Below are 144,179 nucleotides of genomic sequence, written 5' to 3'. Positions count from 1 at the left end.
ACCCCCACAGCATGCACAAGCAGGAAAACAGTCGAGAAGGCGGCAGGATCAGCGTTACAGAGTTGCAGTAGTCGTCTTTGCTACTATGTTGCAGGTTTGCAGGCTTCCAGCGCGGTCAGCGGTCGATTCCTTATCAGAAGGTGAAGAGGGAGATGCAGAGGAACTCGGCTGAGCTCATGCATTCGTTATCTAAAGTTTCCCCAGAGACAGAGACCCTAAATAGCCAGAAAAGAGGGTTTGGCTACCTAGGAGAGAGGAAAGGCTACTAACACCTGAAGGAGCCTATCAGCAGGAGTCTCTGACGTCACCTGGTGGCACTGGCCACTCAGAGCAGTCCAGTGTGCCAGCAGCACCTCTGTTTCCAAGATGGCAGAGGTCTGGAGCACACTGGAGGAGCTCTGGACACCTCCCAGGGGAGGTGCAGGTCAGGGGAGGGGTCACTCCCCTTTCCTTTGTCCAGTTTCGCGCCAGAGCAGGGGCTAAGGGGTCCCTGAACCGGTGTAGACTGGCTTATGCAGAATTGGGCACCTCTGTGCCCAACAAAGCATTTCCAGAGGCTGGGGGAGGCTACTCCTCCCCTGCCTTCACACCATTTTCCAAAGGGAGAGGGTGTCACACCCTCTCTCAGAGGAAGTTCTTTGTTCTGCCATCCTGGGCCAGGCCTGGCTGGACCCCAGGAGGGCAGCTGCCTGTCTGAGGGGTTGGCAGCAGCAGCAGCTGCAGAGAAACCCCAGGAAGGGCAGTCTGGCAGTACCAGGGTCTGTGCTACAGACCACTGGGATCATGGAATTGTACCAACAATGCCAGGATGGCATAGAGGGGGCAATTCCATGATCATAGACATGTTACATGGCCATATTCGGAGTTACTATGGTGAAGCTACATATAGGTAGTGACCTATATGTAGTGCACGCGTGTAATGGTGTCCCCGCACTCACAAAGTTCAGGGAATTGGCTCTGAACAATGTGGGGGCACCTTGGCTAGTGCCAGGGTGCCCTCACACTAAGTAACTTTGCACCTAACCTTTACCAGGTAAAGGTTAGACATATAGGTGACTTATAAGTTACTTAAGTGCAGTGTAAAATGGCTGTGAAATAACGTGGACGTTATTTCACTCAGGCTGCAGTGGCAGGCCTGTGTAAGAATTGTCAGAGCTCCCTATGGGTGGCAAAAGAAATGCTGCAGCCCATAGGGATCTCCTGGAACCCCAATACCCTGGGTACCTCAGTACCATATACTAGGGAATTATAAGGGTGTTCCAGTAAGCCAATGTAAATTGGTAAAAATGGTCACTAGCCTGTTAGTGACAATTTGAAAGTAATGAGAGAGCATAACCACTGAGGTTCTGATTAGCAGAGCCTCAGTGAGACAGTTAGGCACCACACAGGGAACATATACATGCACACCTATGAGCACTGGGGCCCTGTGTGACAGGGTCCCAGTGACACATACATATAGGCCACAAACCTATGAGCACTGGGGTCCTGACTAGCAGGATCCCAGTGACACATAACAAACATACTGAAAACATAGTGTTTTCACTATGATCACTGAGGCCTGGCTATCAGGATCCCAGTGAGACAGTGAAAACAGTGACAAACACCCTGACATACACTCACAAACAGGCCAAAAGTGGGGGTAACAAGGCTAGAAAGAGGCTACCTTCTCACAAGAGAGACAGTGCCAAGCGCCAAAAAGAGTTGTGGTGCTCTCTGATGGAACCATCTACACCAACCAGAAATATAAGCAGTGAACCGGTGCACCAAGGCCGCCCTCATTGACTAGTACTGTACATTTGGAGTAAGCTACTCTAGGAGTTTTACTAGGCCAGAAGAAGCTTATGGGCACATATTGACGCTCTGTAAAAAGGGCAGAGGAGAGAATGTATGGGTGGTGTTGAAGTACATAAATGAAATGTGTAAGAAAATGGAGTAGTATGCAGTGATGCTGGTTCAGTATCACTTTGCAATACTTTCACAATGTCCCAGACTGGGTCCTTTCAATTCACAATACAAAAATCCCTAGCTCATTTATCGTGTGTGGCACAGAGCAGTCAGCCTTTTCTAGAGGAACATGTTAAGAATTTCAGAGTACCAACCTGGTCAATAAGTAATTGACACAACTCAAAAGAAATCCAACACCAATTTATAAAATAGAGCAGATTTTTATATAAATGTAGACATCAAAATGAACACAATCAGATATGTATAACCAGAGTTATGGATTCTAAAAAGAAAAATAAATCAGTGCTGTTCACTGCTCACTTGCAGGTCAAGTCCAGTGGAAACTACAGGGGGTTAAGGTGATGTGGGTCCCAGGACCAGGGTTCAGCAGTCAGTACAATTTTACCAGTCTTGTAGGACCCGTGTGCAGAATTGCTATGGCTCTACTTGGTGCTGGAAATGGTAAGTGCGGTTGCTGGAAAACACACTGACAAATAGGGTTTTCACTATGAGCACTGAGGTCCTGGCTAGCAGGATCCCAGTGATACAGTAAAAACACCCTGACATATACTCACAAACAGGCCAAAAGTGGGGGTAACAATGCTAGAAAGAGACTACCTTCCTACAACACTTAGTTAAATAAAATGAAATGTTGTACAGCCTTGATTTCACTTGAAACAAACACACAATTTCATTTCCTCTCCTCCCTCTTAACCACACACGTGCAAGGAGAAGGCTGTATTTCAGTGAAATAGAATGCAGCTCTCTCTCATAACTCTGATTGTCTGTCCCAACCAATCACTGTGAAGGTGTGTTTCACAAAACTGAAAATGTGTTGGTATGACTGAGGAATGAGGAGTAGGGATGATGGACGAGGAGTAGGGATGATGGTTGAGGCATGAGAAAGAATTAGGAGTGATGGAAGATGGATGAGAAGTAGGGATGAGAAGCAGGATAAGAAGTAGGAATGGTGGAATTGAAGTAGGGATGAGAAGCAGAAATGAGGGATGAGAAGCAGGGATGATGGAAGAGAAGCAGGGATGATGAATGAGAAGAAGGGATGATGTATGATGGATGAGAAGCAGGGGTGAGAGATGAGAAGTAGGGATGATGGATGATGAATGAGAAGTAGGGATTACGGATGAGAAGTAGGGATGATATATGATGGATGAGAAGTAGGTATGATGGATGAGAAGTATGGATGATTGAAGAGAAGCAGGGATGATGGATGAGAAGTAGGGATGATGGATGAGAAGTATGGATGATGTGTGATGGATGAGCAGTAGGCATGATGGATGAGAAGTAGGGATGATGGAAGAGAAGCGGGATGATGGATGAGAAGTAGGGATGATGTATGTTGGATGAGAAGCAGGGATGATGGATGAGAAGTAGGGATGATCTATGATGGATGAGACGTAGGGATGATGGATGAGAAGCAGGGATGAGACGCAGGGATGAGAAGTAGGGACAATGGGAGAGAAGTTGGGATGATGGATGAGAAGTAGGGATTATGGATGAGAAGTAGGGATGATATATGATGGGTGAGAAGTAGGGATTATGGATGAGAAGTAGGGATGATATATGATGGATGAGAAGTAGGGATGATGGAAGAGAAGTAGGGATGATTGAAGAGAAGCAGGGATGATGGATGAGAAGAAGGGATGATGTATGATGGATGAGAAGCAGGGGTGAGAGATGAGAAGTAGGATGATGGATGATGAATGAGAAGTAGGGATTATGGATGAGAAGTAGGGATGATATATGATGGATGAGAAGTAGGTATGATGGATGAGAAGTAGGGATGATTGAAGAGAAGCAGGGATGATGGATGAGAAGTAGGGATGATGGATGAGAAGTAGGGATGATGTGTGATGGATGAGAAGTAGGCATGATGGATGAGAAGTAGGGATGATGGAAGAGAAGCAGGGATGATGGATGAGAAGTAGGGATGATGGAAGAGAAGCGGGGATGATGGATGAGAAGTAGGGATGATGTATGTTGGATGAGAAGCAGGGATGATGGATGAGAAGAAGGGATGATCTATGATGGATGAGACGTAGGGATGATGGATGAGAAGCAGGGATGAGATGCAGGGATGAGAAGTAGGGATGATGGGAGAGAAGTAGGGAGGATGGATGAGAAGTAGGGATTATGGATGAGAAGTAGGGATGATATATGACGGATGAGAAGTAGGGATTATGGATGAGAAGTAGGGATGATGTTTGATGGATGAGAAGTAGGGATGATGGATGAGAAGCAGGGATGAGAAGTAGGGATGAGGAGTGAGGCATGAGGATGTCCTAACAGGGATGCCCTACCATCATCAGAACACAGTTTACTGGTGCACACTCTGACTCACCTTAATCACCCTGCTTGGCTGTCACAGGTGTCTTGCCCGTGCTTTCCACAGCATCCAGCAGATGGCATACGACCTCCCTGAAGTCCATTGTGCGATCCTCTCGCCCAGGCCTTTCTCCCAGCTCAGGGAGGCAGTGCAGTGCAGTTCGTCTGTCCTGCTGGAGGTGGAAGACCCTTGAGTCGCTCCTTCGCTGTCCCTTGGTGTATCCTGGATGCCGAGATCTGTACTGGAGGCAAAGGCCAGGCTCTCTCCCGTACTGCCTAGGCCCCTCTTCTAAGGTGCCCAGGCAGAACTCAGGCTGCCCAGGGGGCAGTATTGCAATGTAGCAGCGCCGGTAAGAGAGCTTCACAAATGTGCATTTCTCATATATTTGTGTAACATCCTTCGTATAAGGTTTCATGCTCCCCAGGCTGCATTGGGGAGCTAGGCTTCAAGAAGTGAAGGTCCGCTGACCATGATGGGTGGACTGTAAAGGAGAGTGGTTGATGAGAGAGAGTCAAGCACTTGTTATGTCAGAGAAGCAGTCGGCTCCATAACCGATAGCCCTCTGCCTCTGAGGCGCTCCCACATTTCACTATGAGCCCCACCAACCGTGAGTGATGGGAGGGTGTGGGTTGGTGTGTGTCTGTGTAAAAATGGGCTGTCTTGTGGGAGGTTCAGTTCTAAATGCACTCCATGTAAAACCAGTGCACCTCCCAGAGCAGACGTGTCAAACACAGCTGTTTTTAGCAAATTTTGAGTAATAAGCTTTTTTTTATTTCATTTTTTATTTATGCTTTTATACAAACAAAAAAAGCAGTACAGTAAAGTTATGTATTTGCAGATTAATACAATTCAAACATCATATTGCATCATTTCAGTAGGCTTTTTCTCTTTATGGAGTACATCAGTACAGAGTTTTGCTGTTAGGTATACAGGTCCCTGGCAGTCTTAAACTACACCTCTAACTGTAATCGAGTTTTGATTATCCATCAGTAGTCTCGCCTTCTGTTTCTCCCGTTTCTTTCCCTATAAGGTACTGTTTGTATATTTCCCAGAATTTTGCTGGTTTGTTTGAGGGAGGGAGTAACTCACTGTAAGTGTCTGTTTGTGTGTTGCAATAAGTCATATCCCAACGCCATTCATCTATCCTAGGGATCGGTCCCCGGTCCCACTGCATCGCATCGCGATTCTGCGTCTAGCAACAGACCCATCGCTACCAATTTGCGAATAGATTTTGGTAGATGAGTGTCCCAACCCACAAGAGCCAAGAGTGGCTCAGCATCTATTTGTATACGAGTTATGGCTGTCAGTTCCTCAAATATTGCTCTCCAAAAAATTTGTATATGTCCACACCCCCATGACATATGTAAGAAATCGTCTCGTTCCACTCCACATCTGGGGCAGTTCGAGTTTTCACGCAAGCCATATCTATGTAAACGGGCTGGGGTGTAGTATATTCTGTTGGGGAATTTGAAGTGGATAAGCCGATGCCTGCCGTTTAGGGAGATAGAGCGTGTCCTAGCATAACAGTAATGCCATTGCGTTTCTGTAATCTGTACACCCAGATCTCTTTGCCATTCCACGCGGGCCCCTGAGAGCTCCTGGGCTCTTGTTTCCTGTACTTATGCATACAGACGGGATACCAGACGTCTCGTACAACTTCCCTGTAGAATAATAGTAAGCAATGTGATCTCGGGGGGTTCTTGCAGATCATTACCCAGTAGCTGTGTTAGTGCGTGTTTTACCCTGTGATATTGAAACTGGTGTAGGGGAGTAGTCTCTTCTGCTCCATCTCTTATTTTGTCCCAACTTTTCAAATTGTTGTTTTCAAAAAGGTCTCCTAATGTGTTGATTCTTAGTTCACCGAGGGCGTATGTCAGTTTACTGTCGTGCCATAATGGGAACCAAGCACAGCAAGATACTGGAATAAGTGGGGAGTACAGCATAGCCAGCTTCTGTTTGTCCATGATCTCATGCCATGCCCATGCCACCGAGTCCAGGGACGCCAATTTTCTATATTGCCTACGAGGGGTCTGGTATAGCTTCCCCTGTAATGGAGCTAGTGAAGCCAGTTCTCTCTTTATCCTGAGAAATGGGATATCCTCCGGGCAATGGAGCCAAGCATGTGCTGCTGCGGCTCGAGCCGCCACACTATAGACCTCCAAATCCGGCACACCCAGGCCACCAAGCTCATATGGCAAAGTCAGCACACGCCATTTCACTCGGGGCTGTTTGCCTGCACAGGCCAGTTTGATGAGGAGTGATCTTAATGTGGCAAAATATTTATTGGGCAGCACCATGAGGATATTCTGAAATAGGAAAAAGAAGCGTGGTAACACCACCATTTTCATCAATGCAATTCTACCTAGCAGGGACAGTGGGAGTCGTAGCCATCTCTCTACATCTGTTGCTAATTTAGTTATTGCTGTGTCATAATTATCTATCACAATAATGTTAGGATCAGTGTGCACTTTAATGCCTAGATATCTAACTGACCCAGTCTCCCATCTAAGCGGGAAACCCACTTCTGTCTGCATTGTGGAGGGAGTCAGTGGGAACATCAAGGATTTACCCCAATTAACTTTAAGGCCAGATAATGTTCTGTATTGTACTACTTCTTGAAGCATTGGTGCTGCATTATGTTTTGGATCTCTGATATACAGCAAAGTGTCATCTGCATATGCTGAGATTACTACTTTGTAGTGTTTGAAGTCTAGGCCCGATGTCCATGGCATTCCCTCAATGCGCAAGCCAGTGGCTCTGCCACCAGCGCATACAGCAGGGGGGAAAGCGGGCATCCCTGTCTAGTGCCTCGGGTGATGCTCAGTGTATCCGTCACTGTGTCGTTGATCCGAACTCTGGCCCGGGGATCTCTATATAATGTGGCTATCAGGTATAGAAAAGTGTCCCCAACACCAAAATGTAGTAGAGCTACCCAAAGAAAATCCCACTCCACTGAATCAAACACTTTTTCCACGTCTAAAAAGACTGCAACTGCTTGCATATCGGGGTTTATGTTTTGTATTGTGCCAAATAATGTGCGTAGGTTCATGGTTAGATTGCGGCCAGGGGCGAATCCTGCCTGTTCAGTTTTTACCAGTAGGGGCAGAACTTTAGCCAGTCGTTCCGCTAAGATTTTGGCATATATTTTGACGTCTACATTCAGTAACGATAGTGGTCTATAGGAGGAGCATTGATCTTTAGACTTCCCTGGTTTGAATAGTGTAACTATCATGGCTTCCCTCATCGATGGAGGCATACAACCCTCCACAATCATCTCCTCAAACACCTCTTTCAGATGTGGAAGTATTGGTGATTTATATGCTTTGTAGAAATATACAGTCAGGCCATCAGGACCCGAGGCCTTACCCTCAGCCATGCTACCCAGTGCACTTGCTATCTCAGCCAGAGTGAACGGTGCCCCTAGAGCCTCTCTGTCGCTCTCAGAAAGTTTCGGTAACACTATGTGGGCGAGATATTCTTGTATGGTGTCAGGATCTGAGTCTCCCCTAGAGGTGTAAAGTGTTTGGTAGTATTCACGAAATCTCGCAGCAATATCCTCGGGGTTGTTGAGCATTCTACCATCTGTTGCTGTCATTTTATTAATTAGATTAGTGCTGCGACAGGGGCGGATCAAGTTTGCCAGGACTTTGCCAGGTCTATCCCCTTTGCCGTATGTCCGGGCAACGGCATACTTCCCCATATGACGAATTCCCGATAGAGCTGTCTCCTGATACTCCTGTACTTTGACTCGAATATGACCCAGTGTACTTGTATCAGCAGCTTTACAATGTTTCTGTTCTAATTGGGCTAGTTCCCCTTCGAGAAATTTTACTCGTCTGCGTATTGATCGGAGTAAACCCGCGTGTTTGGACATGGTGATTCCTCTAATGTATACTTTAAATGCCTCCCAAATTGTACCCACCCTGGCAACTGTTCCTTTATTTAGATGGAAGAATTCTTTGATTGCATTGGCTAGTTCCTCCCTAAATGCAGCGTCTGTTAGCGAATATGGTGGAAATCGCCAGGAGAACGATGGCAGTGGAACACGACCCACTGTCAATATTATCAGCACCGGTGAGTGATCCGAATAAGTTTGTGGCCAGGGTGCCTCTGGCATAACTCTGTGTGGTATGCTGCTGGAAACTAGCCAGAAATCTATGCGAGTATGCAAGTCGTGTGCTGATGAGTAATGAGTATAACCTCCTTTTTCTGGATGCCTATCTCTCCAAACGTCTACCAGCCCCGAGACCATCATTATGTCTAGTATTGCGCGTGCTGCAGCAGCTAGGCCCCTGGTCCTACCCCCTGACCTATCCAGTGCCGGAGACAATATGCAATTAAAATCTCCACACCAAAGTTGTGGTACGTCTCTCCATTTCTTTGCCCGTGCCGCTAGATCTCTGTAAAACTGTGGGTCTTCGTAGTTCGACCCATATATTCCTATTAATATAAAAGTGAGAGCCCCACCCCTGCACCTTGCTACCACATATCGTCCTCCGGGGTCAACCTCCACGCCCTCGAACTCGATTGCCAATGCACGGGATGCCCACAACAAAACACCCCTAGATTGAGTTGTGTAACCTGCAGCCAAAAACTGCCCTTTCATTCTGCGAGGGTTGAGCATGGGGCTATTTGGGGCCAAATGTGTCTCCTGTAATACTGCAATATCAACCTTATGTCTGAGCAAGTATGCCACCACACCCTGGGTTTTGCGTGTGTCATTGAGACCACTTACATTCTAGGTGACCAACCTTAGTTTGTGGTGATCGTTTTGTGTGTCAGTGGTCGTACATACCGGGGCCATCTATTTATAGGTTGATTTTCCAAGGTTGATTATGTACAGTACCCGTCTGCGTTTTGTCTGCTTTGTCTTATCCTACATTTCCACCACACTGTTACTGCAACTTCCTCCCTCCCCCCAACACCCATCCCACAATAGGCTAAACCCCATCCTGCCCATCTGTTAATAACTCTTGAATTTCTCCCGCGATCTACCCCACTTAACACTAACCCCAACATTTCCGTAAGTGGAACACACATGAAGGCAGATGTTGCTTCGCCTTTACAGTAGTTATGTTATCTTGGCTACCAATATACTTTTCTAAAAACCATCCCTATATCTCTGGGCACGTCGTACCCAGTGTGCAATACACGTATAGTTTACCTCCAGACCTATAAAATCTAAACCTTCTCATTATAGGTGATATTCACATATCGTTGATTTATGACTATGACATGCATAACCCTCTCATTCCGGTGCACCGGCCAGAGTTCCACAGAGAGAGCTGTCACAACCAGCAACTGGACCTTAATTAAACATTCGCCAGTTCAGCACGTTTCTTTTATCTGCCAACTTACGATTCACAAATTGTTCCAACTTTTTGTGGTCAGTAAAGAATATTGTGTTACCATCAACATCTACTCTCAGTTTGGCTGGGTATAACATTCTATAGTCTAGTTGCAGAGCTCTTAACTGTTTCTTTCCTGGCAGAAGTTGTTTCCTCACTTTCTGTACCTGTAGTGTAAAGTCAGGGTACAATGAGAGAGTTATTCCCTCGTACCGTAATGTTTTCAATTCACGTGCCCGTTTCAAAGTAGCATCACGGTCCCTGTAGTTCAACAGTCTCGCTATAACCGGGCGAGGAGGAGCCCCTGGCGGAGGTCGGGCCGCCAGCGACCTGTGTGCACGCTCCACCACGAAGAACGTTGAGAAGGTGTCCTGTCCCAGCAGCTGTATCAGCAGGCTCTAAACAAATTTCTCTATATTCGTGATCAACATAGACTCCGCAAGTCCCACGATGCGAAGGTTGTTTCTCCGAGAACGAGACTCCAAGTCGTCCATTTTATGTTCAAGGATATCCAGTTCCGTGTTCACTTTTAGTTGCCCAGATGCCAGAGCAGTTTGTCCATCCTCCACTGCCGATACGCGCGTTTCCATCTGATCCAAAAGTTCCGTATGCTTATCTAGTCTTTCCGATATTCTATTGACGCAATATGACAGAGGGTCGATTTTGCCGTCTATTTGGGTTAGACATTGTTGCATAGCTGATAGGATATGGCACAGTTCATGCTCCTCTTGAGTTGGGATCTCAGGGGATGCCTCCAATCTAGCTTCCGCTCCTTCCCCAGCCTGGCTCATTGTTTTACGTCTCTCGACGTGCAGTTTCGGTTGAGCTTTGTCATGTTTCCCCATGTTGATAGAAGCAAATAACTTTATTGCGTGGTCTGCCCCTCATCACTGCGATTTTGTTTGCTGTGGGTTCTAGTGCCAACGGCACCCTGATCCCTTATCACCAAGGGCCCCATGGGGAGTCAGTGCCTCCGATCTGATGTTTGGCTCCGATTTCATTCAACTGGGGCACATCTCGCCCTGGCAGGGGCCCCCCCACCGGACTCCAGGAACGCGGGCCCCCCCACCGAACTCCAGGAACGCTGCGTTTATCACTCGGCCCGACAGTAGCAGCACGCCACAATCGGCACTTACAGTGGTCGTCTTTCTTTTATTATGTGTGCGCGCTTAATGTGACCAATCACTCGCTGCCAAGGCGTCACTACCGGCCCAACCGCGGCCCCTCCAGTTCAGTGCAGACCCATCGATCTCATTGATCACGGCAGCAGTAGTCTTCTGCCTCCTCAGGTTGTTTCACTTAGGCTCACCTCGAATCTCCTTCTTCACAGGCCAGATTCGCTGCGCACTCGATCTTAGAGGGGAGCACAGCTGTGTGCCTTCTGTGCCACCCGGGGGCTCCCGCAACCACGGCGAGCCGAACGGGCTGCCTCCAGCATGCCCCCGCCTCCGTCCCGGGCGCAGCCGCTCGCACCACGGTGCATCCCGGGCGTTCTCCTGTCTTGCGCCGCGAGCCGGCATCAGCGTCGCCTCACCTCTCCTAGGCCTCAGCTGTACTGCCCCGGCCCGTGCTATCCGACCCGCCTCTCTCGACACCCACACCGGGCGCAGTCGGAGCCCCCGAACAGACAAATTCTTCTTCCCTGACGGTTGGACATCTGTTGCTCCCTCAGCGGACACAAATGCACGGGTATAGTCTGCAGGATTCTGAAGGATTTTATGGTAGCCAACGGAGCTCCGCTAGAGTGCGGCCATCTTTCGGCTCGGCAAGCTCCACCCCCCCAGTAATAAGCTTTCTCCATCAGCCAATACACTGGCACTGCCGTTAAAACTTTTCCAAAAGGAGCTTCTTGGAAACACTTTCATATTACAACAATTTTCCACTAACTTCAGCCCAAGACTGCCAAATTCCTTTCCTTTGGAAGCACACTGCTGTTATTACGATGTACAAAACTAATATTAGGCGAAATGATTCTGGTGTAGAAATCCTGAGACCGTCATTGATTTCTACGTTGCTTGTAAATTGACTAGCCTGCTTTCCTGCTGTTTTTACTCCATTTGCCAGTTACGACTAGCAAATTTTACACCCTACTGACTTTTTAATTTGCGACTATAAGGCGCGCATAAAACACCTGCAACCCGAGAATGGAAACAATTGCGTCTTAAGATTCCAGTCACAGGATATAATAGTGCGCGGGGTCTGGAAGGGAAGGTGTAGGAAAGTACCATCTTGCCTGGCATGTTACCCCCATTTTTCACTGTATATATGTTGTTTTAGTTGTATGTGTCACTGGGACCCTGGTAACCCAGGGCCCCAGTGCTCATAAGTGTGCCTGAATGTGTTACCTGTGTAGTGACTAACTGTCTCACTGAGGCTCTGCTAATCAGAACCTCAGTGGTTATGCTCTCTCATTTCTTTCAAAATTGTCACTGACAGGCTAGTGACCATTTTTACCAATTTACATTGGCTTACTGGAACACCCTTATAATTCCCTAGTATATGGTACTGAGGTACCCAGGGTATTGGGGTTCCAGGAGATCCCTATGGGCTGCAGCATTTCTTTTGCCACCCATAGGGAGCTCTGACAATTCTTACACAGGCCTGCCACTGCAGCCTGAGTGAAATAACGTCCACGTTATTTCACAGCCATTTTACACTGCACTTAAGTAACTTATAAGTCACCTATATGTCTAACCTTTACCTGGTAAAGGTTAGGTGCAAAGTTACTTAGTGTGAGGGCACCCTGGCACTAGCCAAGGTGCCCCCACATTGTTCAGAGCCAATTCCCTGAACTTTGTGAGTGCGGGGACACCATTACACGCGTGCACTACATATAGGTCACTACCTATATGTAGCTTCACCATGGTAACTCCGAATATGGCCATGTAACATGTCTATGATCATGGAATTGCCCCCTCTATACCATCCTGGCATAGTTGGCACAATCCCATGATCCCAGTGGTCTGTAGCACAGACCCTGGTACTGCCAAACTGCCCTTCCTGGGGTTTCACTGCAGCTGCTGCTGCTGCCAACCCCTCAGACAGGCAGCTGCCCTCCTGGGGTCCAGCCAGGCCTGGCCCAGGATGGCAGAACAAAGAACTTCCTCTGAGAGAGGGTGTGACACCCTCTCCCTTTGGAAAATGGTGTGAAGGCAGGGGAGGAGTAGCCTCCCCCAGCCTCTGGAAATGCTTTGTTGGGCACAGAGGTGCCCAATTCTGCATAAGCCAGTCTACACCGGTTCAGGGACCCCTTAGCCCCTGCTCTGGCGCGAAACTGGACAAAGGAAAGGGGAGTGACCACTCCCCTGACCTGCACCTCCCCTGGGAGGTGTCCAGAGCTCCTCCAGTGTGCTCCAGACCTCTGCCATCTTGGAAACAGAGGTGCTGCTGGCACACTGGACTGCTCTGAGTGGCCAGTGCCACCAGGTGACGTCAGAGACTCCTGCTGATAGGCTCCTTCAGGTGTTAGTAGCCTATCCTCTCTCCTAGGTAGCCAAACCCTCTTTTCTGGCTATTTAGGGTCTCTGTCTCTGGGGAAACTTTAGATAACGAATGCATGAGCTCAGCCGAGTTCCTCTGCATCTCTCTCTTCACCTTCTGATAAAGAATCGACCGCTGACCGCGCTGGAAGCCTGCAAACCTGCAACATAGTAGCAAAGACGACTACTGCAACTCTGTAACGCTGATCCTGCCGCCTTCTCGACTGTTTTCCTGCTTGTGCATGCTGTGGGGGTAGTCTGCCTCCTCTCTGCACCAGAAGCTCCGAAGAAATCTCCCGTGGGTCGACGGAATCTTCCCCCTGCAACCGCAGGCACCAAAAAGCTGCATTACCGGTCCCTTGGGTCTCCTCTCAGCACGACGAGCGAGGTCCCTCGAATCCAGCGACGCTGTCCAAGTGACCCCCACAGTCCAGTGACTCTTCAGCCCAAGTTTGGTGGAGGTAAGTCCTTGCCTCACCTCGCTGGGCTGCATTGCTGGGAACCGCGACTTTGCAGCTACTCCGGCCCCTGTGCACTTCCGGCGGAAATCCTTCGTGCACAGCCAAGCCTGGGTCCACGGCACTCTAACCTGCATTGCACGACTTTCTAAGTTGGTCTCCGGCGACGTGGGACTCCTTTGTGCAACTTCGGTGAGCACCGTTTCACGCATCCTCGTAGTGCCTGTTTCTGGCACTTCTCCGGGTGCTACCTGCTTCAGTGAGGGCTCTTTGTCTTGCTCGACGTCCCCTCTCTCTTCTGGTCCAATTTGCGACCTCCTGGTCCCTCCTGGGCCCCAGCAGCGTCCAAAAATGCCAAACGCACGATTTGCGTCTAGCAAGGCTTGTTGGCGTTCTTTCGGCGGGAAAACACTTCTGCACGACTCTCCAAGGCGAGAGGAATCAGTCCACCAAAGGGAAAGTCTCTAGCCCTTTTCGTTCCTGCAGAAACCTCAGCTTCTTCTGTCCAGTCGAAGCTTCTTTGCACCCGCAGCTGGCATTTCCTGGGCATCTGCCCATCTCCGACTTGCTTGTGACTTTTGGACTTGGTCCCCTTGTTCCACAGGTACCCTAGATTGGAAATCCACAGTTGTTGCATTGCTGGTTTGTGTCTTTCCTGCATTATTCCTCTAACACGACTCTTTTGTCCTTAGGGGAACTTTAGTGCACTTTGCACTCACTTTTCAGGGTCTTGGGGAGGGTTATTTTTCTAACTCTCACTATTTTCTAATAGTCCCAGCGACCCTCTACAAGGTCACATAGGTTTGGGGTCCATTCGTGGTTCGCATTCCACTTTTGGAGTATATGGTTTGTGTTGCCCCTATCCCTATGTTTCCCCATTGCATCCTATTGTAACTATACATTGTTTGCACTGTTGTCTAAGACTATACTGCATATTTTTGCTATTGTGTATATATATCTTGTGTATATTTCCTATCCTCTCACTGAGGGTACACTCTAAGATACTTTGGCATATTGTCATAAAAATAAAGTACCTTTATTTTTAGTTTAACTGTGTATTGTGTTTTCTTATGATATTGTGCATATGACACTGAGTGGTACTGTAGTAGCTTCACACGTCTCCTAGTTCAGCCTAAGCTGCTCTGCTAAGCTACCATTATCTATCAGCCTAAGCTGCTAGACACCCTATACACTAATAAGGGATAACTGGGCCTGGTGCAAGGTGCAAGTACCCCTTGGTACTCACTACAAGCCAGTCCAGCCTCCTACATTGGTTGTGCAGTGGTGGGATAAGTGCTTGAGACTGCTTACCACTCTTGTCATTGTACTTTTCATAAGAGAAAAATATACAAAACAAGGTCAGTGTATATACACATAGCCAAAAAGTTTTCCATTTCCTCTTTTCACTCTTTTCTAAGTGCTGAAAAGTACTTCTAAACTTTCAAAAAGTTCTTAAAAGTTAAAAAAGTTTTTTTCTGTCTTTCCAAAAAGTTCTGAAAACTTTTTTCTCTCTTTCTATCACTTTAACTCTCTCTAACAAATGTCTGGTACAGGCCAAAGTGTTGATCTGTCCAAACTTGCATATGACAACCTTAGCTGGAAAAGAGCAAGGAGTCTCTGTATAGAGAGAGGTTTGAGTGTAGGGAAGAATCCTTCCTTGGAACTGTTACTTAACATGCTTAGAGAACAGGATAAGGCCATAGGTGCCCCATCTGTTGAAAAAGTACCTAATAGTTCCCAATCTGATTCAGGGACTCCCCCAGGAAAAGATTCAGGAAAGAAACTTCCTAGCCTGCCCATTACTAGACAATCTAGCATAGATGGTAATGATGATGAGCCACACCAAATAAATAGTGTTGTCTCACATCATAGCAAAAGCATTTATTCTCACCATACTGGTAGTAATGTTTCTGTAAACCAAGCTGTTAGGTTGGCTTCTGTAAGGGACAGGTCTCCTTCTGTTCATTCCCATCATAGCTCTGTTTCTAGAAATGTCCCTCCCACCAACCCTGATGACAGAATGTTAGAGAGGGAACTCAATAAGTTGAGGGTGGAACAAACCAGACTGAAGCTTAAAAAGCAACAGCTGGATTTGGATAGACAGTCTTTTGAATTAGAGAAGGAAAGACAGAAGTTGGGTTTAGATACCCATGGTGGCAGCAGCAGTATTCCCCATAGTCATCCTGCAAAAGAGCATGATTCCAGGAATCTGCACAAGATAGTTCCCCCTTATAAGGAGGGGGATGACATTAACAAGTGGTTTGCTGCACTTGAGAGGGCCTGTGTTGTACAGGATGTCCCTCAAAGGCAGTGGGCTGCTATCCTATGGCTATCATTTAGTGGAAAAGGTAGGGATAGGCTCCTTACTGTGAAAGAAAATGATGCTAATAATTTCCAAGTTCTTAAGAATGCACTCCTGGATGGTTATGGCTTAACCACTGAACAGTACAGGATAAAGTTCAGAGAGACCAAAAAGGAGTCTTCACAAGACTGGGTTGATTTCATTGACCAGGCAGTGAAGGCCTTGGAGGGGTGGTTACATGGCAGTAAAGTTACTGATTATGACAGCCTGTATAACTTAATCCTGAGAGAGCATATTCTTAATAATTGTGTGTCTGATTTGTTGCACCAGTACTTGGTGGACTCTGATCTGACCTCTCCCCAAGAATTGGGAAAGAAGGCAGACAAATGGGTCAGAACAAGGGTGAACAGAAAGGTTCATACAGGGGGTGACAAAGATGGCAACAAAAAGAAGGATGGTAAGTCTTCAGACAAGGGTGGGGACAAATCTAAAAATGAGTCTTCATCAGGCCCACAAAAACACTCTGGTGGGGGTGGTGGGTCCAAATCCTCCTTTAATCAGAACAAGGAAAAGAAACCATGGTGCTATTTATGTAAAATAAAAGGCCATTGGACAACAGATCCCAGTTGTCCAAAGAAAGGCACCACAGCTCCTACCACTACAACCCCTACTGCTACACCAAGTGTCCCTACTAATAGCAGTGGTGGTGGGAGCAAACCTACTAATAGCCAATCCAAGGGAGTAGCTGGGCTCACTTTTGGTAATTTAGTTGGGGTTGGTCTGATTAGGGAGACCACAGAGGCTACTTTAGTCTCTGAAGGGGCTATTGATTTAGCCACTTTGGTTGCTTGCCCCCATAACTTGGAGAAGTACAAGCAACTAACCCTAATAAATGGTGTTGAGGTCCAGGCCTACAGGGACACAGGTGCCAGTGTCACAATGGTGATTGAGAAACTGGTGCACCCTGAACAACACATACTTGGACACCAGTACCAAGTAACCGATGCTCACAACATAACACAAAGCCACCCCATGGCTGTTGTAAATCTCAACTGGGGGGGGGTAACTGGTCCAAAGAAAGTTGTGGTAGCTTCAGATTTACCTGTAGACTGTCTATTAGGGAATGATTTGGAGACATCAGCTTGGTCAGATGTGGAGTTGGAGGCCCATGCAGCAATGCTGGGCATCCCAGGGCATATTTTTGCTTTGACAAGGGCTCAGGCCAAAAAGCAAAAAGGACAGGGAAGCTTGGATCCTGGAACAATGGACCAAGTGCTCCCTAAAGCTAGGGCTAGTAGAAGCAAACCACTTCCTACTATCCCTCCCTCTACAGTGGATTCTACTTCTGAGGAAGAAGAATTCCCTCCCTGTGCGGCACCTACACCAGAGGAGCTGGAAGCAGACACTGCTGAGCTTTTGGGTGAAGGGGGGCCTGCCAGAGAGGAGCTGAGTATGGCACAGCAAACCTGTCCCACATTAGAGGGTCTCAGACAGCAAGCTGTCAAACAGGCTAATGGGGATGTCAGTGACTCTCACAGAGTTTACTGGGAGGACAACCTCTTGTACACTGAGCATAGGGATCCTAAACCTGGAGCTGCCAGGAGATTAGTGATTCCTCAGGAGTACAGAAAGTTCCTCCTAACACTGGCACATGACATTCCCCTAGCTGGGCACCTGGGTCAAATGAAAACTTGGGACAGATTGGTTCCATTGTTTCATTGGCCTAGGATGTCTGAGGACACAAAGGAATTTTGTAAGTCCTGTGAAACCTGTCAAGCCAGTGGCAAGACAGGTGGCACTCCAAAGGCACCCCTTATCCCACTGCCTGTGGTTGGGGTTCCCTTTGAAAGGGTAGGGGTTGACATAGTTGGCCCCCTTGACCCTCCTACTGCTTCAGGCAATAGGTTTATCTTAGTGGTAGTGGACCATGCCACAAGATATCCTGAAGCTATTCCTTTAAGGACTACTACAGCACCTGCAGTGGCAAAGGCCCTCCTGGGAATATTTTCCAGGGTGGGCTTCCCAAAGGAAGTAGTATCAGACAGAGGAAGCAATTTCATGTCTGCATACTTAAAGGCCATGTGGAAGGAGTGTGGTGTAACGTACAAGTTCACAACACCCTATCATCCACAAACAAATGGACTGGTGGAGAGATTTAATAAAACTCTCAAAGGCATGATTATGGGTCTCCCTGAAAAACTCCGCAGGAGATGGGATATCCTTCTACCATGCCTCCTTTTTGCCTACAGGGAGGTACCCCAGAAAGGAGTGGGCTTCAGCCCCTTTGAACTTCTTTTTGGACACCCTGTTAGGGGTCCACTCATACTTGTAAAGGAGGGTTGGGAACAACCTTTAAAAGCTCCTAAGCAGGATATTGTGGATTATGTACTTGGCCTCAGATCAAGGATGGCTGAGTACATGAAAAAGGCCAGTAAAAACCTTCAGGCCAGCCAAGAGCTCCAGAAGCAATGGCATGATCAGAAGGCTGTTTTGGTTCAGTACCAACCAGGGCAGAAAGTGTGGGTCTTGGAGCCTGTGGCCCCAAGAGCACTCCAAGATAAATGGAGTGGACCCCACACAATTGTTGAAAAGAAGGGTGAAGTCACCTACTTGGTTGACTTAGGCACTTCCAGGAGTCCCCTTAGGGTGCTCCATGTCAACCGCCTGAAACCCTACTATGACAGGGCTGATCTCACCCTGCTCATGGCAACTGATGAGGGACAGGAAGAAGACAGTGATCCTCTACCTGATCTCTTCTCTTCCACAGAACAAGATGCTCTTGTGGAAGGTGTAGTTTTGGCTGATTGTCTTACTGCTGAGCAGAAAGATAATTGCATAAATCTCCTAGGACAATTTTCAGAACTCTTCTCTACTGTGCCAGGCACAACTTCTTGGTGTGAGCACACTATAGATACTGGAGACAGTTTACCTGTCAAAAGTAAGATCTATAGGCAGCCTGACCATGTCAGGGACTGCATAAAGCAAGAAGTTCAGAAAATGTTGGAACTAGGAGTGGTTGAGCACTCTGACAGTCCATGGGCTTCTCCTGTGGTACTGGTACCAAAACCCAATTCTAAAGATGGAAAGAAGGAAATGCGGTTTTGTGTAGACTATAGAGGTCTCAACTTGGTAACCAAAACTGATGCTCACCCTATACCCAGGGCAGATGAGCTTATAGATACACTGGCATCTGCCAAGTATCTAAGCACTTTTGATTTGACTGCAGGGTATTGGCAGATCAAATTATCAGAAGATGCTAAACCTAAGACTGCATTTTCTACCATTGGAGGACATTACCAGTTTACTGTAATGCCTTTTGGTTTGAAAAATGCACCTGCCACTTTTCAGAGGTTGGTGAACACAGTCCTGCAAGGGCTGGAAGCTTTCAGTGCAGCATATTTGGACGATATAGCTGTCTTTAGCCCAGCTGGGATGATCACCTGGTCCACCTATGGAAAGTTTTGGAGGCCCTGCAAAAGGCAGGCCTCACTATCAAGGCTTCAAAGTGCCAGATAGGGCAGGGTAAGGTGGTTTATCTGGGACACCTTGTTGGTGGGGAACAGATTGCACCACTTCAGGGGAAAATCCAAACAATTATTGATTGGGTTCCCCCTACCACTCAGACTCAGGTGAGAGCCTTCCTAGGCCTCACTGGGTATTACAGGAGGTTCATTAAGAACTATGGCTCCATTGCAGCCCCTCTTAATGACATCACATCCAAGAAAATGCCTAAAAAGGTATTATGGACAGCAAGCTGTCAGAAAGCTTTTGAGGAGCTGAAGCAGGCCATGTGCTCTGCACCTGTCCTGAAAAGCCCTTGTTACTCTGAAAAATTCTATGTCCAAACTGATGCATCTGAATTAGGAGTAGGGGCAGTCCTATCACAACTTAATTCTGAGGGCCAGGATCAACCTGTTGCTTTTATTAGTAGAAGGTTGACCCCTAGAGAAAAGCGTTGGTCTGCCATTGAGAGGGAGGCCTTTGCTGTGGTCTGGGCTCTGAAGAAGTTGAGGCCATACCTGTTTGGCACTCACTTCATTGTTCAGACAGACCACAAACCTCTACTTTGGCTAAAACAAATGAAAGGTGAAAATCCTAAATTGTTGAGGTGGTCCATATCCCTACAGGGAATGGACTATACAGTGGAACATAGACCTGGGAGTAGCCACTCCAATGCAGATGGACTCTCCAGATATTTCCACTTAGACAATGAAGACTCATCAGGTCATGGCTAGTCTTATTGTCCTTCGTTTGGGGGGGGGGTTGTGTAGGAAAGTACCATCTTGCCTGGCATGTTACCCCCATTTTTCACTGTATATATGTTGTTTTAGTTGTATGTGTCACTGGGACCCTGGTAACCCAGGGCCCCAGTGCTCATAAGTGTGCCTGAATGTGTTACCTGTGTAGTGACTAACTGTCTCACTGAGGCTCCGCTAATCAAAACCTCAGTGGTTATGCTCTCTCATTTCTTTCAAAATTGTCACTGACAGGCTAGTGACCATTTTTACCAATTTACATTGGCTTACTGGAACACCCTTATAATTCCCTAGTATATGGTACTGAGGTACCCAGGGTATTGGGGTTCCAGGAGATCCCTATGGGCTGCAGCATTTCTTTTGCCACCCATAGGGAGCTCTGACAATTCTTACACAGGCCTGCCACTGCAGCCTGAGTGAAATAACGTCCACGTTATTTCACAGCCATTTTACACTGCACTTAAGTAACTTATAAGTCACCTATATGTCTAACCTTTACCTGGTAAAGGTTAGGTGCAAAGTTACTTAGTGTGAGGGCACCCTGGCACTAGCCAAGGTGCCCCCACATTGTTCAGAGCCAATTCCCTGAACTTTGTGAGTGCGGGGACACCATTACACGTGTGCACTACATATAGGTCACTACCTATATGTAGCTTCACCATGGTAACTCCGAATATGGCCATGTAACATGTCTATGATCATGGAATTGCCCCCTCTATACCATCCTGGCATAGTTGGCACAATCCCATGATCCCAGTGGTCTGTAGCACAGACCCTGGTACTGCCAAACTGCCCTTCCTGGGGTTTCACTGCAGCTGCTGCTACTGCCAACCCCTCAGACAGGCAGCTGCCCTCCTGGGGTCCAGCCAGGCCTGGCCCAGGATGGCAGAACAAAGAACTTCCTCTGAGAGAGGGTGTGACACCCTCTCCCTTTGGAAAATGATGTGAAGGCAGGGGAGGAGTAGCCTCCCCCAGCCTCTGGAAATGCTTTGTTGGGCACAGAGGTGCCCAATTCTGCATAAGCCAGTCTACACCGGTTCAGGGACCCCTTAGCCCCTGCTCTGGCGCGAAACTGGACAAAGGAAAGGGGAGTGACCACTCCCCTGACCTGCACCTCCCCTGGGAGGTGTCCAGAGCTCCTCCAGTGTGCTCCAGACCTCTGCCATCTTGGAAACAGAGGTGCTGCTGGCACACTGGACTGCTCTGAGTGGCCAGTGCCACCAGGTGACGTCAGAGACTCCTGCTGATAGGCTCCTTCAGGTGTTAGTAGCCTATCCTCTCTCCTAGGTAGCCAAACCCTCTTTTCTGGCTATTTAGGGTCTCTGTCTCTGGGGAAACTTTAGATAACGAATGCATGAGCTCAGCCGAGTTCCTCTGCATCTCTCTCTTCACCTTCTGATAAGGAATCGACCGCTGACCACGCTGGAAGCCTGCAAACCTGCAACATAGTAGCAAAGACGACTACTGCAACTCTGTAACGCTGATCCTGCCGCCTTCTCGACTGTTTTCCTGCTTGTGCATGCTGTGGGGGTAGTCTGCCTCCTCTCTGCACCAGAAGCTCCGAAGAAATCTCCCGTGGGTCGACGGAATCTTCCCCCTGCAACCGCAGGCACCAAAAAGCTGCATTACCGGTCCCTTGGGTCTCCTCTCAGCACGACGAGCGAGGTCCCTCGAATCCAGCGACGCTGTCCAAGTGACCCCCACAGTCCAGTGACTCTTCAGCCCAAGTTTGGTGGAGGTAAGTCCTTGCCTCACCTCGCTGGGCTGCATTGCTGGGAACCGCGACTTTGCAGCTACTCCGGCCCCTGTGCACTTCCGGCGGAAATCCTTTGTGCACAGCCAAGCCTGGGTCCACGGCACTCTAACCTGCATTGCACGACTTTCTAAGTTGGTCTCCGGCGACGTGGGACTCCTTTGTGCAACTTTGGCGAGCACCATTTCACGCATCCTTGTAGTGCCTGTTTCTGGCACTTCTCCGGGTGCTACCTGCTTCAGTGAGGGCTCTTTGTCTTGCGCGACGTCCCCTCTCTCTTCAGGTCCAATTTGCGACCTCCTGGTCCCTCCTGGGCCCCAGCAGCGTCCAAAAACGTCAAATGCACGATTTGCAGCTAGCAAGGCTTGTTGGCGTTCTTTCGGCGGGAAAACACTTCTGCACGACTCTCCAAGGTGAGTGGGATCCGTCCACCAAAGGGGAAGTCTCTAGCCCTTTTTGTTCCTGCAGAAACCTCAGCTTCTTCTGTCCAGTCGAAGCTTCTTTGCACCCGCAGCTGGCATTTCCTGGGCATCTGCCCATCTCCGACTTGCTTGTGACTTTTGGACTTGGTCCCCTTGTTCCACAGGTACCCTAGATTGGAAATCCACAGTTGTTGCATTGCTGGTTTGTGTCTTTCCTGCATTATTCCTCTAACACGACTCTTTTGTCCTTAGGGGAACTTTAGTGCACTTTGCACTCACTTTTCAGGGTCTTGGGGAGGGTTATTTTTCTAACTCTCACTATTTTCTAATAGTCCCAGCGACCCTCTACAAGGTCACATAGGTTTGGGGTCCATTCGTGGTTCGCATTCCACTTTTGGAGTATATGGTTTGTGTTGCCCCTATCCCTATGTTTCCCCATTGCATCCTATTGTAACTATACATTGTTTGCACTGTTTTCCAAGACTATACTGCATATTTTTGCTATTGTGTATATATATCTTGTGTATATTTCCTATCCTCTCACTGAGGGTACACTCTAAGATACTTTGGCATATTGTCATAAAAATAAAGTACCTTTATTTTTAGTATAACTGTGTATTGTGTTTTCTTATGATATTGTGCATATGACACTGAGTGGTACTGTAGTAGCTTCACACGTCTCCTAGTTCAGCCTAAGCTGCTCTGCTAAGCTACCATTATCTATCAGCCTAAGCTGCTAGACACCCTATACACTAATAAGGGATAACTGGGCCTGGTGCAAGGTGCAAGTACCCCTTGGTACTCACTACAAGCCAGTCCAGCCTCCTACAGAAGGTGGCTTGGGGTCCAACGGGAACACGCTTTGCAGGACTCGCTCTGGACTTTTACAGAGTAAACACCATACAAAGAGAATGAAAAACCTGCTGACAAACAGCTACATCAGAGCTGGCTGCTGGCAAAGAGCGCAAGTGCTTGTTGCCACAACTGGGCTGTGAGCAGGGGTGGGTAACACTCTGCCTGTACACGGAACTCCGCGGAATTCCACTGAGTTTTTGGATGAATGCGGAATTCTGCGGAGTGAAAATCCGTGAGCTCTGCCTACCCTTAGTTTTCAATTGAGACATTATACACTCTGACTAAGTTTACTGCACAGGCTCCGGACTTTGGAACACTCATTTGACACTACTCTGAAAAATAGCAAACCTAATCTGCACAAGCTCTTAAATAAACACTGCTCCAGGGTGAGTGAGTGTGCTGCAGAGCGAGCGCTGAGTTCAAACTCTACTCTCTTTTACAAAAACGGTTGCACAGAAGAAATAACACATCTACACCCAGAAATCGCCCGCAACGCTCTAATTCCTCAATAAAAAGAGCAACGCCACTACCCTAACGACTTGGCCGATGAGAATATTCAGGAAAAACTCGGTGAGAGGACTTAACGGAAAGAATTCCTCAATGAAGTACGCATTTCTGAAGGCAACGTGTGATTAACATTCCACTGAGGTCCTTCTCTTGTAGTTTGACAGCCTTCTTGAGGGTTCAGTGATGCTGTTTGGCCATGTGTGAGGGTTGCATATCGAGTTACATATAATTGAATTAAAGTGCTACCCTGTCCTCACGGTCGCCCAATGAAAGCCCTGCAACTGCGCAGCCACCCTGATCCACGCTTCCATAGGCTCTCTCACTAGGGTGAAAAGAAGAGGTGACCAGGGCAGCTCTGTCTCATGATCTGTTGAATGGAGAATGGGGCCGGCAGCAGGCTGAAGGGCCCTGCAATCGATCAAGCTGTGACAGAGCCACCTGGAGCCTGTGGATGTAGTGGTGCGTACTACCGACGGGCATAAAACTGTTTTGGTCCTCATAAACCAACGTTGTTATGTCAGGTAGCCATTATTTAAGTCAGAAGTTACATTCCACATTGAACGAGCAGTTGGGTCTGTATGAGGAGCAAAGGTCAAATGGTTTGTCAGGCTTGAGGATTCGTAGTGATAGTGACAACTCTAAGGTCTGGTGAGAGGAAGCCTGTATGGCCTGTCTCCTTACAATAGGTGGGTCATCAGTGGGAAAGAAACATTTTTGTAGAATTCAGTAGGAAAACCATTCGGTTCTGTGTTTTCCCAGAGGTGAAAACCATTAAAGCTGCTTAGAGCTCCCCTTTGGTTAGACGGGCATCCAGCTTGGCTCTCTGCGCACCTGTGAGTGCTCGTAAAGGCAGGCCTTCGGATATATACATCCTATAGGGCAGGGTTCTACAGCTGTAAATGCTACAGTAATAACTTACAAAGGTCTCTGCAAACTCCAATCTGCTGTCCCTTCGATGTCTTTATCGCCGGAATTATGTTTGGTCCCTCTAGTCATTGGGACAGCCAATAAATCAATTTCCCTGCCTTGTTACCATATTCATATAATCTGAATTGAGCCAGAGCCCTGGCGACACTGGCTGAGTTGAGGAACTTATGTCTTAGTGTTTCACAGAGCTCATCTAGATGAAGCAGGGAGAGGGGATGAAGTTGATTTGATGCATCGTTTGAGGTAGAGGATTTGTGCTTCAAAAGCGATTATTTCATCATCCCTTGTCCCCTAGACCATTTTTTATCTCTGATAAAGTACCAAAAAGATGCATCTCCATGCTCTAATTTCCCCTGTGAAGTTCCTTCAGAATGCATAATAGCCCACTAGGGATTCTCATGCTTTTCAGGCTGTCCTAAAGTATTATTTGCCAGCTCAAAAGCTGCAGAGAAGTTGACAAAGCGCTAAAAGAAATTCCTCTTATTCTCTATCGACTGCCTGGCATTTGACCATAGGCTGAAGCAATGGTCTGTTGTCGAATTGCCTTCCTTAAATCCCAATTTTTCAGTGGAGATTAATCTATTTTCCTCAGTCGACTCATTCAATTTCTAAATAATAACATTTTCCGCCGACTTTTGTTCTTACATCTACTAAGCTTATTGATCTATGGTTTCTTGCATCTGAGGGTGTCTCTTTTTATATATAGATTTTATAATTGTTTCTTTCCAGCTTTCTGGCATCTTCCCTGTTGTAGATATTGTTTAAGTTCTGTGTGAAAAATCCTCACCCGCTAATCAAATGTTGTCCTAATTATAATGTCTGGGAGATTATCTGGTTCTGTGGCTCTTGACATGGAGCGACTTTATAACTTCTTTCATAGTTTTAACAGTAAAACTTTGTACTTTGTAAAAGTATGTTATCAACCAAACATTCTTATTGCATAGGCACAGTATAACCATTCAGATAACTTTCTTCTAAATACTTTATCCATGAGGCCTCAGGAACCATAGAGTTTACTGAAAATAATTTTCTCCTAATCCTAGTTTGAACTAATTTCCAAACATTTTTTTTTACATCTGTAGACAATATAGCTTGCATTATTTTTTTCCACTATGAGTTAAAAAAAAATCCTCTTTTTTCTCTTATTGATGTTTTATAAGAAAAACATAATCTGTATTTTCCCCTATACATATAATCCCCACTACCTCTTCTTCTCCTTCAGAAGTGTCCTTAGCTTACTCTTTAACTTTTCACATTGGGAGTCATACCAACCATTTTTATGAACTCTTCTTTTATTTCACCTACTGGTAGCTTTCCTATCTTTAGTCTGTTTTACCCTTTAATAACTTCAAGAACTGTTTCTGTACACCAGTTATTAGGGACCTTGACCTCTATCCCTACATCTTCCACCTTTCACTGTATTTGTAAATTGCTAACCTTCCAAATTCTCTCTCTTCTATTCTCTTTGTTAGTTTTCTTGGACATTCAACCTTAATAATTAAAATATGTTCCCTCTGAGTTGTAAAGATGTTTCTAATGGATATTGGGTAACCTATATGAACTAATCAGTTTGCAAGATGCCAATCTGGAGTGGGTCATAATTCGATCTACCTCCCAAATATTAATGAGGTAGCTTGCAAATGCGACTCAGTCTGATTGAAGGCGATCACACGGATGCTGGCCTGCTGCAATTAGCAGATCACCATATCTGTGACTGTATTTAAAAAATGTATCTTTTTTGTTTTAAATGCTGCCATTTCTGTAAAGAAATGGGTCTACGTTTTGGAAAAATATATATTTCTTGCTAGAAATGGGATCTTTGGTTGGCAGTCAGGTTGCCCCTGCCCAAGCAAGGACTCTCACACTAGCCAGGGTAAAGGAGAAACACACCCGGTTAACCCCCGCTCACCCCTTTGGTAGTTTGGGATGAGCACAAAGGCTTAACCCAGAGGCAATGTGTAAAATATTTGTACCAAAACAGTAATACACTACAAAATGGTCACCACACAGGTTTAGAAAAATAGTAAATATTTATCTAAACAAAACAATACGATAAAAATCCACCATACACAAGTAAAAATATGACTTTTGTAATAAAAAACAGAAAAATAGTGCCTAGAGGCGCAACTGCTGCAATCTGATGTTAAAGCGGCATCATGAAGGAGTCGTTTCTGGAGGAGGCTTGCCTGGTTTGTAGTGGGTACCGAAGGTACTACCACCTTATACAAGGTCCAGTTACTCCTTATTAGTGAAATGTAGTCAGTGTCTAGAAGCCAGGCTCTGTAGGGGTAGTGTGGATGAGCAGCTGAGGCCTAACTAGGAGACATGCAAAGCTCATGCAGTACCACTGTAGTCACACAGTACTCACACTTTGATTTTTATTACCTAACAATTTACACTGCATTTGATTTAGGTCCAAGCCTGCATGGCACCTGAGGGCTCTACTGTTTCGTTCCTCACCCTCTAACTCACTTTGTTGCAGTAATCTTATACCCTCCTTTATTAGCTCCGCCTCTGCTTGCAGTATTAATCGTCGGATACATTCAGAATAGAAGAGTACTTTGGTCACCTCTTCCCCCTCTGAGTTTTGTATAATCCTATTTGCTTTAAATCTTCTGACTCAATCTCACATAATCTTGGACACAAAGCCATAACTTCCAAAAGGCATGTACGATTCAAGGGTTTTAACTTCCTTTGCCGTTTCCTCCCAATCTCTCTTACCCCGGGCTCCAAATATATCCATCTACATGTACTTCCACTGGGACTATCCCCCTCCCTCTTTTTCCCTGGGCTGTTAGGTGAAAACAAAACCCTGCACTTCACTGGGCAAACTGGTTTATCTAATTCTCTACTTCCCCTACTTCTTACTAATCTCTTAGTGTTGTTCTCTCCCTTTAGCCCACTACTTACCCCTCTATCTTCCCTTTCTCTCCATTGCCACTCCTTGGTTACCCTTCTTCCTATCCTTCTTTCTTTCTCCTCGATGACTATCTTCTCCATAGGACATTCTAGGAACTGTTTGTGACGTGGCCCCTCGCTCTGGGGATACTACTTTCCACCCTTGGCCATGGTCAGTCCGTAAATTGTTAGTGTGGTCTGCCTGCGCTATCTCTCACTTGCTTATTACTAATGTTCTACTCCTAACGGTTCTTAACTTTCTTTGCTTCCTACATTGGAGTTTGTTGAGGGGTCTATGGGATCCATATCCCATTTTCCCCCATATACGATTCCTCTTTATCACCAGCATTGGTTGTTTGGAGACATATACTGATAGTTGACTTGTTGTCTGTATTAAGGCTGTTTCCCCTCCTTCTCTATTTTGTTCAAGGGTATCTGTTTCTTGATCTTTTTTTCCCAGTACAGGTCGTACTAGCGCTGGCATACTACAATTAATATATTTCAACTCCTCTGCTAACCCTTGTAATTGTTTGTTATGGACATTCCCTAAACTATTATTTGCTATCAGTACGTCTAAAATTGCCTGCAGAGTCTTTTGCATTATGAACAGTCCATCTAGTAGTGACTCACCGGGTACAGCAGTAGTCTCCAAGGCAAATGCAGATTGTCTACACAAAAGGAAAGACGGCAAAAGTGTATCCGGATCTATACCCTCTGCGGCACTCCTTCCCAATCCCCCTACAAAAACCCCCCTCCTTTCCGAATCCGACGGAATCCTTTCCTCAGATCTTATACTATCCCTTGCATGAGGCGGGGATAAGGGGATGAAGATTGTCTAGGCTCCAGCAATCCCTTACGCCCTGTACCTCCCCCTGACTCCCCCCCAGGAACAAGTCTTCCATCTGTAGTAAATCTGAAGTCATGGACTCAATCCTTGTAGAACGATCAATTTCACTCTGGTTAGTGTCAAACATGTTCCCCTCTAACTTCTGTGCATGTTCTGTGATGTGTTACAAAGCTTTTTAAAGTATTTCCCCACAAATTCTCTAATTGATACGCCAAGTGGGGTCCCTGAGGGTCTCTCACAGTTGTCCCTTTTGGCACTGGTATCTCTCTGCGTGTCCTCCTGTCCCGACGACTGTAGTACTTTTTTTCCGCCACCTAATTTTTCTTGATTTCCAAACAATAGCCTTAAAGACTGACGCTCACCCAATGACTCCTTTGTCTTAGGGCATGTTTTTCATCCATTTTTTGCACCACCACGTGAGCGCACTTTGCAGCCGGCATGCTGAAGACTATGCTGTTTCTGTATAATATAGTCTGGATATTATATATAGATATTGTATGTCTCAATCCTTCGTGCGTCGCCCTTGCAATAGATACACACCACTGTTTTGGGATCCAATCTACTTGGCTAATTAATTCTTAGGTAAACTTTCCGGGGTCCTTGAGGGGTCCTTAATGAAGATACTATTTCGTTTTTCTACTCCTTAGTGGAGTTCTAGTATACTCTAGTACACTCCATAGTGCCCCAGTGCACTCAAGACCACTCCAAGATCCAACTGTAGTGTTTTTTCCAATTCCTTAATTCTTTAATTCTTTAACGAACACTCAGGGGGGCAAGCCGCACTGGTCTGATACCAGCCACCTCCGCCCCACCACCGGGAGGAGCTGCAGTGCTAGCTACACACAGCAAAATGCTGGACACTTGCCTTAGGCCACCACCATAGGCCACCACATCCTGTGTTTCTTCAGTCCTGAATGGTCAGGGTGGATCATCAAATACAAGGCCAGAGGGAAAACTTTTCACAGTAGGCCAAGCACAGGGCCAGGAATTCCCTCCAGGGCTGTCTGTCACAGGGTGGCCAGCCCTACAGAAAGTTACACACACAGCCCCACCAGGGCCTGCCGAGAGCCACCTGGAACCACCTGGGGCCACCTGTGGCTGGGGCAATAGGAGCTGGACCCGGGGAGAACTAGAGGCAAGCCATACACATAGTGGCCGAAGGTCCGAGAGGCAGGCGGGGGAGGCAGGCAGGAGGTTCAGCCCCCCCAACCCTGCCACGCACCACTGGGCACCACAGCAGCTCAGTCGCACAGCCGCGGCAGCTGCCCTTACCACAGCCGCTCCAGTGAGAGCCCGAGCCAGAAACCAAGAGCAGACCAAGGGGGCCTGGGAGGCCGAGTCGCCCCAGTTGCCCCAGTAGACTTGGATGGCCCCTAATGCGGGGGTCCGCGGCCCGCTGCGGCCGCTACGCTCCGGTGAACTGGTGGGCTCCGCAACTCCGTGATTCCGTGACTCCGTCTCCCGCAGCGTCCGCTCTACGCACTCAGAACAGGGATACACCATATTAATTTGTCTACATCCATAATACATCTCATCACTTACACACTTTACACTTCATGACACTCATTTCCTTAGAATAGGTGGCCTCTTCCTACAGTGACAGTTTACAATGGCAGGAATTCGGAGACAGGGAAGATGTAACAATTGAGATGCAATATGCATGGTACTGCATTAAGTAGTTTAGCTGGGGGCTGAGTGCACGTCCAAAAAAGTGGGAGCGAGATCATAGTTGTGGTACACCATCACATTCAGCACTGGTACATCAGGAGGGATTCTCAACTTCCGCCCTTTATGAGGTTGGGTTCCACCAGGCTTTCATTCTGTAAAAACTGGCCACCAGATATCAGGTGGTCGGGATGCATGAGGCATGAGGTCCCAGTATCGTTCTAGCTGTTAGTGGCAGTATGATACAGCTTTTAACCCGTCTGTCAACTGAGGGGTTCAATTTCTCCTCCAGTGTATTGCCACCCTATGGTTGGTGAGGAGGAAGAGCATTGCTGTGAGCTTGCTAAAGGTGCTTCTCTGAGTGAGCAACCACATGGAACAGCACAAGATCATCACTAACTGAAAGTCATGCATCAGTATAGAAAAGCTTTTTCCACTTGAAAGATTAAAAAACGGGAATTCATAGAGTTGGATATCCTTCTGGTGTTAGCCTTCCTTTGGGTGGTTGGAGGCGCCAGGTATCACACAGTCTCCTGATAAAGCAGTAAAAATCCTTGGAGTATGGTTTGACTAAAACTGTTCCTTTGGCCATCATACCACAGTGGTAATCAAAAGCACCAACTTTCATCACATGATGCTGACAAAGATCCTACTGTTCATTCACTTTCTCGTTGCATAAACTAATCATATACGTGGTGCTAACAAAACTGGACTGCTGCAATCCTATTTGTGCTGATGCACCAAAAAAGAGATACAGAATCTCCAGACACTGAAAATCAAACCAATAAGAATGTGGTTCAATCTCTTTTCACACCATTGCTTATAGTGCTGCACACGCTACTAGTGGTGCAGAGAATACACTTTTCAAATTCTTTGCATTGTCTTCATGGGTTGGACAGAACTTGGTCCCCTGTTGCTGTGCTTGAACTCTTCACCTAAATGAGATATGGCAGCCACTATTGCAAATGTGCCCATAAGCAAAGACCACAGGGAATGGCAGTCTGTGTTGTGGGAGTTCAGCTCTTAACTTGAAGAATCAACCTACTTTATCAACTTAAATAACTGAAATCAAGCCTTTTCATAGAAGCCTTCCCAAAAATCCATAAAATCTTCAAGGCTACCCACCTTCCAAGATTGTGGCCAGTGCCTCCTCCATTTTTCTATTAGATTTTATTGAAGACAGTGAAGGAGTTACAACAGTAGGTAGCCAAACATTGCCTCCACCAACTCGAGACTAGGGAGCAAGCTTCCAAACCATACTAGATCTGATCAGACATTTGTCTTCATTCAAAAGACTAGATATTTTAAGAAAGGGATACCAGAGAGAAGAGCGTGGTCATTATCTTCTATTCCCAGTGCAAAGTAGAAAGGGGCTGCATCCCTACATAGCCCAAACCTGCATGCAGAGTGCCAAAGATGACAAAACAGCAAAGAAACAATAGTGAGGCCAAGAGGTGGTGCCTTTAACCTCCGAGGATAACTTCTTCACTTTAATCAAAACATACAAGAAGCTACATACTGAACTGAAGAGGGCCACCATCGCCAATTTGGGGATACCATAAAGCTCAATGAATATTAAGGCATACTCATTTGTGCAGCAGTGCATTTAAACCCCAAAGTGGATGCTGTAATAGGTCCAGAGCTGCACAGTTTGCACACAAAGAAACAGCTGCTCCCATATCTTGTCCAATGAGGCCCCAACAAGAAGTATCTTAGCCTCTTGCCCCTTGACCCACTTTAAAGCATCACAAGATGCAAAGTCAAACTACTGTAGTCACTACAGCTGGTGAGTGATGCAAGGTGGCTGCTTTTGAGACCTGTTCTTATATCAGTAAACTAGTCAGCTCTTTTGATATTGTTATATGTGCAACAGTGCAAAGTTCAATTGAACACTGAAATACATGCACTGTGCAATATCAGCATGTAAAATGTAAGATTGGACAGCTATTTATAATTGCCCAAGATAGTCCACTGTTAGAGACTTAAATGTATTGTTATTCTGTAACAATCTTCTTTTGTTCCGTGGTTAAAACAGTGATGGTGAACTGGGTCAGAACTCTGGCAGGAGTCATAGCCAACCATAATCTAACAGTATTGGGAGCCTCTGGTGACTTATAGTCACTGGTGGCCCTCAAAAGGCATTACCTATAGTACCTTCTGCACATGTGTAAGGCAGAGCGTCATCACAGTGGTGTTGCAGACACTCCACCTAAATCAGGCAAACCTCCAGGCCGAGGATAGGCCTAAAACATGGGCGTCAGTACATTGTTCTTCCATTCCATCTTCAGATAAGCCCAGCTGATGCTGCTCACACATTTTCTGGTAAATAACACCTTTTTAGCATGCCAATTTGTGTTTTCTTTTTTTACCATTAGAGCATTACCAGTGAGATGCTCACATTTGCATTTGAAAATAGCTAACTCTGCCTGAGCACTGTTGGGCCAAGACATCCACATAAGAGATCTCATGCCAACTTAATAACAGTCCTCCCTCTGATTGATTCTATGGAATCAGATGCCCTGGCAGATAATGTGTGGTTAGCACACATGGCAGATACCACTGTCCCACTGAAGACAGGGTCTGGATGCCTAAAGCACTACAGCCCTGTGGTTCAATGAGGAGCTTAAGAAAAAACATCAATATTGTTAAAAAAAACTGGAAAGTTTGTGGAGTAAATGTTATGCACCAGCTGATAAAGAGGTATATAAAAAGGAGTTAAAGATTTACCATCAACAGCTAAACAAGACCCAAGCTAATAGCGACAGCTAGTAATAAATCTAGAGAGATTTTTAAGGTAGTGAGGAAATGTTCTCATCCTAGTGCAGCTGCCTAGCCCCTGGAAGCCTCTCGTAAACTCTATGTGCAACTTTCTAATTTCTTGGACAAAAAAAACAAAGACATAGTTGAGGCCTTCAATGTCTCTGTTCCTGCTAGTATCCCAAAAGAAAGGGGGCCAGGTTTCAGTTCGGTGAGGGAGACCGCCACATGTGCCCACTCCTTGACTACGTTTGCTATCATTACTTTGGAGGACTTGTTAAAGCCTTGAAATCCTGTAGATCAGACTCTCCTGATGAGCCGTTCCATCCCCATATTCTGGTGACTAACTGGGAAGCCATCAATAGCAGTCTTAATTCCCTACTTAATACCTCCCTGATCCAATCAACGGTGTCTAGCTGTTGGAAAGAAGCTAGGCATATTCCACTATTGAAAATAATAGGCCTATTAACCTACTGCCAGCATCTAAAATCCTGGAGAAATTGAGTAACACCCAGTTGTCCAATTATCTGGACTCTAATCATTTTTTACATCTGTCTCAGACTTTCACGAAGAGTATAGTATGAAAGCAACATTGGCTGAAGTAGCTGATACCACCAGGCTAGCAGTGGACCAGGGGAAGAAGGCAGCCCTTTTACTTTTAGACCCATCATCTGCATTCAATACGGTCTCTCATCCTATCCTCCTTCAGTGACTGAGTAACATCGGGATAGGTGGGGCTGGCTTGGCATGGTTTGGATCTAACAGAAGTCAGTCAGTTTGGATGCCACCTTTTGCTTCTAACCGCAAAACTCTTAGATTCAGAGTCCTTCAGTGATCGGCCCTCAACCCTACATTATTTGGCATTCGTATGACCCCTCTAGCAGGGCTAGTGAAGTTGTTTGGGGCTAAGGTTGTTCTCTGTGTTGACAACACACACATCTTCCTTACTTGGGATAAGAATACTCCCAATGTTTATAATTGTTTTGTGGCTTGTCTCTCAGCGGTATTTCACTAGATGGGACACAGCAATCTCCAATGTAATACCAGTAAGATCAAAGTTTTAGTCTTCGGTTCCCCCTTTCCTATTAAGGGTGGTGATTTCTGGCCCAGTTCTGCTTCCCTCTTTCCCCCCTGTCAAGGTGGCCCGTAATTTGGGTGTAAAGTTTGACAATTAACTTTCCTTCAGGTTCCAGGTTGACATTGTTATAGGGATTTTTTTCAGCCTCTTGAGAGCTTTGAATTGAAACAATTCTCACTTTTGCTCCCAGCAGACTGCCAGAAAATAGTCATTCATGTGGTTATAACCTTGAGGTTGGATTGTGCTAATGCATTGTACTGGAGCCTCCCACTGAATCAACTCAAGAGACTTCAGCAGATACAGAATGCTGGGGCCCGACTCTTGTTAAATCTTCAGGAACACAATCATATCCAAGTACATCTAGGGGATTTACATTAGTTGCCGATCCACCAAAGGGTTAATTTTAAAGGACTAGTGATGGCTCAAAGAGCGTTTTACAGGGTAGGGTCCAGTTATCTGGTCAACAGACTTATCCACTATTGCCCTACAAGAGCTTTGTGCTCCTCAAATGCCCTGCTGGCTGTAATATCCTAGACTAAGAGGAAGAAATGGGATGGTTCCTCCTTCTCTGCCTTGGCCATCTCTAGCTGGAATACTCTCTGCCGTTATCTATGTGCCATTAAAGATGAGAGCTCCCTCACACAGGGTTTAAAAAACTGGCTGTTTAACCAAGCCTTCTAAAATTATTTTCCACTTCTGACCACTGGTGTTTGGATTTTAGCACTGGGACACTGTGTTCTTTGCAAAACATAAATAAATAAATAAATCTCTGCCGTCTTACCTACTGGGCCCTAACACTTGATTGCCACTAAGACAAAAGGCAGAAATCCAGGAAACAGATTCTGTTTTACATTTCACAAATCTCCCAAGTGACAGTATAACAAATGATAAAGACAGTCATTCCTGGCTTTTAAGCCAAAGCATGTTGCATTGTAGAGCGTGTATTTTTGCTTTTAACTCAAAACCCGAGCTGTTGGCTAAAATACTATATTTTGCTGAAAGTGTTATATATGACATAGAGTCACTTGTCAGGTATGTTTTGAAAATGCACAAAGTCATCTAGTTTGTTTAAAACATTCTGCTGTTCCATACTTAAAATCAAAAGTAAACTCTCATCACACATTTTGTGAATGTTCACTCTTTAGTTCACATCATGCATTAAAACAAGCATTGGCAATATGAATTATTGTGTGTATAGTTGAAAGTTTTATACCAAACACAACAAAAGTAGAACATGAACAGCAGCAGTGCAATCTTCTCTAACACAAAGAATAACTAAAGGACAGGTGGCAGTAGCAGGAGGAACACTGCCCGATTCTGCCACACATACACAGCAGGTATAACACTGGCAGCTAACACACTTAGCCCCTCATTGCAAGTTTGGTGGACGGAAAGCCTGTCCCGCAAACTCCCAACAGGGTGGCTGCTGCCTTCGTGGTAACCACCCGCTGGAGTTATTAAGAGTTTCCCGCTAGGTCGGCAGGCGGAAACCTCAGTTTCCGCCCATGGGCCTAGTGGGAAACAGGCTACAGCATTGTTTCCGGCTTGTAATCGAGCCAGCGGCAATGCTGAAGCCCACAGGCTGGCAGAGAACAAGGTCGTAATTCGCAGGGCACCGCTGTATGTATGGCTGCCCTGGTGGATTTGGGTCTCTGCCACCGCCAGGCCGTCTGGATCATGGATCTTGGCAGTGCTGGTGGTTTCCTGGCGGTCTGACGGCCAGGGTTTTTAATGAGGCGGTCAGACCGATGCAACAGCTGCAGTCCTGACCGCGAGTGTGGCAGTCTGAAGACCACCACACTCATAATGAGGCCCTAAGAAGGCAGTAAGAGGGCTTAAAAGACAGGTGTGTGTGCTCTCTGAAAACAGACATAGGGCCTGATATAAATCCGATTATTTCCTATGGCATTTATATTTCAGCAGAGAGGATATCAGTCACTGTTGTGACGGAGTAACACATCTTCTGAAATCTAAATCAGGCCATAGATATGAAAGTAGTACAAAACTCCTGGAAGAAACAGTCAAACCTCTTATAAAATAACCATACATTCATATACCCACATAGAATGATGAACACACACCTCCCTAATGTGGCATCCGATTATAGGATTCCACATCAAGCACAAGAAAGCATCAGAGTACTACTGTTCACTGGTTGTAGACTTTCCTAATTATAGGTTCCCTAGTGTGGGTGAGGTTATTCCTGTTTGTCAGAATGTGTGTTCTCCCTTCTTTAACCTGTCACACCTATAGTAAGATTGTGTGTGGATGATCTAAAATGTTTTTTTACTACTGTTTTCCTATCATAAGACTAAAAACAGGAGGGTTGAGCAACTGGCCCTGCTTACCATTTTTGTAGATATGTTTCCATGCTCAAGATTTGCCTCTACAGGGATGTTCCTTTGGTCCATAAGTGGTATCTCACATCAGATATTGGGAACCAGTCCCTGATTCATAAGGCATGTTACAAAAGTATATTCAATATATCATGTTTTCAAAAACGTGGCAACAGCAGTAGAAACATCTCCTGTTTATGGAACAGACACTGTTTGGGCAGAAACAGTGCTAGCTTCCCTTCTTCAAGTACATCTGGGACAGAAGAAGTGCAAGCTTTCTCCAATCATAAGCAGGCACAAATCAGGCAGCAGCAGCACAAGATTTGCTGCCTCGTAGAACAGGTGTAGCATGGCACTAGATACATGCCAACAGACCATATTCAGGAGACTGCAGATTTGTTAAGCCATAAATGGCTTTATTTTAGCTGTCTCCTACCTACAATTGCTTTTGCTTCAATGTATATCCATGGGGAAAAACAAGTTCCCTCTTTTAAAAAAAAAAAATCTCAGTCTTTCAAGCTTTGGAATGTTGGCATGTATTGTAGTAGCACAGCAAGATTCCCTCCTACACAGGATGCACACGTACAATCCACCATTCCTGGGTGTCCCCCATCAATAAAAAGAGAAGAGCACCTGACCGATGGTGGAAGATATCATGAGTGAGGGGCAATGGGTCATGCTGGTTCTCAAAAATGGACCTGAGATATGGGTATCATCAGATACTGCTGGCACCAGAATCACGCCACTTTACCTCTTTCCCAATACACCTAGAGCTAAAGCACTATAAGTCCCTCAATGTTGTCATCTCATGTGCTGCCAAAGTCTTCCAAGACATTTTCAATGCGGTGTTGGGCGACCTTTTAATGGTCTCAAACATCAGTGACTGCATCCCCGTACATGCCCCCACCCTTGGGGACTGTATTGCCCGCCTAAAAGCAGCATCTGACAGCTACTGGACAGCAGTTTGATGCTCCACAGGTAAAAGTGTGAGTTCCTGAAGCAAGAGATAACTGTGTTTGGCTACACATTGTTGGCATCCAAGATCAAAGTCAGAGACATCCAATCTGCCTTCACCCCTACCTCTGTGACAGGTGTCCGCAGTTTCTTGCATGTGATCGCTTACTTTGGTTATATCATCCAAAAACTGACCACTTTCACAGTGCCACTTTAGGAACTCACAAAGGTACCACACCACGGATCTGGGGGCCTGATCAGGAACAAGCTTTTTAAGACACCAATAATGCTCTATCTGAAAACTGAGTTGGCATTCTTTGATCAAGAAAGGACTCAAGCTGCCTGTAGATGCCAACCTCGCCAAAGACCGCCAATCCAGGGGCAAGTTTTAACTACCATTTGAGCCGAGCCCTTGGACCATCAACAATGATGTTGGCACACACATGGCTCAAAGTGGTCAGAAGGAATGTTTCATTCTTTAAAAGCTTCTGGGACACAAGAGGTGGACGGCGGTCTGAGACCGCTCACACCAATGGTAAGGAGGCTGAGGAAGACCCACAGGAAGGTACCCAGGAACAACTAGGTACCCTGCCTAGAACTGAGTGTATGGAAGATCCCAGTGTATGGTAAGTGCCACTGGAGCCAGAGAGGAACTGATGGGAACATGAAATGAGCAACATAACCCCCATCCAATTCCCGAGCTGAGGGGGCACACAGTTGTACCATCTACAGTCCTATCCAAAGCCTTCCTAGCAGTATTGAGACTATATACTAAATTAGATGTGCAGACTTTCCTGATAGCTGGCCAGCAAGATCATTTTGTTTGATGTCATGTCTTTTTCAGTTGTGCCTTTGTGTATGTTTTAGATTAGGGACAAGGTAATGTTGAGAAGATGAAACCATTCCTGACCCATGGGCTGTGGAGATCCTGTAACCTACCTTGTTTTGCTGGGCCATTAAGTATGGTGGATAATGATGTAATAAGGGAAATAAAAGAGCCTGGAGGCCAAAGGACAGTAGGTAGAGAATCTGACGAGTGAGACTTGATTGAGCGCTACTGCACACTGCACCTATCTGTATGCTGAAACTACAGACTAGTACAGGCTTTCATCATTAACAGAATATTCACTTAAGGCATGCGTAAAATGTAGGTAATGGCCACTGTAGGAAGCTGGCTCTCATTATGATGCACTAAAAATAAGTACACAATGCAGAGAGTTCAGTGGCTCCCCAATTGGCTTGCAGAGGCAAAAGTAAATAGGACTAATGCTCTATTTTGTGGTAGTGTGGTAGTTAGACTTATCAGAGGATAGTGCTAAGCATTTGTTGTACTCACAGAGGCAATAAATGAGACACACACTCAAAGAATAATTTAGAAAAATTACACTTCTTTTTCATATATTCTTTAAACGCAAGAACTTCATTATAAGGTAAGTACATTTTCAAGCATAAATACTTTTTAGTTTCAAAAACCGACACTGCAATTTCAGAGTTCTTCAATGTTAACCTATGGAGGAAAACAATGTTCAGCAAGCACACAGTTAATGAATTACGAGCCCAATCTCAGAGAGATAAGGTAAGTACTGGGCACTGATCGGACCCACACCAGCAGGTCACTCCGGGCAGCCCTGAGGTGGCTGGGTGCAGGGGTGCAGGAACACATTGGGTGCCCAATAGTTTTCATTGGGAAATGGTCCTCGTGAAAACAAGCGTCAGGCTTTCGCTAGGAAGCTACTCAGGGACAACAAACAGGCAGGTTGTAAATGTGGGGTGCTCAAGGACGTAGGTGCACCTTTGGTCCTTTTCTTTCAGGCACATGGGCGTTGGATGCAGGGGTGCCCTTAGGCATCGGGATTCTCCATCTGGGAGCACTCGCGGTTAGGGGTCCTGTGTGTTTGAGGCTGCAAACGTGGTCGGGAGTCCAGCAGGGGTGAAACCCGCTCGACTCGAGCTCAGGAGAGCCGGGGGATGTCATTGGCACTGGTGACCCACCTCAGATTGGGCCGTGGATGACACGTGCAGCAGTTGCTGTAGATGTCGGGTTTTCCATCACCACAAGGCAGCAGGAGAGGGGGGCCTGTGTGCAGAGCTGCAGGCAACTTGAGGGAGTCTAAGAGGAGTAAAATCACAATGGACTCGTCTCTGGACAATTAGGGAACCTTGTTGGCACGGTTGGTTTGCTCCACACCGTGTCCTGCACGTCAGGTGTAGTGGCCACTTTGGGTATCGGGTCTTTGCTGTTATGGAGGCTGCAGAGTTCTTTCATGAGACTCTGTTGCAGAGCAGATCCGCTGCTCTTTGTGGAAGGCAGGCAGTATTCCTGGGTTACTGGAGGCTCAGCTGCAGGATGAGTCGTCATTTTGGGCAGAGTCCGTCGAGGTCAGCAACCGGGCTGGTGGGACTGGTACCAGGTTAACTACTTCTTCTGTGTGACTCTTCTGTGTCCTTTTCTCTGTAGGTCGTCAAAATCTGTGTTCTAAGGTTCAGGAGTGCCACCTAAATACTCAATTTAGGGGTGTTTCAGGGAGTGCCAATGGGCTGACCACCTTTAGGGTGACTACACTCTTTTTATGACCACTTCCACTGGGAAATGGGTATAACCCTAACTGTAGTGGCCTAATGCCTTCCAAACAAAGATGTAAAAGGCGGTGTCCACTTCAGCTCGTCCACCTTAGGGTGGGGCTTGCATGAAGTGGGCACATCTTCTAATCTGCCTAATTTTCCTGCCTCTTCTGCTACTAAAAGTGGGGTCAGGACAGGGGGTTCGGTCATCTCCGCAATATGGAGAGACCTGGGTCTCATTACAAAGGCGGCTAGGCTTTTGACACTCCCCGCCCTGGAATGTCTATTCTGCCTGGGTGAGGTGCTAACACTGCCACCCAGGGCAGGCTTTTGTCTCTTGCCCTTACCTTGGGGGGCCATAATGTGTCTATCATGGCTGAACTGTTCAGAACCAGTCATTCAACACACTAGTAGCTGGTAGGTTTTCAGGGGGCACCTCTAAGGTGCCCTCTGGATGCAGTTATTAATAAATTGCTCACTGGAATCAGTGATGATTTATTAATCTGAGATATATGATCACATAACATCCCTATATTCAGAGAAGCCATCGTGTAGTTCTAAAATTCGTAGTGACCAGTGTCTGGCACATGCATTTAAAATGGCTTCCCTGTTCACTTACTATGTCTATGAATCAACAGAGACATAGCAGGGGCATTTGTGCTCATGCCCATATGCCCTCACATCTGTCAGGATGCTCCCTGCCTTAGGGGTGACTTACACCTGGCACATGCAGTGGAAGGGGATCTGGCACACAGGGGTCAATGTGTGGGTTTGGTGAGGAGTCCTGGTGATGCAGCCTTCAGAGACCTTCTTTAGTATACCAGGTCTTATATACCAGGAGTTCTGAAGCCAGAAGTCCTAATTCACCCATAGACACGGGTAGCTTTAGAGTGGAAAGAGCTACCCTATGGCACCCCACCAATCAAATCTGATGTGTGGCGTGTCTGAAGACGAAATGAGGGATGAGCAGGGGAATGTTTGCAAAATAATACAATAATCAGGTAGCACACCATCTTCACTAGTGCCACATGGCCCACTACAGAAAGCAGAAGAGAAGACTAAAAAGCAAACTGGGCTAGGAGGGACTGTGTCGCTCTGCTGAGATTTCCATCCTGCAAATCAGTGAGGAAATGGTAGCTAATAATCACTAGGTATCAAGGATAACTGGTTCCCAGTTCAATCTGAGGTCTAATAGTACATTAAGGGGAAAACAGTACCATATGTTAAGGAAACACTAATTACATTTTAAAATATTTTTCATGTTCTTTGTATGTGCAATTTATGTCCCAAATATTTTGAAGAATCTATGTGTACTTTGACACTTAAGGATAAGCCAGATCACTTGTTTGGCTTTTGCTCGATTTCAAAACCATTTTAAGACATGGACAGATTGGGCAATTGCCTCACAGTGCCTTGCAAGGAGTCTGGCCCATACTCCCCTTCACAAGCACGAACAGTGGACCATTGCACCAGAAGAGTTTGCCAATGTGGGTTGGTGCTGCTTGTTCAACTATTCCACAGTGCCTCTTCTGTTTCCCTCCTGTCTGCAAAGACAACTCCCCAGTTATGCAATACCTTCTGAGACTCTTGGTGGACCCATCTTGTTTGATTTTAGGAATTGCCCCACCTTTTTCTTCTCTTCCTTATTTATCCAGTTCTTAGCAAGAACACATTGTAACAGTTGCTGTGGAGCTCCCATTTGATCTTGATTCCATCTTCTTCTTTTAATATCTGTGATTGGTAGTCCAGGCTCTCAGGTCTGATACAAATGTTGAGTCCTGAACATACACTGTAGTGCTGTGAGACTATAGACAAGTTGTGGGTACCTCACATCCTGATATTAGGTGTGAGGCTGTCACCCACAACATCTGATCTGCCTCAATAAATTATTTTTATATTGAAAGTCCATTGGAGGTGAAGGTGAGCAAGATGTTTTTGTTCAATTTGTTCAAACTAGAATAAGGTTACTTACCTTAATGTTTCCCAAATTGTTTACTATGGGTTTTAATATATTTAGAAACATGATCAAAATGTTGCTGCTGCTTTCTCTCCAAGAACGATTGGGTAGATTTGGGTAGGGATGATGGCCTTGACACAGTCCTGAAGGGCATTAATTTACTACTGAACAAGGACATAATGTGACACCTGAATGTAGCATACCAGGAGGCAATCACAAAAAGACCACAGTAAATAAATAGTGTTATGTAGGAAAAGAGTAAATAAATGCACTAATAACTCAATAGAGTATGGCCTCTTTTATATGTGTCTGTAAAACTGGCATTTGTTGTTTAATTTTTGTCCTGAATTTTCACTCTCCATCCTGATTTATTGTGCTGAATTTTGACCCTTTGTCCTGACTTTTTTTAAAGCCCTGTCCAGAATTTGCCTCGATGCCAGGTGGTCACCCTTCTACAGATAAAGGTTCAAATACTAGCTTTAGGTGATTTTGTTTACGTTTACCATCCGGAACATCATAATATCTGCCCTATATTAATTTGATCTCTGTAGCAGTCCTTAACTGTATGAGGGTGCAATAAAGTTCAATGGCATGGAGGTGTGAGACATGTTTATGATGATTTCTTTTCTTTTATATCTTCTAGGCACAGAAATGAAATGGTTATCCTACCCTTCCATTTCAGGGATTTTGAGGCAGTTTCAAGCTACTTCGCTGCGTCTCACTGTAGAAAAGGCTGTAATTTATAATGTTTATCTCTTGACATGCACTTCATTGCTTGATTTCACTCGCGAGAAAATGTCACATTACGTGCCACGTACTTGGCAGTTCAAAGAAGTGCACTGAAACGATGGAAATGTCATGCATAATCAATTTTAAAACTTGCCAACTAAGCTTTGGCTTATATGTTTTTAAAATTGACAATTCAATTCAAATTTTATCCGTAAAGTAGGCCCCAAAATATGTTCAGCCCTCTCCCCAACATTTTTTATAATGACACTCCGCAGCAAACGCTGTGCAGTCTTAACCTCGGTGCTTCTCATTCTAAGAAATGTTGAGGAACTCCAAGAGAGAGAGAGAGAGAGTGTTTTTTTTATGTATTTATTTATTTTATTTTGACAATGGGAGTGTCTTGGGAAGGTCAGATAATTTGTTTATTTGCTGTACGTCTACACAACCAGCTTAGTAAACCGCGACACGCGAGAACTCAAGTAGTTTTGCTGGCTGCTGAGAGTTGTATGCACAACCGTGAGCTGGGATTGGTCGCGGGAACGTCCATATCATTGGTTGAGAGAGTGCACGTGCTCATATCATAGCATCTAGCTGCTGCACATATCTAGCCTTCACCAGTGGGCGGGTATTAATGATGCTGAACGCTGTGGCAGTGGTGCTTCACTACGGGATTCTGTTTTGAGAGAGCTTGCTTGCTACCCAGGTGCGGGTAAACCTTTCTACGGAGTCGAATTCCAGTCCAGAGGGCAGCCAAGGACACTGTTTAATTTTTTGCGAATGGGACCCGTGCCGGTGAGTAAGCGAATGAGGGCAGCCTTTAGTTTCGTTTTCACTCCACCCTGCCGCAGCATTTGTGGCGCCACCCGGGATGTACATCCGTCATGTGCGCGTCATATGCTCGCCTCCCTCCACCTGCTCAGTCAAGCGTAACTAACTTGGTCCCTCCAGCTTCCTCTGCAGGGATGTGTTGGGTTGTGAAGTGTGTCGTTAGTTTTCGTTTCTTGTATGTTTGGGGCGGTGATATCTATATCCTTTCAGAAGGACGATCCGAGCCACGCAAATTGTTGGCGTGTCATTATGTTACCAAGAAGCATGTAAAAGAAGCATTTGCAATCAGTATGTCTCGCATGTTTCAAACAAGTTAATTGTCATCTTTTGACAACAACGCCCACGAGCAAAAACAAAAAAAATGAGTGGAAACTAAAAAAAGGCGACTTAAAATAGAGGTAGCTTTAAAAATACAACTTTACAATTGTGTTTGTCCTGCTGGGCACGTTTTTGCCCTTCACAAGCCTTCTGTTTGATGGGCACTGGAAGGTAGAAAAAAATAGTACATTGATCAAGTGGGGAGTAGTGGATGGGCACTAATTAAGTTAAAATCAATTGGTGCTTGAGCCCTACTCCATACAGAGGAACGGAAATGATGCCAGATATGCTGGATTACGAGGCTGTAAAGAAGAGTGTCAAGCAAACCAACAAACGGTGAGCGACGGCCGGCTTTCAAGCCTTTTACTGAACACAACAGTCACATGCACTTACAGACTCTACCTTGAAAATGACAACCTTGTCAAAATTTTAAAACGTGTTTTTTTTTTTCTTTCTAAAATTGTGAAGCTTTTCACCTTGGTACATCATATTCGATCTCTGCATTGGAAGATAATTATACTGTCAAAGTTTTGATACATGAACTTTGAAATTTTCCTGCTCTTTGTCATAACATTTTCAGCTGAGAAATAAGGGCTAAATGTACAGAGCGTTTTACTGATCACAAACTCTCCATTCAGAGCATGTGAGCACAGAAAAGCTTTTTGCACTGTACTAAAAGTATTTGAGTAGTGGGTTACTGGATAAGTACTTGCTATTTGGAAGGGACGTGTTGTAGGTGGCTGTCAGACCAGATAGTCTGAGGGTGGTCATCCCTCAATGTTTGCCTGCCTCCCTCCACTTTTCTGACACTGTTTTTGCTGGTTTTAGGACTCTGCACACTTTACCACTGCTAATCAGTGCTAAATTGCATATGCTGCCAACCCTCAGACAGGATTCTGCCCTCCTGGGGTCTGGGCAGCCCAGTCCCTGGAAGGCAGAACAAAGGATTTCCTCAGAGAGGGGGTTACACCCTCTCCCTTTGGAAATAAGTGTTAAGGGCTGGGGAGGAGTAGCCTCCCCCAGCCTCTGGAAATGCTTTGAAGGGCACAGATGGTGCCCTCCTTGCATAAGCCAGTCTACACCGGTTCAGGGAGCCCCCAGCCCCTGCTCTGATGCGAAACTGGACAAAGGAAAGGGGAGTGTTCACTCCCCTGCCCATCACCACCGCAGGGGTGGTGCCCAGAGCTCCACAGTGTGTCCCAGACCTCTGCCATCTTGAATGCAGAGGTGTGAGGGCACAATGGAGACCTCTGAGTGGCCAGTGCCAGCAGGTGATGTCGGAGACCCCTCCTGATAGGCTCTTATCTGGTTAGGTTGCCAATCCTCCTCTGTGGGTTATTTAGGGTCTCTTCTGTGAGTTTCTTGTCAGATAACGAATGCAAGAGCTCACCAGAGTTCCTCTGCATCTCTCTCTTCGACTTCTGCCAAGGATCGACCACTGACTGCTCCAGGACGCCTGCAAAACCGCAACAAAGTAGCAAGACGACTACCAGCAACATTGTAGCACCTAATCCTGCCAGATTTCTCGACCGTTTGCTGGTGGTGCATGCTCTGAGGGCTGTCTGCCTTCACTCTGCACTGGAAGCCAAGAAGAAATCTTCCGTGGGTCGACAGAATCTTCCCCCTGCTAAAGCAGGCATCTAGCTTCTGCAACACCGGTCCTCTGGGTCCCCTCTCATCTTGACAAGCATGGTCCCTGGAACACAGGAGCTGGATCCAAGTGACCCCGACAGTCCAGTGGTCCTTCTGTCCAAATTTGGTGGAGGTAAGTCCTTGCCTCCCCACGCCAGACAGTAATCCTGTGTACTGCGTGATCTGCAGCTGCTAGGGCTTCTGTGCACTTTTGCAAGGATTCCTTCGTGCACAGCACAGCCCAGATCCCCAGCACTCCGTCCTGCATTGCTCAACTCGCAGCTCAACTGGCTAGCAGGATCCCACTGAGACAGGAAAAACCAAACTTTTACACAAGTAAAAATGGGGGTAACATGCCGGGCAAGATGGTACTTTCCTACAGTCCTGGTAGTGAAAACCCACTAAATTTATTTTCCACTACTGTGAGGCATGCTCCTTCCACAGACTAGCATTAGGACTGCCCTTCTCTGCGTCTTGAGTGGTTGATTCTGATCTGAAAGGGGTAATCATGTCATTTTTAGTATGGCCAGAATGGTAATAGAAAATCCTGCTTATTGGTGAGGTTGGATTTAATATTACTATTTTAGAAATGCCACTTTCAGAAAGCGGGCATTTCTCTGCACTTAAAAAAACATCTGTGCAATGCAGCCTGTCTCCAATCAACATCTGGGCTGGGCTGGTTGACAGCTCCCTTGTGCATTATTCACAGTGTTGCTGAGATCTAACATAGTGTAAATGACTTAAAAGTTGGAAGCGCTCTGCTTTGTGGCTACACTCCTCTCCAGTTACAAAAGTGCTCTACAAATTAATCAAAGGTTTGTATTTTCAATGTATGTGCAACAACTTCTTTCACCCTGGTAATTCTAATGAAGTGGGGTGAGCCTTTTATCCAGATATATTAATTGGTAGTAAAGCCCAATTGTACTCTAGATCAGTGGTTCCCAACCTTTTGACTTCTGTGGACCCCCATTTTATCAGTACTGGAGCCCGGGAACCCCCACTGAATCATTATTGGAACCCGAGGACCCCACTGAGTCATTTCTGATAGCTGGGACCTAATATTATTATATTTATTAAGCAGTCGCGGACCCCCTGAGGAGGCTTTGCGGACCCCCAGGAGTCCCCGGCCCACAGGTTGGGAACCACTGCTCTAGATAGCTGACCTTCGTAGAAGTACAAGTGCATCATGCAACAGAACTTCCACAAGTGTAGAATTTTCATATAGGTAATCACCACAGAGGTTGTAAACAACCTGTTCAACGATTCCAGGATCAATTGGCATAAGAAGGTATATGCATGCCTCAGAGCCAGAAGCACACGAGGTCTTCCCTAAATGCTGGTCACTGCAGATTACAAATGGTTAGTTCATCATTCTCTCCCAGAACATCACCTCACACAATCCTGCATGCATACTTGGATATGCGCTCTTATACATGGCACATAAGTTACATATCATGCGTAAGCATCATACACACTGTGCTCTGCAATGACAATACTTTTGTCCTCACTACTCATAGGCAACCCACATTCCCAAGACAGTACTGCTACAAAGAGAACCTAATACTCTCAGCTGTAAAACAAACGTTTCAGCCTTGACAGGGCTTAAAAAGACATTGAATGGTGGGATATACATAACCACAAAAAAAAAAAAAAAAATATATATATATATATATATATATATACACACACACACACACACACACACACTAAACAGCTCATCAGAATGAGACCTTCAGACATTGGAGATGCAAAGGGCTGGTGAACGAGGGTCAGCACCCAGTGCTCAATTTGATTCAGTGGTTGCCAGTGGGCAGACATTTTCTGCAAGCAAGAGAGGGAAAAACATACAAAGGGGGAAGTGAAAGATGGGAAACTCATAAAGGAAGAGAGCAGGAACCCCCAAAAGAGTGCTAAAGGTGCACAGAGTGTCTGGCAGTGGATTAAAGAGGCCGAGGTGGATTCAAGAATACGCAACCTTGCTATTCGGGGCATTGACATTTAATAGCACCCGAGTGCAATTATGTTGTATGGATTGATGTAGAGTGGCTTGGATTGGAACTATATTTAATGATGTTGAATTATATTGTGTGGATTGCAATTACGTGGTGTGGAGTGGAATTGTTTGGCTTTGAATTGTGTGTGCTTGATCTGTGTGGCGTTGAATGGAGCTATGTGTATTGGAATTATGTGGATAGGAATTATGTGGTAATGTAGTGGAATTATGTTGAGTGGGATTGTGTGTTCATGTTTATTTAAAGTGCATAGTTAATCAAAATTATACAAAGTAAAAAAAAAAATGAAAACACATAAATACATTCTTTACTGTGTACCCGTAAATGTATTATTGGATTTATGCACTACATAAAAAAAACCTGTGAGTACAGCAAAAGCATATATTTCAAGGGACATCCTCCGAGTACCATCCAACTAATGACTGACGAGGTACCTAATTTTATAGTGCACCAGTATTTACAATGTAATCCATATATATTTTTATTCACAGGGATGAACCCCCCCCCCCCCCCTTAATTTGTTATAGGGTATATCCCTATCATCCCACCAAAATAACAATAAAGAGCAAAGTAAAATATTGACCTAAAAGACTTTGCACTCAACTCGTGCCAACAGCCATACCAACCCACCTAAAATATTCAGAATAAAAAGCACAATCATTTCAAAACCACTTTTAAAAAACCTTTATCAAACCCTAAAAACCTCACTTGCCTGCCCCGTTTGAGTTCATCTTACTTTGTACGTACAGAGTTTTTTTTTTTTCTTCTTTTTTTTTTTTTTCTTTTATTTATACCAAGCTTAAGAATTTTGTTAATCTAGCGTTCAAAATAATTTCTGTTGATTTAAAACTGGCAATCTCCACTTGGCTACACAATCGTATCCTCTCTGATTGAAAGCAGCGTTCAATAGACTTCTGCGTTCATTTGACAACCCTTTACAGATACAAACCAAATGTATAACATCTTCTACCCCACTTCCACACAGACTACACAGAGATTTTAAACCTGACCGTTCCCAGGGAACTGTATTGACTCTGCCTGGGAGGTGGCCAAAACGATATCAATAAATAAAGAAGTCCTTATCGTTTTTTGACCACCCCGTCTCCAGATATAACTGGGATTTTAGGGTTTTAAACTCATTTACTATCATCCATGAGTGGGATCTACTAAAAAGGAGACCCTTGTGCATAATCAAGGATTTGCTCTTCACTGTATGGTTTATGACTTTTTTGATGACTTCATAAGGGAGACTTTTATCCCACAATGTCCGAACGCCCACATCACCGAAAGCCTGATCCACATACTGCCAGGATAGAGCCAAAGGATTCAAACTTATCTCCTTCCAAAGTGCCTGAGAAAGTTGGTTCCCCGTAATTTGCTTTACATTTTTCCAAATCTTAATGTAACTACCCTTTCTTGCTATGGTTTGGTCCAAATATCCAAACTCTAACCTGATCTGGGCCACAGATGAGTTACCAGAAAGATGGAAGTGGGATCTATATTATTGAGGTGGGTGGGATTGGGTGTCATGGAGTGTAATTATGTGGCGTGGTGTGTGCTGCGGAGTGGCATAAAGGGGATTTATGTGGCGTGGCATTGAATTATATAGCATGATGTGGAATTTTGTGGTATGTAAGTGGTGTGTAGTGGAATTGTGTGTCGTGGAGTCGAATTATGTGCTTTGGTGTTGAATTGTGTGAAGTGGAATTGTATGGACTGGAATTATGTTGAGTCGTTGTTTTGCTTTCAGTAATGACCGAGCTGACACAAATCTCTGGAATGCACTTCTTAGTTTAAAGAAGACATTTATTATTACTTGACCACCAGGTTCCTGACAAAGGAGATTAGTTGGTTGGAGGCACACGTTCAAAAATAGTCACAGCAATGAAAGGAAAATATATCAAAGTGATTCTCAACTGCAATGTACACAGCAAATATATGTGATTATATTATATCATAATTGCAAATCAAAGAATAAAGTAAAAATGCATCACCGTAGGGCCTGCTAATGCTCTTCATCATTCTCATGCCAGCAAGTGGATGACTCCTGTTCAACTGCGAGAAAGAGTTTTCCACCCTCATGGGACAAGTGTCTGTGTCAGGCATTTGACGTCCAATCCTGACTGAAGTCTCGGAAATTCCCCTCGCTGCTGGCCAGGGGCACCTTTTTATATATTAAATAATCATGGGGAAAAGCCTTCTGAAAGGCCCTTCCTTCTCAGATGTGAATTATAAAAAAATGCTGGCTTGTTTAGGTAAACCTTAACAGGAATGTGTCGAAAGCTGGGCATCATTCCGAGACACGCCTTTCACGGTCAAACTGTTTTCTTGCCTATGATAAACACTAGCTTGTTACGGCCTTATTGTACTAACTGCTCACCTCCTACATGTCGTGTACCAGCCCTGGCTCTTTGGTGGGAAGAAAAACACATAGAAGTAGAAAAACACATTGCGTAACATGTTTGCACTGAAAAATACTTTAACGTGGAGATAAAGCTAAGCTGAATACATATTGTAATGTCTAACGCCACAATAAAGCCAATAAGCAGCTAAACTGAATACAACATGTTATCTACAACTGGTGAACATTGAACAACTAATATGCACAGTGGTGAAACACAAAGTCAGTGATCAAACATACTTATTTTCACTACAGTGGTGTGGAACTGGGTGGTGTTGAATTGTGTGGTGTTGCGTTTGACAAGGGCCCGTAAAACAAGTCAAAATGAGTGAAATGTAAGCAAGGATAGTACTTCTGTCAGTCATATATAAGAATCTGCTATTACTGAATGGACAGTAAGGCACATCCATTTTATAGCACATAAATCATATAAATCCCATGTAAAAACAATGCTATTGTGCAAGTGTGTGTTTAATAATAAAATCAATCTGGGTTTAGGAATATAAAACGGAGCATGACGTGCACAGAGTGCCAGCTAACAACAAGGCACCATAAATATAATTTGGAACATACTGATGCGTAATCAACCATACTAAATGTATGTAGCGTTTTGCTAAATTTGCAACAAACTGTGTTTTAAAAGGCTGATAGAGCATCAGAAATCACAAGCCCTTGAGGAGAGAAGAGATGACTGCGCTACCTCACCTTGTGTAAACATCTGAACAGAATTTGGAAAAAAAGGCTGGAAAAGTATTTCTTTTTTTTATTTTAACAGAATGAAAAGTCTTGCAAGCATTCTTGCCTCACATTTCTAGGAGCATAGCAGCCTGAGAAGATTTATGGCCCCAATAAAGGAGATAAGCAATGCCTTGTGTGCAATGTTGTGAGTGCTGATAGAGAGGGGCTCTGGTGAAAGAGACTCGAAATGTGAGGCTTAGCAAGTTTCACATCATTGCTTCTAAGTTTAGCTACATCATACCAGAAAGGGCATATTGTGGCTTTCATTGGCAGTGAGATAAACAACTGGGTGTTTATTTTGTACAATAAGCTTATTTTAGTTGCCAGAGGTAAACAATTACTTTGTCATAAGATGTATACTAAAGGTACACACAAGGTTGAAGTCTTACACTTGACCTAAAAAAAAAAAAAAAAAGGAGAAAACCAAGTTAGTTGCAAAGGCCATCACAGATACCAACATTCACTAAAGCTTAGCTGCCCTCCCAATCTTCAGAAAGATCGTTATAAGTGCTACAGCGTGGACGTCTAGTGCAGATTTAGGAGGGCTGGACCCATAAAAGATTTTCAGCGTAGACCTAAAATAAATGTGCATGCTGTGAATCTAAATGGAACTTCTATGAAAAGTAAATGAATTTCAGCCATGAACTGTATCGTCGTGGTCCTGCTTTGGACACCCTTATACTGCAGTCATTGTGCAAACCTTGTTTTAAGCATTGAACATTTTATTTAGGTCCAAAACCAACTGTAGAACATGAAACGCATACTAATAAAATAATTACAACTTTAAAAGGATTTACATTGCCGGCGCTTCAAAGGTTCATATTTTTGTTATAATGTACTCTTTAAGCAACCAGAGTAAACAGTAAAAACAGACAAACAAGCATATGCATAGATGATATAAAGTTATTTGCACATGCATTATTCTGTCCAACCCGTACACGCATAAACCAAGTTAAAACAACCTGTTTTTGAATAAAACATTTGCATTGTTTTGTAAAAAAATCTTATACATTAGAAAACATACCAAAACTCAAGTGAATATAGTACATTATCAAAGGTGAAATAATAAATAAAAAGCACACTCTATAGGCAAATTCAGATGCATACCCCCGACACGAGGAAGACAGTCACGCACTCATCACCAGGAAACTGGACTACAGCAACGTACTGTATGCCGGCATTACCAAGAAACTTCAGTCAAGGCTACAAAGAGTCTAGAATGCAGCTGCCAGATCATCCTGTCCAACCCCTGTCACAGCTGAATCTCCTCCCCCTCAGAGACCTACACTGGCTCCCAGTCAACAAGCGCATCACATACAAACTCCTGATCCACACCTCCAAGGCACTGCTCAACATAGAACCGGCATACCTAAACCACCGCCTCACCTTCTATGTACCTAATAGATGACTCCGTTTCTCCCAGCTCGCCCTTGCAGCCGTCCCCAAGATCTGGAAAAGTACAGCAGGAGGAAGATCCTTCTCCTACCTAGCAGCCTGGACATGGAACACACTTCCTCCTCAAGCTCAAGCAGACAGCATCACTGAAGCAGTTCAGGAAGGACCTGAAGACCTTGCTCTTCGACTGAGCAGCACGTCTACTTTCAGCACCTTAAGACACTATGGGTGATAAGCCGGCCTCTAGAAATCCATGATTGATTGATTGACATATGCCCCCGAGAACCGATTGTAAGTGAAGCAGATGAGCCGGTTGGCATATTTTACTTTAACTTTCTCTGTAGTGACATCAGTGTGTCATGCATGCTGATCATTATTGGTGAGAAGAGGAAAGAAAAAAACAGCTTCCGTCCCCGGGGAAGCTCTTCCCCAGCAGCTGAGGCTAAACATTAAAAAAAGAAATCATTCTGGTGTTTGCCTGCCGCTGTGGCCAAGATGTTATGGAACTGTACTCTGTACCTGAGCACTGGTGCCGAGGATGGCCCCAGCACGTCCTTAGCACCCAAGAAGTTAAATGATCTGGATTTACTTCTAAAGTCTTTAAGAAAATGACCTCACCTTTCACAATACACATTCTGTGTACATGTTCTTTATTTCTCTGCTTTAAATATAAGACCTCTCACAGTGCCTAATTGCATAGGTTCTGAAACAACAGTGACTTTATTCTCCACAGGCTTTTGCCTAACTATTAATGCTTTAGTTTTTACGAACAATGTTCAGACACACTTTCTTTTTTTTTTTTAATTTTTAAATAAAAAAAAAATATATATATATATATGTGTGTGTGTATATATGTTTTTTTTTTTTTTTAAGGAGAGGGCCGCACCACCACCTGCTTCTACAATTAAAGGGAGGAAGCGTGCAGCTCCCCGATGCAAAATTGGCCCTGGAACCCGATTCCCTGGTGCAATTTTTAGGGCGGAAGAGGGTACATGTCCTCTCCTTGGGCTGCTTTTTGGCCCCAGAGACCCCATCTCTTGGGACATGCTGCATTTTTAGGGTAAGTGAGGCACGCCCCCCCCCCCCCCCCCCCCAGGTTCATTTGGCCCTGGAGACCCCATTCCCCCGGGGCCAGGCAACATATTTGAGGGGGTGGGGGGGCACGTGCCCCCTCCCCAGGCTGATTTTGGCCCTGGGGACACCATTGCTTGGAACCTGGCCAATTTCTGCCCTGGGGGCCCCACCCTCGACACCCGGCCAACAAAGGATGCGCACCCTAGTGTCCACCCAGAACATCCACCATATCCCCAGCCGACCCCTGCATCCAGAGAAGTCGGCATAGCTCCCAGAGGGATCATTTAAAAATGCTGCTCCCTGCCTACATCACTGTGGGAAGGTAAACAGATCTGAGGTCTGCTCCCAGCTGATGGGTCCTTTATTAAAACTTTTGCTAGCTGGGGAGGACTTTGTGTTTCCTCTCGTTTGACAGGAGATTTGAAATTGCTCCTGCGAGACGAGCGCAAACACAGGTTTCCCTGCCTGCACCAGTGGGGCAGGGAAACCGCTTTGTTGTGGTCACCCGAGGACTTGGACTGAGCTGACCCTGGGAGATGGGCTCCCCAGGTCCATTAATGGCTATGGAGGGGGGTGGGCCGCATCCACTGCTGGGCCTCGGGGGATGGGGTAACTGAGGCTGAGATCGACCCAGAGAGGGGGTCTGCATAGCCCTCTCTCCCTTCCCATATTTAGCTGGGCCCTGGGGAATTGGGTCCGCGGTGCTGAAATCGGCTTGGGGAAGGCCCCTTATTCATATACATTTCATATGTTGTAAAGGCTGGCTTTACTAATCCACTTGGCTACCCATATAAAAACAAATCTGTTCTTTCAGCAGGCATATTAACCCTCTGTGATACTTTATGAACAGTCAAAATTGCCACTAAACAAAAGATCTGTCTGCAGCAGAAACATTTATCACAAGAGCTATCTTGAAACTTTTATTGCTGTCTGAAAGCTGGACCACAAGGAACTCTGAAGCAGATGCTTGTTGTATGTTTATTGCTCAACACAGCCCCTCCCTTCCCTGGTCAGAGCTCAGTTTAACTTCACCGGTCGTACTGCCTTAAAACCGACCCTGTAAATCATAAAAACATGTTCATACACCCAAGCCTAACATGTAAATATATACATGTGGCATTTGTGTAGCACAAACCTAGCTTAAAGGAAATGGAGTGCTGTACAGTGTCAATGGCAAAGATGCAGTCAGCTTGTGAATGGGGGGGCAGCTGGTTTGTAAGAGTGACAGTGGACAGTTAGTATATTGTGATATGGTGTTATTTAAAAAATTGTGTCTTCTTTCATACTCCAAAGAAGGACTGAAAGGTCTCCCATTCTTTTACTAAGCGTTGCAGGAGTAGACAATTCAACTCTGCCCTAAGCTTGTCTTTGTTTCAGTTCCAGTTGTTGTTGTTATCAGTCAGTGTTTTTAACTGCGTCCATGTGGAAGATGGCTTGGAAGCCCTGAGGTGCGGAGGAAGACTCCGGGCCGCCCACACACTAGGCAGTGATTTCCTTTTGATGTTTTTAGCCTTGGTTGCTGTTGAAGAACTTCCTCAGCAACAAAGGTTGAAAATATCCCTTTTATTGGTGCACTGTGCGCACTGATGCCATTACAGGGAAAGTGAAAGTAATAGGGTGGGCTCAATTGCTTTCATTTCCATCAGTGCTCGGGGGCATATCTCAGTCCCCAAACACAGATTTCAAAGAGAGAGGTACCATTGAAAAGGGGAGAATCCTCTTTCCAATGGTACCTTTCCCTAGTGGATCCCTGCTTGGGGCTCGCTGGAGGAGTGTAATTCCCCAAGCAGGAATCACCCACTAGACACCAGGGAGGGGGGAGCGACCCCTTGGGCGAGGGCCTTTGCCCGAGTATTTTTTAAACTATTCAGTCTTTGTGCCCCCCTCCCCCCTTTGAGGGGCAAATGGGGGCAATACCCCACAATCTGTCCCCTTTGGTGGGGAGGGAGGTGGGGGGTAGAAAGCCCACTAGGCACCAGGGACTTTTTTTTTCTCCCCTCCCCCACATAAATAAGGGCAAAATCTTTCTCTCTCAACGCCCCCACCCCGGGGACAGAAAGCCCACTATATATCAGGTAATACATTTTTTTTTTTTTAAAGAGAGACGGGGCTGCCCACCATGGGCATGCCCATTATCTTCCCTTCCACCCCCCCCCCCCCCACCACCACCACAAACAAATAGGGACACAGTCTTTCTGCCCTGATGCACCTCCCCTGGGGAGATAGGAGGCAGGCAGCCCACTAGAGGCCAGGGAATTTATAAAATAACAAAAATAGAGGGATGGGGGCTGCCCACCACCATGGGTGAGATTATTTCCCCACCACAACTGAAGAGGACAACAATCTTTCTACTCCCCCTGCTCACTAAAGAATCTCGTCCAAATGGCAAGCAACATGATATTTGACTCTTTTGGGTGCAGATTTTACATATGGGCCAGGAGAGCTTAGCTAACTCCCAATATTGTCCCACTTGCAGTGGTGAAATGCTGCACTTTTTGCGCTTTGGTAAGCTGCCACTGAGTAAAAACCTACCAGACACATCTGAAATCGCGAAATCTGGGGGAGTCCAGGGTGGTGGACTCATGCACACCACACCGTTTTCTTACCCACAATGTCCTGCAGATCTCCAACTTTGCCTGAAGTCCCGCATCTTCCCTACGTTTCTGTGATAGAAAATTACTACCACACAGCATTGCCCCACCTGTGCTGGTAAAACCTCTCACTCGCTTGTGTGCCTCGGCTTAGCGCCAGCGACAAGAATGTATCCAACTGAGGTCATTAGGAATCTCCACGCAAGAGCTCCCTTTGTCCTTGGTTTGATCCTTTCCTGTTGCGGCACTAGGTGTAGCCACACAAGTAGGGCAGAGTTTTATTGACACAGGTGGAGCAATCATGGGTTGTAGGACTTTTGTGGATTCCTGCTGATTCCAGATGTTTCCATCACAGAATTGTAAGGTAAATCTGTGATTTCAAGCAAAGTTTGAGGTTTACAATGCATTGGGGGTAAAAAAAAAAAACCTAATGAGATCCACAAAAGTCAGTCATCCTGGATTCCCCTAGGTGTCTAGTTTTCAAATGACAAATGTACAGGTTGGTTTGGTTCTCCTAGCCCATGGCTGAGCTAGGGTCCACCATCTTGAGCATGGGTACTTGCAAACATTTCCCCGGGGGCCACAAAGTATTGTCTGTGGCATGCCCGATGGCCACACTGATGCCAGCAGGGCAAGAATCAGGTTGATGAAAGGTGGGCATAGGGGGGTGCGAAGCAGATGCATGGTGTGAACAAAATCCGTGAGAGAAAAAGAGATAATGATCTGGTGGCTGCATTGCAAAATGTGAAACCAGAAAACTAGGCATCAGTCCTGGCTTCCTCATTTAACCAAACTGTGTGATCCTAGGCAATTGGTTGATTTTCATTTTGCCTCCTTTTTCTTCATTACTACATATAAGAGCCCAGGTTCAGGATGTGTGCTATACAAAACATTCTCTTGTGTTTTATTTGATAAACTATAGTTGTTCCAATTATATAACAATCAAGGCTACACACAAAGTGTGCCTGACAAATTACGTGCCTCTTGGTTCACTAATGGCATTGTTTTCAGAATGGGGACGGCGTGAATGTTTTCCAAGATCATGTTTGAAAACTATAACTTCTAATAAATGCCTCTGATTGTAGTGTTATAGTCTGATCTAGTAAGGTAAAACACTCATGCATTTAAATAAAAAAACACTTTTTTTCAAAGTTTGCAGACAGTTTATCACGTTTTTACATGTTTAGTGCAAGATACCTTCAAAACTAAACGTGTCCCTAAAGATAAGTTGTCCAGGCCACTCAGTTAACCCCTTAGCTTAGTTTTCCTTTGCCCAAGGGATTGTGGGTGAAGGAAAACTGGTGAGAGCCATGCCAGTCCTTGCCCCTTGGACTCCCCTGGTACTAGTATGTTAAAGTTAATCCACCACTCACACTGCTTGGTTTTAGCACCTCCAGAAATTATGGTTTCAAAGCATGAATACTTATCAAAGTATCTGAGTATTGAAACTAAGCCTTCTGAAGGTGAGCCATAAAGCCACTTCAAGGCCCCAACTGCTTTATGGTCCATTCACATGCCATTCACGGACAACACACAATTCTTTCATACCGCTGGCCACTGGCCCAATCCAACCAATCACTGCACTCACATCAACTTACCGCTGCCAGACAAGGGCCTATCACATTCACACGCCACAGGACAGAATAGGGTTGACTACATTTTACCTCCTGGACATTTCCCAAGGCATGCGTAAAGAACCTTAACTAATGGCTCCCATGACAGCCACATGAGGCTCAGTAAGACATGTTTCTCATGTTCCTTTAGCACACCCACTGCTAAATCCAACTCCTTACAGTTTGTGGATGCAAGTTGGGGGTTTCGGAGTACGCCTTGTGAGGCCAGTGCCTCAAACTCAGTAAGCATATCTACCTTTGAAATTAAGGCAGACGTGCTGGGGGAGTTGTGTGAAGTTCCCTAAGAAGGATAGTGTTTGGCACACAGGGTACTCCGTGAGAACGTAGCATCTGTGCCAGCCACCGTTATGTGCAGTACTGTGACTATAATGCAATTTTCATACGGCAAATTGAACATCTACATTCTGACAGAGGATGAACATGGCAAGCAGGTCAAACACTGACCCATATGTTTCTTTGTCCTTCAGTGCCAGGGTAGCACCAATGGGTTTGAATCCTTAGGTGCAGATGATGTGCATCTGGATGCTACCTTTTCTATCTGCCTTCTCCCTGTGTAATATCCCTGGGAAGGCACAACTACCATAAGCTTTTCTTACCCGTTCATGTTTTTCCTCATCAGACTCCTGACTAATCCTGTATAATTCTCAAGTGAACCTATACTAATGCCTTCTGCGATTAGCTTTTTGAAGCTCAAGAAAACATGTCTTTCATGCACCATCGGAGCACTTACTGTGCTAAATCCAACTCCAGTTTGTGGATGCAAGTTGGGGGGTGTCCGAGTATGCCTTGGGAGGCCTATTCACGAACTGAGCAAGCATATTTATCATTAAAACTAAGGGAGACATGATGGTTAATACTACTACCTAAGGTCTGTAAAGTAAAAAGTCAGACAAATATCCTGTGAGACTCATTCACCAACACTTCTAGTTTTGTTTGAAAGTGAAGCTACAAATTGAGTTTTCCCACTTTCAAACAAGTAGAAATGTTGGTGAATATATCCCAATGAACATTTGTTTGACTTATTACACTTACTCTGTTTATCGTTGGCAATCATGGTGGTCCTTGTGTAGCATACGTAACTTTTGTAACAAGCACTTCAAAATTCAGTCACACCTTTAACAATGCGCCACACAGGGTACTCCGTGACAATGTGGCATATGTTCTGTCCACTATTATCTGCAGTGTGGGGACTATAATTAACGCACGTTAATCGAAATGAACACCTACCACGTTCTGATGGTGGATAAAGGTGTTGAGCAGGCCATAAGGAAGTCCATGCTTTCCTGACGTAGATGGACAAAAATTCTGTGGCTGATTGCCTAACGAAGCAGTGGCCCATGGACGTTCGGTATCCATGCACAGCCACTGAAAGGTTTCCCCAACAGCAGCTCCGCCTCAGTCGATTTCTCAAAACTTTACTATAGTACGATACAACATAAAGCAAGTAAGAAAACAAAGGCCTGGCTGAGATGGGCACTGGGGACAGTAATAATGACTCTCCTGCAGCTTTCCATGCTTCAAGCACACTTTAGAGCAATGACATGGACGATCCTTTTTGGGTGTTTTAGGAATGCGATCAGCATAGTGTTGCTCCTGCAGCCTTGCCAAATCCTCCAGAACATATGTAGTGAAGACTGCTGCTTCTGTAGCAGCAGTGAGGCTTTCAGTTACAGACAACTGGAAGTCCAGGAAAGACAGGAATCTTCCTGTGGTTGTCTGTCAATAAACAACATACACATTGTATGTTGCTATCTGGATCAGGTGGGTAAACAGTTTCTGGTACCATGTGTGAGTTTTGCGACACTCATTGTATGGTTGAAGAACCTGGTCTTTCATGTCCACTCCACCCATGTACTTATTGTAATCAAGTATATAGGTTGGCTTGTGGACTTCGGCCATCAGACCCTAAACATTGATGGGGGGAGTGCTCTCATCATAAATTGTAGTGAGCACGTATGCATCACGCCTATCCAAGAACTTGACTGCGAGCAGTTCGTTCTAACACAACGCAGTGCTCTAGGATTTGTGTAGCTTCGTGCAAACAAGCTCCTGTGGGAATCATTTGTGGTTACAACAAACTGTACCGCAGACCACAGTGCCGGCTTTGTAGAACTCACTGAACAGCTCTACTCCTGTATAGAAATTGTTCACATAAAGGTTATAACCTTTGTGAAGGAGTGGCTAGACAAGCTCTCATACAATCTTCCCTGTGACCCCTAATGTGGAGGGCAACCTACAAGGTTTACAGAGCAAGTACAGCTTGATGAGATAGCAAGCTCCTTTGCTCTCAATGTACTGTCTGAACAGCAGCCGCCCTTTGTTACAGAATCAAGGCCTCATCAACTGCTATAATATTTCAAGGAGTATAGATCTCTGGAAACCTGGCAGACACATGTTGCACGACAGGCCGAATTTTGAACCACCTCCTGGTTTGGACGGTCCTGGGGCAATGCAGCAGAATTGTCAATGAAATGCAGCATGCGCTGCAATAGGAAATAGCAAAAAACGATGTCTGCTCATGTGCGATGCGAAGATGGGGGTTACCCAAACTATGCAGGTCGTCCAGTAGGGCTGCAAGAATGGGTTTTTGCACTAACCCCATTTTGAGCGTAAGGCCCAAAACTATCTTCAACTCAACCAGCGAAGTGTGAGTTCACTGGTGTGCCCTAGAATGGGCCCCTAGAGTGCCTCCATGCTCCCTCAGAAATTGTTGTGCACGCACATTTGTTTGCTACACAATGTTCTGAAGGAAGTCAACATCCAAAAAGAGCTGGACATAGTCAACTGGCAAAAAGTTGGCCATATCAACTTTACATCCAGTATCACTAGTAAAAGGTAAAATTTGGGGCTGAAGTAAATTGGGGGGCTGCCAAGAGAGCACTCTGTCTGTGATTGCCGCCGCACGCACCTTCTCTCTGAGTTTGGCTTACTGTGCTTGTGAAGGGACAGCATGTCTGTTCTCATCGTCTCCCTCAGAATATACTGGAAGTGGTGTCGTCGTATAGGACTCCTCTGACTGATTCTGAAAAATCACTCCCAGATTCTGCTCCATTGTCCTCGCACGCAGATGCTGTCTCAGTATCTGCCACCTCAATCTCTGATTCTGCCTCACAGCTGTCTCCCTTAACCCGAGTTACGGCTCCAGCAGAGTCATCCAACGAGATCCCATCTCTGCTACTGGCTAAACTGTCCCTCTAAATCACTAACCTCTGTAGAAGGAAGATATCTTGTCATCAAAATTGTGTGTGTGTGTGTGTAACATTAAATGTCAGTCACCTTACCTTTGCTTCTTCTTTCAAGTCAGCAGGTTCTCTAAAGACACTGGATTTTTTTTTTTTTTTTTGTATACATGTGGTTTCCCTTGGGGCCGATCACGACCCCAAAAGAAACCACATGTATAAAGAAAAGGAAACAAAATACGGGGTCAGCCCGTGCCAACACTGGAAAAGCAGGTCAGATTTGAGAGGAAAAATTAGCTGCGTCCATGTTGCATTTTGAATTGTTTCATGTTGCAGGCACTAGGACTACCCACACAAATGAGGTACCATTGTTATCTGGAGACTTTTAGGAACCTAGTGTAGTAGAACATTTGGTATTACCAATTGGATTTTACTACATCTGTGTCCATCAAATGTAAACCAGTGTATAAGAAAAATGACATTTTGAAAAATACCCTCCAGTACATATGGTAGTACGGGTACCCACTAATTCAGAGAAGTAGAAATAACCACTGCTCCTAAACTCTACATCTTGTGCCCATTTCAGAAATACATACATTTCCTTGACACCCATTTTTTACTTTGCGTATTTTGCTTTAAGAATTGGTCTATACTCTGTACTCAATGAAAAACCATTGTACGGTGCAGCTTAGTTGTTTGCTCTGGGTACCTTGGTATCTTGGAGGACCTACACGCCCTATATAGCTCTGAAACCAGAAGAGTCTAACGGACGTAATGATATATTGCTTTTGTCAAAAAATTGCAGACAAAACTGTTGGCACAAATGCCCATTTATTTTCCTACTTATTTTCACGATTTCTTTATTTCAGCAATTATTTTCCTTGGGGAAACCTTAAGGGATCAACACATCTGACCCCTTGCTGAATTCTAAATTGTCTACTTTTCAGAAATCTATAGCTTTTCTGCATCAGCCTTGGTTTCCACCACAAACTGCTCGTAGGTTGAGAGCACCCAAAATGGGAAAATGCCAAATCTGTGGTACAGAACTAGATATTTTTCATTCAGCTCTGCCTTTTCCTAAAAGCTAGGAAGATGGTGACTTTAGAACAGCAAACCATTCACGGTTGCCATTTTTAGGGAAAATACCAGACGCTTTTATCTATATTGCTTTTTTTACCTATTTTTCTTTAACAAAAACAAAATGTTTCTATATTTTGCCTATTTACTCTGTCTATTACAGAAGAATCCACAACCCCTGGGCACCTCTAGAGTCCCCTGGGTGTTTGGAGAAAAAGGACACAAATTTGGTCTAGATAGCTTATGTGGACAAAAAGATATGGCAGCCTAAGCGTGAAATACCCCAAATGGCTATAAAAAGGCTTATCAATGGTGGGGAAAAGGCCTAGAAACGAAAGGGTTAAAAATTTGGACAATCACTAGAAAACATTTGTGGAAAGTGGATTCTGTTTGTATTTGAAGGTTTTTTCCTTTACGTATGATGGTAGTCAAAGTTTCAGATCACTGCTGTTTGACTTGAGCGCTACTGATATTCAAATTGTTTTTTGCATGAATACAGTGGTGTTTTAACATTTTAAAGTGTCACTTTGTGTTTTTTAGACCTTTGCAGAGCATTAGACTGATGGGCTTTGCCTCGAGTCGTGCTATGTTAATATATATCCTTTTTATTTCTAGGGCGTTACCATTGTGAAGCCTATAGTTTATGGAAATGTTGCCAGGTATTTTGGAAAGAAAAGGGAAGAAGATGGTCACACTCATCAGTGGACAGTGTATGTCAAACCCTATAGGAATGAGGTGAGACTTTTTTGGTGGTGATATTTTCTGATTTGTATTCAGTTTATCACACTTGAAATATATGGGGCCTGCGCTTATCAAATAAATTTAGTGATGCATAAATTCTTACTCACTTGCTTAATTTATTAAAGTAGTGACTTGGGCAGCACTTAATAGGGACACTGAAAAATCGCAAATCATCGCTGACTACTGCCAAAAGCATGCAGTATCTTGCATTTTCTTTGATAATCAAGACGCCTCTTCTCGAGCACTTTTACTCCTAAACTGCTAAAGCAAGGCTGCTTAACCTTTTGACATCTGTGGACCACCACGGAATGTTTACTGAAATCCAGGGTCTCCCCACTGAGCCACTATTAGAAGCCAGGGACTCTAGGACTCCCAGCGTAAGCCATTTCTATGATTTGAACCTTAAATCTATACACAAAAATATATAAACAGGCATACACCAAACAAATGTTGACTTATGTTGTTTAATTCACAATCAATCAAATATAGAAAAGGATTTCAAATTTCCAGTGTTGTTTTTTTGTTGTAATGTATTTATTTAAATAATATTTAATTTTGTAAAACAGTTTTAGACCCCTTGGGCAGGCTTAATTTGGCTTAAGGTTTGTATAGATGTAGACTATATTGAGAAATATTTACATTTTATAATTATCTAGCTGCTTCAAAACGTGCAATAATGTGAAATGAAAGCTTACGCAGCTCTTGTAGTGTGCTTTCAAGCACAGAAACAGGGAGACCAGTTTACCCTTCCCCCACTGCAGTCATGTAGTCTTAGGCAGTGGAGGAATGGAAACTGACTTCATGGTGTGCATGTGACGTGTGGCATGTCTGTGTTCAGAGGCTAAAATGTGCTTCCCTTATACAAAGTTTAAGTTTTATATGTCACCTCAAAAAATAGTCCTATGTTAAATTACAACAGCACTAATAACAATGAGCCTTAACAATGCATTTAAGGAACCTAACATCAGAAAAATAAGCATGTTCTGTTAATAGAAGGCTGTGTGCGTACACACTTTTTTGAATAACCATATTTCTCTGCTGTGTCATCATTATCCTGGCATGCCTTCTCCTTCCTGCTCGCTCATGGCTCTTGAATCTCCACTGACAAGAAATACTGTGATCCCGAACCAGTGCACTTAGACACTCTGTGTTCGGCAGTGCTACCGCTCCTTAGGTGTGAGTTGCAGGATGGCAGTGGAGCCCAAGAGAAGCAAAGGTTCTACATGTTATTACATAGTCTGCTTAGTATTCAAGAAGGGGCACTGTAGAGTCCATAGCTGCAAATGAGGGCCCCCTGCCCAGAGAGCGTGCCTTGATTGGGTTAACTGAACAAGTATCAAAAACAGTGTGGTCATACGGACGAGCTCCTGCATCCTTCCTTCTTATTGAGCAGAGTCAGCAAGATCTTGCATAAAACAGTTGAGGGATAGCAAGGCTCAGTAGTGGTTAGCATAGTTACAGTCTAAGTTACTGGGAGCAGAGTTCCTGTAACTTTCATCTGTCAATGAGATGAGGGATCACTTTTGTGAATTTCAGTGGAAGATACATTGGGTGAAAATAAACACTTATGATACTCAAACCTATACACAACAGTTAATAGACTATACTTTGTATTATAGCAGAACCATTTATAAATGTATATCTCCTAGATTGGCTTTTTTCTTAATTGTGCCTGCTAATTGGTAGAAGGTTCAATTTATTCCTGTAGATATCACAAAAGAGCATACATATGAATGCCTGAAAGTCAGCACCATTCGATCTACCTTCTGAACAATAGGATTGTTGTGGTGTGAAGATGAGAACCTGGTGGAATATTTTATGGACATTACGTTGCATCAAACAGGCCTTTTGTTGGGGAAGGGTGCGTGGCCAACCAAGCAGCAAGATTGCCATGTAACTCCAGAGTTCCATCTAACCTGGTGATCCCTGTAAGGTAGGGAGTCCCTGTGGTGGTGGTGGTGGTGGTGGTGGTGATACTGACAGTCTGAGGGAACCAGAAGATGTGTTGTTGGAAACATCTTCATATTGAAAGGTGGGGTCTAAAACTAATGGACTATGATTTGAAGATTATTCATAAACCTGGAAAAGAATACAATCCACTTATCTGTCAAGACATACAGTTGATATTAACATAAATTACAATCAAACTAATGAAATTGAAGAGTATGTGAACTTTAGAATTAAATCAGTTGTTCCTGAGTTAATTTCAGAACAAGAATTGATCTGTGAATCTGACAAGGATAACACCATTATAGAGGTGAAACGGATAATGAAGCTGAACAGATGGAAACATATAAGTGTCATGACAAAACTTCAACCTTAAATATATAGGAGCGTTAAGCCTGCCTTTAAGGACATTCAGACTGGGTTGACAATAACTTCTTCTGGTATTCTCCTAAGGAGAAACAGAATAGTTATCCCATATGCTTTGCAAAAAGGTGTGATTAATCTGGCCCATGAGTTACAGAGGGAGATCAGCGACAAAAACTCTGTTATGTGAAACAGTGGTTTCCAAGACTTGATAGCCAAGCCAAGTGGAAGAAATTGTACACACTTGTCATCAGTGTCAAATGTATGTTGACGAATTACACATTTCAAAATTGCCATATACTGAATAGTCTTGGCTAGTGTGTGATTTTTATGGACCATTCGGTTCTGGACAATATCTGTTTGTGACAATATCTGTTTGTAACAATTGATGAGTACTCCAGATTTTCAACTGTGTAAATGGTGGCATCTACATCTGTGATGCTTCCTGTACACAATGATATATTTTCTATGTAGGGTATACCATAAATATTAAAGACAGACAATGGTCCACATTTTAATGGAAAAGCATTTTGGCAAGTTTTGTGAGTATATGGGAGTGATACATAGAAATATTACGCCACTTTGGCCACAGGCTAATGGAATAGTAGAAAGGTCCATGCCTACTATAAAAAAGTATGTTCAAAGAGCCAGGTTGTCACAAATTTCTGTAAATCAAGCTTTATGTCTGGTTCTGCCTGATTATAGAAATGCACCTGAGGGTTGACTGGAAAATGTCCTTTGGAGTTATTTAGATAACCTATACAAACACGGTTGCGGCAAGTGCCTTTGAGACCCCCTAAAGAACATGAACAAATTGCAAAGAGAGATGAGATGATGAAAAGGAAAATGAAATAGCATGCAGTTCAGGGGAAACATATTAAAGCAAGAAATCATCAGGTTGGAGATCTTGTGTTAGTAAAGCAGAACCAGATACGAAAATCTTTGAGCAGAATCCATTCATTTCCACTGGAAATAACAAAAGTAAAGGGGTTGGCAATCACTGCGAAAAATGGAAACCAAGGAATAACAAGAAACAAAGCACATTTAAATAATTATCACTCCAAATCAAGAACAACAAAATATAGAAGAGAATGACTTTTTCTGTCAGAAGAACAGAAAGAACACTCAAGGAACCACAAAGACTAAACCGTTTTAATTTTGTTTATTCTAGTTTTTTGTTTTTTTTATTTTTTTTGTTTGATTATTTCCTGTTTTACTAGAAAGGGGGAAGATGTAGATTTATTGACCTGGAGCCAAATGTGTATTATTAATGTACCTGCTTTAGAGCCTTTTTTTATTATTCATCGCTGCTCCTACTGCATTTTGAGAATCCTGTGTACCCCTGTTATAGAATCAACACAGTTTTAAGTCCTGTGGAGCTGTAATCCGTTCAGATGCATTTCCTCAATTTGGGCAGCTGCCTCCTAGGTTAAAGTTTATATATTCTACTGAGGTTTTATTTCTGCGGATATTAAATAGGAATATAGTGGGGGGAATGAAATATTTCTTTAATGTGAAATGACAATGGTGTGGAAGTTTTCCAGACAAGCAAGATATACTTTGGCTGATGGCTGCTCCAGAGTTCATGCCAATACAATTATCTCAGATGATCACATCTAGCGGGGCTTTCTGTTACTTTAACTTTTAAAAATTCTTATACAGTGCTAGAGTGGGAACAAAGAGACTGAGAATAAATAGGGACCTAAGGAATTTACGTTTGGTAGTAGGTAGGATATTGCTTTAACCGCTTCTGTGCAGCGGACGTAACGATTACGTCTTGCGGCACAGTGCTCGTGTGCCCAGGACGTAATCATTACGTCCTGGGCACAGAGCCCAGAGGGAGCGCCTCTGTGTTCTTCCCTCCAACCCCCCAAAGGCAGGGATGGAAGGGGAAGGGCAAATTGTATTTAGGCCATTTCTGCCCCCTTTGGGGGCAGATCGGACGATTTTTGCTACGCCAATCTACCCCAAAGGGGGGCAGAAACCACTAGACACCAGGGATCTTTGTTTTTTGCGTCAATTTCACACAAGGGGAGCGACCCCTTAGGCAAGGGTCGTTCCCCTGGGGGGGGGAATTTATTTTAGGCCATTTCTGCCCCCCTTGGGGGTAGAACAGCCTATTTTTATTAGGCCGATGAAACCACGGGGCACAAGGGGGGCAGAAAGCCCACCAGAGACAATTTTTTTTTCTTCTTCAAAATAAGAGGGTGGGGATATGGCCATACGCAGCCCCAAATAAATGGGGACAAAGTTGTTCTGCCCACCAGTGGGCAGATGGGGCAATTAGCCCCGATCCACATCCTGGGGGGGGGGAGGGTTAGAAAGTCTACTAGATGCCAGCGAATTAAAAAAAAAAATAGTGGGGTGGTGGCTACCCTTACTGGGTGTAACAGTCTTTCAGCTCTCCCCCGCACTCTAAAACATCTTATCCCACGGCAAGCAAAAGGACATTTGATTATTTTTGGGTTTTCGTTTTACATTTGGGCCATGAGACCTTGGCTAACTCTCAAAATCGTCCCACTTGGAATGGTGAGGGCTGCACTTAATGGACTTTGGGACACTGCCATGTAGAAAAAATCCACAAGACCTAGACATATCTGAAAACTAAACATCTGGGTGATTCCAGGGTGGTGTGCTTCACAGGCACCCGCACCATTATTTTTACCCACAATGCCCTGCAAACCTCCAACTTTGCTGGAAATCACACATTTTTTGATGGAACCTTCCAGAATCAGCAGGAATCCACAAAATTCCTACCACCCAGCATTGTCTCATCTATACTGATAAAAGTTCTGCTGCACTTGTCAGCCTAAAAATGTTTTTTTCCCCCTCTATTTCAACATGTTTTTGGCTCTTCCCTGTCGCAAGCACTTGGCCCACGTTCACAAGTGAGGTACCATTTTTATCGGGAGACTTGGGGGAACGCTGGGTGGAAGGAAATTTGTGGCTTCTCTCAGATTCCAGTACTTTCTGTCACCGAAATGTGAGGAAAACATGCTTTTTTGGCCAAATTGTGAGGTTTGCAAAGGATTCTGGGTAACAGAACCTGGTCAGAGCCCCACAAGTCACCCCATCTTGGATTCCCCTACGTGTCTAGTTTAAAAAAATGCACAAGTTTGGTAGATTTTCCTAGGTGCCGGCTGAGCTAAAGGCCAAAATCCACAGCTAGGCACTTGGTAAAAAAACACCTCTGTTTTCTGTGGGAAAATGTGATGTGTCCACATTGTGTTTTGGGGCATTTCCTGTCCCGGGCGTTAGGCCTACCCACACAAGTGAGGTACCATTTTTATCGGGAGACTTGGGGGAACACAGAATAGCAAAACAAGTGTTATTTCCCCTTGTCTTTCTCTACATTTTTTCCTTCCAAATGTAAGACAGTGTGTAAAAAAAGACGTCTATTTGAGAAATGCCCTGTAATTCACATGCTAGTATGGGGACCCCAGAATTCAGAGATGTGCAAACAACCACTGCTTCTCAACACCTTATCTTGTGGCCATTTTGGAAATACAAAGGTTTTCTTGATACCTACTTTTCACTTTTTATATTTCAGCAAATGAATTGCTGTATACCCGGTATAGAATGAAAACCCATTGCAAGGTGCAGCTCATTTATTGGCTCTGGGTACCTGGGGTTCTTGATGAACCTACAAGCCCTATATATCCCCGCAACCAGAAGAGTCCAGCAGACGAAACGGTATATTGCTTTAAAAATCTGACCTCGCAGGAAAAAGTTACAGAGTAAAACGTGGAGAAAAATGGCTGTTTTTTTCACCTCAATTTCAATATTTCTTTATTTCAGCTGTTATTTTCTGTAGGAAACCCTTTTAGGATCTAGACAAATTACCCCTTGCTGAACTCATTTTGTCTACTTTTCGGAAATGTTCAGCTTTCTGGGATCCAGCATTGGTTTCAAACCCATTTTGGTCACTAACTGGAAGGAGGCTGAAAGCACAAAAAATAGTAAAAACGGGGTATGTCCCAGTAAAATGCCAAAACTGTGTTGAAAAATGGGGTTTTGTGATTCAAGTCTGCCTGTTCCTGAAAGCTGGGAAGATGGTGATTTTAGCACCGCAAACCCTTTGTAGATGCCATTTTCAGGGGAAAAACCACAAGCCTTCTTCTGCAGCCCTTTTTTCCTTTTTTTTTGTTTTTTTTTTTAAAACGACATTTTCGCTGTATTTTGGCTAATTTCTTGGTCTCCTTCAGGGGAACCAAGAAAGTCTGGGTACCTCTAGAATCCCTAGGATTTTGGAAAAAAGGACGGAAATTTGGGGCTTATGTGGAGAAAGTTATGAGGGCCTAAGCGCAAACTGCCCCAAATAGCCAAAAAAAGGCTCGGCACAGGAGGGGAAAAGGCCTGGCAGCGAAGGGGTTAAGGAGGTTGGATTGGGTGACTAGATGGTGGCTACATGAAGGCCAAATGGTCAGCACTGGGTAGGACGTTTCTCTTGAAGGAAGGTCACAGGATAATTCATATTAGTGAACAGAGAAGGAAAAGGCTAGAAGATAGAAGGATAGAAACTTGTGAAGTTTTAATTTGAGGAAAAATTGCAATGCATTTACTATACATTGATTTGCGTCAAATACATAAACTACAGTGCATAGTGACAAAACAATCACTGTGTGCCATGGAGTTGACAGCTTTGTGTTAAAAGTGAACACAAATATGCAAACTGTCCTAAAGGGGTTGGTGCAGAGTAGGAGGGAGAGAGGAGGTAAATAGTCCAAAATGGGTGTTAAAAACATTAACAAAGCTTCAGCATCATCTGCAGACATGCAGCATTGTGCTTTGGGAATTTACTTAACAAAAATATTATGAACGTATTCCCATTAAAACAATCAACCAATATAATTTAAATAGTTTGAAAGTTTACTTTATTAGATGATCTTTAGATTGCTTGTTCTTTCACTTTCAGAATATCACCGCTGTTACAAAATAGACCATTACTCACTAAATGGCTCATCATCAGATTTTGCTCCCAGGCTGGTGGGGTCAAGATGGCCTCTGAAGGAATTGCTTCACTGTCTACATGTGTTTTATCACCACCACCACCACCACCTGAGGAACGGAGAGTATACCTGACCCCTCCAAGATATTTGTCAATCAGTAACCCTTCCTTTTATTTACTTATATTTGGCGAGTGTTGGTGTCTGATTCTGGTTGCAAGGACGAGATTTGACGTGGCTCTGATGCTTCAGCACTACCTAGCTGAGCCAGAATCTGTGGACTCCGGAATAACAACCTCGTTTTCCTTTGCTGAAAGAAAAGGCTCTTTTAAAATGGGGAAACTAAAAGAAGAAATAGCCTCTAAAAGAAGCTAGTTCAAATATGGTTTCTGGTGGGTACCGTGCTTTCTTCGGACTCTTTATTGCCATCTGCTCTTGTATACCTTAAGAGGTTTCCATATTTGTCCCTGCCAAGATTTCTGTAACATTGGGACAAGATCTTTGAGTGCTGGAACAGGCATCAGGGATTGCAGGACCAAGCATTTATTAGCTATTGTTTCTTTAAATGTTGCTGCCCCTGGATGCATCCTGATAGCCTGCCACAACTGGGTGTTCCCTTCTTGCATTATCAGTTCCTCTTTGACCCACTTCCACTGTCCTGCCGATGCAGCTCCTAGTGATATGTTACAGATTGGACTCAATCAGGAGCACACAGATTTGACCAAAAATATAGTTTTGTATCAAACAGGTCTGTGTTGTGTTGACCTCCCCCGTTTTTGTGCATTATTGGTGAAATTGTTTGAAGAGATCTTTCTTCAGCAGTTTGTGAATACACGCCATAAACTAAAGCAAAGTCGAAAAACAAACAATTAGATTAAGTACGCATAAGAAAATCCACCAGATTGGTCACTTAGCAGTAGCCAACAGTACACAGATTTTGCATTAGTTTGAATGGTTATCTTATAAAGGGACCATGTCCCAGAAAAGGACGCACAGAAGAGTTGTATCATTTTGTTTGAATAACGTATGTAAATATATTGAAATTCCTAAATTAAATGTAACCTGACTAGTGTTTGCTACAGATTGACGTCTGGTACCTATATTGCATTTCAGGATATGTCGGCATATGTCAAGAAAATCCAATTTAAGCTGCATGAAAGCTATGGCAATCCTTTAAGGGGTAAGTGCCACAACACAACCGTTTGTAGTACTACTAAAATCTTTGAAATATTTAAAAGTAAGTGATTTTCTTTTGTTTTGTTATATTTACAGTTGTGACTAAACCGCCATATGAAATTACCGAAACAGGCTGGGGTGAATTTGAAATAATAGTTAAAATATTTTTTATTGATCCTAATGAACGACCTGTAAGTATACATACCCAGATTTATCTGCTGACGTTCATGTGATGAAGAATTTTAAAGTTTGCAAACATGAATTCTGAATGATTGTGTTCTTTTGTTCGCTATTGAAACCTCACCATGCTTCTCGCTTGTAATGTGTGCGCCTATGTCACCATTCTTTCACTCAGTGATTAAGCTTAATTGTTTGAAAAACACAAACATTTTAGAAATACATTTCAGAAAAAAAGCGGCCAATTAACTATGTGAGTTAGGTAATTAAAATGCAATCTAGGAATCTAGTCGCTATAAATAAAGCTTTATCCCTCTATGACTCGACTTGCCACCATTCCTCGTTTATGCAAGTGATGTAAATGAAAAGTTTTGCCTCTTGCCTTTTCTGTTCTTTATATGGAACTACACCTATTCCTTGTGTACTTAGTTGTTGACTATGGTTATGAAAAGCAGTTGTCACAACACCTTCCGAGGCTCTGATTGGTAAGCATACTAAGGTGTTGACTTTGAATTTCATCGGTCTCTTTAATAAAACTAAAAAGCGAGTTGTGATGGGATTCGTTAAGAGGTTTGCCCCAGAGATCCTCTTCTTACAGGAAACACATTTGCTGGGCATCTTTTTAGGGATGCACAGGTATACAAGTTTATCACTCTGGTTTTGTGAGGGGTAACGGAGGGAGGGGGATGTGAGTTAATCATAGGTCCTTCCCTTTGGTTGTCACCAGATCACATGTCAGTAGTCTACTTAGGTTTGTGCTGTTGAAGGGGACCACGTAGAGGACTCATGGGTTCAGTGTAGTGTATATGTGCCCCCTACTCTGACTTGTACTACCTTGCTTGCCATTATCACAGTATTGGCTCTACGAGAAATGTAATAAAGCGGGCAAATTGCTATAATAGTTGTTACAAAGGGAGCCTGGTCTCAGGATTGTCCTGTCTCTCCGTGCCCCGGATGACCGTTTGTTGCCAGATCCGCAGCTATTGCAGCGGTCTTCAGAGGTGCTGTTGGGAGCTCTGTCGTCAGAGGGACCTGCCTCCCTTAGAATCAGTATTCCCGATTTCCAGATATTTGGTAGTATCATTGCTCTCGATGAGCTGTTGCCCCTGGGGGAGGTCTTGTAGGCGATTGCCACTGCCTCATCCGGTAAGACCCAGGCCCAAACGTCTTACACATGGAGTTTTTTTTTTAAATTTTTTTTTTTTTAATAAAGATTTATTTTCTTACACTGTATCTGCTGACACTCTGCAGGAGATGGTGCACTCAGGCTTGTTACTAGATGACCTCTGCTACACCCTTATTGCCACTATACTTAAACCAGGTACGCTACCAGAGCCTTATGCTTCATATAGTCCTATCTCCTTGCTCAATGTGGAAGCCAGGCTCTTGGCTAAGATTCTGGAAACTTGATTTTGAATAAGTTGTAAGGGCGCTGGTCAACGAGGACCAGAATGCATTTGTGCCAAGAAGGTGGTCAAGGCAATGTCTGTAGCTTACAAGTAGCACCTTTCCAGGATCAATGAGCTACATGGCCCAGTAGCACAGCTGTTCATAGATTATGAAAAAGGCTTTGACACTTGCCTTTATATTCCATTTTCTTCAAAGAATAACTTTTGCCCCTCGATTCCCAACCATAGTGAAGGCATAACATGGCACTCTGCAGGCAATCGTAAGGATCAGCTGGGTGCGCTCCCTGCCCTTCCCTATTGAACAGAGTAATTGTTTTGGTTGCCTCTCTCCTCCTTACCCTTATGGTAGAACCCTTGGCGAGTGGATCAGGAGAAATGCACAGATGTACAGGTTTGATTGGACTGGGGGGAAAAGAATAAGATAACTTTACAAGCCAATGATGTGCTCCTAAATATTCGGCCCACATGCCTCTTTATCGCATCCAATACAGATGCTGGATATTTATAAAGTGACATCTGGTTTGACTGTTAACTGGGGAAAGCCTATATATTTATTGTTAAAGGGCGCACCACCACTTTTCACTCTGAGGGCCCTGCTCAAAATAATCGTCGGGCCCTTTCAGTATCTGGACATACATATCACAGGGGATTGCCAGGCTATGTGGGACACCAGTGTTGCCCTGCTTCTGGCAGCACACCAGTTAGACTTGGAGGGAAGGTCCTCTTTATCACTCAAGATAAGGTAGCACTTTCTAAGTTGTTAGTTTTCCCCCTTTTTTTCTATACAGACTACAGAATTACTCCTATATTTTAACATCCTCTTTATTTAGGGAGATCCAATTGTTGGAGTAAGTTTCCCTGGTCAATTGGAGTACTGAAGGTACTCAACCTGCAAGTATACTAATAATTTTATGATTTTATTGGTGCCTGGCGCGTTGGGCAGAAAGGTTATTCCCAGGCTCCATGGGAATCTCCTACTTAAAATTCCAGACCCGCTCTGGAAAGTCAGGCAGACTTGGGAGAATGATGTGGGCAAACTAGGTGATGATGATTGGTGTGACACCCCAATGGTGGCCAGCACGCTTGCCATCCCCTCCAACTTATGGTTGATGCAATTTAATTATTTCTTCCAAATTTACTACAGCCCCAACAGACTTTGGAAAATGGAGAGGTCCCCTAACTTGAATTGTACCCATTGCAGGTATTCTGACGGGTCTTTTTATCACGTTGTCTAGTTGTGCTTGGTTGTTACACAGTATTGGGAGAGCTGGTGCGCTTGCTGTACACATCAAGTGTTGTAGATCCTAAGGTGGCACTGTTTAGGGTGATGGAAAGCTGAGTGCCAAGCTGTTTTATTTTGACTGTACTGGAGATGCAAAAGCAATAGAAAGAGAGAAACCAGGGGGACCTGAGAAATCAGGAGAAAGGCCCTCAAGCATCACAATGGATGACTAGCATCATCATTGGGTTCTGCTCCTCGTCAAGCCGGCAGTGCAACGCCTGACGGGCTCCCCACATGGAGGAGCACTAAGCCGTATTATTCTGATAGTTACTGGTGAATGCTAACTATCTCAACGGGCATGCCTACATTCAAGCACCAGTACATAAAGGAGAGAACAAAAAGAATTAAGGATAAAATTGGTTAATCATCACTACGTATATCATCATTTTAATCAATAGTCCGAGATGATGCCAACATTAAAAACCAAGAGAAAGTAATATATTGAGTATCAATGCTCAATTACTTTCAATGAACAATAAACTCAGAAGAATAACCCTCTAGGAATCCTCCTCAATCAGGGTCAACATGTTTTGCGTCGTGTGGTCCCTACGGATCCAGTGACGCTTCATCAGGACCAAAAAGTTAATAAGCTCTACTCCAATTAAAGCAATATGATATCACAATCAAGAACTCAATAAGCCGGTCACTTACATTTGAGGAATACTAGGCCAAGTCACAGTCAGGTCGCCCTAGAAAACAAAATTGGAAACAAAGCACCACATATTGCCCAAAAGTGGTCATAGGTGTAATCATGCAAACATTGTGCAATAAATCACAAAAGAAAGGAATGATGACAATAAAGTGGTCTTACCACCCCCAAGTCGGGACCAGGCTCTTTAGTAAGCACGTCCCAAGGACTCGGCTATCAGCTAAACATAGTAAACCTGGATCATCAGTGAGTTTCATATAAATTGTCCGCTACAAGGGTATTAGTCAATGTCCTCATTTGGTAATAAACATAGTAGCGAAGATGTATAACAAATATCTCTTCAAACAATGTATATGAAAAAAGGGAGAGATATATGGACCCTTGTCCAATCTCAAAGTAATTAAAAAATGGTAAAGAGTCAATAATAGAGAGAAAAGCACGTCATGACATTTAACTGGTAATTTAACATAATAGATCGTGCTGACTATAGCACTGAAATTGCTAGTATAGCAATATGTATGAATAAAAAGGAAGTGTAGAGGCCATCGTCCAGTCATAAGGCCATTAAAAATAGTAAAAAGTCGAAGTATTGATGACGTGCTTTTCTCTCTATTATTGACTCTTTACCATTTTTTAATTACTTTGAGATTGGACAAGGGTCCATATATCTCCCTTTTTTCATATACATTGTTTGAAGAGATATTTGTTATACATCTTCGCTACTATGTTTATTACCAAATGAGGACATTGACTAATACCCTTGTAGCAGACAATTTATATGAAACTCACTGATGATCCATGTTTACTATGTTTAGCTGATAGCCGAGTCCTTGGGACGTGCTTACTAAGGAGCCTGGTCCCGACTTGGGGGTGGTAAGACCACTTTATTGTCATCATTCCTTTCTTTTGTGATTTATTGCACAATGTTTGCATGATTACACCTATGACCACTTTTGGGCAATATTTGGTGCTTTGTTTCTAATTTTGTTTTCTAGGGCGACCTGACTGTGACTTAGCCTAGTATTCCTCAAATGTAAGTGACCGGCTTATTGAGTTCTTGATTGTGATATCATATTGCTTTAATTGGAGTAGAGCTTATTAACTTTTTGGTCCTGATGAAGCGTCCCTGGATCCGTAGGGACCACACGACGCGAAACATGTTGACCCTGATTGAGGAGGATTCCTAGAGGGTTATTCTTCCGAGTTTATTGTTCATTGAAAGTAATTGAGCATTGATACTCAATATATTACTTTCTCTTGGTTTTTAATCTTGGCATCATCTCTGACTATTGATTAAAATGATGATATACGTAGTGATGATTAACCAATTTTATCCTTAATTCTTTTTGTTCTCTCCTTTATGTACTGGTGCTTGAATGTAGGCATGCCCGTTGAGATAGTTAGCATTCACCAGTAACTATCAGAATAATACGGCTTAGTGCTCCTCCATGTGGGGAGCCCGTCAGGCGTTGCACTGCAGGCTTGACGAGGAGCAGAACCCAATGATGATGCTAGTCATCCATTGTGATGCTTGAGGGCCCTTGCTCCTGATTTCTCAGGTCCCCCTGGTTTCTCTCTCTCTCTCTTTTTATGGAACAGTGTACTTTGGTTGTTTTGTACTATTGTAGGGAGAGTGTACACTGGACCAATCAATCTCCCGGTCCCTTCCCCCCCTCTTACATTAGATGCAAAAGCACTAAACATCTGTCTGTGGGTAAAAAAATGTAATTCTTAAATTTAAGGGTATTGTTGCCTCAAAGTCTTTATGAAGCATCTCTTTAAATATCTGTGTTAGTGTGTTCTGTCAGTGTTCTTTTGAAAATTATACATGTGTAATTCCTTTGACCTTTCCAGTTTTAAAAGACACTCAGTTGTTTAGATCTCCAGTATTGGATCTTTTGTAGATTCACATGCTTGAATCGTTCCCTGTTGTTGAAGCGGGAGTCCCAGGGTACCATAGTAAAACAGTATAGATTATAATGGAATGTAACATTCACTTTAATAACTTCTCCATATCGTTTAAAAAGAACCAAACTCCAGCCAATCAGGTGACAACACCCTCTAAATTACTCCCACAGGGGTTGATTCTCTCAAATTTTCTACCTCACGTCATGTGAAGGGAGTCTTCCTGCGCTGCTCAGTTTCTTCAACTTGTTTGGAAGAATTTATCTGCTGCATTATACTATGTCAGAGTGATCGAAGAAAAGCCTTTTCAGGCCCTGTGGCACCTATGGGAAGAAGAGAAGACTCCTTTCAGAGGACCCCCACGAGGACTTTATTTATTTCCCCTATCCTACGCATAAGGTAAAAGAATGCAAGATCTGTTGTACCTCTACTACGAAGACCTTGAAGGATAGAGAAGGGAGGCTTCTTCTTTGGCTTAAAAAATCAAGATCTAAAAGATCTCCTCCTTCCGAGGAAGAAGATAGTGATACTTATTCAACCTCTCATAAAAGGTCACACAAAAGAGAAAGATCACGTGACCAGGAGACATAAGAGGAGGAATCTAGGAAGGCCTTAAAAGGACTCATCATGAGTCTGTCAGAGCCACTTCTAAAAAAGAGAAAGGAGGAAAAATCCCCACCGAAACTACAAGATTTGAGCCTTCCACTCCATGAGATCAGAAAAGTCTTCTTCAGAACAGTCAACGGCAAAGTCAATAATCACTTGAAAATCTCAGCAACGACGACCTTAGCATCGAGAACACCAGCGTTGACGGCAACAGTAATTACGGTAACGTTGAGGGCACATGCATCAATGACACCATTTCTGATGACCTCAAGAAAGAAGAAGAACTGCTGAGCAACTGTTGAAAATTGCAGTGTCCACTTTTAAATTGCTTTTTGCAATTTTAAAGAAAACTGTATACAAATTTTTATCTATTCAAAGTCCTAAGTATTACTATGCAAAGTACCTTTCATTTGATGTACTTACCTGCTAAGTGAATCTTGTGGTTCTAAAAATATATTAACAAAATAATATTTTCTACATAAAAACCTATTGGCCTGGAGTTAAGTCATTGAGTGTGTGTTTTCACTTATTGCTTGTGTGTGTGTGTACAACAAATGCTTAACACTACCCTCTGATAAGCCTAACTGCTCGACCACACTACCACAAATAGAGCATTAGTATTATCTATTATTGCCTTTGTCAAGCCTCTTGGGGATCCCCTGGACTCTGTGCACACTATATCTAATTTTGATATAGCATATACTGAGCCTGCTTCCTACATTGGTGTATCAGCGGTGGGGTCTAAGACTTTGCATTTGCTGGACTACTCAGCCAGTACCTGATCACACAACTAAATTCCCAAATTTTCATTAGAAAATAGATTTTTGAATTTTGACTATTTTTCCAAATTGTTTAAAAAGTCCTGCTAGGGCCTTGTGTAAGACCCTGTCAGCATCTCTTTTTTTAAGTTTTTAAAAGTGTTGTTAAAGTTAGGATTTAAGTACTAGAAGGAGTTTTTAGTGTCTTAAAAAGTTATCCCAACATTTAGAGACATAATGAGTCACTCAGAGGATATGGTGATGGAACTCAACCTCACCCCTTACCTGTATCTAGGGAGGACAGAGCTAAGGTCCCTCTGTAAGTTAAGAAAAAATAAATCTGGGTCCAACCCTACCAAGGTCAAGCTCCAGGAGCTCTTGGCAGAGTACACCAGGGAGCACCCTACTGAAGGGAACGACCTCTCTTCAGATGGGGAAGAATTTGGGGAGCAGGAGGTATAACTCCCCCTCTTTCCCCCACCCTACTTAGGGAGACAAGGGTTCCAAGACTCCTGTCTCCACAAATCAGACTCCGAGATTCTGGTTTTTCCACAGGGAAGTCCAGTCCAGTTTGTCTGGGAACATTAAGGACAACCTTGATGAGGACATCCTTTTAGCAAGGGTGGCCAAAAGATTAGCTTTGGAGAAACAGCTCCTAGCTATAGAAAGGGAGAGAACATAAATGAGTTTAGCACGTATAAATGGTGTGGCAGCAATATAAATAGGGTCAGCGAATACTGACAACCTAAAAATCCCCAAAGGGATTGTTTCAAAATATGAATAAGGTGATGATATCACCAAATGGTTCACAGCTTTTGAGAGGGCTTTTGCAATCCGAAAACTAAACAGATCTCACTGGGGAGCTCTCCTTTGGGAACTGTTTACTGGTAAGTGTTGGGATAGACTTCACACTCTCTGGTAAAGATGCAGAATCCTGTGACCTCATGAAGGCTACCCTGATTGAGGGCTTTTGATGATCAACTGAGGAGTACAGAATTAGGTTCAGGGGGGCTTGCAAAACCTCGAGCCAGTCCTGGGTTGATTTTGTTGACTACTCAGTCAAAACACTAGATGGTTGGATAACTGGCAGTGGAGTGCATTATTATGATGGGCTGTATACTTTATTTATGAAAGAACATCTGTTAAGTAACTGCTTCAATGACCAGTTGAATCAGCATCTGGTAGAAATAGGTCCACTTCCCTCCAAGAATTGGGAAAGAAGGCAGACCACTGGGTCATGATAAGGTTGATCAAGACTTCCACATGGGGTGAACAAAAGAAAGGGGTCTCTGAGGGTGGGTTAGATATAGCCACACTAGCTGTCTAGCCACCTAACATGCAAAAATACAGGCAGCAAGTCTTGATGAATGGGACAAATGTAGAAGCCCTGAGGGATACAGGTGCCAGTGTCACCGTGGTGACAGAAAAACTGGTTTCCCCAGGAGAGTATTTGGCTGGGCAAACCTACCCAGTCACCAGTGCTGACAATGAAACTAAGGTCCATCCCATAGCAATGGTGACTTTAGAATGGAGAGGGGTTACGGGCCTGAAATAGGTAGTGGTCTCTTCTGCAATCCCAGTAGAGTGTTTGCTAGGGAATGATCTGTAGTCCTCAGCATGGGCTGAGGTAGAACTCAAAACCCATGTAGCCATGCTGGGTATCCCTGAACTGGTGTGTGTAAAAACAAGAGCACAGAGCAGAGCACCAGGTAAAAAAGAAGTGTTGGAACCTGGAATAATGGCCCAACCTTCCAAGAGAAAAGTTTGAGGGCTACGGGACCAGCCTCTGTACAGCACAAGAAATAGGACCTCTCTTCCCAGGAAGATATCCTATCCCCTGAGGGAACTGAGTCCATGGAGCTGGAACCTTACCGGGTGGAGCTCTTGGGCCCAGTGGGACTTTCAAGGGAACAGCTGTGCCAGGGACAAAAGACTTGTCCCACTCTTGAAGGCCTGAGACCGTAAGCTGCTGAACAGGAAAAAGCAGAGATGTCAGTGGTTCCCACAGTGTCTATTGGGAGGATGGGCTCAGTACACTTAGGCAAGAGATCCCAAAACTGGTGCCACTAGGAGAGTGGTAGTGCCTCAGGAGTTTAGAGAGTTTATCCTCACTTTGGCTGATGACATCCCCCTAGCTGGCATTTGGGACAAACCAAGACATGGGACAGATTAGTGAACCATTTCTATTGGCCCAATATGTCCCAGAAAGTAAGGGAGTTTTGTAGCTCCTATGTCACCTGTCAAGCAAGTGGCAAGACAGGTGGCCATCCCAAAGGCCCCCCTTATTCCACTTCCATTGGTGGTGGCCCCTTTTGAAAGGGTTAGTGTGGACATTGTGGGTCCACTTGAACCTCCCACAGCACAGGGAACCAATACATACTGGTAGTAGTGGATCATGCTACCAGATACCCTGAAGCAATTCCCCTTAGGTCAACTACTGTCCCTGCAGTAGCCAAGGCCCATATTGGTATCTTTACCAGAGTGGGTTACCCTAAGGAGGTGGTTTCTGACAGAGGTACAAACTTCATATCAGCTTACCTCAAACACATGTGGAATGAGTGTGGGATGACTTATAAGTTCACCACACCTTATCATCCACAAACCAATGGCCTTGTTGAAAGGTTTAACAAGACATTGGAGAGCATGATGATGGGGTTCCCTGAAAAACTCCAAAGGACATGAGATGTCCTCCTGCCATGCTTGCTTTTCGCCTACAGAGAGGTGCCACAGAAGGGAGTAGGGTTTTCCCCCCTTTGAGCTTCTGTTTGACCATCCTGTAAGGGGACCACTAGCACTTGTTAAAGAGGGCTGGGAGAGACCCCTCCATGAGCCTAAACAAGATGTGGTGGACTATGTGCTTGGCCTCTGCTCAAGGATGGCTGAGTACATGAAAAAGGCATCCAAAATCCTTGAGGCCAGCCAACAACTCCAGATGTTGTGGTATGACCAAAAGGCTGCAATGGTTGAGTTCCAACCAGGGCAGAAAGTCTGGGTTCTGGAACCTGTGGCTCCCATGGCACTTCAGGACAGATGGAGTGGCCCTTACCCTGTGCTTGAGAAAAAGTGTCCGGTCACTTACTTGGTGGACCTGGGCACTAGAAGGACACCCAAGAGGGTGATCCATGTTAACCGCCTTAAGCTCTTCCATTACAGGGCTGATGTGAATCTGTTGATGGTAACAGATGAGGATCAGGAAGCTGAGAGTGAACCTCTCCCTGATCTTCTCTCATCGAACCCTAAAGATGGTTCAGTAGATGGAGTGATCTATTCAGACACCCTCTCTGCCCAACAGCAAGCTGACTGTAGGCAAGTCCTACAATAGTATGCTCTGCTCTTTTCTTTGACCACTGGTCAGACACATCTGTGTACCCATTTTGTGGACACAGGAGACAGTTTATCTGTCAAAAACAAAATATTCAAACAGTCTGACCAAGTCAAAGAAAGCTTCAAAGTGGAAGTCCACAAGATGCTGGAGTTAGATGTAATAGAGCACTCTGACCGTCTCTGGGCTAGCCCAGTGGTCTTGGTCCCCAAACCTCATACCAAAGATGGAAAGTGAAAAATTAGGTTTTCTGTGGACTACAGAAGGATCACTTCTGTCACCAAGACAGATGCTCACCCCATACCCAGAGCTGATTGACGTGCTAGGTGCAGCCAAATTCCTGAGTACCTTTGACTTAACTGCAGGGTATTGGCAAACTAGGATGGCACCTGGAGCAAAAGGGAAAACAGCTTCTCAACACCTGGTGGGCATTATCCGTTTACTTATTATGCCCTTTAGCTTAAAGAATGCCCCTGCCACCTTCCTTGATTGGTGAATCAAGTCCTTGCTGGTTTGGAGTCCTTTAGTGCAGCATATCTAGATGATATTGCTGTCTTTAGTTCCAACTGGCAGGATCACCTATCCACCTGGAGAAGGATTTGCAGGCCCTGCAAGAAGCAGGCCTCTCTATCAAGGCATCCATATACCAGATAGGTCAGGGAGCAGTTGTATTGTTGGGCCACCTTGTAGGCGGAGGCCCAGTGCAACCTTTACAACCCAAGATCCAGACCATTCTGGACTGGGAAGCTCCAAAACCCAGACTCAAGTCAGGGCATTCCTTGGCTTGGCTGGGTATTACAGGAGGTTTGTGAATGGATATGGGTCCCCACAGATCTGACGTTTAAGAAAATGCCCAAGAAGGTAAACTGGACCCTGTGAAAATGTCTTTGACACCCTAAAAGAAGCTATGTGCTCGGCACCAGTTCTAAAAGCTCCAGATTATTCTAAGCAATTAATTGTGCAGACATATGCCTCTGAACATGGGATAGGAGCAGTCCTGTCCCAGACCAATGATGTTGCCTTGACCAGCCTGTTGCTTTCATTAACGGGAGGTTGCTCCCCAGGGAGCAGTGTTGGACTGACATTTAGAGGGAGGCCTTTGCTGTGGTTTGGTCACTGAATAAGTTGAGACCATACTTGATTGGCACTCACTTTATTGTTCAAACTGACCACAGACCTCTCAGATGGCTCATGCAAATAAAAGGAGAGAACCCTAAACTTTTGAGGTGGTCCATATCACTACAGGGAATGGACTTTATAGTGGAACAAAGACATGGGACTGCCCATGCCAATGCAAATGACCTTTCCAGGTTCTTCCACTTAGAAAATGAAGACTCTCTTGAGAACGGTTAGTCTCATCCTCTTTCATTTGGGGGTGGAGGGGTGGGTGTTGTGTAGGAAAATGCCACTGTTGGCATGGTCACCCCCCACTTTTTGCCTAGTGTGATGCCAGCTTTGATTGGAAGTGTGCTGGGACCATGCTAACCAGGCCCTAGCACCAGTGATCTTTCCCTAAAACTGTACCTTTTGGTTGCACAATTGGCACAACCCTGGCACACTGTTAAGTCCACATAAAAGGTACCCCTGGTACCAAGGGCCCTGCGACCAGGGAAGGTCCCTAAGGGCTGCATCATGTATTATGTCACCCTCAGGGACCCCTCACTCAGTACATACACACTGCTTTGCGGCTGTGTGTGCTAGTGGGGAGAAAAGACAAAGTCGACATAGCACTCCCCTCAGAGTGCCATGCCCACAAACCACCTCTGTGGCGTAGGTAAGTCACCCCTCTAGCAGGCCTTACAGCCCTAAGGCAGGGTGCACTATACCACAGGTGAGGGCCTAGCTGCATGATCACTATGCCCCTACAGTGTCTAAATCAATTCTTAGACATTGTAGGTTCAGGATAGCCATACAGAGTATATGGTCTTGGAGTTTGTCATTACGAACTCCACAGCACCATAATGGCTACACTGAATACTGGGAAGTTTGGTATCAAACTCCTCAGCACAATAAACCCACACTAATGCCAGGGTGGGATTTATTGAAAAATGCAAATGTTAGCTAGTGCAAGGCTGCCCGGTCTGTGCCAACCTGCCACTTCCAGACGAGTTTCTGACCACATGGGGTGACCCTCCATAGAGTTCTATTGAGAACCCGACGCTCTGTTGGCACACTGCACCTGGCCGCCCCTATGCTGCTGAGGGTGTGGTTTTTGTGCCTACTTGGGGCCCTTCCAGTACTCCTCCAAACCCCCCTGGACTGCCCTCTGAAAACGCTGGTACTTACCTACAAGCAGACTGGAACCGGAGTACCGCTCGTCTCCATAGGTGCCCACGTGATTTTGGCTCCTCTTTGAACTCTGCCCTTGACCGGCACTATGTTGCTGGTGCTGGGTGTTTGGGGTTTCCTTGAACCCCCCAACAGTGGGCTACCTATGCCCCGGGGACTGAAGCCCTGAGTGTGGTACTTACCTCAGAAACTGTACTCTACTTACCTCCCACAGGAACTGTTGAAAATTGCAGTGTCCACTTTTAAAATAGCTTTTTGCCATTTTAAAGAAAAATTTGTACAATACTGAATCTATTCAAAGTCCTAAGTATTACTATGCAAAGTATGTTTCATTTGATGTAGTTACTTGCTAAGTGAATCTTATAGTTCGAAAAATAAATTAACAAAAGAATATTTTTCTAAATAAAAACCTATTGACCTGGAGTTAAGTCAATGAGTGTGTGTTTTTTCACTTATTGCTCTTGTGTGTACAACAAATGCCTAATACTACCCTCTGATAAGCCTAACTGCTTGACCACACTTCTATAAATAGAGCATTAGTATTATCTATTATTGCCTCTGTCAGGCCTCTCGGGGAACCCATGGATTCTGTGCACGCTATATCTCATTTTGTTATAGTATATACAGAGTCAGCTTCCTACAAGGGTCCCATGTATTCATGTGCTATTTCTGATTGTTTCAAATTGTATATTTTTGTGTAGATATCTCCAAGTGGAGATATACCAATGTTAGTTTAGCCTTTAGTGTTGTAATAAAGAATCCTTATTTTTGAAACACCTGGTGTGGTTTCTTCTTGTGTACAGTTACTGACTGACTATTGTGGTATTGCAAGTGCTTTACACTTCTTCTACATAAGTTTTTTTTTTTAAAGCTGCTCCCTAGAGAGTTCTTGCTATCTGGACACCTAACCACTGTCACTAAGGGTTGCCTGGACCCAGTATAGGGTGCCAAACCATAGGTGCACACATAAACTCAGTCAGCCTCCTACATGCAGGAGCTGTGGTGCTTAGATGGCAGGACTGGTGGAAAGTGAGTTGTTTTTTTTTAGCCAGCGGTCCAAAGCATTATTCTAGACTTGCCCTATGATGGTGAAGCTTTATCTGGAAAGCACGTGGATGATGCCTTACTGGCTATTAAAGCAGATACTGACATAGCAAACTCTTTCGACAAGTGCCCTTTTGAGGAACACTGGAAAGGGGTTTTCCATGTTGCAGAGGATGTTATCAACGCATCCAACAATATCAAGTCTCCCACTCGCAATATCGGCCACCTTTCCAGCAACAGTCTTATCAAGCGCCAAGGCAAAAGCAAGCTCACGTGAAAGGTATTTTTCATGAAAACAAGGGCATTCCACAAGTGCCGATTACACCCCATCTTACTCAAACTGTGTGTGCAAAAACCACTGACTCCGCCCATCAGTGGCAGAAAATAACATCAAACAGATGGGCATCAGACGTCATTACCTATGGTCGTACTCCAGAACTCATCAACAAACCGCCCATAACTCCACCAAAGGGAGTAAACCCACCTCGTCATCACTTGCTTAGAAAGAAACTACTTATCATGCTAACCAAGGCTGCAATAGAGCAAGTTCCTAAATCCCAAAAAGGAATGGGTTTCTAGTCTATTAAGAAAGAAATCAGGGTAATAGTGACCTATTCTGGATCTCTGATAATTGAACAAAGATTTGCAGAAGCAATCTTTCTGCATGGTCACCCTCTCGGACATCCTGCATCTCCTCAGTCACGGGGATTACATGACAACTCTGGATCTACAGGATGCGTATTTTGACAGCCCAAGCATTAAATATTTCTCAGATTTACTGTAGCCAGCACTCACTATCAATTCAAAGCCTCAAATCAACCCCTCGCATCTTTACAAAATGCTTGGTGCCTGTGGTAGCTTCCTTAATGAAAAAGGTTATCAGGTCTTCCCATACCTCGACGATGGGCCCATAAAAGCACCAACTGCTTGTCAAGTGTCAAAAGGTACAGAAGCTTGCCTGGCATTGTTCAACAGCTTAAGTCTTACTCTCAGCCACCAGAAATTATCCACTCTTCCTTCAAAAAAAAAATATATTCCAAAGAGCATCTTTGGATGCTACCCAAGGCAAATCTTTTTATTTTTTATTTTTTTTTAATCTCAAGACCAACAACGGCTCAAGCAGTTAAGCCTCAAACTGTTGAGAAAAAAAAGTCTGTTTCAGTGCGTGTGTTCAGATTGATCCAATAGATGTCCTCGGCAATATCGCTTGTCCCTTTTATCCTGTTAAAAAGGAGGCCTCTGCAGGAGCAGTTGGACAAGCAGTGGATCCAAACAGCGGGATCATTTGACGATCCCAGACATCACTCCAGGTATGACAGAAGCCCTAACCTGGTGGACACACACCAATCATCTTTCCGAAGACCTAACTATACCGGATTACGTGATAACCACTGATGCCTCCTTAGAAGGCTGGGGTGGCCATCTACAAGACCTTCAGATCAGTGGAAAGTGGCATCCAGACCAAAAGAGCATGCGCATCAGTCAACTAGAGCCCAGAGCTATCTTTCTAAGCCTTCAGGCTTTCCTGACAAGGATATCAAATTCATAAGCTTTGGTTTGCACAGACAATACCACCAACATGCATTATATGAACAAACAAGGAAGTTCAATCACCGGACCTCTACAGGGAAGCCCATAAGGTTGGAATTGGGTTGGCACATGTGATAACGCTTCGAGCAGAGCATGGCCCCGGGAGAAAAAGCCTACCGAATATGCTGAGCAGAACAAAGACCAGTTGCCGTGAATGGGAGCTTGATCAGTTAGCTCTGATCCCAGTGCCATGGGTTCTTAGGTACCATATACTAGGGACTTATTTGGGGGGACCAGTATGCCAATTGTGGGAAGAAAAAGGTACAATTTAGAGGAGAGAGCAAAACTACTGGGGACCTGGTTATCCGGAACCCAGTAGACAGTCAAACATACTGAAAACAGGCAGAAAATTATGGTAACCATGCCAAGAAAGAGGGTACTTTCCTACAACTGCTAATTACTCTGATTCAAGCTTGTGACCTTTTGAAAGATCCAACATTGGAGAAGAAATTATGTTATTTACCTGTAACTGTAGTTCTCCAGTATTGGCATCTTTTATAGATTCACGTGACCTATCCTCCTCACCACAGAGGCTCCCTTATTTGTTAAGGAAATAAATTTGACACTAGTGCTTGAAAATCTGAGGGAATCCGCCTCTGTGGGAATATTCTAGAGTTCTTTATTTTTATTTTTTTATTTTTTTTTAAAGTTATTAAAATAAATGTTTCCTTGCCTTTTGTGGGTCGGGGAATGATTCAAGCATGTGAATCTATGAAAGATGCCAATACTGGAGAGTGTCACGTGGGCTCTCATTATCCTAATGAGGTTGCCTGATTTGGATGGCAGTATCACCTGAATTGTGGGGAACTGAGTCCAATCCCACACCATATGATAACTGTTGGCCTAATCCATTTCTGGCCAACTAGCAGTGCCTCATCTCTGCCCAAGAGCAGAAATGATTTGTGGTGACTGGGTGCATGACAAGATGACTTCTCAGTGAAATCATGGTGTATCAGATCTCATTGTTTTCTCTGTTACATTACTCTCACACATGCAAAGACAAACTGAGGCAGAAAATGGTTCAGCAGGATTTATTGAAGCAGCTGCATCTTAGATAAAATGGCATGGAATGCAATAATGAGAATGATAAAACATAATAGAATCAGAATTGTGACAAGGAAAGTGAAGCACAGGAAGAGCCCCACCATACTGTCACTATGCGTAATATATGTTGGTCCCACCTAAGCTATGTTCGAGGACAGCATGATAAGCCCTAATCCGCCTTTCAGGATTCCCCCCTGGGAAGACATCATCCACTGTAGCTGAGCAGAGGAGAATGTGGGTTATAGAGACCCCATCTCTATGTAGGCCAGACAACGGTAGTCTCAGCAAGCAGCTGTAGCAAAGTCATTCAGCATGCGGTTGTGGTCATCTAGCTGGAATCTCCCTCTAAAGTGCTTAGGACAGAGACGTGGTTTTATAATAGAACAGCTGGTGTTCTAAGAATTTCCCCACATAAGGATGTGTGTGTTTCTGTGAACATTGGAGACGCAGTGTACCATTGTGCAACCCTATCTCGCTGCAGCCTTGAGAAAAGCACAAAGTTAAAATAATGCCTTGCTGAGAAACACTATGCTGTCCTAGGTGGAAGAACAACTAGATAAAGAAAATAAAACAACACCACGAATGTGGTCTGTTCTGAATTAATAAAAATGGAAGCAGAATAAAATGTAACTGGGCTAAAGGGTACAAGCGGCAGGCCTAGTTGCTTAAATAACATGTCCAGAAACAGCACTAAAATGGCTATACAACAAGAGCTACAGTAAGTAACTGTAGGAAAGTACCATCTTGCCTGGCATGTTACCCCCATTTTTCACTGTATATATGTTGTTTTAGTTGTCTGTGTCACTGGGACCCTGTCAGCCAGGGCCCCAGTGCTCATAAGTGTGCCTGAATGTGTTACCTGTGTAGTGACTAACTGTCTCACTGAGGCTCTGCTAATCAGAACCTCAGTGGTTATGCTCTCTCATTTCTTTCAAATTGTCACTAACAGGCTAGTGACCAATTTTACCAATTTACATTGGCTTACTGGAACACCCTTATAATTCCCTAGTATATGGTACTGAGGTACCCAGGGTATTGGGGTTCCAGGAGATCCCTATGGGCTGCGGCATTTCTTTTGCCACCCATAGGGAGCTCTGACAATTCTTACACAGGCCTGCCACTGCAGCCTGAGTGAAATAACGTCCACGTTATTTGACAGCCATTTTACACTGCACTTAAGTAACTTATAAGTCACCTATATGTCTAACCTTTACCTGGTAAAGGTTAGGTGCAAAGTTACTTAGTGTGAGGGCACCCTGGCAATAGCCAAGGTGCCCCCACATTGTTCAGGGCCAATTCCCCGGACTTTGTCAGTGCGGGGACACCATTACACGCGTGCACTACATATAGGTCACTACCTATATGTAGCTTCACAATGGTAACTCCGAATATGGCCATGTAACATGTCTATGATCATGGAATTGCCCCCTCTATGCCATCCTGGCATAGTTGGCACAATCCCATGATCCCAGTGGTCTGTAGCACAGACCCTGGTACTGCCAAACTGCCTTTTCAGGGGTTTCACTGCAGCTGCTGCCAACCCCTCAGACAGGTTTCTGCCCTCCTGGGGTCCAGCCAGGCTTGTCCCAGGATGGCAGAACAAAGGACTTCCTCTGAGAGAGGGTGTTACACCCTCTCCCTTTGGAAAATGGTGTGAAGGCAAGGGAGGAGTAGCCTCCCCTAGCCTCTGGAAATGCTTTCAAGGGCACATTTGGTGCCCATTTCTGCATAAGCCAGTCTACACCGGTTCAGGGACCCCTTAGCCCTGCTCTGGCGCGAAACTGGACAAAGGAAAGGGGAGTGACCACTCCCCTGACCTGCACCTCCCCTGGGAGGTGTCCAGAGCTCCTCCAGTGTGCTCCAGACCTCTGCCATCTTGGAAACAGAGGTGCTGCTGGCACACTGGACTGCTCTGAGTGGCCAGTGCCACCAGGTGACGTCAGAGACTCCTTCTGATAGGCTCCTTCAGGTGTTGCTAGCCTATCCTCTCTCCTAGGTAGCCAAACCCTCTTTTCTGGCTATTTAGGGTCTCTGTCTCTAGGGATTCTTTAGATAACGAATGCAAGAGCTCATCCGAGTTCCTCTGCATCTCTCTCTTCACCTTCTGCCAAGGAATCGACTACTGACCGCGCTGGAAGCCTGCAAAACTGCAACATAGTAGCAAAGACGACTACTGCAACTCTGTAACGCTGATCCTGCCGCCTTCTCGACTGTTTTCCTGGTGGTGCATGCTGTGGGGGTAGTCTGCCTCCTCTCTGCACTAGAAGCTCCGAAGAAATCTCCCGTGGGTCGACGGAATCGTCCCCCTGCAACCGCAGGCACCAAAGAACTGCATCACCGGTACCTTGGGTCTCCTCTCAGCACGACGAGCGAGGTCCCTTGAATCCAGCAACTCTGTCCAAGTGACTCCCACAGTCCAGTGACTCTTCAGTCCAAGTTTGGTGGAGGTAAGTCCTTGCCTCCCCACGCCAGACTGCATTGCTGGGAACCGCGACTTTTGCAGCTACTCCGGCCTCTGTGCACTTCAGGCGGAAATGCTTTGTGCACAGCCAAGCATGGGTCCACGGCACTCTAACCTGCATTGCACGACTTTCTAAGTTGGTCTCCGGCGACGTGGGACTCCTTTGTGCGACTTCGGGTGAGCACCGTTTCACACATCCTCGTAGTGCCTGTTTCTGGCACTTCTCCGGGTGCTGCCTGCTGCTGAGAGGGCTCCTTGTCTTGCTCGATGTCCCCTCTGTCCCCTGACACGATTGGCGACATCCTGGTCCCTCCTTGGCCACAGCAGCATCCAAAAACACTAACCGCATGATTTGCAGCTAGCAAGGCTTGTTGGCGGTCTTTCGGCGGGAAAACATTTCTGCACGACTCTCCACGGCGGGAGGGATCCGTCCTCCAAAGGGGAAGTCTCTAGCCCTTGTCGTTCCAGCAGAAACCTAAGCTTCTACTGTCCAGTAGCAGCTTCTTTGCATCCACAGCTGGCATTTCTTGGGCATCTGCCCATCTCCGACTTGCTTGTGACTTTTGGACTTGGTCCCCTTGTTCCACAGGTACCCTCGACTGGAAATCCATCGTTGTTGCATTGCTGGTTTGTGTCTTTCCTGCAGAATTCCCCTATCACGACTTCTATGTCCTTTGGGGAACTTTAGTGCACTTTGCGGAACTTTAGTGCACTTTGCACTCACTTTTCAGGGTCTTGGGGTGGGCTATTTTTCTAACCCTCACTATTTTCTAATAGTCCCAGCGACCCTCTACGAGGTCACGTAGGTTTGGGGTCCATTCGTGGTTCGCATTCCACTTTTGGAGTATATGGTTTGTGTTGCCCCTATCCCTATGTGTCCCCATTGCATCCTATTGTAACTATACATTGTTTGCACTGTTTTCTAAGACTATACTGCATATTTTTGGTATTGTGTACATATATCTTGTGTATATTTGCTATCCTCATACTGAGGGTACACTCTGAGATACTTTGGCATATTGTCATAAAAATAAAGTACCTTTATTTTTAGTATATCTGCGTATTGTGTTTTCTTATGATATTGTGCAAGTGACACTAGTGGTACTGTAGGAGCGTCACTCGTCTCCTAGTTCAGCCTAAGCTGCTCTGCTAAGCTACCATTCTCTATCAGCCTATGCTGCTAGACACCCTATACACTAATAAGGGATAACTGGGCCTGGTGCAAGGTGCAAGTACCCCTTGGTACTCCACTACAAGCCAGTCCAGCCTCCTACAGTAACTTATTACAGAAGCCCTAGCACCATGCATATCTCAATATTACTGTAGTAGTGGCGTGGTTGCACGTTGTTTTACCCTGTCACATGAAGCACATTAACACACATTGCTCTCAGATATACATCAGAAAAGCCCTCTAAAATACTGTATTATCAATAAAATGCCATACCACCCTATATTTACTACATAATTATTAGCAAAATCAATAGCATGTCAAAATAATTAAGGGCGTGGCCCAACTGCAGCTATGTTCTTTGTGTTTTTATGTCCAATGATTTATTCAGGTATCATTGTGGGGATGTTTCAAATTTCTTGCCAGTAGACGTTGTGCTCTCAGTTTGGTCTTTGTGACTGGTAAATTTAAGTGCTCTTTTGCTAGTGCCTATGCCTAGAAACCAAAGGTATCTGTATTATAAACCCCGTTTCATTTTTAGTCTATAACTAATGCAGTGTATAAAAGCCCTCGTTTTAGTTACGCTGACTGTCAGTTAAGTTTCACACAACATTTCCTTTTGTCTATTTGGCGTTTGATGCTGGGGTCATTTTAGTTATTTAGTGGTCTGTGGTGTTCTAGGTTTTCCATACAATATGAATCATGGTGTCCTTCAGGAAACTGCAGGGCAAGTGTATTGGATATGAAATTCCTGTTGTCTCGCCTGCTACTACTTTACAATGTTCCCTTCTCTATGTGGGTACAGTTGCAGAATTGATCTGAAACCAAGTTAATTTTCAGTACTCGTTATCAAGGAATGCACATTTATGCCTGCCACATTTTAGACCTTGCCCTTCCTAATGCTTACATGTGTTTGTTCAGGTTGCAATAAAAGTTGTGTTCCAAGAAGATGAACGTCCCTTAACAAACCTTTTAGGCTTGAATTGAAAATGTGGCTTTTGGTGCTCTAATTTATCTCTGGTGCTTCTAGGTTATTTAATACAACCTCCTTCTCTGTAGTTTACTTTTTTCCCCCCTTTTATCTTTAACACAGGTTACTCTGTATCACCTGCTGAAACTGTTCCAGTCTGATACCAATGTCATGCTTGGAAAGAAAACTGTGGTTTCGGAATTTTATGATGAGATGGTAAGAAATACGGAGTGATAATTGAAGATAAAACTGCTAAACTAGATACATATTTTGAGACCCTCCAGGAACACTTTATTTTACACATGGCTACGTCCTAGTTTCCTAGGGCCTAGGTTGGCCATTGTACATTATTTGTGTAGTTCTGGGATATTTGTGTTGGTTCAAATGTTCCCACATTGTGAAGTTGAAATTTGAGAGACCATTGCATCTTGGCTGGTTAGCAGAAAGCCTTGGCCCCCCATTTCATTTTTAGTCTATAACTAATGTAGTGTAGAAAAGCCCTTGTTTTAGTTACGCTGACTGTCAGTTAAGTTTCACACATTTTTTTTTCTTCTATTTGGCGTTTAATGCCGGGGTCATTTTAGTTATTTAGTGGTCTGTGGTGTTCTAGGTTTTCCATACAATATGAATCATGGTGTCACACAACATTTTTTTTTGTCTATGTGCCATAAGCAAGACCGTGCAGGAATCAGGCCATTGTCCATACTGGAGTCACTGTGAGTCCACTCTCCTGGAATACAAAAGGCATTAAAGGAAGCAAAACCCCCAGCTGCACTAACCCCTCTTCATACTTGCTCACTCCCATCCTGTTTGGAGGTTGTGTTATATAAGGAATATGGGCTATATCAAATTAGGATGAAGCTTTGATGCAGTTCTCTTACAGTCACATTGGTGACCTGCTGTGAGTCTGAAGCACACCAGTCATGCTCTGCAGGAGTCACTGGTGGACAGACGCTCAGCACCAGGGTCATCTGCTTATGTCCACACCAGTAGTCCATTCTTGCATAGCTGGCTCATCCCTTTCTCCTCAAGGCAGGACTCTCCAGGTATTTAAGCCCAGTAAACCGGACTTCCTCCTGATCAGACTTCAGTGACCTCCCCTTACCCTGTGAGAAGCTGGCTGTCAGACAATCACTAGCTCTGGTTGTGCAGTGTCCTCTCGGTACTCTGTGGCGTCCCCTCTCCTTAGTTTGAGAGAACTTGGAACTTCCACCTTTATGCTGAGTTGGCAGATACAGGATATGTATTTTCTGTCTACCTTATGGAACCCGTTTGGGTAAACTCTCCTTTCAATTGTCCTTTTTGCTGTTTTCCTGACTCAGCATTTGTAAAGAGTGATGCTCCTCCCAACAGGGCCATCTCCAGACTGGAGCGCCCACAGTAGAGGCACAACAAGGTGTGAACAGTTTGAACCCGACTAGCAACAGCCACACCTGAAAATGATCAGAAAGAATGACAAAAGTCTTGACCCACTTCTAAAGGACCGTTCACAATTTGACAACAGGAACTGCAGGACAACCCTTTATCCTTGCCATCCACCAAAAGGCAGTTTCAGGAAGACTAGTCAGTCTCCCTCTGCATCAAAAAGCCCTAATCAAATTTCTAATCAAACCTGTCTCCTCTTTTCCCACTTCAGTATCTAGGTTGTCAGCAGTCCACTTCCATTGGCTGAGAAAACAATCTCACCTCCATCTTGTGCACATGTACTGCTGGGGTATCCAAAACGGAGCTTGCAGGCCTGTGCCACTCTGGTTCACTCCGCCAATTAAATGGTGTGTAATACGGTTATCACATGCATACACCCACGCACTCAGGATCTCAGCACTACATTCTATGTTTTGTTGTACAAATGTATATTGCACATGGCTCATCGTTGAAAGGATATCCAGGAATGGCCAAGCGGTGGGGTGCCTGTTCTGCCTACGCTGGAACAGTAGAAGGAAAATTTTAAAAGAGCCAGATTTTTTTATCCATTTCCTGTTAGGATGCCTGATCCGAGGTGGTGCAGATGTGTAGAGGAAGACAGTTCCAATGCATGGCAGTAGATACACATCCACCACCTATTCTGGCACTATGAATCCTGTGTGAATAGTCTAAGGTCTGGGAAGTGGAGCGTAAGACTTGATGGGCTTTCTTCTGGAGGCATGCGGGGGCAGTAGCAAATAAAAAGCTCTATGGCAGTGGCACAGAAGTTTGAGTATGTCTCTTTTGCACTTCGAGAGCCAGTGGATTTATTTGAGGGGGAATGGGGTGGGGTGGGGAGGGGGGGGGGGGGAGTCTAGGGTGACCTGGAAGTTTTTAACATGGGGCAGGTGGCTGTGCACTGAATGGTTTGGAGCTTTTTCAAAGGATAGTTGGCAATATCACCATATAAAGCATAAGGAATGTTCAAACAGCAGGTAATGAGTGCTTAGATACTCATTTTATTACAGTCAAATGGGATCCGTTTAAAAATGTCATCTGCTGTCGCAGAACTTTATACAAGTGGGCTAGGAGAACTCCACTCTTGTGACACAGATAAAAAGGTGCGGTCACACTATATCTAAAAACATTGTAGGTTACCACTACCACACCACACTAAACACAGGAACAGAACATTAGTTCTCTGCCACTGTGGAGGTTATGCATAGTGTGTCCTTCCATTACTGGGCCTAGTCCAGGACTGAAGTTTTGTCAAAGGGCGGGCCTAGGCCTCAATATACAAGATACATTAGCTTAATACTGGGGCTGAAATCCAAATACTGGGATACAAGAAACTCAAACTTGATCTCTATGAGCAGGAACTGTAATCCAAGGAAGGGACATAGCCGTCTTAACAGGCCTCACCATTTTATCTGTTGACCCGTTCCCTGCCTCAGCTGCAGGCTCCTGCCCTTAGTGCGTGTTCCACAGAGACTCTTCCCTGGTTGCCCGCTCCATCAGGTGTTGTGGACAGATAGGATTCATCCATTGCTTCTGACCAGAAGCACCTGGATACTTAAGTCATCCCTGCTGTAGTCCGATTTGGCAGCAGGTGTTATCTCCATGCTCTCTGTGCTAATCGGATCATTCTCCTTCCTGGCTGCTCTCAGACTGACGTATAGGACGGGGGGCTGTCTATTTAGATTTATGTCCCTTTGCAGGGTCCCAACTTCTCCAGTGTCTCCCCTGCAATCAGTGGGCCGCTTTTGAGTCCTGAAGATAAAACTAAGGGAGCAACTAATTTGTATACCCAAGTTCTACACCTGTATTCCAGGAAACAAGCTCTTAGTTGGTTGGGCCTCCAGTCAGGTTGCATAGTTTCATATTTTCCTTGTAGATTTACAGAATGTGGACTTTATTTATGTTTCTGATTGGTGTAGGCATCCGATAGAGACTTCTAGTTGCAGATTCCTTATCTTAGAATTTCCCCTAGGTGTCTGACTGGATCCAGAGATTTTTCTTCAAGCAATACCCTTGCATGTTGTTAGGTGGCTTCGGTCGACTCCGCGGGCGTTGTAGTCGCCGTGATGATGTTGGGAGTAGTACATAGACGCCGCCTCAGTGATGTGACATCACTTCTTTTCTTTCCGCGCTGATCCAGAGAGAGCTACCCTAGACTTTCTATGATTGTTTCAACCTGTCTTATTTGTGGTGAAGTTTTGGTGCGTCGTATTGTCCCCAAAGACTGTAATCAAACCTTGCAAGGACTGTCACCACATGATGTCTGTGACGGATCCACACTGGGTCTGTTTGTGGTGCCCGGAGCGCGATCACGACCCGAAGTTGTGCTCCGAGTGCTGGGCCATGCACCTGAATATCTTGAGGGAGTGGTCCCTCAAGCATAGGGCAGCCCGACACTCGACTATGCATCGGTCCCGGTCTCACTTGAGAGGAAGGTCTCGAGACCATTTGCAGAGCCACCACAACCCGTCGTCCTCTAAGTCTTCGGGTCAAGGTAAGAAAAAGAAGTGGAAGAAATCTCACCATCCTTCAACTTCACCCCGTTGCTTGGCTGATGCGGCACGGGAGGAGCATCGATAATCTAGGCTTCTGTCCTGCGAGCCTCGTTTTGTGTCTGCTCCGCGCCTTCCTGAGTTTCCGGGAACCAGAGCGACCCTTGCCCAATTAAAGGAATTCTATGAGGCCATGCACCTCATTTTTGGGCAGTCTGACCCTCTACGGTGCCTTTAGGCCCAGGGGGTTCGGTTGGAGGGCCTTCAGGTTCGGTGGCTCTGGCCACCGAACTTACCCCCCCCAATCCCACCCCACCCCTCCATCTGTACAGACACCGGTCATACCATTTGAGACCTTCCCCGGGGCCAGTTTCACTGTCAACTCTCCCGACGTCGGTGGTGTCCACTATCGACGTCTACCCAATCCTGATCCCTGACGACTCGGAGTCAGAACAGCATCGGCCAACACCACCTCCTTTCATGGGGTCTATTCACCCCAGGTTAGATTCTGACCCTTATTCTTATGGGTATAAATACAGGTAAGGATTGGAGAATACCAGGATGATTCTAACATGGACTGGGCACAGGAGTTGGGTGAGTCCAGTGGTCTGGATACCTCTTCAGACGCTGGCATGCTGTCTCCTCCCACCGTGGCTACAGACTAGGGAGCTACTTATTCCATGGTGGTCAATAGGGTGGCAGAGGTCCTCAACCTTGAGCTGCCTACTGTTCGGGTCAGGTCTAATCTCCTGACAGAGGTGCTTCAACCAGGCGCTTCCACCTCTGAGCCTCTTATTCCATTCAATGAAGCCTTCACTGATGTCCTTTTGGGTACTTGGTCCAGACCCAACACAAGGGCTCCTGTGAACAGGACAATTGCACGCCGCCATCAGCCTGTCCCAAACGACCCTAAATTCCTGTCTAACACCCCACGCCTGAGAGCCTTGTTAATTGGGCATGCTCATCCTCTGGGGCAATCCCTTCTGCACCTCCGGATAGGGAATCAAAAAGATTGGACCAATTTGGAAAGAGGATGTTTTTCTTCCTCCAGTCTAGCACTGCAGTCAGTGAACACCGCATACCTTTTGGGCCGTTATACTCACACTTTGGGATACGGTCGCGCAAGTCTAGCTGCAGATACTGGAGGAGGCCCGTTCTATTGTCTCCCAAGCTGTTCATCATGGGAGATATGCAGCAAAGTTCACTATCCGATGTGGGCTGGACACGACTGACTCTTTGTAGTTGTGACGACGGTGGCCTTCAGGCACCATGCCTGGTTGAGAACATCTGGTTTCTCAGGGGATGTCCAGTAGACCCTTATGGATATGCCCTTTGATGGCAGCTGTCTCTTTGGAGACAAGGTGGACTCGGAGATTGAGCGGTTCAAGGACTCCCAGGCTGCGGCTCAGTCCATCGACCTTTCGACTGCCCCACGTCTCCAACAGCCTGCCTTTTGCTCCCTGTGAAGTTACTTTCCCAGCCATCGTACCACACATGGGGTTCCGCACATTTGTGGCTGGGGATTCAGAATCCCACGTGCAAGTGGTACAGGGAACCAGAGGTCTGCCCATTCTACCCCTGCCCCTGTTGCAGCCTCCAATTCCTCCTAGTCCGTCACCCCACTCCGGACCAGTTGGCGGCAGGAATCACCATTACCTGCACCACTGAGAATCCATCACTACGGACTGGTGGGTTTTGCCAATCGTTAGGAGAAGCTACTCCCTCCCCTTTGAGACTGTCCCACCAGCCATGCCTCCAGCTTGCAGCCGTGTACCAGAGGATCATTTGGCACTTCTCTGCCAGGAAGTTGCAGCTGTCTTGGCCAAAGGAGCCATAGAGAGGGTCTCTGCGCCAGAAGTAGGTTGTGGTTGTTATTCCCGTTACTTTCTGGTGCCCAAAAAAGACAAGGGCTTACGTCCTATCCTAGACCTTCAGGCTCTCAATCTCTTCCTCAAGAATGAGAATTTCAAAATGCTCACCCTGGTTCAGGTCCTGTCTGCCTTGGACCCAGGAGACTGGATGGTAGCATTCGACTTGCAGGATGCTTATTTCCATATCCCCGACTTGCCTGCCCATAGACGTTACTTACGATTTGTGATAGGTCCCAAACACTTTCTATTTACTGTGCTTCCCCTCGGCCTTACCAGCGCCCCACAAAAGTGATGGCGGTGGTTGCAGCTCATCTGCGCGGGTTAGGGTTTTCAAACTTCACCTATTCGACGACTGGCTGTTGAAGGCAGACTCGCACCAGAAAGTCATCTCCTATCTTCAGACTACGGCAAACCTCCTGCACTATAAACGTGCCTAAGTCACACCTGACTGCCTCTCAGATGCTCCCTTTCATCGGAGCTGTTCTAGACACAATGCTATTTCGGGCCCATCCTCTCAAAAAGCGAGTCCAGGCTATGATTCTGATCTTTCAGCCTCTATCTAGGGTTTCAGTGAGAATGACTCTGTAGCTGCTGGTCCTCGTTGGCCTCCTGTATCCTGCTAGTGACACGTGCCAGATGGCAAATGTGGGCTCTGCAGTGGGACTTGAAGTTCCAGTGGGCGCAGCATCAGGGAAATCTCTCTGACATGGTCCGGATCTCTGAGGGGACTGCGAAAGACCTCTCCTTTCCCCCACCCATATCTATCCATAGTGACGGACGGGTCTCTTCTGGGTTGGGGTGGCCACATGGGAGAGGCAGAGATCAGAGACTTCTGGTCTCAGTCAAAGTCTCGACTCCATATAAGTCTTTTGGAGCTTCAGGTGATCAGGCTTTCATTGAAAGCATTTCTTCCCTCTCAAAGGGAAAGTGGTGCAAGTGTTCACGGACAACACTACCGCCATGTGATACTGCAACAAACAGGGCAGAGTAAGGTCCTGGACCCTTTGTCAGGAGGCACTGTGCCTCTGGACATGGCTGATGCATCAGGACGTCACCCTGGTGGTTCAACATCTGGCGGGCTCTCTGAACGCCAGAGCAGACTAATCCGAAGGTGGCACAAGGTCTCTTTCAGCAGTGGGGTGAGCCTTGGTTAGATCTGTTTGCCTCCACAGAGAACGTGCAATCTCAGCTGTTTTGCGTGTTGGAGTTTCCAAGGCGGCACTCACTCGGCAGCTCTTTTCGTCTCGAGTGGACTTCCGGCCTCCTTTACCTCTTCCCACCTATACGACTTCTCTCCAGAGTTCTCAAGAAAATCAAGAACGATCAGGCACAAGTAATCTTGGTGGCTCCGGACTGGGCACAGAGAGTATGGTATCCAGAGCTACTCAACTTGGCCACCGATCCTCCACTCAGACTGCCCATTCGGGAGGATCTTGTGTCACAGCATCAAGGGACTGTTCTCCACCTGAACCTGTCTAATCTCCGCCTTCATGCGTGGATATTTAGCGGCGGCAGTTGATGGCTTTTGACCTTCCACCTGATGTCTGGCAGCCAGGCGTCCCTTCACCAAAATGGTATACGTCTTTCGTTGCCATAAATTTGTGGCATGGTGTACCAATAGATCTGTTGATCCCCTCTCTGCTCCTCCTTCTGAGGTCTTGGTTCGCAGCCCACCTCCGAGGATAGCATTGCTTGGGTATCTATTTTAAGGAAAGGAATCTGCGACTAGAAGTCTCTATCAGATGTACAAGTTACTTACCTTCGAGAACAATACATCTTGTAGAGACATATTCTAGTCGCAGATTCCTTACTGTTTTGCTTCACTAATTACTGAGCTGAAATACACACACACACACTGAAAAGAATCTCTGGAATGCAACTCGTAGTCTAGGAAATATATTTAATAAATCACTCTGAGGCTCATAAAGGCAGGTCAGTACAACTGAAAGTGCACTTCAAAAATGTGCGCAACACTAAAATTAAAACGTGAAGAATCTTCAGTCTATAAACAGCAAATATATACATGCAAAGATATAGATACCTATATATTTTTTAATATATATATTCATACACAATGCAAAGCAAATAATAATTCATCACCATGGTGCACAGTTGCTCCTTCGTCTTTCTCTCAGTAGCTTCAAGCCATAGACTCCAGATCGGCTGTCGGGAGAAAAAGAGAGATCTACCATCACGGGATGTCAGGCATTGACGTCTCAACCCTGACTAAATTCTCTGAATCTCCCCACCATCAATTCTGGGTCTTTTATATACCTTAAACAAGCCAGAGGAGATTTCTAGAAAACCCCTTCTCGCTTTGCAGTTAGTTATTCAAAAATGCTGGCTACATCAGGTCAGTTTTGAAAGGAACTCTTTGGAATTGGCCAAGATACCAAGGTGCCTTATTTAAAAACAAAACCGTTCCCTGCCATACCATAAACATCATCCTAGTACATTCCTAACAGCCTAAGCCCTTGGTACGAAAGAACATGCAGAATAAATAAGTGAGCAAAAAGCACATTGCATAACATGTTCATTGAAAAATACTTGCAGCTTTTAACGTGGCGGCGGCTCATGCTAAAATAGTCAGTAGGAGACCATGAATCTGCTGGTCAACAATGTGACAGTGTGCTGCTATGCTAAGTGCAAAGTGGAGTCAGTGGTCAAAACACAAATATCATTACACTTACCGACCCACCCATCCTCCCCACTTACGAACTGATATCTAGGGTCAGGGCTTCCCCATTCAGGGTCATTGCTCTGGCGCACCAATTCCTTTGGGGCTCTGCACTTTGGCGTGGAAAGTCGTGAAAAGGAACTAATGTCACTGCGCTGAGGCGGCGTCTATGTACTACTCCCGACGTCATCACGGTGACTCCAACACCCATGGAGGTGACTGACGCCACCTAACGATGCACAAGGGTATTGCTTGAAGAAAAATCTCTGGATCCAGTCTGACGCCTGGGGGAAATTCTAAGGTAAGAAATCTGCAACTAGCATATGTCTCTACCAGATATATCATTACCGAAGTTAAGTAACTTGTACATTAGCCCATTAGGCTTTATGTATGGTGTGTAAGTGTAAATGTAACCCTTTTGTTCTTCACATAGCCAGAGTAATGATTTTAATGTTTGCATGGTGCGTAGTTCTGCAGGGTCTTTTATTTTATTTTTGAAACAAGGAAAACTGTTCAGTTCAAAAGATGCAAAATAAATCTAAATTAGCTAAAGAATATAAAGTAAAGGAGTATTAACAGTAGAAACTGATCCAGGGACTTATTGAACATAGTTAGTAAAAATCATGATACATCATGTAAGGGTGATTGTCCCAAAAACGTTATGTCACAGTGAGAAAGGCAAAAACCTTGTGAGGTGCACAGAGTGGGCTATAAATGGTTAGTAAATGGAGTACATGCAGCGCGAAGACTCCATGTAGATTGGGTGGCCAGTACCATAGGACTAAATACATTAAGAGAGAACATGCGCAGAGTGACACTGAAAGTAGGCGACTACATAAAGTCATAGATAGGTTGATATGAAAGTGGACGATGGAGGGCAAATAACTTGCTTTAATTTTGAATAGTTTCTAAAGGAACAGTGACATATTTGCTGAGACTGACCTAAGTAGAGGAACAGAAATTAAAAAGATGTTAAGCTGAAGTTTGAATGCATGTGGAGAACAGAAAAAACAATAATTGGATCTCGCAAATATTGCTTATTTCATAGCAGTAATTGGAGCTAAAGCTCACTGTTAGACCTGACAGCCTTAGGGTGGTCACCTCTTATTTTTTGCCTGCGTCCCCCCACTTTTTAGATACTGTTTTTGCTGGTTTTAAGACTCTGCGCACTTTACCACTATTAACCAGTGCTAACGTGCATATGCTCTCAACCTTTAAACATGGTAACATTGGATCATACCCAGTTGGATCATTTATTTACTTATAAGTCCCTAGTAGAGTGCACTATATGTGCCCAGGGCCTGTAAATTAAATGCTACTAGTGGGCCTGCAGCACTGTTTGTGCCACCCACATAAGTAGCTCCTTAACCTTGTCTCGGGCCTGCCATTGCAAGGCCTGTGTGTGCAGTTTCACTGCCAATTCGACTTGGGATTTAGAAGTACTTGCCAAGCCTACAACTCCCCTTTTTCTACATATGTCACCTCTAACGTATGCCCTAGGTAACCCGTAGGGCAAGGTGCTGTGTAGGCAAAAGGCAGGACATGTACATGTGTAGTTTACATGTCCTGGTAGTGCAAAACTCCTAAATTCGTTTTTACACTGTGGTGAGGCCTGCTAATATTGGGGCTGCCCTCATACATTGTTTGAGTGGTAGCTGCTGATCTGAAAGGAGTAAAAAGGTCACATTTAGTATGGCCAGAATGGTGATACAAAATCCTGCGACTGTTGAAGTTGGATTTAATATTACTATTTTAGAAATGCCACTTTTCGAAAGTGACAATTTCTCTGCACTTAAATCCTTCTGTGCCTTACAATCCACGTCTGGCTGGGTTTAGTTGACAGCTCCCTTTTGCATTCACTCAGACACACCTCAAACACAGGATACTCAGCCTCACTTGAATATATCTGCATTTTGAATGGGCCTTCCTGGGCTGGGAGGGTGGAGGACCTGACACTTGCATGTCAAAGGACAGTAGCCTACCCTCACACAAAGGACCGCCACACCCCGTATTGGGACTCTGGCAGACAGGATTGAACTGAAAGGGGACCTTGTGAACTTCTAAGCCATTCTTTGAAGTCTCCACCACTTCAAAGGCACATTTGGGTATTTAAACAGGGCCTCTACCCCCAACAACTCAGACACTTCCCGGAGAAGAAAACCTGAACCAGAACCTGCATCCTGCCAAGAAGACCTGCCTGGCTGCCCAAAGGACTCACCTGTCTGCTTTCTGTGAAAGACTGCTCTCTGGCTGTGGTGAAGAAGTGCTCTCTGGCTGTAGTGAAGAAGTGCTCTCCAAGGGCTTGGATAGAGCTTGCCTCCTGTTCCCTTAAGTCTCAGGACCAAAAAGACTTCATCTCTACAAGAAGGGCTCCTTGTGCGGCAAAATTTGACGCACAGCCTGCCAGAAACGACACACAGCCTGCACCGCAGTGAAAAAATCACCGAACCAGAACAACACAGCCTGACTTCGCATCAAGAAGATCGACGCAACGCCAGCATAGCGACCGGAAATTTGACGCACAGCCGAGCTGGAACGACACAGCCCGACTTTCAGGGGGGAATTGACGCAGCGCCTGCCGTGCGGTAGAAAATTTTACGCACCACCCACCAAATCAACGCAGCTCCTGTGACTTCGTCCTGCCAGCACAGGAAATCCACGCATCGTCCCTGGGGCGATCGGAAACCCCGCAACCCAAAGAGGATCCACTACCAAGCGCCGGAAATCGATGCACAGCCGTCCCTGCATGAAAACTAAACGACGCATCGCTGTGTGCGGCCTGAGAAATCAACGCACACCCCTTTATTTCAACGCATCGCCTCCTCTGCGTTTCTTTGCGGAGATTTTGCATGCAAACCAGGTACTTTATATCACTTTTACAGTGATATCTCAACATATACTTATTGCATTTTAATCGTTTTGACCTGCATCTTATCAGATAAATATTATATATTTTTCTAAACATTGTGTGATGTATTTATGTGGTGCTATACTGTGTTATTGTATGATTTATTGCACAAATACTGTACACATTGCCTTCTAAGTTAAGCCTGACTGCTCAGTGCCAAGCTATCAGAGGGTGGGCACACGCTAATTTGGATTGTGTGCGACTTACCCTGAATAGAGTGAGAGTCCTTGCTTGGACAGGGAGTAACCTGACTGCCAACCAAAGACCCCATTTCTAACACTCACTTTACCACTGAAGAAGAAGAAAGAGGATTGAAATAGGTGATTGGGCAAAACTTGGGGAAGATGGGAGGAATAGAATCTGCATCTTGAACAGAAGTTTGAATGTAAGAAATTATTTCCCATCCAGGCAGTTACTTAAGGGGTGTGGGTATCGAAACAAGCTGAGAAAGAAACTGTGGAAAAGTGTCAATCTAAGTCCAAGAATGAACAGAAAAGAGGTGTAGTGTATCGAGAAAACTAAGTGGCCCAAAATTTGCCACTGGGATTTGTGATATAAAAAGGGGAACTATAGAGTAAAGGGCCCCCTCTTAGGAAAGCAAAAGAGTAGTCTGAAAGATGTTACTGAAGTCATTTCAACAGACTACTCAATAAAAACTTGGGAGTGGAAGAAAGTTTGACAAGTGTTTTTTGTGTAAAGAGAATATTGTTTATAGTCCAAGTAAGTTTGCACCTACAAAGGGGCATTTCTGAATTTTCTGGGGGTGATTTAAGACTGGGGTTTACCATTTCTTTAGCATGGATAAATAAAATTGTTTAGATCATGTAGGAAAGTAGCCTCTTTGTAGCTTGGTTACCCACATTTTCTGCGTGTTGCTAGTGTGTTTGATTGTGTTCACTGGGATCCTGCTAACCAGGACCCCAGTGATTATGCTCTCTCCTTGTAAACTTGGTTGCTGGAACCTTTTTCACCCCACAATTGCCATACTGGCCCCCTCCATGTAAGTCCCTAGTATATGGTACCTAGGTACTGAGGGCACTTGGGTTCAAGGGGATCCCCGTGGGCTGCATCAGTTATTCTGACACCCATAGGGAGCCCATGCAAAGGGTTCTGCAGGTCTGCCATTGCAGTCTGCGTAATACGGGTGCATGCACCTGTTTCTACTACAGGTCACTGCGCTAGGTCACTAAGTCACCCCATGGTAGGCCCTTTCAGCAAAGAGGCCAGGGTGGAGGTACCTGTGTGTGAGGGCACCCCTGCACTAGCAGAGATGCCCCCACAAACTCCAGATCCATTTTCCTGGACTTTGAGAATGTGGGGGATGCCGTTTTACGCATGTACTGGTTATAGGGCACTACCTATGTCCAGCTACATAATGGTAACTCCACACCTGGCCATGTTTGGTATCAAACATGTCGGAATCATACCCCAATACTGTTGCAAGTATTTGAAGTATGATTCCATGCACTCTTGGGGCTCCGTAGAGGACCCCCAGCATTGCTACCACCAGTCTTACAGGGCTTTCCACCCCTCAGACAGTTTTCTGCCTTCCTGCTGCTTGATCTGATCAAGCCGAGGAAGGCATAACAAAGGATTTCCTTTGGGAGAGGGAGGTCGCACCCTCTCCCTTTAAAATTAGGTGTGATTCGGCTTGCAAGACTCCAGCAGGGTTCCTCTGCAACCTCCACTTCGACTTCTGGGCACGGGAACTGCGACTGGACCCTCCAGGAACCGACAGCACTGCAAACAGCGAAGAAGACTCTTCTGCAACTTTGTTTCCACAACTCCTGCCAGCTTTGCAACATTTCCCCGGCCGTGCATTCTCAGAAGACAGCACAAGAAGAAAAACGAATCTCCCTTGGAGTGAAGGAGTCCCTCCCCTGCAACCGCAGGCACAGCAAGAGACGACCAGCTGCGTGAATCTCCCCTCATTTTGAGCTGTGTGGATCCTTCATCACAGGTGTGGTCCGGAGTAGTCCTCTTGGTCCTCTCTGCCAGCTGTCCAACTTTGGTGATGGTAAGCCCTTGCCTTCCCATGCAGGACAGTACCCCTGTGCACCGCATCTCTTGCAGCTGCCAAGGCTTGTTTGCATCTCCTCCAAGGACTCTTCAGGCGACGTGTAGCTCCAGCCCTCAGCACTCCTTCCTGCAAAGCACAGCCTCCTGCATGGTTCTCCGGTGGCGTGGGATCCACTTTTGTAGTGCTGCGTGGGCTTCTTCTACGACTCCTTTGTCTCTGTCCTGTGGGACTCCTGCAGGTGCTGCCTTTGCTCCTGCGGAATCTCTGCGACACGGAGGGTCCCCTGTGCCCCCACTCCTGCTAGTGTATATTTTTAGTGTATTACTTACCTCCTATTGGAGGGTTGCCCCTCTAGTATTTTGCGTTAGTGTTCCAAAAATAAAGTACCTTTATTTTTGTACAACTGAGTGTTGTGTGACTGCAGTGGTATTGCATGAGCTTTGCATGTCTCCTAGATAAGCCTTGGCTCTTCGCCCACAGCTACCTCTTGAGAGCCTGGCTTCTAGATACTGCATACACTTCACTAAGAGGGGATACCTAGAATGAGATGTAAGTACCTTGGGCACCCACCACACACCAGGCCAGCATCCTACAGATGATATAAAGCGGATACAGTGCAATCAATGGTTTCTGGAAATTATATGCAGTGTTTTTTTTTTTTTATAGTAATTTGCATTCATCAATTTAATTAGTTTTTCTAGTGTAATAGTGTGTTAAATTGTAACAATTCTAGATCTAAATAGATAAATTGTGTTTAATTACAAAGTGATTTTTCGTTCCATAGATTTTCCAGAACCCCACAGCCATGATGCAGCAGCTATTGACAACATCTCGCCAGTTAACGCTCGGAGCATACAAGCATGAAACTGAATGTAAGTGTTGGTAAAATGCATACAGTTACAGAAATCTTTGTGTTATTGAGTTTTGTTGTTCTGTTTCATATACATTTCAAGGAAAGATTACATCTTAGTAAATTAAAACTCACAAACTGTATATCCTTATCCCTCATTCCATGCATGTCATTATATAGGAGTATGCTAGGATTTAAGGTGTCCTTTCAAATTTCATATAACCAATAGAAGTCATAACCTGCTGTCTCCATGTCTTAGCTTCCCTTTCGGTGGAGCCTGTTGCGGTCAACTCTTTTTCCTGTTGGTGAATGATGACTCTCAGTTGTATTTATTTTCTTGAGTAAAAAAATAATTATTATTATTATTTGTATTATTAATAATGCCTACCCCTTCCCCTGGCAAGCCATATATACTGCACCTGGGCCTCAATTAAGGCCTCATTTGCAAAAGATAAATTTCCACAGCTGCCCCATAAATAGTATGTCACATGCTCAGGAAACTTTGATCCATTTAGTTACTATCATTATTCTATCTTTATTCCATTGCAGTAGTCTAGGCACTCGTTTCTCTACCTTGGAAACCACAACAATATTTCATGAAATGGATCCCTACATTTGTAACCCCTGGGGCACTCCTAGTAGGCACTGAGCTCTCACTACTTTTGTCACCACTGAAAACTTTCCAAAGTCTGAGACTACCTTGACTGGCCTCGCCCTGGACTGTGCCTTTCCAGACACTGATTGCTGAAACAGGGATAGGACCTGTTTTGGGTTGGGTGGTGAGAATTTGGACCAAGGACCCTTTGGAATTTTGTGCTGGAAATTCGCCACCACAGCCTGTTGAAGGCACCGCAGGTACAACACACCTCGCACCGAGCGTGACGCACCTCTCCTAACGTGCTAGCTCCACGTTGGTTCTCACCTTCAGGGTGGGTGGTCGGGCCGGTAAGTGCATGCCATTGGGACTAACCTGATGTTTCAGAATGCACCACACTTGCTGGATTTCTTCAGCATCCTGGTCTGGCGTCTCCATTTTGGTTTCCTGCTATGGCCAATCAAAGATGACACATTCCCTATTGTTTCCAGTACAAGATGGCACCCATTTGCTTGCTTCTCCTGGTCATTTAACACTATATAAGGCTGCCAGATCCTGTCAGGAGTGCGTTGCAAACATCCTTGTTCTGTGTACACACTTTTAGTTAGTTACTTGAGTTCTTACTGGTTATTCTGCTTGGCTTTATTTCAGGTTGTTCTTCTCAGCGTCTCCTGTCCTTCTGGATTCTTCTAGGAATTGATTTGTGCCCTTGACTTTTTCTCTACCAGAAGTGGTTCTTCTTCTTCTTGGGCATTCACTAACATAATATATATTTCTGTTGGCAGGGTGGCTTAGAAAAGAGATCATCTTTTCTTTAATGCCAAGGTCTCCAGGACCCAATGTTGACCACCATGACAGGAGATTGACAGGTTGTGACGCCAGCAAGTCTGTCCATCCTTTGGTTATAGATTCTATTCAAGAAATACAAGAGGCCATCCAACTACACAATATAAAGCTTGGAGGCCTTACGAAGTGCAAATGCTGCCTTACAGCAGCCCCTGACAGTCCGCCCTACTTGTAATCTACCTGTGGTGCCTGCAGGAACTATGTGTTTTGATGGCAACACAGAGAAAGTACATGAATTCCTAGACTCCATGACGGAAATTTCACTTTCTGTCCTATCCAGTTCGAACTGGATAGAATAAAGGTGGACTATATAATCAATTGCCTCATCAGTGATGCTCTTGCTTGGGCGATGCCTTAAGTATCCTCATTGAATCCTTGTTTGGATAATTATGTGTTGTTTCTGGAGCCGAAATGTTTTGTTGCCCAAATTTGGAATACTCGGCTGAGGATGCCATGTGCGATATTCAGCAGTGGCCCCAAGATGTGATAGCGTGTTACTTGCTTCAGAAGACTGGCGGCAAAATCTAAGTGGGCCCTTCTCACCTTGTTTCGACAGGGTCTAAAAGAAGAAATCATGGATGAGTTAGTATACATCCCTTAGTGAGCCTCTCTGAATGATGCTATTGAAACAGCTTTGTGTATCGAATTTCGATTGAAAGAATTAGTAAGGAGGTTACTCATCTTCTACACCAAGACCGATGTCTGCCACCTGTATAGAAGTGTCTAAATCCACAGACCACTAGAGGAACCAATGCAAATCAGATCCATGGTGGGACCCTTGACAGAAGAAGAAAAACAAAAGTGTTGCCAAAGGGGTCTTTGCATATATTGTGGCGAAAAGAGTCCTCTTATAAGGTAATGCTCAGTTCACCCTCCCAAGCCGTTGGGAAATGCCTAGGTCCAACTGTAGAGAGGAAGGAGAACTTGGATGTACAACATCTTCCTCAAATACCCATCTCAAATTTTGTTCCAGAAATTGGGATTCTGTTATTCCTTTTACCTGTAATTTTGCAATCAGACCCCAAAAGATCGATATCAACAATGGCCTTATTGGAATCAGAAACCACAGGCACTTTTGTAGATGCAACTTGGGCATTAGCTTTTCAGATACCTAGGAGGCAAAAGGATAAGGTCAAGATTATCCACACCATCCCTTTGATTTCTGGTCCAGTCACTGAATGTTCATCCGTTACAGATGTTGATATTTTAATTGTCAAGAACAAATACGTTTCAATATAATTACGACACCTAATCATCCTGGATCTCCCCAGGTTGTGCTTACCTAACCCTTATCTGAACTGGGCAACCCGCACCATTTCCTTGAGATCAATATATTGCAACCAGTACTGGTTGAATGGGTCTCAAGAACCAGTAGTCTGTGTCATACCAAGCAAAGGCGAGCAGACTTCCCTTGTGACTACACTTCCAGAGCCCAGCAGGAGTTCCTTCGTGTATTTTCATCACCCAAACACAGAGTTGCCTCCATACCAGCATTATGTCTCTGCCCTCGATCTGAAGCTGGGATTCAAGATTCCCTTTAGCCAGGTACATTCTTTATCAGAAAAAGAAGATCTTTGGCAATATTTGAAGGAAAATTTAGAAAAAAGACCCATCTCACCTGCAGGAGCCCCTTATTATTTCTTCCCAAGAAAACGAAGGATCTTGGGCCCTGTATAGACTTTCAACAAGTGAAAGATAGCCATTAAGATTTTTATCCACTTCCGCTGTTTGGAGACATTCTGGAAGCTGATGTGTATCCTGTATCTTAAAGGGATGTATCATCTACTACGAATAAAGAAAAGCAATGAATGGAAGACTATCTTCCCTACACGGTTTGGACTCTAGAAATAGAGTGATGTCTTTCAGACTCTGTAAAGCCCCTTTGGTATTACAATTCGTGAATAGCATTTTCACAGACATACTTAATATATTCATCGTAATATATCTGGATGATATTCTGATTTTATTTTTTTCCCCAAAAGTCAATCTAACCATCGCCATCATGTGATTAAAGTACTACACAGACTTCATAAGAGTCATTTGACCTGCAAACCCAAAAGTTGTACCTGTGAAGAGCCTAAAGTACAGTATTTGAGCTTCATCCTAAATCCTACTGGGTGTCTTCATAGATCCAAGTAAAGTTGCACCAGTACTTGAGTGGCCATCTAAAACAAAGTTTAAAAAACAAAAAGTTTTGTGGATTTGCTAATTTCTATGCTTCCCAGGCTGAAAAAGCCTTCCAGTTTCTGAAAAGGACCTTTACTTGTGTGTAAGGAAATGCCTCCTTGGCATGGTTACCCCCTGACTTTTTGCTTTTGCTGATGCTATGTTTTGAATTGAAAGTGTGCTGAGGCCTTCTAACCAGGCCCCAGCACCAGTGTTCTTTCCCTAACCTGTACTTTTGTATCCACAATTGGCACACCCTGGCATCCAGGTAAGTCCCTTGTAAACTGGTACCTCTGGTACCAAGGGCCCTGATGCCAGGGAAGGTCTCTAAGGGCTGCAGCATGTCTTATGCCACCCTGGAGACCCCTCACTCAGCACAGACACACTGCTTGCCAGCTTGTGTGTGCTGGTGAGAACAAAATGAGTAAGTCGACATGGCACTCCCCTCAGGGTGCCATGCCAGCCTCTCACTGCCTATGCAAGTATAGGTAAGTCACCCCTCTAGCAGGCCTTTCAGCCCTAAGGCAGGGTGCACTATACCATAGGTGAGGGCACCAGTGCATGAGCACTGTGCCCCTACAGTGTCTAAGCCAAACCTTAGACATTGTAAGTGCAGGGTAGCCATAAGAGTATATGGTCTGGGAGTCTGTCAAAAACGAACTCCACAGCTCCATAATGGCTACACTGAAAACTGGAAAGTTTGGTATCAAACTTCCCAGCACAATAAATGCACACTGATGCCAGTGTACATTTTATTGTGAAACACACCCCAGAGGGCACCTTAGAGGTGCCCCCTGAAACTGTATCCAACTATCTGTGTAGGCTGACTGGTTCCAGCAGCCTGCTACACTAGAGACATGTTGCTGGCCCCATGGGGAGAGTGCCTTTGTCACTCTGAGGCCAGTAACAAAGCCTGCACTGGGTGGAGATGCTAACACCTCCCCCAGGCAGGAGCTGTAACACCTGGCGGTGAGCCTCAAAGGCTCACCCCTTTGTTCCAGCACCGCAGGACACTCCAGCTAGTGGAGTTGCCCGCCCCCGGCCCCCACTTTTGGCGGCAAGGCCGGAGAAAATAATGAGAATAACAAGGAGGAGTCACTGACCAGTCAGGACAGCCCCTAAGGTGTCCTGAGCTGAAGTGTCTCTAACTTTTAGAAATCCTCCATCTTGCAGATGGAGGATTCCCCCAATAGGGATAGGATTGTGACCCCCTCCCCTTGGGAGAAGGCACAAAGAGGGTGTACCCACCCTCAGGGCTAGTAGCCATTGGCTACTAACCCCCCAGACCTAAACCCGCCCTTAAATTTAGTATTTAAGGGCTTCCCTGAACCTAAGAATTTAGATTCCTGCAACTTACAAGAAGAAGAGGACTGCTGAGCTGAAAGACCCCTGCAGAGGAAGAAAAGAAGACACCAACTGCTTTGGCCCCAGACCTACCGGCCTGTCTCCTGCCTTCCAGAGAAACCTGCTCCAGCGACGCTTTCCTAAGGACCAGCGACCTCTGAATCCTCAGAGGACTGCCCTTCTTCAAGAAAGACAAGAAACTCCCGAGGACAGCGGCACTGCTCCAAAAGAACTGCAACTTTGTTACAGAGGAGCAGATTTAGAGACCCCTGCAAATCCCCGCAAGAAGCGTGAGACTTGCAACACTGCACCCGGCGACCCCGACTCGACTGGTGGAGAACCAACACCTCAGGGAGGACCCTCCGGCGACTCCGAGACCGTGAGTAACCAAAGTTGTCCCCCCTGAGCCCCCACAGCGACACCTGCAGAGGGAATCCCGAGGCTCCCCCTGACCGCGACTGCCTGAACCTAAAGTCCCGACGGCTGGAAAAGACCCTGCACCCGCAGCCCCCAGCACTTGAAGTTACGGAACTTCTGTGCAGGAGTGACCCCCAGGAGGCCCTCTCCCTTGCCCAGGTGGTGGCTACCACGAGGAGCCCCCCCCCCCTTGCCTGCCTGCACCGCTGAAGAGACCCCTTGGTCTCCCATTGAAACCTACAGAGAACCCGATGCTAGTTTGCACACTGCACCCGGCCGCCCCCGCGCTGCTGAGGGTGTACTTTCTGTGTGGACTTGTGTCCCCCCCCGGTGCCCTACAAAACCCCCCTGGTCTGCCCTCCGAAGACGCGGGTACTTACCTGCTGGCAGACTGGAACCGGGGCACCCCCTTCTCTCCATTGAAGCCTATGTGTTTTGGGCACCTCTTTGACCTCTGCACCTGACCGGCCCTGAGCTGCTGGTGTGGTAACTTTGGGGTTGCTCTGAACCCCCAACGGTGGGCTACCTTGGACCCAAAACTGAGACCTGTAAGTGATTTACTTACCTGCTAAAAATAACAATACTTTACCTCCCCCAGGAATTGTGAAAATTGCACTGTGTCCACTTTTAAAACCGCTTATTGTGTTTTATGTGAAAAGTATATATGCTACTGTAATTATTCAAAGTTCCTAAAGTACTTACCTGCAATACCTTTCAAATGAGATATTACATGTAGAATTTGAACCTGTGGTTCTTAAAATAAACTAAGAAAATATATGTTCGATGGCATCTGTCGCTGTAGATACGCATGTTTTGCAATAGCTCGCCATCTGGTGTTGGGCCGGAGTGTTACAAGTTGTTTTTCTTCGAAGAAGTCTTTCGAGTCACGGGACCGAGTGACTCCTCCTTTTGTCTCCATTGCGCATGGGCGTCAACTCCATCTTCGATTGTTTTTTTTCCGCCATCGGGTTCGGACGTGTTCCTGTCGCTCCGAGTTTCGGAACGGAAAAATTGTTAATTTCGGAAGATTTTCGTCGGTATTGTCGCGTTCGGGATCGGCGTAGTTAGATTCAACACCGCATCGAAGAGCTCCGGTGCCCTTCGGGGTAGTTTTTCGATCCCCCGTCGGGGCCTGGTCGGCCCGACCGCGTGCTGAAGAACGCCGATGGAACGGACCCCGTTCCGTTTCTGCCCCAAATGCCACAATAAATACCCCTATACAGACCAACACTTGGTCTGTAACCTGTGCCTGTCACCTGAGCACAGTAAAGACACCTGCGAGGCCTGTCGTGCGTTCCGGTCCCGAAAAACACTCCGAGACCGTCGAGCCAGAAGACTTCAGATGGCGTCCGCGCCGACAGCCCACCGAGAGTTCGAGGAACAAGAAGAGGAAGGTACCTTCTCGATCCAAGACTCAGACTCCGAAGGATTCGACGATACACAAACCGTGAGTAAGACGTCGAAAACCACACAGAGGAAGATTTACAAGGCCCAGGGGACGCCACTGCCATCAGGCCATGGCTCCACCCATAAATTCGGTGACCGACCGTCGGCACCGAAAAAGGCCCAAACAGTGCCGAGATCGTCCGACTCCGGTCGAGACACCGGCACGCAGCCTTCTCGGGACCGAGAAAGTGCTGGAGACAAGCCTCGACACCGAGATGCCGGTGTGGACACGGCTCGACGCCGAGACAGCGGCACCGAAGAAGATCGACGCCGAGAGGTTTCGGCCCCGAAAAAGAAAAAAGTCACCTCGGAGCCGAAAAAACACGCAGACAGGGTTTCGGTGCCGAAACAAACTGCAAGCGACCCAGCTTCAGGCTCTTATACAGAAGAGCACTCGCTAACCTCCCAAATGCAAAAGCATAGGTTTGAGGAAGAGCTACAATCAACTGATGTGGACCATACGCAAAAGCGTATTTTTATACAGCAGGGGACAGGAAAAATAAGCACCCTTCCCCCCCATTAGAAGAAAGAGAAGGTTGGAGTTCCAAACTGAACAGACACCACAACCAAAAGTGGTGAAAAGAGTTACCCCACCACCCTCTCCTCCGCCCGTGATTAACGTCTCACCAGCACAAACTCCATCACACTCCCCAGCTCACACCACCATAAGCCAGGGTGACCAAGATCAAGACGCATGGGACCTATACGACGCCCCAGTGTCCGATAACAGTCCGGAGGCATACCCTACGAAGCCATCTCCACCAGAGGACAGCACCGCGTATTCTCAAGTGGTGGCTAGAGCAGCACAATTTCACAACGTAAGCCTCCACTCAGAACAGGTCGAGGATGATTTTTTATTCAACACACTCTCCTCCACCCACAGCTCATACCAAAGCCTGCCTATGCTCCCCGGTATGCTCCGGCACGCAAAAGAAATCTTTAAGGAGCCGGTCAAGAGTAGGGCTATCACACCAAGGGTGGAAAAAAAGTATAAGGCGCCTCCTACAGACCCGGTTTTCATCACTACACAGCTGCCACCAGACTCTGTCGTTGTAGGAGCAGCTAGGAAAAGGGCCAACTCCCACACATCTGGAGATGCACCACCCCCAGATAAAGAAAGCCACAAGTTCGATGCAGCTGGTAAGAGAGTCGCAGCACAAGCTGCAAACCAGTGGCGCATCGCGAACTCCCAGGCACTACTTGCGCGCTATGACAGAGCCCACTGGGACGAGATGCAACATCTCATTGAACATCTGCCCAAGGACTTACAAAATAGGGCAAAACAAGTGGTTGAGGAGGGACAGACCATTTCCAACAACCAGATCCGCTCCTCCATGGACGCTGCAGATACAGCTGCACGGACAATTAATACATCTGTAACTATCAGAAGGCATGCATGGCTCCGAACGTCTGGATTTAAACCAGAGATTCAACAAGCAGTTCTCAATGTGCCTTTTAACGAAAAAGAACTGTTCGGTCCAGAAGTGGACACAGCGATTGAGAAACTCAAAAAAGATACGGACACTGCCAAAGCCATGGGCGCACTCTACTCCCCGCAGAGCAGAGGCAATTACAGCACATTCCGTAAAACACCCTTTCGAGGGGGGTTTCAGGGTCAGAGCACACAAGCCAGCACCTCACAAGCAACACCGTCCAGTTACCAGGGACAGTATAGAGGAGGTTTTCGGGGACAATATAGAGGAGGGCAATTCCCTAGGAATAGAGGAAGATTTCAGAGCCCCAAAACCCCTACTACTAAACAGTGACTCACATGTCACTCACCCCCTCCACACAACACCAGTGGGGGGAAGAATAAGTCATTATTACAAAGCATGGGAGGAAATCACTACAGACACTTGGGTTCTAGCAATTATCCAACATGGTTATTGCATAGAATTTCTACAATTCCCTCCAAACATACCACCAAAAGCACAAAATTTGACAACACACCATTCCAATCTCCTGGAGATAGAAGTGCAGGCACTATTGCAAAAGAATGCAATCGAATTAGTGCCAAACACACAAATAAACACAGGAGTTTACTCACTGTACTTTCTGATACCAAAGAAGGACAAAACACTGAGACCAATCCTAGACCTCAGAGTAGTGAACACTTTCATCAAATCAGACCACTTTCACATGGTCACACTACAAGAAGTATTGCCATTGCTAAAACTACACGACTACATGGCAACTTTAGACCTCAAGGATGCTTATTTCCATATACCAATACACCCATCGCACAGGAAATACCTAAGGTTTGTATTCAAGGGAATACATTACCAATTCAAGGTACTGCCTTTCGGATTAACAACCGCACCAAGAGTCTTTACCAAATGTCTAGCGGTGGTCGCTGCACACATAAGAAGGCAGCAAATACATGTGTTCCCATATCTAGACGACTGGCTAATCAAGGCCCATTCGTTAATAGAGTGCTCAAATCACACAAATCATATCATACAAACCCTCTTCAAACTAGGGTTCACCGTCAATTTCACAAAATCCAAAATTCTGCCGCGCAAGGTACAACAATACCTGGGAGCCATAATAGACACATCAAAAGGAGTAGCCACTCCAAGTCCACAAAGAATTCAAAATTTCAACACCATCATACAACGCATGTATCCAACACAAAGGATACAAGCAAAGATGATACTACAACTCCTAGGCATGATGTCTTCATGCATAGCCATTGTCCCAAACGCAAGACTGCACATGAGGCCCTTACAACAGTGCCTAGCATCACAATGGTCACAAGCACAGGGTCACCTTCTAGATCTGGTGTTAATAGACCGCCAAACTTACCTCTCGCTTCTGTGGTGGAACACCATAAATTTAAACAAAGGGCGGCCTTTCCAAGACCCAGTGCCACAATACGTAATAACAACAGATGCTTCCATGACAGGGTGGGGAGCACACCTCCATCAACACAGCATACAAGGACAATGGAACGTACATCAAACAAAACTGCATATAAATCACCTAGAACTTCTAGCAGTTTTTCAAGCACTAAAAGCTTTCCAACCAATAATAGTTCACAAATACATTCTCGTCAAAACAGACAACATGACAACAATGTATTATCTAAACAAGCAAGGGGGGACGCACTCCACGCAGTTAAGCCTGCTAGCACAAAAGATTTGGCGTTGGGCAATTCACAACCAAATTCGCCTAATAGCACAATTTATACCAGGGATCCAAAATCAACTCGCAGACAATCTCTCTCGAGATCACCAACAGGTCCACGAATGGGAAATTCACCCCCAAATTCTGAACACTTATTTCAAACTCTGGGGAACACCTCAGATAGACTTGTTTGCGACAAAGGAGAACGCAAAATGCCAAAACTTCGCATCCAGATACCCACACAAACAGTCCCAAGGCAATGCCCTATGGATGAACTGGTCAGGGATATTTGCTTACGCTTTTCCTCCTCTCCCTCTCCTTCCTTACCTGGTAAACAAACTCAGTCAAAACAAACTCAAACTCATATTAATAGCACCAACTTGGGCAAGGCAACCCTGGTACACAACGCTGCTAGACCTATCAGTAGTACCCTGCATCAAATTGCCCAACAGGCCAGATCTGTTGACACAGCACAACCAAAAGATCAGACACCCAGATCCAGCATCGCTGAATCTAGCAATCTGGCTCCTGAAATCCTAGAATTCGGGCACTTACAACTTACCCAAGAATGTATGGAAGTCATAAAACAAGCCAGAAGGCCATCCACCAGGCACTGCTATGCAAGTAAATGGAAGAGGTTTGTTTGCTACTGCCATATTAATCAAATACAACCATTACACACAACTCCAGAACATGTAGTGGGTTACTTGCTTCACTTACAAAAATCTAACCTGGCTTTCTCTTCCATTAAAATACACCTTGCAGCAATATCTGCATACCTGCAGACTACCTATTCAACTTCCCTATATAAGATACCAGTCATTAAAGCATTCATGGAGGGCCTTAGGAGAATTATACCACCAAGAACACCACCTGTTCCTTCATGGAACCTAAATGTTGTCCTAACTAGACTTATGGGTCCACCTTTTGAACCCATGCACTCCTGCGAAATACAGTTCCTAACCTGGAAGGTGGCATTTCTCATCGCCATTACTTCCCTAAGAAGAGTAAGCGAGATTCAGGCGTTTACAATACAGGAACCTTTTATACAACTACACAAGAATAAGGTCGTCCTAAGGACCAATCCTAAATTTTTGCCAAAGGTTATTTCACCGTTCCATCTAAATCAAACAGTGGAACTTCCAGTGTTCTTTCCACAGCCAGATACCGTAGCTGAAAGGGCACTACATACATTAGATGTCAAAAGAGCATTGATGTATTACATTGACAGAACAAAAAACATCAGAAAGACTAAACAACTATTTATTGCATTTCAAACACCTCATGCAGGAAACCCAATATCAAAACAAGGTATAGCCAGATGGATAGTTAAATGCATCCAGATCTGCTACCTTAAAGCTAAACGACAGCTGCCCATTACAGCAAGGGCACACTCAACCAGAAAGAAAGGTGCTACCATGGCCTTTCTAGGAAACATCCCAATGCAAGAAATATGTAAGGCAGCCACATGGTCTACGCCTCACACATTCACCAAGCACTACTGTGTAGACGTGTTATCCGCACAACAAGCCACAGTAGGTCAAGCCGTATTAAGAACATTATTTCAGACTACTTCCACTCCTATAGGCTGATCCACCGCTTTTGGGGAGATAACTGCTTACTAGTCTATGCAAAACATGCGTATCTACAGCGACAGATGCCATCGAACTGAAAATGTCACTTACCCAGTGTACATCTGTTCGTGGCATCAGTCGCAGTAGATTCGCATGTGCCCACCCGCCTCCCCGGGAGCCTGTAGCAGTTTGGAAGTTACCTTCAACTATTTATATATGTATCATCTCAACCTTAAATAGGTGCATACTTAGTCACTCCATTGCATGGGCACTATTACTACAATTCAACTCCTACCTCACCCTCTGCGGGGAAAAACAATCGAAGATGGAGTCGACGCCCATGCGCAATGGAGACAAAAGGAGGAGTCACTCGGTCCCGTGACTCGAAAGACTTCTTCGAAGAAAAACAACTTGTAACACTCCGGCCCAACACCAGATGGCGAGCTATTGCAAAACATGCGAATCTACTGCGACTGATGCCACGAACAGATGTACACTGGGTAAGTGACATTTTCATTTTCTATAACAAAACCTATTGGCTGGATTTGTCTCTGAGTGTGTGTTCCTCATTTATTGCCTGTGTGTATGTACAACAAATGCTTAACACTACTCCTTTGATAAGCCTACTGCTCGACCACACTACCACAAAATAGAGCATTAGTATTATCTCTTTTTACCACTATCTTACCTCTAAGGGGAACCCTTGGACTCTGTGCATACTATTCCTTACTTTGAAATAGTGCATACAGAGCCAACTTCCTACATTGTGCCCCAGTTCTTCGTCATCCAGAACCAAGGAAACAGTTTGTTGTGGAAACATATTCCTCCAAGAAGGCTTTAGGGGTGGTCTTTCTACAGAAGCAAGATGATGATTCTCACAAGCATCTTGTCTTCTATTACTTCTGTTCCCTGACACCTGCAGAACAAAATAATTCAGTGTTGGAGCAGGAACTATAGGCAGTGAAAGAGGCAGTGAAAGCTCAATCAGCCTATTTCTTCTCTCAATTCAATTTTCAAGCTACAGATATGCAAGGGATTGCTATTAAAACTGCAGATGCATTGTCTCTCCGATATCCTGAAGAAAAAGATAACACAACAAAGAAACATATCTCCCTCCAGAGTGATTATGAGCATAACATCTTTCATTGAAAAGGTGCGCACATGTCAACAAGGACTTTCACAACAGGAAATACGTCCCTTTAAACATGTTATATTTCCACAGGGCTTACTTTTTTTTTTCTTTCCTACCACAGACTTACAGAAGACAGCTCTTCAGTTTTCTCATGATATAAATTTGCAGATCACAAAGTGTTGAAGAACACTTAAGAATTACTATAGCAATGCTTTTGGTGGCTCTTCGTGAAGCAGGATATCAAAAGTTACCTTTCCTGTTGCCCAATTTGAGCACACACCAAGGCATCACATCAAAAACCCACGGGATTACTTCAACCGTTACCAGTTGCTCCGGGACCATGGCATTCCATTGGGTTAGACTTCATTGTGGAACTACCCCTTTCAGAGTGAAATTCAAGTATCATGGTTCTAGTAGACACCATTTCCAAGATGGCTCACTTCTCTGTCTTGGCTCAATTATCTAATGTTAAAGAAAAAAACAAATATTTCCTTTGGGATGTATACAGGCTGCATGGCTGTCCAGAAAAGAAAACCTTTATGGACCATAGTTTGTGTCACATTTCTGGAAAGCCTTTTGCGCTGTATTGGGAATAACTATAGCGCTATCTTCTGGTTTTCACTTGCAGACCAATGGACTCACTGAGAGGACCAACCAAATCTTAGAACAAAACTTAAGGTGTTTTTGTAATGCCTTCAACAATAGTTTTCATAGTAACAGCAGGGTATCTTCGTTTTTTTGTTTACAAAGTTTTCATCTGAGATCATGACCAAGCTAGTGAAAGACCAAATATCTCACCCTGTTTCAAAATTGTTTTGCCTTGTTGAAACAAGAAAGCAGGTGCCTAAGTTTGGAAATGGCTCAGTAGAAAGGTCCTTCTTACGTTTCATGTTTCCCAACTGAAGCCCGATGTGCTCGATTGGTTTTCCAGGGTTCCCCCACCCCCCCCAGGTAAATGGACAGCCTGAATTTGATGTATCCGCTATTGTGGATTCCCTCATATTCTGGGGTAAACTACAATAGCTTGTTCAATGGAAAGGGTATCCTGTTCCTGAACAGTCCTGGAAACCTGCCTCAGCAGTCCATGCCCCTTCTCTTATGGGTAGGTTCTGTCGCCATCTTCCCACAAAGCTTGGGGCTTCGGAGCGTGGGAATACTGATGAGCTTGCAGCGCACCGGGCGCAATGCCCTGAGCGCACCACGCTTCTGCTAATTTGCTACTCAGATGGCCCACTTGACGCAGTAGCTCAGCGTCGGTTCTTACCTTCAGTGTTGGTGGTCAGGTAGGTAAGTGCAGGCTAGGAGAACCATTCTGATGGTGGAGGATACAACATTCTTGTTGGAGTTCTTTGACGTCCTGGGCAGGCAGCTCCATCTTGGTTTCATTCTGTGACCAATCCAAGATAGTGCCTTTCCTGTTGTTTCCTATGGGTGAATGACCATTCCAAGATGGCTACTAGACTTTGTCAGGAGTGTCGCAAATGCCCTTGTTGTGTACACATGCTTCTAGGTATTTCCTTGAGTTTTTACAAGATTTTTTGCTTGTCCTTAATTGAGGTTGGTCTTTTCGGTGTCTCCTGCCCTTCTGGGTTCGTTTTGGAAGTTTTTGCACCTTTTGGCTTTTCCTCCTTAAGACATGGTTCCCTTTCTTGGGCATCTGCCTACCTGGGACAGCAGGGTGGCTTCGAGAAGGGCCTTTCTTGAAGGCCTTTCTTGAATACTAAGGTCTCCGGGACCGTTGATTGTCTCAGCCTCAATCCCACCAAGTTGTCTATCCTTGCATGTGGACAATTCCTGTCCAACTGTACACTTTATATCTTTCAGCATGGCACTTTCACCATTGTGGAAGATACGTTTAGACACTGCATTAAGCCCTAGAAGTTGTTGCCCTAAGTAATATTGAATTTCTAGCATGTAAATACAGATGCGAGAATGAAGAAAAAGATGACTGTAAAATACAATATTCGCCTAGCATCACACAATTTGAGACCCATTTCTGAGTCAGTACATTACACCTAGATCAAGTAGATTATTCAAGCTATTCGACCTCAAGGTCTAGTAAAATATTTATGATTTCCACCTTTTACAGTAAGCCTTAACTACTCAATTCTGTTACGTCTAGAGATTCACTTGCCCAAAGAGTCTAACTTGGTGGTCTCATTGGAATGTTATAGGATTAGGAAACTGTAAAGTAACCACTGGCTGAAGACGGAAAACTCTCACATCCCTTTATACCTCGACTTACAGCAAAATCATGGAGGCGATGCTCCCTTCTTCTGCTGCTTCCCGTGTCCCCTAAATGTTCTCACTCACAGCACCACAGCGCCTTTTGGCTCCATTGTTCATGTCAGTAACACAGGGTACATCGAAGCAAAGTGACCTGTTAGCGCAGAGCAAAAAAACATGCACAAAGGGCACCATTACGACCCAGGAAATTTGTGTAGCCAGTACCCTTTGGAGAAAGTCAGCATCCGATGTTGAGAGGGATTACAAGGATGTGCCACCTGCAATCCATTTTTGCTTTTCCCAACCTCCTGAAACAGCATGCAAAGTCAGCATCATAGTGGAATATTCCATGCGTCTAATATCTTTTCATGAGATATTAGAGAATGTACAAGCCCAAAAGGGTGCATCCTCATAGTCTGAGAGCTTGCTCTTGCACCAGGAAAGTTTGCATCTTCAGATTCCAGCAGATACCAAAGCCATTTCCACTAATTTGGAACGCAACAGCATGTTTTGTGAACTGACCAATATTACCTTAACTGCAGTCTACCAGTTGATTTATTTCTGGTGTCAGTAATTTTGAAAAGGTATGAGAGAAATCTGAGCATTCTAACATCTCCACATAAAGAAACAGTAGCACTGTGATGTAGTGAGGAGAGGTGCATGCGCTCGTATGGGTATGTGCCTCTTTTTAGCAGTTGTCACCATCATTCTAAATAGATTGGCTAGATGCATCTGGGATAATGAGGGAGTGTGTTATCTGGTTCTTTCCTGAGGATACGCCTGGAGGTTGAAGCCTTACTGATTAAGGGCCATGGGATTTCCAACAAGCTCATGCGTTTGGCAATCTATATGGCTGGTCGGCCAACTATGTAGGTTACACCTTGCAGAGTTTTTCTCAGGGGGTATGTTTGGTTGTGACTGACTTGTCTCTGGCCCAGAGGCACATCGAAGAGTTACCATCTTCCCCTTTTCAGCACTAATCTAGTTGACCTTCACACTGGTGAGCAGCTTCAGCGAACGAAGACATAGAAACTGTGCACTCTGTGGTGCTCTAACAGACAAGGCCAACCTGAACTGTAAGCACCGATACTACTGATTTCATGTCTTGAGGTAGGGGAAGTTGGTTTTCCATTGGAAATGCCTCCCCTTGCTGTTTTTCTTTTTTTTCTTCAACAGACCCTCTTGCACTTCTGCAAGGAGAGGTGGTAAACGTGCCAGAGAAAGATGTTCTGGGCTATTCCTTATTGTGTTTCTCTGAACAGGTGAGAAGAGTCTATTTCAAATATTTCTGGTGACCAGAAGAGAAGAAAAGGCCCATTTTAGATCTAAAAGGGTCTTAACATTTACAGCCAGAGTTAAAATTGAGTTGGTCACATTGCAAATAATTTACCCTTTACTCTGTCACAGAGACTTCTCGATCACAATGGAGTTCTTTAATTCACATTTCAACCTTCTGATCAGTAGAACTGTCAGAACCTAATTGGTGAGAAATGCTTACTTTTTCCACTTAGCTTGAAATCTGCACTGAGGTAGTTTAAGAAGTGCCTTGCATTAGTGGCAGTACACCTTCGGCACCAAGGGTTTTCGAGTCTTTCTTTGGAAATATGGTTTCTCAAGACACTTCAGAGGATGTAGCTACTTGAATTTTGAAGACCCACTACAGCTCTACTGCACTCTATGGAGTTATTTATCAAGTCATCACTCAAATATTTAATTACTTGGAAATTTGTTGTGTATCAATATGATGATTTTCTTGATTTCCTATGTAAACTGGTTGAGAGGACTATCACCTGAGAGGGTATTCTGGCACTGAGCATGTGTTACCATATGCATGGGATGTGTGGAAGTAGGAGTCAGGACGAGTGGAGGTGTCTGGAAGGTTTGTAAAAGCAGATGCAATTGCTGAGCTATGTTGTGACAGTTTTATGTAGTGCCTTGAAAGTATGCTAATGAAGTTTGAATTGGGCTTGTTTGTGTATGGAGAGCCAGTGGAGCTCCTTCAGGTGTGGAGAGATGACTGTGGCATGGGAGGTTTGGCGTTATTCTGGCTGCAGAGTTCTGGATGTTCTGCAGCCTTTTGCTGTTTTTGTTGTTGATCCCAGCATAGAGGGTAGCACAGTCTACTTGTGACCAGGGCGTGCATAACAGTATTCCGGGTGCTGATTGGGAGTCATTTAAAAATCTTCCTTTAGAATCTTCTAGGTATGGAAGTATGAGGCAGTGACAGCATTGCAGTCATGTCTTTCAGCAGATAAGTGCCTCTTGCTTCAGGGGAAGATACTGGATCTGAGGTTTACTCTATCTTCTAGTCAGGAAATTTGCTTTCTGCTGCTCTTTTTCCATCAGCCTCCTTCCGAAATACTTGTTGGCTACAAATGCTAACCCAGCTGTTGGGGCCATGCATGCCAACACCATAAACAGTAAATGGATCTCAAGTAATTAACAGAGGCAGAATTATCACATGGAAGAAATGTGGAGAAGTTCTGGAGTTAACGCCACGCCAACAGACCAAGTGAGGTGCAGTTCTTTTATATGTATTTTGGAGCTTATCTGGGGGATTGCTCAATACAGGGTCTCTGTCCCCTTTCTGGGACCCTATACCTTATGCTTATACGGTGGGGCTCAGTTCCTTCAGGCTGTTTCTTCAAGCATCCTTCTGAAGAATCAAAAAGTTAGAGGTTGACATTGGTGTAGTTTGACAACACAAGTATGTCTTTATGTGCGCAAATAAGGAGAGTTCAGGTTGATCAGCTTGTCTAGAGAAGCCCAGCATTTTTTGCACTGGATAATTCAACACAATGTCCAGCTGTCAGTTCAGAGCTTACCAGGAGTGTGCAGCAAGCAGGCAGATGCTTTTAGCAGGTTCTTTTCAGGTCAGCAGGAGATGGTGTTACATGAGGATGGATGTCTGGTGTGTTCTGTTGACTGGTGCAGAACTTCGTTTGACACCTTTCGACCGTTGCCATTTATATGAACGACGATGGGGAAAGTAAAGTGCATCATTGCTGACCATGTTCATCCTTGCACCTAGCTTTAGAGGTGTAGATGGTGGACCTGGACCTTCTACAGTGTTGTGCAAAATCTCCCATCAAGGTATCCTGCAGACCTGTTTTGTTGTCAGGGGGCAGTGACAACATTTTCACCATATAAGTCACACAATATGGGCACATAAATGTTGCTGAAGAGTGCAACAAAACAAATCTTAAGAAGGTGAGGTGTTTGCACTAGGACAAAATGAGAAAAGTGAGAAAATTGTTATTTGGCACTCTGTGGGTGTAGAACAGGCTGTGGTTCTGTATTGTCTGTTACATCAATCTATGTCTGATCTTCACTTAAGTTTTGATTAGAGTATATCTCCGTTCTTGCAGATATAGGAAGTTCCATGACAAAGGTGCCTATCAAACATGATTTCCTGGTCAGGCTGACAAGAAGTGTTTCTGTGCTCCATGAATCAATCCGTGCATATGATCATAATGTTGCGCTTTCTATGCTCAAAGATTGATATGCATTTGAGCCTGTGTGCAGATTTGGCATTAAATGTCTCTCATGGAAAATGGTGATTTCTAAGCACCGTCCCTTGAGCAGCGAGAATTTACACACTTGCACCTGCACATGGTGCTGCTTAGAACTCCCCTGCTCGTAACTAGAGAATTAACTTGAGTTTTTTTCCCTATAACATTCACACTTCTGTGGCATGTGGTCTCCAATTGGAGGTGAGGAGAGTGCTGAAGTACTAGATTGTAAAGACTTAGCTTCTGGCTTTATATAGCTGGGAAGCCAGTAACTTGGCACTCCATTTCTAGGTGTGCGTAGTCAGCTTTGAAAGTTCCAATGGCTCACTCTACGAGGCCATGACTCTAGCAGTGTTCCTCTACTTGAGATATGCAAACCGCCTACTTGAAAAGTACTGTGCTCATTATTTTAAGTCCAGCCATACAGAAGATGATTGAACAAGCAGAGTTTCATTCCAGCATCTGTAATTTTGGGATGCGTTAATACCGCAGTATTCCAAATTTCTTCCCAGAGTTCCCTAAAGATGGGAATCACTGCATACGATTCCGCTGCTTTTTCTTTTTTTTTTTTTGGTTTTGCCACCTGGAGATTTGGCCACGAACTAAAAGCTAGTAGTAATCAAAGATAAGTAATAAGTATTGGCATAGTTATATGTTATAGCCTTAGAGCTTGCCGTAGCAGGTTCTACCGGCCAGTAAAGGCCTGCTCACGCGTTAAAGGCCCGAGCTGAAGGCGAGGGCCATTTAACAAGGCCTAGTGCCTGCGACTGGAAACTCATCATGGACACATCACATTTTTACATTGAAATCTGACTTTATTTTGCAAAGTGCCTAGCTTTGGATCTTGGCCTCTAGCTCAGCCAGCACCTAGGGAAACCTACCAAACCTGCGCTTTTTTAAAAACTAGACACCTAGGGGAATCCAGGATGGGGTGACTTGTGGGGCTCTCACCAGGTTCTCTTACTCAGAATCCTTTGCAAACCTTAAAATTTGGCTAAAAAAAGACTTTTTCCTCACATTTCGGTGATAGAAAGTTCTGGAATCGGAGAGAAGCTACAAAGTTCCTTCCACTCAGCACTCCCCCAAGTCCCCTGATAAAAATGGTATCCCACTTGTGTGGTTAGGCCTAGTGCCCGCGACAGGAAACGCCCCCAAAATGCAACATGGACATATCACATTTTTACATTGACAACTGAGGTGTTTTTTGGAAAGTGCATAGCTATGGATTTTGGTCTCTAGCACAGACAGCACCTAGGAAAGCCGACCAAACCTATGCATTTTTTAAAACTAGACACCTAGGAAAATTCAAGATGGGTTGACTTGCGGGGCTCTCACCAGGTTCTGTTACCCAGAATCCTTAGCAAACCTCAAAATTGGGGAAAAAAAAAAAACTTTTCCCTCACATTTCGGTGCTGCAAATTTCTGTAATGTGAGGGGAGCCACAAATTTTCATCTACCCAGTTTTTTCCCCCATGTCTCCCGATTAAAAATGGTACCTCATTTGTGTGGGTAGGCCTAGCGCCCGCAACAGGAAATGCCCCAAATAAATATGTGGACACATCAAACTTATCAAATACAAAACTACCTGTTTTCTTACTGGTGAGGGGGAGGAGGTGGGGGGGGGGGAGCACCTTGGATTTTGAGCCTGGGCTCAGCAGCCATCTAGGGAAACCTACCAAACCCAGACCTTTCTGAAAACTAGACACCCGAGGGAGTCCATGGAGGTGTGACTTGCATGGATCCCCCAGTGCTTTCTTACCCAGAATCCTCAGCAAACCTCAAATTTCGCTAAAAACAATCACATTTTTACCACATTTCTATGTGGGATCACCGTACCGGGAGAAATTTCCTATCACCCAATGTTCCCCTTAGTCTCCTGGTAAAAATGATACCTCACGTTTGTAGGTGGGCCAAGTGCCTGTGACAGGGAAGAGCTGAAAACATGTTGGAAATAAGGGGGAACCAAAGCTGGTCCAAAGGGGCAGTTTGAAGAAAAGTTTTTAGCCTGACAAGTGGGACATAATTTTTATCGGTATAGATTTAACAATGCTGGGTGGTAGGAAATTTGTGGATTCCTTCAAATTCTGGAAGGTTCTTCACGAAAATGTGTGATTTCAAACAAAGTTGCAGGGCATTGTGGGTAAGAAAATGGTGCAGTGTATGTGAAGCACGCCACCCTGGACTCCCCCGGATGTTTAGTTTTCAGATGTGTCTAGGTCTCGTAGATTTTTCTACATGGTAGCGTCCCAAAGTCCAAAAAGTGTAGCCCTCACCATTCCAAGTGGGACAAGTTTGAGAGTTAGACAAGCTCTCATGGCCCAAATGTAAAACCAAAACCCAGAATAATCAAATGTCCTCTTGCTTGCCGTGGGATAAGATGTTTTAGTGTGCGGGGAATAGCTGAAAGACAGTTACCCCCTTCAGTTGGGGTAGGGGCATAACCATGCCCATACTGATTGGTAGCCACCACCCGACTATTTATTTCGCCAACTTTTTACAACACCCCTTCGCCCATTCCCCGGGATTAAATCGGGGGTAATTACCCCATCTGCCGACCAGTGGACAGAACAACTTTGTCCCCATTTATTTGAGGTGGAGGTATGGCCATACCCCCACTCTCTTTTTTGAAAAAAAAATCTTTCCTGGTGTCTGGTGGGCTTCCTGCCCGGCCTTACAAAAATAGGCCAATCTGCCCCCAAGGGGGCAGAAGTGGCCAACAGTAATGTGCCCCATGGGCCAAGGGCCTGCCCCTCAAAACAAAACTCACACACACCCCAATCCCTGGTGCCTAAGTGGTTTCTGCCACCCGCCCCCTTCCTGGGACAGAAGGGCCTTATAGAAATAGGCCGATTTGGCCTAAAATAAATTTGCCCCCCATGGGAGCGACCCTTGCCTAAACAGTCGCTCCACATCTGTAAAAAAAAAAAAAATATATAATAATAAATCCCTGGTGCCTAGTGGCTTGTACCCCCCTTGGGGCAGATTGGCCTAATTAAAATAGGCCAATCTGCTCCAAAGGGGGGCAGAAATGGCCTAAAATTTCGCCCCCCAGGGGAGTAACCCTTTCCTAAGGGGACGCTCCCCTTCCTTGAAATTAGCACACAAAAAAAATCCCTGTTGTCTAGTGGTTTTTGCCCCCCTTAGGGGTAGATTGACCTAAGAAAATAGGGCAATCTGCCCCCAGTGGGGGCATAAATGGCCTAAAATAAAGTTTCACCCCAGTGGAGCGACCCTTGCCTAAGGGGCCGCTTCCCACATGTAAAAAAAAAAATTAAAAAAAAATAATGATCCCTGGTGTCTAGGTTTTAAAATTATAAAAGAACTTCAAATCATCTAAAGAAACCATTACGCTTTTATAATTGTGTTTTGAGTTTACATAGCCTGTGAGCATGTGGCTTTGCAGAAATTGTCATTACCCAAGCTTTCAACAAAGATGTTGTGGTATTCTGAATGTTGGAGGTGAGCTGGAGCTGAGACAGGTCAGAGGAAGAGAGGATGCAGAGCAGCTAAGCTGGGCTCTGGCTGACTTGATGAATGGCGTTCTTAAGATACCTCACTAAGGGCGATATGTACGAACACTTTTTCCCATAGACACAGAATGGGGAAAAACCTTTGCTACATCTGGCCCTCAAACTTTCTCACAAATTACTCAGCGTCACCAAATGGCTACCCCTCATAATTATTACTTCAAGAAGAATAAGCCCTTGTTTGACATGCCAGTATGGTTTCAGCTCCTCACAACCACTTTTTGGCCAACTCTCCAACATCACTTTCTGTAGTGTTTGATCTTTCTCCAACTCTTTTCTCCATTCCTCCTCTTTAACAGTGCCCTTTGTAACAGAATATATGTTGATCTCTTCATCATAAATTTCACCTCCCAAAAACTCATCACTTCTGTTGGACCGGACTCTTTTTGCAGGGTTCGCCCCAAACTTATTGCCTTCTTCCTCCTATTTTTCTGAACTTTTTTGTGGGCTTTAAGACTCTGGGCACTTTACCACTGCTGACCAGTGCTAAATTGCATATGCTCTCTGGGGAAAATATAGTGGTGATTGATTTCTCCATGATTGGCTTATTTGATTCACAAGTATAGGGGTACCTGTACCTGTGGTCCTGGGACCCATGGGGGGGGTCCACAAAACCTCCTCAGGGGGTCCGCAGCTGCTTGAAAAATTAAATATTAACGGATTAGGTCCCCAGCTTTCAGTAGTGACTCATGGGGGGGGGGTCCCTAGATTCCAATAATGGTTCAGTGGGGGTCCCCGGATTCCAGTAATGGTTCAATGGTCGTCCACGGATTCCAGTAATTATAAAGTGGGGGTCCACAGAAGTCAAAATGTTGGGAACCACTGCACTAGTAAGTTCTTAGTACAGTGCACCAGGTGTGCCCAGGACCTGTAAATCAAATGCTAACAGTGTGCCTGCAGCATTGATTGTGCCACCCACACGAGTAGCCCTGCAAACATGCCTCCGACCTGCCACTGCAGTGTTTGTGTGTGCAGTTTTAAACTGCCAATTCGATCTGACAAGTGCACCCACGTGTGGGGCCCAAGCCTTCCCTTTTGCTACATGTACGGCACCCCTAAAATAGGCCCAAGGCAGCCTCATGGTCAGGGTGCTCTGCATTGGGAGCAGATAGAGATTTGGAGTTTGGGGGTCTCTGAACTCACAATTAAAAAATACATCTTCTGATAAAGTTGTTTTTTGAATTGTAGATTGAAAATGCCACTTTAAGAAAGAGGGCATTTTCTTGCTTAACCATTCTGTGCCTCTGCCTATCCTTGGAATTCACATTGGGGTCAGGATGACAGTTGAACTGTTTGTGTATTCACCCTAGACAGTCGCGCTAAGGAGGCTGATGTGTGCCCTGCACATCATGGTGGGTCTTCCTGAGCAATAGTGGTGGGAGAAGGTAAGACTTGCACCTGAATAGGGCTGTGCCTGTCCTCCCACAAAGCAGTCTCCAACCCCCTGGAGTGTGTCTGGGGCCAGGGCAGGGAAGGCATGGTCTTGTGCACCACAAACACTTCTCTTTGAAGTTTGAATGTTTCAAAGACAAAACTGGGTATAAGTACTGGACCTCTGACACATAGTTAGACAACCTCTGGACTAAGGACATTCTGCCACGAAGAAGAGGTGGATGCTGTAGGAGGGATTGCCACCCTGCCTGTTGCTTTGTTGTGCTGGCCTGCTGCTTCTGTCCTGGGAGTGAAAGGACTTGACTTTGCTTTCTGTGTCCTGCTTTCCAAGGTTCTGAAAGGGCTCGTACTGAGCCTGATTCGTGTTAAGAAGTCACAGGGCCATCAGAAACTTCACCTAAAGGGCCTGGGCTCGCTTGTTGAGATGTCTGACTTGCCAAGTGGTGTCGAGTCCAGTTCCAGGGCCCTTGGAAGTGAGCTCTGTTGCACCGAAAAAGAAACTAATCCCACCAACTCAAGAGTGACTTCGGAACCGGCGCCGCCCTCTGACTTCGTGCAGCTGCCTGCTATGTGCAAAGACCATTACCTGCAACACAGGTCCGGCACCTCCAAAGTCTCGCCGCAGCACCTCTGGCCCTGTGGTATGATCACGACACCGCAGAGTCGACGTCTCACATCTTGACCTGCTGGATTCACCTACCCCACCTTGTCACGAGAAAACAACAGTCTCACCTCCCTTACAACCGTAAGGAACCGATGCCTCACCTCTCCTGCCTGGCAGTAAGGAACCGATGCCTCATCTCCCAGTAACCATAATAAACCAACGCCGCACCAGCTCCAGGGACGCCTTGCCTCCCTGACTCCATGCATTGTCTGTTTCCTCATTGTTTTCCAAGGTACAGTACCAGGGGTCCATGTGACTCTGTGACCAGCCCACACTTCCTCACAAGTGGCGTCAGACTGCTGAAAGCAACTCTGTCGAGATGCTGTGGTAGCCTGAGTTGGAGCGATTGTGTTTCTAAGCGCTATACTAAGGTTTAATCGTTGAAAATATCTATGTTCACTTATGCATGTTGGATTTTTGTTGTTTTGGTTTTGTTTTACTCAAATAAATATTGATTATTTGCTAAACGTGTGTGTTTACATGCAAATACTTTACACATTGTACCTGAGAAGTCTGACTGCTTGAGCCAAGCTACCAAGGGGGTGAGCAGGGGTTATCTTAGCTGTGTGGCTCCCTTACAGTGACTAGAGTGAGGGTCCCTACTTGGTCAGGGTGCAGGCCACTGCCAACTAGAGACACCATTTCTAAGAACCTCCTTCAAAACTTTCTGTTTGATTCAGGCACTGTCTAGAAAAGCAGTCTGCTACAGAGTTGTTCACCCGCGGAACTTAAGACAACTCAAACTCCTGTAGCTCAACCACCCATTTATGAAACCTGCTAGAAATGTAGTCTGTGCCTTTCTTCATAAAAACTTCTTTGAGAGGTTTGTGATCATTTTTTGTCTGATAGAGATAACTAGCTGCAGATTCTTTACCTTAGAATTCTCCCTAGGCCTCAGACTGGATCTGGAAACTTTTCCTCAGCAGTACCTCTCCGCATCGGTAGAGCACGTCATGCGACTCCGCAGCGACATCAGCGGAGTCCATATAGTCCCTCCCCTGAAGCACTGACGTCAGTTTCTTCTTTTCTGTGTGGATCCAAAGTAAGAGTATAGCGCTGGCCTTTTGGCATTTCACACTGTTTTTTATTGATATTTTTCCTTATAGTAAATTTTTTGTAGTGTATATGCCTTCAGTATTTAAGCCCTGTGGGTCCTGTACTTGACAGGTGTCGATCATGGACCCACATTCGGTTTGTTTGTAGTGTCTGGGCACTCACCACGGCGCAGACGGTTGCGATACCTGTCATCAGCTGAAGCCCAAGTCCGTACGGGGAGCATTGGATGAAGCTCATGGCAGCATGGGCGGAACAGTCATCTTCTCTGAGGCGTCTGAGTCAGTCTTCTTCCTCCGGTCCCGGGAGCACTCTCGAAGTCGTTCGCATTCAGCTCCTGCAACGTTCCATGGTCCATCGGCATCCCCAGGTGAGTGTTCCCGAGCAAAGTCATGTCCTTGGCCCCCACACATCTCACCTGCACTGGAGTCTGCGCTTGAGTCAAGCCTTATCCTTCTGCCCTACTACTCCTCTAAGCATGCTATTTTTGGGTCTTCCCTTCCCTCTGGGGCACCTTCGGGCCCTAAGGAGGTGGTGAGTGCTCTGACACCACCGGTGGCTTCATCTTCGGTGCCCTTCAGCCTCGACTCCGGAGTCGGATCAGCTCCGATGCACGGCCTCTTGCAGTCTGCGCCTGATCCTGTTATCCCAACGCCATCCACGGCACCTGTGGCTCACTCGACTTCGCTCAATGCCCATATTGTGATTTCTCCGGAGTTGGGCAACCCCGCTTCTGAGGAGGCTTCCCCCTCTCAACATCGATTGACGTCGACACTGACGCTGGGAGCGGCGCTGTTAGATTTGGATGTTGATACAAGGTGTGGCCCTCTTGAGCCTCCTTCGGAGGTTCCTACACATCCTCTTACTCCTTTTTCAGGCCCCAGTCCATTTTCTTCTTCAAATAGGGTGCTTGACTTAGCCAGTGCGAGTGGCCTTGATTCTTCAACGACGTCCAGGCTACTCTCCTCACCTGGCTTGGCAATTGAGGCTAGTACTGCTTTCTCAGACATGTTAAGCTGGGTGGCTGATGTGTTGCACTTACAGCTTCCTGTTGTGCAGTTATCAACAGATCCGTTACTGGATTTACACCCTGATCAGTCTTCTACTGTACCATTCTTTCAGTATTGTGAGGCTCTTTATGACTGCCTCGTGGGTGTTTGGAACCAGTCTCTTTCTGGTCTCCCACAGACACCAGCCTGCACGGGAGGATTTGTTATGCCACCTTACCACTCAGTTTAGCGGTACACACTGTTTAGGCTACACATGACAGGGAGAAGTCAGACAGCTGGATGCTGCTGGCAGGAGGATGTTCGCCTCCTCTTGTGCTGCCTTACGTTCCACTAACACCTCTTGTATGCTAGCTCTCTTCTCCCATGTTCTGTGGAATTCAGTGGAGCTTTTATTACCAACTCTTTCTGAGGAGGCTCGTACTGCCCTTGATACAGGATGGTTAGTTAGCAGCCTGCCAAACTCACGGTTCACTCTGGTATGGATACCATCGATTCCGTTGGTCGGCTGATAGCTACATTGGTTGCAATACATGGAAGGGCTTGCCTAAGACCTTCTAATTTTTCAGCTCCAGTAAGGGATTCTTTGCTTGACATATGCCATTTGATGGCAAATCTCTTTTTGGCGCACACGCAGATTCTGCTGTGCACCGCTTTCGCGATTCTCATAGTGGGGACTAATGTTTCATCCTCCTTTGAGCCCAATCACACCTACACAGTTGCATGCTGTTTTCGTTTTTTGTGAACCTCGTGGGTGTTTGTGCGTGCACACCTTTTGCCTGTTATGTTCGTACAGTGGAAGCAGTCATCTGGATTTCGGTTTGGCTCCAGAGTTACTGTTCCATTGTTCTTACAACTTATATGGTGGATTTTCCCACTTGCAATGATGGTGCTGTGCACCGTTTACATTCTTCGGTTCTGTAGCTGGGTACAGCAGCAGATATACTTCTGAGGCAAGGCCATAAGCCTTTCTTTTGACATGCCTCACCTTTCATATTTTTGGTTCTTCTGCCCTGGTCTTACTTTCAGGTTTCCACAGCTGTTCTGCATCTTCTTCAATGGTTTTTCCCTTTAATTCCTTTTCTTTTTTTTCTTGCGTTCTATGCTTCTGTGCTGCACTGTTATTCCAGCCTTGTTGAGCGGATAGTTTTTCTGCCTTCTGTTACCCTTGGTGGCTGCCTTTGTTTGCTCTTTAGTGCTGTTTTCATTGAAAGGAGTTTCCTCCTACCCTTCAGTTTTTCGAGTTATTTCATTGTATTGTTAGCACACTTTGACATTAGGTTCTTTTACCTAATGCCATACTATTTCGGCTAACCGGGTTCTATTACCAGCCTTCCTATAGCGTTCTGTTTTGTCGATCGGTGCACATGTGCTCTTGCACATTTTGGTCTAGACATTCTTGTCCTTCCAAGTATATCATCCCGTGGGGTTCTAGAGCTTGTTTCTCCTAGTTCTTCTAGGTCACCATTGCTGTTCATATTTTTACACCTTATGGTGTTCTGTTATTTACTTTTGTACATCATGTCCTTCTGGTTTCGCATAGTGCATTCCTTCACACGTTTGCTCTGTTTTGGGAAGTATTACAGCTGTCCCTAGCATGTTTACTCTAGTCCTTCTGGTACCAATTTTGTTACCTGTGACTTCCTTCCAGCCTAATGTCTACATGTTATCCCTTAATGTATTACCTGCATATCTCTCACAGTCCATTGGACATTTTTACCCCTTTTTAATTCTGTTATTTATTGGCAGCTCTGCCAGCCTCACTGGTCGTGGTCACTACCGCGTTCCCTTCAGGGACATTCCTTTCCAGTCATGACTGTTCAAATCCCCTGTTGATATGTGAGTCATCTATTCATTGTGGGTAGTTTACATTATCTTCTCACCATGTCTGTCCCATGCCTGGCATATTTCCTCTGTTACCAGGTTGTTCATTGTGAGACTGGTGCGATCAGTTTGCAACCCTCCTCCTGGGTTGATATTGCCTTGGTATCTAATTCTAAGATAAGGAATCTGTGGCTAGATGTCTCTGTCAGATGGACAAGTTACTTACCTTCGGTAACACCTTATCTGGTAGAGACACAGACTAGCTGCAGATTCCTTATCGACCCACCCATCCTCCCCGCTTGTGAACTGTTTTCTTCAGTTCCGCTTAGGGTAGTCTCTGCTGTCTTTTCGTCATTGGCTGTATAACATAATGATTTTTCCATCTTAGTCAGCATAGACACTATTCCTCTACCAATTTCTATGTGGCTTCGTGTTGTGCTGATTCTAGTCACCGAAGAAACTGGAGTCAGCGAGTCGGAGGAGGGACTGTATGAACTCCGATTACATCACTGAGGTGTCGCTTGACACCCTCTACCAACACACAGAGGTACTGCTTGAGGAAATGTTTCTGGATCCAGTCTGATGCCTGGGGAGAATTCTAAGATAAGGAATCTGCTGCTTGTCTGTGTCTCAGTAAGGTGTTACCGAAGGTAAGTAACTTGTCCATTTCGAACTCGTGTCCCCACAAAAACCTAAGTTTCCTTACTGCCCAAAATACTTCCAGGGCCTCCTTTTCTATGCCAGAGCAATTAAGCTCTGCCCCTCTCAATGCTCTAGAAATAAACAATATGAGTCTCATCTGCCCTTGGACTTGTGCAGTGAAACTGCACCCAATCCTCTCGAACTAGCATCAGGCATCGAAATAGTGTGCTCACAGGGTTTTAAGCTACTCAAGCATGAAGCTTTCCCCAAACAGTTGTTGTTATCAAGAATTTCCCTCTCACACATGACACCGAATGAACTCTCTACCTTTCGTTAGCAAACCCCTCATGCAGCTGCTTTTTCCACCAAATTCCGGCAAAAACCTCCTATAGATTTTGGCCATGCCTAGAAACTTCACCATATTGTCCTTTTCCTTAGAAGGAAAATTCAGAAGGGCATTGACAGGCTCCTTTTCCAGGATGTTGTATTGATACACCAGTGCAATATGATCAATTATTTATTAGATTTTGTGACACAGTACTCATTCTGAGACTGCTGGAACTTTTCAGGTGTGGAGGGGGGAGTGCCATGACTGTGTTATTCTTTGCATGATGAAGAGTCTCAGTACATACATTGTTAATTGAGTTGCTGCTGTGGGGCTGAATTTTAGCCAGTCTGTTTTCAGCATTCTTTTATATCCAGTCATATACTCTTATAAAAACAAAAGGCTTAAGGTAAAGCAGCTCATGGATTTTAAAATAGCCCATAGCTACCATTATGGAATCATGATAGCTGGTATACGCTCATGTTTGTTCATGGAACTTTCCCAAATTTGATATGCAGTCTATTTGATTGAAATTATTAATGTTTTTTTTTTTAGTTTGTGAATTGGAAGCCAAAACTAAGGAGAAGATGGATGCTGCTAGAAAGAAAATAAATTTTGAAATCTCTGACCTCAAAGAAAGGTTGAAAGCAAGTCGTGAAACTATCAACAGTTTGAAAAATGAAATTAAGAAACTTGAAGAAGATGATATCTCTAAAGACATCTAAGAAACCAATTAACAGAATAACAGAGGACTGCTCTAAATCAAAAATGCGCTGAAAGGTGGCACACGTAGTTGTTGATGCCATCAAGCAGATTGTGAGAACTGGACACTGGTATGCAACCCAGCCAGCTCAAGGCCATTGGTAAAGTTTACTAATATAAACTTCATGGACCTTTTTTGCCAAATGCCCTTATTTTAACTGGAGAGGAGATTGCATTGGAACTTAACAGTGTGTTGGTTTTAACCTTTATGTTTGGCACTTAAATCTCTAGTGCCCTTTTCCCTTCACAAATGATCCAATAGACAGACCAAGTCACGAGTTAGTTACTGAAGACTACATAAATTGTAAGTACTATTTTGCTTAAACAGTGGACAGGTTTGTGTTTCTGCAAGTGTTTCTATAACTGCAATCTCTATTGTTTTGTCATATGCCTGTTCTCCTCTTTTTCTTGGTGTTATCATATCCTGCCATACGAAGATTAGTGGAAGCTGGAAATTAATTTTATTTTTAGAAACAGACAAAAAGTTGACATGCCTTGCCTAAAAGGAATTACGTTTCTGAAGTGTAGTGTGAAGTGGCTAATTTAATAAGTTTCAAAAAGATAGTTTTCATTGCTTCCAATTTTATTTGATGTATGTTATTGTTTTGAAGCATGTTGTGTTAAGATCAGCTCATCAACCAAGGCTTGGAAAACAGAAATGCTTATTTACCATTGCACATGGGTCTCCTTTGGGTATATTAATCCATTGTTGTTTCGATGTGGCAGTTTGTCCTTTAGATGCCATAGGGGAACACATTGGTGCACGTCAGATTTTGTAAAGCTTTTGGGGACCTCTGTTCATAGATACTACCCTTATCTAAGACTATGAACATTACTAATCTGGAAATTCACATTTATCAGTCTGATTTCTTAATGTTTCGACTGTGAGGGAGATGATCCTTCATAACCATGAGTTGTGAGAGGCTCCAAATAAAAGCAAACTGTGTTGAAATTATTTTAAGGACTTCTCCAGTGCAGCATTAACCAGAAAAGTTGTTTTAAGTCTTTTTGTTTATTAAAAAAGAGAAAAGCAAAAATGTCTCCTTTTTTATAAAATCTTTACATTTGACACTAAGCTGCACTCTCTAAGGACTCTACTGATATATTCTTTACTCAGTGAGGGCTTAGTAGCATGTTTCCCCACTATTAAGGGATGATAGGGCCTGTCCTTTGTCTTCAAAGCTCAGTAAAATGTAAAACAGTTTTAAATGCTCTCAGTTTGAATACATAATCTAAGCTTCTCTCCTAAAGAAGATATTTGTAAGATCTCAAAAGTGCACGGACATCATGCCTTTCTTGAAGAAACCATTGGCTAAACTGAATACCGTAACTACCATCTGATCTCTAATATTTCCCTCACCAACAAGATCATAGAAAACATTCTCCAGTATTGGAGACTTCCTAGATTCACATGCTTCAGTTATTTTCTGATGTTGGGCTTGGAACCATTGGTAATCATTATTACTATAGTAGTGTGTACACACACTAAAACAACAATGAAACAGCCATGAAATACATGCTGTCCGATTACCTAATTTTATGAAATAAACTTTTATCAATAAGGTGGGGAGGCACTGAGCTCCCAAAGGCTCAACCACTCAGTTTTCTTACTGCCTACTTGGTGAGTGGATGGGAATCCTTTTACTGTTCTAAAGTGGGTTTTTTGTTTTTTCTCCATTGAAAGTCCACTTTTTAGTCTCTGATTTGTTTATCTTTCAGCCTCTGCTGCATACAGTGAGAAAACGCCCCTGGTCTATGACAGTCAGTCCCCAACGATGTCTCGAAGCACTCCAGCAACAACATATTGATGATGCAGCCTGCTTGGGACAAAAAGATCTCTCTTGCATGGCAAATCCAACCATATATTCAGTCTCTCTGGTTGTGATTTCAGCACCAGCAGGATGATTACAAAACCCTGTGGTTTCATGCAAAGCCCCATCTGACTGGGAAGTACATAGGCTAGACAACATAAGCAATAAGAGTATTAAAGCTTTATTATGGTAACCTTTATTAAGGCACCATCTATTGTTCATAATTCAGGAGGACCCATATACCTATTCATGTTTGCCATCAAAAATACGTAAGGTCCATTGTCAACTGGCAACATTCAGAGCAAGGCCCTGCCATTCATCTTCAAGTCTGCTCCATGGATCTTTACAAAATGATGGGCACTAGAGCCAGCTTATTTACGTCATCCTCTTGTACGGGTCTTCCCATACTTGGACAGCTGTCTCGAATGTACCCACACATCATGAAGCACTTTGCCTGCCCTAGCCTATATCCTACAGGAACTCTTGCTCTCTTTGGAACAGTCATCATGTGAGGTACTCCAGTGGACACCGATATGCTGTTTACTTTTCAACATTTATATGTGACTGTTGGCTCAGCTCCTAAGGCAAGATCAAGTGATCTGCCGTTTGTACACAGATTACACTCAAGTCCACTTTGAGCTATGGAAGTGAACAACAGATCATTGCAACATGGCAGAGCCACTTTTATTCAGAGTGCTGATGTATGACCGAGATCATGGTATGGGAGGCACAGAATCCTGACTTGTTACCCCTAGAGTTTCCTTTTAGTGTAGGCACAGCTCCTTTCATCATGCCAAAAACAATGAATCCAGGTAGCCAGTTTGACTCTGGCCACTGTCCATCCTTCAGCAAGTTGACATGTGGCCAAAGACATTCGTATAGTGTCTTTATCTCCTCTAGAAATGTCTCCAACTCCTAACTAACGTCTGTGTTGAAGTGAAAGTAATCTTGTTGAGATATACTTGAACCTCTGCAACATGATGTACAAGCAAGCTCTGATAGAAACATGTGAGCAGGCTACAAGCTCCAAAACTGCCATAATGTGTTGGAATATGCAGAAATGCAACCACAAAAAACTTGCTATGATAGCGCATCACTGGCATGTGGAGGATGCAGGGATCAAGTACAAGGTTTTCTTCATTGTACACAAAGCATATTTGGGCAATTTGTTTTAGTCTCTCACCACAGTTGTTTGTAATTGAAGAATTTCAGATTGGGGCCTCTTTGTCACTGATTGTACATTAACCACTCTTTCCCCAAAAGGTACTAATTACAGCCCTAACACAGTGCTCTGAGGTGATTGAAACAAACAAAACTCAAGACGTGGAGTGGAAATTATTCTTTTTTGTAGATAAACTAGTTCAATGGGACAATTAATCAGCTGATCAATATAAACTTTCATTATTTCATTTTTTGGTCAATTCAAATATATTTTCCATAGATTCCTTATTACATACTTCTAAACAAAAACTTAAGATTCAGTGCATTGTATTGTGCACGGGCCCTGTGACACGTGAATCAATCTGTGCAATCTACAAAACATCTGAATTTACACTAGAATGGACCTGTTCCAAAATTATTTGCGAAAAAAGGGGAAGAAGTTTCCAAAGAACTCACTGAGAAATAGACATTTGAAGTTAGGGAAAGTCGAGATTTCTGATACAACTCCCAAAGGCCACATGATTCAGGAGGAGCAACAAAAATCAATTTCCTGTTTTTGAGTTGGCCTTCTTTTCCCATTCACAGATGGAAAGCTCATTGTTTTCCCTTGGGGTAAGTGTTAATTTGTTTTAATCCTATCTAAGTGGAGGGTCTCCTCTGGACTTGGAACAGGGTATCTACTAGAAACATTAAGTAAAAAGCCAGTACTGATTTTGCGATTATGTGAGCCACTCCTTCACAAGAGTATGCAAAATCTTCTTCAGTTTGGTGAATGGAATGCACATGCTGAAAAATACTGAGTTCATGTGCGCTGCTGTTGTGCCTCACGGGCACTGGAGATTTTGTTAGACAGGAAAGAATTTATCAATGGGGTCGTCTAAGCATGGTGGCCTATATTGGTAAAAAGGTGGATTGGTGCTGGTAGCTATTGTTATAGTATTCATGCCCACTGGGTGGTGTTTTCTTATGAATGCAGGCTAGTAGTCCACTTTGGTGAGTTTAATACCAGTTTCCTACTTGAATTCAAATGAAAATGAAACGGGACGATAACTCAGGATTTTTGAGGCATTATACCAACAGTTTGGTTCTTATAACCTTTTTTTGTGTAATTTTCACACCCGCTTTAAACTACTTGCTTTTCAGTGCAGAGTGATTGTTTCTTCAAAATGTATTGAAATTAAAAACCCTGTATTAGTCAAGCTTTTTTGTAACTATGTTTTTGGCTGAAGATGTAGGTTGATGCTTATACATTTTGTGTTCCGTAGATTGATGATGGGAGCAGCACTACTTTTTTGCTGAAACTAAAAACTCATTATGGGTTGAAACGAAAGTTAATTCCAAAATTGTTCAAATGCTCACTTGGGTTTGTCACAAAGTTAACTCCATTTCCATTGCTCTGGTGCTCCTCATGTGAATGTGGTGGCAGGTGCACACCATCTTGTCGGGCTGTTTGCTGGTGATCGTCTCTAGCCTCTTTCTTTAGTGTATGCCTGGTTAGTTACTGAAGTGGCTGTAAAGCACCATTTCTTAAATAAAGTGACCAAAACTGCATTCAGGTATGTTCAGAAGAGTGCACAGGTTGTAATAATACCTTTACCAGACTGAGTAGAGTTTATAATCCAATTGGATATGTCATCCAAAGTATAGACAAGGTATGATTAAAAATAAAAAGTTTAGTCAAAGATTTGTTTTCTCAAGAGTTGGTTTTTTCATTACTTTCTCTCCATAAAGAATGCTCAGGAAAGGAAAATCTTCTGTCAGATTTTCATCACTATTACATCAGTTGTTGTATCCGAAAGTACTGGTCTGAAAATACCTTCACAAAAATCACATTGAGTAATCACAGGTATAATTTTGCAGTGTTTTAAAACAAAGGATTGATCTCAAAGTAGCCAACAGGTGTTTTGCCCTAAAAGCCGAAGGCTGTTTCAAGGCTTGAATCCTTTTGATTGTTTATGTGACAAACGACTTCTAATCATTTTCATATTAATCCTACAAATAGGAATCGTACTTGAGATGAGACCTTTTCATCATTGTATATGCGATCCGTGTTGTGGAATAAGGGCCTCTAAAATAGGATTTACAGATCGTAACCATGCTGCACCAGGTAGGACATGAAAACATACAATCCGTGTTACACATGCTAAAAGAATTGTCATTGTCCAGCTTACCGTTGTCACCTATTTCCATCATTCTTTGTTATCTCTTCTGTATTTAACTGGACTTGAGGTGCGTCACTATTGGAGCCTAAGCATTTAGTAATTCTGGACCTTATGTGTTACTATTTCTTTTTCACACAAGTAAGGATTGCAGCTACATTTTTTTTCCAACATGAGGTGGCATGCCCTGCTTAGACATTACTCTGTACCTGGGTGAATAGGTCCTTCCAGTGACAAGCCAGCCAGTCAGCATTGAAAGGGACGATTTGTGGGTATGAAAGTCTGTCCCCCACTTCTACTTCCTGCATACTTCCCACATGTGATAAACCTCTGGTTGGTCTGGGATATGTTTCCTCAGATAATCCCAGTGTGTATGTAATGAAATGCCTTCCTTGGTATAGTTACCCCGTGACTTTTTGCATTTTGTTGATGCCAGTTATGATTTAAAGTGTGCTGGGACACTGCTAACCAGGCCCCAGCACCAGTGTTCTTTCCCTAAACTGTACCTTTGTTCCCACAATTGACACAGATAAGTCCCTTGTAAATGGTTCCTCTGGTACCAAGGGGCCCTGTTGCCAGGGAAGGTCTCTAAGGGCTGCAGCATGTCTCATGCCACCTTGGGGACCCCTCACTCAGCACATGCACTCTGCCTCACAACGTGTGTGTGCTGGTGGGGAGAAAATGACTAAGTTGACATGGCACTCCCCTCAGAGTGCCATGCCCACCTCTCACTGCTTGTAGCATAGGTAAGTCACCCCTCTAGCAGGCCTTACAGCCCTAAGGCAGGGTGCACTATACCACAGGTATAGGAAGTTGGCTCTGTATGCACTATTTCAAAGTAAGGAATAGTATGCACGGAGTCCAAGGGTTCCCCTTAGAGGTAAGATAGTGGCAAAAAGAGATAATACTAATGCTCTATTTTGTGGTAGTGTGGTCGAGCAGTAGGCTTATCAAAGGAGTAGTGTTAAGCATTTGTTGTACATACACACAGGCAATAAATGAGGAACACACACTCCGAGACAAATCCAGCCAATAGGTTTTGTTATAGAAAAATATATTTTCTTAGTTTATTTTAAGAACCACAGGTTCAAATTCTACATGTAATATCTCATTTGAAAGGTATTGCAGGTAAGTACTTTGGGAACTTTGAATAATTACAGTAGAATATATACTTTTCACATAAATCACAATAAGCTGTTTTAAAAGTGGACACTTTGTGCAATTTTCACAGTTCCTAGGGGAGGTAAAGTATTGTTAGTTTTAGCAGGTAAGTAAATTACCTACAGGGTTCAGTTTTGGGTCCAAGGTAGCCTACCGTTGGGGGTTCAGAGCAACCCCAAAGTTACCACACCAGCAGCTCAGGGCCGGTCAGGTGCAGAGGTCAAAGAGATGCCCAAAACACATAGGCTTCAATGGAGAGAAGGGGGTGCCCCGGTTCCAGTCTGCCAGCAGGTAAGTACCCGCATCTTCGGAGGGCAGACCAGGGGCTTCAATGGAGAGAAGGGGGTGCCCCGGTTCCAGTCTGCCAGCAGGTAAGTACCCGCGTCTTCGGAGGGCAGACCAGGGGGGTTTTGTAGGGCACCGGGGGGGGGACACAAGTCCACACAGAAAGCACACCCTCAGCAGCGCGGGGGCGGCCGGGTGCAGTGTGTAAACTGGCGTCGGGTTTCCAATGGGAGTCAATGGGAGACCAAGGGGTCTCTTCAGCGGTGCAGGCAGGCAAGGGGGGGGCTCCTCGGGGTAGCCACCACCTGGGCAAGGGAGAGGGCCTCCTGGGGGTCACTCCTGCACAGAAGTTCCGTTCCTTCAGGTGCTGGGGGCTGCGGGTGCAGGGTCTTTTCCAGCCGTCGGGACTTTAGGTGCAGGCAGTCGCGGTCAGGGGGAGCCTCGGGATTCCCTCTGCAGGCGTCGCTGTGGGGGCTCAGGGGGGACAACTTTGGTTACTCACGGTCTCGGAGTCGCCGGAGGGTCCTCCCTGAGGTGTTGGTTCTCCACCAGTCGAGTCGGGGTCGCCAGGTGCAGTGTTGCAAGTCTCACGCTTCTTGCGGGGATTTGCAGGGGTCTTTAAATCTGCTCCTTTGAAACAAAGTTGCAGTTCTTTTGGAGCAGTGCCGCTGTCCTCGGGAGTTTGTCTTTCTTGAAGCAGGGCAGTCCTCTGAGGATTCAGAGGTCGCTGGTCCTTGGGAAAGTGTAGCTGGAGCAGGTTTCTTTTGGAAGGCAGGAGACAGGCCGGTAGGTCTGGGGCCAAAGCAGTTGGTGTCTTCTTTTCTTCCTCTGCAGGGGTCTTTCAGCTCAGCAGTCCTCTTCTTCTTGTAAGTTGCAGGAATCTAAATTCTTAGGTTCAGGGGAGCCCTTAAATACTAAATTTAAGGGCGTGTTTAGGTCTGGGGGGTTAGTAGCCAATGGCTACTAGCCCTGAGGGTGAGTACACCCTCTTTGTGCCTCCTCCCAAGGGGAGGGGGTCACATCCCTAATCCTATTGGGGGAATCCTCCATCTGCAAGATGGAGGATTTCTAAAAGTTAGAGTCACTTCAGCTCAGGACACCTTAGGGGCTGTCCTGACTGGCCAGTGACTCCTCCTTGTTATTCTCATTATTTCCCCCGGCCTTGCCGCCAAAAGTGGGGCCGTGGCCGGAGGGGGCGGGCAACTCTACTAGCTGGAGTGCCCTGTGGTGCTGGAACAAAGGGGGTGAGCCTTTGAGGCTCACCGCCAGGTGTTACAGCTCCTGCCTGGGGGAGGTGTTAGCATCTCCACCCAGTGCAGGCTTTGTTACTGGCCTCAGAGTGACAAAGGCACTCTCCCCATGGGGCCAGCAACATGTCTTGGTTGTGGCAGGCTGCTGGAACCAGTCAGCCTACACAGATAGTCGGTTAAGGTTTCAGGGGGCACCTCTAAGGTGCCCTCTGGGGTGTATTTTACAATAAAATGTACACTGGCATCAGTGTGCATTTATTGTGCTGAGAAGTTTGATACCAAACTTCTCAGTTTTCAGTGTAGCCATTATGGTGCTGTGGAGTTCGTGTAAAACAGACTCCCAGACCATATACTCTTATGGCTACCCTGCACTTACAATGTCTAAGGTTTGGCTTAGACACTGTAGGGGCACAGTGCTCATGCACTGGTGCCCTCACCTATGGTATAGTGCACCCTGCCTTAGGGCTGTAAGGCCTGCTAGAGGGGTGACTTATCTATACTTGCATAGGCAGTGAGAGGCTGGCATGTCACCCTGAGGGGAGTGCCATGTCGACTTACTCATTTTGTTCTCACCAGCACACACAAGCTGGCAAGCAGTGTGTCTGTGCTGAGTGAGGGGTCTCCAGGGTGGCATAAGACATGCTGCAGCCCTTAGAGACCTTCCTTGGCATCAGGGCCCTTGGTACCAGGGGTACCATTTACAAGGGACTTATCTGGATGCCAGGGTGTGCCAATTGTGGATACAAAAGTACAGGTTAGGGAAAGAACACTGGTGCTGGGGCCTGGTTAGCAGGCCTCAGCATACTTTCAATTCAAAACATAGCATCAGCAAAGGCAAAAAGTCAGGGGGTAACCATGCCAAGGAGGCATTTCCTTACACAACCTCCCCCCCCAAACGAAAGAGGATGAGACTAACCTTTCCCAAGAGAGTCTTCATTTTCTAAGTGGAAGAACCTGGAAAGGCCATCTGCATTGGCATGGGCAGTCCCAGGTCTGTGTTCCACTATAAAGTCCATTCCCTGTAGGGAGATGGACCACCTCAACAGTTTTGGATTTTCACCTTTCATTTGCATCAGCCATCTGAGAGGTCTGTGGTCAGTTCGAACTACAAAGTGAGTACCAAAGAGGTATGGTCTCAGCTTCTTCAGGGAGCAAACCACAGCAAAGGCCTCCCTCTCAATGGCACTCCAACGCTGCTCCCTGGGGAGTAACCTCCTGCTAATGAAAGCAACAGGCTGGTCAAGGCCATCATCAATTGTTTGGGACAAAACTGCCCCTATCCCATGTTCAGAGGCATCTATCTGTTTGCACAATGAATTGATTGGAGTAATCTGGAGCTTTTAGAACTGGTGCTGTGCACATAGCTTGCTTCAGGGTGTCAAAGGCCTGTTGGCATTCTACAGTCCAGTTTACTTTCTTGGGCATTTT

General features: G+C 44.9%; 1 protein-coding gene across 1 annotated transcript; it reads left to right on the top strand.

Annotated features, from left to right (window-relative positions):
- The first annotated feature begins 42,980 nt into the window (after positions 1 to 42,980).
- Positions 42,981 to 139,578, top strand: YEATS4 (YEATS domain containing 4). Its single transcript, XM_069229610.1, has 7 exons — positions 42,981 to 43,170; positions 61,873 to 61,992; positions 70,368 to 70,434; positions 70,527 to 70,621; positions 91,228 to 91,320; positions 105,279 to 105,366; positions 134,718 to 139,578. The coding sequence occupies exons 1-7, from the start codon at positions 43,156 to 43,158 to the stop codon at positions 134,885 to 134,887; spliced, it is 648 nt and encodes a 215-aa protein (XP_069085711.1). The 5' UTR covers positions 42,981 to 43,155; the 3' UTR covers positions 134,888 to 139,578.
- The last annotated feature ends 4,601 nt before the right edge of the window (positions 139,579 to 144,179 follow it).

Source organism: Pleurodeles waltl, chromosome 4_1 (genome assembly GCF_031143425.1).
Source record: "Pleurodeles waltl isolate 20211129_DDA chromosome 4_1, aPleWal1.hap1.20221129, whole genome shotgun sequence".
Lineage (NCBI taxonomy): Eukaryota > Metazoa > Chordata > Amphibia > Caudata > Salamandridae > Pleurodeles > Pleurodeles waltl.
The sequence above is the reverse complement of the archived record's forward strand: the minus strand, read 5'-3'. Positions and strand labels throughout refer to the sequence as shown.

Coding starts and splice junctions, on each gene's coding strand:
- YEATS4 (XM_069229610.1), top strand. Junction 70,622..91,227: donor TTGATCCTAATGAACGACCT/GTAAGTATACAT, acceptor TCTTTAACACAG/GTTACTCTGTATCACCTGCT. Junction 91,321..105,278: donor CGGAATTTTATGATGAGATG/GTAAGAAATACG, acceptor TTCGTTCCATAG/ATTTTCCAGAACCCCACAGC.